Source organism: Homalodisca vitripennis, chromosome 4 (genome assembly GCF_021130785.1).
Source record: "Homalodisca vitripennis isolate AUS2020 chromosome 4, UT_GWSS_2.1, whole genome shotgun sequence".
Classification (NCBI taxonomy): domain Eukaryota; kingdom Metazoa; phylum Arthropoda; class Insecta; order Hemiptera; family Cicadellidae; genus Homalodisca; species Homalodisca vitripennis.
In genome coordinates this window covers 96563700-96691588 of record NC_060210.1, presented here as the reverse complement: position 1 = coordinate 96691588, position 127889 = coordinate 96563700, and the positions used below count along the sequence as shown (strand labels likewise).

Genomic DNA, 127889 nt, shown 5'->3' with positions numbered 1-127889 from the left:
GGAACAGAATTGCTTCTTTTACCATTAGATGTCCTCGTCACTTATTTTACAAGAAACATAGAGTATAATCGGATGGTAATTTTGTTCTTGTCTTAAATAATTGTATTTCATTTTTTACAAGAGATGAAACGCATTTTATCCTTCAACTTGACGAACATTATTAAGATAACTGAGTTGAAATGTATGAACTTGAGAAATAATAATAATAGTTTATCTCACAATATATAGTATATACGCACAATCTTAGCCTCATAGTTGGGTAAAAGTGTGCACATAGTCAGATAATACCTGACAAGCATCTTTTATCAATAGTGGTAATACTGATAATGCCCTATACCGATATCTGAAAACCTGTTATGCCACCATTGGCTACACTGCACCCAGGAATCTTCAACCGATTCCTCACACCCTATACAAAATGTTTGTATGTGAGCCCTGGAATTAACTGTGAAGGGTCAGTTGTACCAGAATTATATTTCAATGCCATTCATATAGCTCTCTGGATCAAGGTTAAAAGAGGGTCACACACGTCATGAGATTTACATTTAAGAACCACCCGCTCATGGCACACCTTGCCTTACTAAGCTCTAAGTAGATATGGCATCTACCTGCAGGCCCTGGGCGAAACAAGTGTAAATAAAATTGTAAAATGAGGATTTACTTCTTTAACCCATGTTTAACTGGTGAAGAACAATCTGATGTACGCTTAATATTCTTAACATGGAACAACAATATTTTAAGGGTGTTAGGTAAAATCAACGTGATAAATGTTAGATTGATAGCAATAGAAGAATTTTTTCCTACATAAAAAAATTGCAAGCATTGGAAAATTTAAGGTAATCACTCTCAATGCCAGATGTCTAGTAATATTTATGTAGGACTTTCTTCAGGATTAGGTTACATACTCTCTAAGGTCCTTATCAAAACAAGAAGAGAAAGAGGGTTTATTAATTATCTTCAATGAAATATGTCCCCTAATAATTTTATTCAATGACATGAAATAATTACTGAACTGCTCTCATCATCTAAATATTAAATTGTAATTTGCATAAATCCAGACTGATGGGACTCTTGCTTGATTACGAATACTTTGAGGTGTCTGTAGAACAACTTGAGCGGTTTTCAACCGATGTCTTTTGGAGCACCGGAGTGTTGTAACTGGTGCTATGTTCCTCTTCAAGTTGGTTCATGGAATACTCGACTGGCCGGAACTTCTACAACAAGACTATTTATACTGAGCCATTTATAAGAAGAGCTTACAATATCAACTATTGGAACAACCGTCCATTTTCTTGTCTGATGTGCTTGGAAACGCTTTCTGGATTGGTCGACTTTCATTGTGACAGCTTCCATAGATTTAAAAAGAAAATCAAACTTGTCAACATACCAACCCTGCAGGTCTTACTTACCATCTAGCCCAATTCAGACTTTTTTCTATTATCACACACAAGCGCACGCGCACACACAAATATACACACTCGAAAGATCTTTGTTTATAAATTAGTTTTTCCTTGATTTTATACAGGTTTTTTATTTATTAATTGTTGCAGTTGTTAAATCTATAACAGTTTATTCATTTTTATTGTTAATTTTTAAGTTTTGAATAGTTTATTTGTTGCTATTATTTTATTAATTGATTTACCTATTTTTACAGTTTTTTAAAGCATTATTTGTTGTTTTTCCTACTTGTTATAATGTTCAGTTCACTCCAGCTTGTTAAGATTTGAATGACAGTTGTTTAAAAAAATACTAAATACTGTTTCTTACTCCCTAATTTACTTATAAAACCTTAACACCTTAGGTGCTTTAAGTTAATTACCTACTTTTATATCATTGCATGCAACTCTGAATAAAAAGGCATTGCTGTTGTTTAAATAAATAAAACACGGTTGCTCTTGCAAAATCATTAGTCTCTATATAATAACCTTCTCACTGGATATATTCCTCAGGATATACCAAAGAGAGTAATCTGTTTAGTTAAAATTCTGGTATAACTGACCCTTTCTCAGTTAAATCCAGGGTCCCTTGCTTGGACCTTGTCTTTTCAACGTTTTCATCAATGATAAGATTGAATCGGAATTCTTCTGTATGCTGATATCATTAAGCTCCTTTGTTTGTATCTCTATGTATGTCATTGTGCCAACATAACATCTTGTATACCTACTAATTTGCCTTTCTGGGACATTAGAAAAATACATGTATCCAATTCGGAAAAAATAAAGAGAACAAACAATTACCAACCCAGGGCTACAGTGGGATGGACTGCATTTTAGTATTGCGGGTCAGAGATCTGGGATGCGACACCACAATTTTGCCGGTACACAAGGTCCATTCCACTTATAGGTCAAATAATCGTGTTTACCACCGAACAGCTGATGTCCGCATATACAACCAGCAGAAACTTTGGAGTTGACAAATATAGACAAAGTTCAAACTTCAAGTAAACACGGTATTTTGTTACTGAATGTTTTTGAGTAGTTTTTTATATATATACAAAGGCTATAAAACACGTTTTTGGGTACTGCTAACACTTATTCAGCCGTCACGAAGGATGCCGGTCGATTACAATTTTCCAGTTTGTTACTATACATTATTATACTTATATTATATTACAACAGTTATATTACAACTAAAATAGTTCTCAACCTGAAATCATGCAATAACCCGTTAACAAATCGCTGCTGTCTTGATTTGTTTGAAATTTATATATATATATATATATAAATAAAATTGTTGTATATAAACTTTAATTTTGTTATTAAGCATTTTTACATAATATTTTAATAATTTTACATATTTGAACAAATCACTTTTTTCCCCAATACAAAAGATTATAGGAAACCAAAAATTCTATTTACTATTATGACCTTCTCCTTTACTTTTAATTAGTATTAAAACAATCATACTACCAATAAGTTTTAACCCGGCTTTAGTGAGTTATATTGAAATCCTAAGTATTTGTCAACAATGCTGATTTGAGTAAAGTCCAATATTTATTTTGCTATACAATGAATTGAAATGTGGTTACATTTTACTTATAGTATTGTACTTTTAATTTTTCAAAGTTGTGGAGTGGGTTATTTATTTATACACATTACACTTCATTAGTTCAATACTTCAGAGTGTCTTCACTCTCTATTTTCCACAAAAGAGTTGACAAACGATTTAGTAATATTAAATAGGTCCTTTGGTAAGAAATAAAAATTTCAGTCAAATATATCAAACAAAAAATCAGAGCTCTCTTATGAAATAAAATAATAAAGTTTTCAAATAAAAATCAAATACCACTTGTAAATAACTAAAATAAAAATATTCACTTCCAACTAAGTTCAATAAAAATTCAAAAATAGAAAATCAAACTTCTCTTTCCACTAGTTTTACCTTAACTTTCAAGTCTTTGCAATTCAGATACAACTCTCTCAAACAATTATTAAAGTTCAATTAATTTCCAATAAAAAATTCACAATAAAACAGTTCAAATTAAATATTAATAAATTACTAAATTTCCAAAATTCAATCAAAGTTATTAACAAAGTTCACTTTTAATTCACTTTTCTTGCAAGTTTGAACCAAATGTGACTTGTTTGATTCTATTGTGCTTTATTGTTCATCAAGAATCAGTTATGCAGATTGCTCTGAAGTTTCTATAAATTTCATTTTTGCTAAAAAAAAGACAACAAAATTAATTTAATATTAGATTTGGAATACTATTTCAAAATAACGTACAATAAATTTGATGCTTACCTCAAACTCCCTCACGGAAAAAAATTTGGAAACACGGTGCGCACTGTCATCAACTAATCTCATAATAATTACCAAAAAAGGCTGAAAATTATGACCTGGAAGTTTTTATAGTTCCCCTTCCACCCCCTTCTCTCATTGGTCCCGCCGTATCTAACTTGAGAAACAATAGCCCTCTCCGTTCTGACGTAACTGCAGTACACAAGACAAGTTCTCATCAATTTAAGGCAGTAATCCGCCTTTCTAATAATTTAAAGTTACCAGCACTAACTTGCCAAAGGATTACATTTTCGTATTTATCCTAACTTTTCACAATCTAATTAAAATTAAATCCCAATATTTCTTTCCCAAAAATTTAATTTAATTTAAGTTTTAATAAAAAATCAACCAATGCAGCTTTAAAAACGCTACAGTATGCGCTAATGTTTTACTAATACACTTGAATTTATTTTTCAAAACAGACAAATGTAACAATTTTTGCGAAAATGATGCATTAAACTAAATGAAAAATTTCTTAAGAGATAATCTTTTACAGATAATTTAAATGAAGACGAAAAATACTTAAATAGATTTGCTGACATATTTGTAATACATTTAGTTTTTATTTTATATAAATTCGGTAAGACAAAATCAAATACTAAATAGCTATTTTACTTCAATTGTATAGTTTGCAGTTCCAATACTTATGAAATGTGACACTATTTTAATAGAGCATGGTTTTTATAGAAGTACATCACCTATATCAAACCTGATAACTTATCGGGACGATATTATCTCACCTTTCAGTAGAAGCCATTAGGTTGATTGTGTGTAATTAATTCTATCAAAGGCTTTTGACAGAATGAGGCATGAACATATCTGCTAGCCAAACTTAACATATTAGGTATCGATGGACCTATGGGTGGTTCAGAAGTTATGTGAGGGGTCGTCACCAAGTGGTGAGGTACAATGCATCAGTTCCCCTGCATTTCCTGTACTTTTTGGAGTTCCCCAAGGTTCCTTGTTGGGCATTGTGCTTTTCTCAATATTTATAAACGATTTAGTTTTGGTTTTTGAGCACTTGAGGTTTTACTTTTTGCTAAAGATGCTAAAATACTATACAATGGGATCACTTCAGACCTAAACTGCAGGAAACTCCAAGCTGATTTGAATAAAGTATTATTGTGGTTTTTTTAAAAGGAGGTGGAGTTAAGCGTACCTAAATGTAGAGTAATATTATTTTCTCGACGGGCAAACACGTTGATTAACAACTATTCAATTGCAGGGAAACCACTTGCAGGTTATCTTTGGTAAATGACCGCCATATCATCTAGGCTAGATTAATCTTCTTGAGGGAATCCAAAGAAGGTGTCTTCGAGTCACTGGCTGGACTGCTTTCGTTCAAAGACTGATCAGGCTTTCGTTATGATCATGTGCATCTGGATGGCTTCAGCTAACATCTTGGTCTTCAACCCTGGATTGCCAGGCCTAAGGTCTTTGACCTTTTGCTCCTAAAGAGGACCATTTCGGCTACTGTGGAACCACCTGACTTGCTGGAAAAAATTTAACTTTCGTGCCAAACATCTGATCGAGAGAAGTTTTTGCTCTATCATATGTGCTCAGACTTCTTAATGAGGTTAGTTCATAATCTACTGTTCCAAAATTGACAGTAAAGTTAACCAATTTAACTAATAAGGTTAACCTTTAGTAAATAGGTTTCTTTTCCTAGAAAAATTAATATTTTTAATGAATTGTCTTAACACTACGTATAGAACTTATCGATTGAAAGGCGTAATTATTTGTCATAATAAAAATATGACAATGTACTTTAGTCAAATATGTCGATAGTTGTTGATTGATTTACACTTGGGTATTTAAAATTCATATGGAACTTTTAGTGAAATAACTCGAAATAAATACAATAATACGAGATATTACAATTTGATTTGGACTCAAAGTTTTATTTTAATTAGAATATTTCACTATTTACTAATACATTTTTAAATAATTTAGATTTCTGGTAGTAAACTTCCAAAAAGATTAGTTTACTTATATCTTACACAATTACTTATTTTAGACATATTTTGGTATTTCACAAATTAGGCATTCTAACTCAAAACACCTGATTACTAGCTACAAACACACACAAACACAAACCTAATGACTGTGTATTTTTATGTAAGGAAGCTAGGTGTTATACTGTGAAGTATACCTACTCAAATTCAATCATGGCTTGAAAATGATTAATTATACTGAAATAAAGAATGGTCATGAGAACGATCTTTTTAGTACCTGTAAAAACGTTAAGGTTTTTGAGGCAATAATTGGTGCACTATGGGATTCTAGTCAGTGTGCTGGACAGCCACGTTTAACATCTGTGTTATCATGTGTGTTTGAATAGGATAAAAGGCCTATGATACGTAATTAACTTTTATAAGAACACGGCTAGGTATATTCACATTCAATACTAATCTTATATATAAAATTCTCGTGTCACAATGTTAGTTACCTTACTCCTCCGAAACGGCTTTGCTGATTTTTACCAAATTTTATATACCATCCTACTATAATACTCGTATATATACTTTGTATATTCAATAGGTCTGAGAATTGGCTACTATCTATTTTTCATACCCCGAAGTGTTCAGGGTGGTCCACCAATTAAATTTAGAAATCACAATTTTTTAAGCGCCTGCATATCGGAAAATGCAAATACGAGATAGTTACGTTTGTTATATAGCCAAACACTATTAGAAAGCGCTAAGTTAAAATGTATATTTGAGTTTAAAATAAATTATCTATGGTTGAACTTTAATTTTAGACCACTTTATAATAAAGTACATGTTCGTGTGCCTTGTGTCTTTTTAAATCTTTTTTGTTTTTCGCAGGACACCTCAGCCTACAACAAAATTTTAATCTTCTATCGTTCAATTTTTAAATATGAGCAGTAATTACCATCATTAAGTAATTTTAATTACTTATTAAACGTTACTTGAATTATTGTGTGTCTGTTAAATTAACATGATATTTTTATTCAACCATAAACTATTCAAACGACTGAACTGAAATTTGACATAGAGATTCTTAAGGTCCCTGGGATGAATATATGCATATTATTATTTCTAAAATCCCTCTGGGCTACGCCCAACTGGTCTTTAAAGTAGCAACATAATTCCTCTAAAGTTCTGAAATATTACATAAAAGAGAATTTCTAATGTTATCAACTGTTCTGTGTAAACATTGTTTATTATTTATTAATTTGTTTACATTTATAATGAGTGAAAATATTTTTAACGTCGTTTTAGATTCCAGCAATTAAGTAAGTACTTATATATTTTACAAAATATACCAAACAATAAGATGGTCAGCTTTTGTCACCGAAGACTCCCTTTGAAGCAGTCGGTAAGAACTATACTAGATGAAAATTCTATGGACTGTGCTTTTGAACTAATGTACTAATTCCAGTCTAAATGTTCTCAAATATTAACAATGTTTTCAGTTACAAAGGAAACAAACGCGTAGTGTCATTGTTAACGTACATTTAGCTGTGCATTTTAATCAAATATTAATTATTAGACCTAAAAGATAATGTTACTATCTAACAAAATAAATTAGAATAGCCATATGGAGTTATAAACTTTTAACGTATTTTCTTGATCGTGGGAACAAGACAAACTCATCATTGGCGTCAGAAATATAATTCACACGAACCCGAAATCTTCATTCAGGTTTGCATAGGTTGTAAACAAGCATCCGTATAGAAGCATTGCTTTTCACACTGGCAAGTATATATGGCATGCTCTCGAGTGAGCAAACCATTCAGTTTGTTTGTGTTACCGTAGCTAAAGATTTGCTAGCAAAAAATATTGTAGAATCGACTGCGTTAAGGGATTGATGTTGTAATTAATTAGTAATATTATCATATGTATCATATATGATAATTTTGTATACAGAATAAATTTATTAAATGAGAAAATATGAATGTTTAATGTTTTGTAATTTTTATATTTCGTCATCGATGACAGCGCTCAATGCTTCTTCCACTCATACACTACATTTGCACATACTAATACGAATTTATATGGCAAAACAATGTTTGCCGGGTCAACTAGTCAACTATATTATTGAAACGGTTTGAAAATTTTCAATGATTTTCATAGTCTCACCGACTGCTAGAAGTATTAAAGTCACAAGATTTTAAAACGTTTTTTCTTATGTTTATGATATCAGCAGGCATGACATTATCATTGGAATGGCCAAATTAAAACTTTAATATATTGTTATATATTATTATTTTTTAATTCTTTTAAAAGTGTAGAGAGCACCAGAGTCCCTTATACTGGCTCTGTGTAATAATACATTTCTACCCTTGGAGTTACGTCCTGTGATAGAAACTACTGATGCAATCTGGTTACAGGCAAAGCTTCCTCTCATAATGTTGGACGTAACAACAGAAAACTTCAGCATTTAACTTCCTACGATAGGATTAAAATGAAACAAAGTTATTACTTTGATATAAGAATATATTTTTATTGCACTTATTATTGCTATCTTATATAAGTTTATATTATTATTGTTTATGCAAATGCAAATGTAATGGCTTTTAATAAAACATATTAACATATATGTTAGCTAACCATTAATGTTATGTAACAAAGCACTAATTTGTATTGAACAATGCAATACCTATACTTGTATTCATTTGTACTACATCTTAATGATATTACAAACAACTTTCTTCTCTTTTACTTAATAATTTAGACATCCAAATAAAAACAAAATAAACAAAAGTATATAGTTACAGAAACAAGGAATTTACAAATAGTAAAAACATTGTTTAGTAGTTTAATATTAAATTTACAAATAACTAGCAAAGAATGATAATATGTCAATATTTAATAAAAAGTACCTGGTTACATCAATCAATACTACACTTAAACATGCAAACCAATGATAATATAATAATAATGATAGAATATATTATTTTAGATGAATGTCGAGTGAGAAGAGCAGAAAGAGATACGTGCTATTAACATTAACTTATTAACATTGTTATTGTTGAATACAAACATCATAAGAAAATAGACCTCATTGCTGGTGGAGTACTGAGAAAAATAGTTTTTTCAGGGTTGATGTAAATTGTACGGAGACCAGACGAAGTTTTAACAATTATTTTCTTCATATGATCATGAACAGTTCTGGACATTTTATTTTCCTGGATTTTCTTGTTATGTTCCTGGATCTGGTCTGGCGGCGTGGACACTGATGATCCAATTCTGCTTGGGGCCTCTTGATGTAAACAATAGTCATGGTCCAAACGTACAGACTCCCAAGTTGGTACTCCAATAACCTGACAAAAACAGATGACTTATGTAAAGTATCCAGTTGGAAAATAAAATCTAGCTTGATAAATTAATAAAATGTATGGAAAATGAATGAGTCGATTTCAGCCGTTCATTTCTCAAAATGGTACTGCAGCAGCTGGCATCCTTGCTGGCGTTTTACATTGCCTTCGAATTGAATGTATCACAACTATATGAGTATCACTAGTTACATGTTATTAATTACACCAATTATGAATAATTACTTAATTATAATCGCAATCAAGAGATTACTACTTTTCTTAGTTATTTTTTCAAAGAAATATTTTTAGTCTCAGCAGATCATCCCTGAAGTCCTGTCATTGTCTGACCTTGTGCGATAATAAGGTCCTAGAGAGATAAAACTCAAGGTTGATTAATACAATAAATTAATTCACCTTAGTCCAACATTTTTTATAGATTTTTGGTTGAAAATGTCAAAGAGCAGTCTGACTGTCTGTCTAAGCAATAACTCTTAATGGTTAGGTTCTAGAGACCTAAAACTTGGTACACATACTCATCTTGATCCAAAAAAGAATCTTATTGGTTGGAAAGTTAAAAGATTAAGGAGCGAGGAAAGGCCTGTCTGCGTAATAATTCTTGATAGAATGGCCCTAGTGACATTGGTTCAAGGAATAACCCTGTTGATTTTAGGTCAAAAAGTAAAAGGGTAATATGTCCGTCCGTCTGTCTCAACATTAATTCTTTCGTCACGGTCTGTCTGTCGGGTCCCTTAATTAATAAAATTTTCTTTGATAAATGCCAATCTATGCACTGTACATTGTCTCGCTGCTCTGTGATAGATTCACCTTTCTAATATTTAAACCAAGAAAATCATTTTCAGTGGGTCATATAAGTGAATGTAATGGACAGACAACATCTGAGCAACATGGATGATGATGTTCAACATTCAACCCTGCAGTAGTACAGTGTTGCATGTTGAGAGAAAGAAGACTTTCTCAGAAAACATAAAATGTTTTGTTGGGGTATTACCAACCCACATAATTAGTTTGTTTATAGTGTGTTGTGCTTTTTGTTATTAATTTTTGTTCGAGATTTGGAACATTTTTGTTAAAAAATATTCTTATATTCTCCAGTACAGATCACACATTTACTTCAACAGACACGCCATTCCGAATCTAAAAACGAGAATTGAAATGTTTTGTAGTATCACCGTGTAATAAAAGGAGAAAGTTGTAATTTGAAGAAACCCACAACTCTAAAATCACTTTTGCTTTCTTTAGAATCTTTACGACTTTCAGAATTATATCATTTCCTGATACAATCCTTTCAAAAATACGAGAGAATGGGTCCCCAAGTTGATCTTCTTTCATGTGAAAAACGATTTCTCAAAACCGACCTAGCGGTTTTCAGTTATCAATTGCTATTTGAGTAATTTTAAGTATTTTCAAGTACAAATTTAATTATTTATTCATAATACCATAATACTTACGTAGCAATAAATTTTATACATTATATTAGTATTATATATATTTATTATATATATATAATATATTAATATTATACATATTTATTATTATTATTTTATATATATATATATATATATATATATATATATATATATATATATATATATATATATAATCACTACTTGCGTTTGCAGTAATTTCCACAAAATATTATTATCAGTTCTAAAATTTAAAGATAATAAATTGTAAGGTTAAAACATTTATTAGGGGAAAAAGTAAGAAGTAATACTTCTACATTAGAAATTAAAGAAAATAAGCTTAAACTTAAATGAAAAGTGACAGGGGACTTTAGAAGCTAGAAAACAGCATTTGTTTAGTTGTTAAAATGTAAAAATGCATACATTTATATTAGTTAATTGTTTTGCCAAAGGCGTGACTGATGGTTTTATTGGAAGGAGGTGAGAGAAGTTTATGTTACACTTACTTGTTCATCTTGTTTGTCGATGCCGAAAAAGCTTGAAACATCTTCACCTGTTAAAAGGAATCCTGTGTTCTCACTGCAACAGGGCAAAGGGGTATATGATAGTTGATGTAATCAACATTTATAAAATGAGCGCTATAATAAATAATGAGCAGAAGTCAAATCTATCAACCTGGCCAAAAGCAAGTCTTACTTCAATACTCGATTTTAAATTTAATTATGTAATCTTATTAAAAAAATTGCAAACAATCTGAAACAAAGAGGCAGATTACAAGATGTACAGTTTTAATCATAAGTCATAAGGTTGTATTTTTTGCAATAATAAAATGATGATATAGAACGTGGCTATGAAATGAGTAATCTAGAAAACACAAGGTTTCCCACTGTATTCTTTTTGAACGTGGATGTTCTAACAAACAATAGGACAATAGTCTACTGGATTTGAAATTAATTTAAATTTTAACGTAATAGACTATAATCCAAGTTACCATGACGCAATGTCTCTATGTGTTTATGTTCTACTAGCACCATATGCATACCATTTGGTATAATAATAGCTATTTTTGTAACAGATATATAGTATACAATCTTAATTCCATCACTGTGCAAATATTGTTAAATTTTCTATGAATAAAATCTTAATATAAATATAAATTTTTGCATTAGGCTAACTGTTGTTTTAGTAGAGAATTTGCCTTTGTTTGTACACAAAACATCTATATGGCCAAATAAGAAACAAATTAACCGGATTGTAAGATTTAGAACATATAGCATCGTTATAATAAGGATAACCCTCATAAGGAACCTTGGGATTGTCATATATTTTAATAAATCATGTCTTAGTTTATGAAGATTACACGGATAAACTAACCTAAAATAATTTAAGCTTAATTGAAAAACAGCGAAAAATAAATAATCATTAGTAACACATGCCATCTGTCTGTGCCTAAAGTTAACTATTTATCATGAACTGCAACTGGGCCTGTTAATTTGACCCAGTTTGAATTGCCACTGTCTGTCTACAGTAGGGGCTACGAAAGAGTGCAGTTGGCACAACACATCAACTACCGTCTGGCAAGACGCGCTGACTCAGACCGTTGTCACAGTGTTTGCTGTACAAACCTCAAACTAAAGTAATTAATTAGTTAGCTCAGTCCTTATTGGCTGCTCCAAGGTCACGCGCCAAATAGGCTTCTTCCTCAACTGCACTCTCTAGTGATCCCTACTGTAGTGTTATATTTGAATAGCTCACCTTCTAGTTAAAAACCTGTGATACACCTTGAAAGATACGAATCTTTATTAGCGTACATAACATAAAACATTTCTAAAAAGATCAAACAGATTTGTTATTCTCACATAATATCAGAATAAATCATTCATGTATTCATCATTTCTCAAAACACATAATTTATTATGCGATAGATACGTGGTTACACTTACCTATTGTATAACTCCTGTAAGAAGAATTCCATACTTGTGAAGTCTGGCACCCTTACATCATCAAACATAATATCGTATTCGCTTTTCTGAAAAATAAATATGCGAATCCATAAATACATATAATATATAATAAAAGAATTTTGGGTCAAATACCGTTCGTTATATGTCAATAAAACTTGGAATACACAGAAACCCTAATATTAATTAATATTATAAATTAAAAAGTGCCTTTGAGTGTTTAGTTTTCACGTATAAACTACTCAACTGATTGTACTGAAATTTTAAATAGACATTCATACGGTTCCTGGGACGAATTAAGCCTATTACTATTTCAAAAACGACTCAGGGCCAGGCCCCACCTTTTTTAAAGTACCGTAAAATCCCATCTTGGTGTCTAAAGTTGTGTAATATTAATTGAATGAGGATACCAAATGTAATCAACTGTTATCTGTGTAAAAATTATTTATTATTTGCAATTTGTATACATTTATAGGGAGTAAATTGTCTAAAGAATAACCATAATATTTCACGCCGTTTTAGATTCCAGCGATTAGGTAAGTACTAATCTATTTCAGAGAATTTCCTAAAACACAAGATTGACAAAATTTGACTCCGAAGACTCCCTTTGAAGCAGTCGACATGAACTATCCCAAATGAAATTTCGCTGGATGTTTCTTTTGAACTGATGCACCAATTCCAGCATTAAATGTTCTAAGATATTTTGTTTTAAATACTTTTAATATAAATTTAAAGACTGATATAAAACCCATCTTAATTCTCTTATGACAGAAGTAGATTTCTCTGATCTGTGATATGTATGTTCTTGATTGGGAAACAAAATACAATCAACTATGGAACAAAACAAAACAAGAACGAAGGAAATTACAATGGCCATAATTATAATGTTTTTGGCATTTTTTCTTCATCGTAGCAACAAGGCAAACTCAACATTGGCGTCGGAAATATAATTCGCCCGAACCAAAAGTGGTCATAAAAGTGCAACACCTACAAAATTACGTGTAAAGCAGCGGGTAACTGCTTGCAGTGCAAAAGACAATGTAAGTAGTCTAACTTTTACTATACATTTAAAGACTGTTATGAAACCGGAATAAGTTTTCTTTGGATACTACACTAAGACCGGAGTAAATTAAAATGATCACAAATATACACTTTTGAACAGCTCACCGTTATAAAGATAACGGACTTTGAAGTGATCAGTCGGGCTTGAAACTACGCCGTTTCCATCATCATTCCTGATTCAGAAGTGTTCACGTGATCTGCCTACTCCTAGTTAACACTGAAAAATGTTTTTGCCTAATAAAATATTTTTCATGCAACTGCATGATCTAGTGTATTAATCAGGTCGGCCTCGTGCCTGATTAATAATCGTACCAATTTCGAACTCTAGTTTTTAGAGGAGACCGGGTTTTTGACCACTCAATACTCACTGGCAAATCCAGTTGTTAACTACAGTCCAGGAAAGAAGTGATCAAAAAAATTGAGCTTTCCAAATAAAAAAATCATTGATCTACCCAACTCTTAAATTGAAGTGCTAGGTCTCTCTGATTGCGTTTTGCCAACGAAAAGATTAAAACGCTTTTCAACTATTGAAATTATCATTAAATAAAGCTTGCTACAAAATACATTGAAAATATTTAGAATGGTAGTAAAAACCTGAGGAAATGTGCGAATGGTGAACGAGTTATAAATCGAAGTCGTGTTTGAGGTTGTGTACAGGTTGATCGGAAAAATACCCGGTTCCAATTCTGAAGACATTTTAATGCACTTAGAAGGAAACACGACTCATAATAAAGTTAAAATTGCACGAAGGCAACAATTTAGTAATTGATATTGAATGAAATATAATGAATGACCCGGAGGCAATACATTTCTGGACAAAATGTGAATGAAAGACCACAGAAATGCTTATTTAGTCTACCAATGCAGATGAGGCTAAAGGTCACTCAAAAGTACAAATTCATCCTGTTGATATGGCAAACAATTTTCTGTGTTGAAAGATTTACTCATTTCAATCACATTCTTTAACTGAGATCATAAATGGTTCAGTATTCCCTGATATTTTCAAATACGCATAGCCAAGCCTTGCTTTAAGGATAATAGTACATGCCCGCAACCCTGTAAAATATTTAGAAAATACTTCTGTTCAATTTGTATAAGCGTATCTTAATAACGCAGGACTTTCAAATTAAATTCCGTTCATAACTACAACCATTGATGCAGTTTTCACATTTACTGAAACGGTTTTAAGTCACTCTTGAGAGGAGAGATTGTGTAGCTTGTCCTTTACTATCTACCCAAAACATTTGTTAATAATGAAATCCTACTCAAACAAATTGAACATGATGGTATCCTTGGATGTGTCAGAGACTGGCTTCAACCTTGTGTTTTTAAGAGGAAACAAAACTGTGTTGTAAAATGGGGCTGGAATCGGTTTCCACTTTTCCTCAGGAATAAATAAAATGAAGTGCCTCAGGAGACAGTATTGGGTTGGTTTTTTCTTGTGTTCGTGAATTACATACCAAGGTTTTATATGACACTTCAGTGATTCTTTTTACTGATGATACCACATCCACTGTCCTGATAAAATTTATCTGAAATTTATTCAGTGAAAAGGACTCTTGGTGAAGCAGTTTCTTAGTTTTCAGCAAGAGTGTTAAAAAAAGAAGTCAAATTATAAATATTTAAAATTAATAAAATAAGAATAACGTTTTTGAAGATTTATATGTTCATCTGTTGATATTGGTAACGTTGCTTGTTATTGTGGTGGTCGGTACTTTAAAACTTGTGTAGGCAACCGAGAAAAAGTTATGTTCCGTGTTTTAGACCTACTCTTGCGCAATTTGCCAAAAACGCCAAACAAATATTCATAGATTGCGTTAGTTATATTCATAGATTAGTATATTATAGAAGGTAACCGGAAATATGCTGTAATTAATATTGAAAAATTCCTTTGAACACATGATTTAATAATATTAATATTAGAGCAGTTAATGTATTGTAGTAATACTAATTCCAAACCTATTTCTCGGTCTTTCATTTTCCGCAGAGTTTATCACATATTGAGTATTTGCTCTTGAAATGAGTGTATATTTCACATTACAATACTGGTATATATCTTAATTATTTTATCAGACAATAACATTGTACAACAATCATTTTTATATTTCACGTAATTTAAAACTAGTATATTTCGGATATCTTTTATGCTTGTAAAAACCGAAAGCTTTCATATACGATTTGATTTTAAACTATCACTTCAGGCAAAGGTCCTAAGAAAAGTGGACATTTGCTTTTTAGAAAAATATTTTAATTTTAAGAAGTGCTCTTGCTAGAGCAATGGAATCTGGTGCACATATTGGGAGTATCCTGGTGTATAATCATGAAAGACCAAAATATTATGCCATTTACAATTAATAAACGTGAATGTTTTCAACTTATAGTATAAATCTTCTTGGAAATTTAACGTTATACTAAATCACAATAAGTCGGACTAATCGCAAAACCAATGAAGCCTACCTAATTCATTAACATTTCTTAAGAATTGACTGCTGTATTATTTTAAATAAACTATCTTATTACTAAAATATAATGACAATGAGTTAAGAATACTGTTTGAATAATGAACAATGCAATCCAAAGGCATTATCCCCTCATATCCTGCAACATTCCAATACTGTCCTTTTTCCAACAATGTTTACATAATCTTTTTAAGTTTATAACTTTTTAATTTAAGACCTAAAATTATATAGCCATTTAAAAATAAACATTGTTGCAAAACATAACTGTGGTCCTCAATACTCATATAGGACTGAGTTAAGTAACAGGAATATAGCTAAGCACAAAAGTAATAAAATATTTTAATTCTTTTACCTTTTTATGAATTAATAAAGTAACTATATAAAACAAATTTAAACATTCACCATTTGAGACGATTAACACTTAAATTTATGAAAAAACAAGAAAAAATGGTTTACAAATATACGACCGTTTTGAGACTTTGAATTAAATGAAACGTACGGAATTTCGGGAATATGGTACAGAATCCTGCCAGGTTTGTAAAATAGTCTCACCTATACAGTTTAGGTGTTATCTTGCAATTTAATTCTCAAAATAAAATAATCACAAAGACAAAATAATTCCGGACACTTCTCAAAATTTTAAGTGGCTGATATTTTTAACCTTACCACATATAAAACATAACCTAACACGTGTTTAAATGGACAGCGCCTCATATAATTGAGTTATAAATATTCCTTTTCGAAACTTTGAACGACATCTTGAAATGTTAAGCGGTATCAAACAGTTAGTAGTCTACAAATTAAATTTGTTCAAATCTACTCAAATAACGTTTATCCATCCGCTATGTGTAATATAGAGATAAATATTTTGCAAAATTCTAACCGGGTAATCTTGAAACCTTTATTTTGACCATGGGTGGTGAACTTTCTTGAGATATAAGTACTGTTTCCGTGTAGTTTGAGTTATTTTTAATTTTCGGCAGATATCGTGTTCACTCACGTTGCTGCTATGCTAATTTATACCGTTCAAAACTAATAGCTGTTGTTTAATGTAGATAAATTTTACAACATAGTTTGATATTGGGTATAATATTTATTACTACAGGCTCATTGGGTCAACGAAATGGAAAACATTTTATAAATTCCTAAAGAAAGCAGATTTCACAGCTAGGTGCTTGACTAACTACTCACGTTTCTAGATTAACCCATATAAGTGTTTCAACCAAACCGTTTGTTAATATATAACAGCAATTATTTTAATGGAGCGTTGACCAACGAGCTTAAATGAAAGTGATTTTGTAATTCTTTAAAGAACGCCGATTGCACAGCCAGGCGCTTCGCTAAAGACGCACATTGCTTCATTAACTCATTAAAACAGTCGATTAATCAATCGTACTAAAAATTTCAAGGCTACTGACAAACTTCATAAACTATTAGACATAATAGTCTATTAGATCAGACGATTTCTGAAAGTAATATACCGTAACAAATAAATATAAACGCTATTTCATAACACAGGATACGATTTAATACCATAACGCTATTTCATATTTGGATATACTATAATATGATGGCCCTTTTTGTAATAAACTAGGCTAGTAGTATTTTCGAAAAAATCAAATTATTCTAGGCAATTAGTCTTAAGATTATACATGCACAAAGTAGCTTTTAAAAGTTGTTGTAACGGCAGCAATAGGCAAAAAAACACAAGTATTTTATTAATTTTAAAATTCATGGTTGTAAGAGAATGCACTTACCGTTTGAGCAGGATTACTTGTTAGTGAGGCCATCGTTGACGATGATTCGGTTGTTAGGACGTGGACGTGGACGAAACCAATATCTGTTTAACGCCTAAAAAAACATGGATGTAAATAGATTGGATAAATTTGTATTGCTGTTCAAAAGCAGTACTTATTTTTTATTGGTTAAATGTTTATTCAATTTAGATGAAATATTTAACAAAAATATTCGTTCTTTAAAGGGGTATCTTGAAACAAAGTTATTGTACTTACAAATGTTACGACATTTGTCTTTCATTGCGCATGAACGACAATATTTTCTATACTGAAACATTTCTCTATAAATAATATTATAATGTAGCCACATATTCTATTCGTTATAGGTCTCGCGAGAGAGGGGAGAATTAAAAAGCTATACGACAATTTTGGGTTTCAAAACGTTTTAAAAGGTATTTATACTATAAATTTATTTGGAGGGCTTTTAAAGAGTTTTAAAAGTCTTTTAAGAGGTTACACTGTATACCATAATATATGAATCTTATGTATTTTATATTAACTATCCGTAATCAACAATTACTATTTACATTAAGATGTTGTTTTCTATAAAGATGGGAATGCAACGAAGTTATTTGTAATTTGTTGCAAGGACGTAGCCAGCGAGGGGATCCAAGGGGTCCGGAACCCCCCAAGTTTAAATGTTTCTCAGTTACTTTTTTAGTAAACGATTATTATTATTTCAATAATTCAGTACTACTGGCATGTACTGCTGGAAGATCGTTCTCAACAAACAAACGGGTCAACAACTTTTTAAGGAACAAAGTGGGGCCTTACTAAATGTCCACTACGGGAAAATATCAGTTGTCAGTTGGGATCCAAGGTTGTGTATATTTCTTGCAAATAAAATTCTTGATCCTTGTTCTACTTTCACAAGTACTTGAGTATAGAGGGTACACATTAATTAGTGTTTAGTAACATACATTATTCAAAAAACAAAATTAAACAATGTAAATTTTAGAGTTCTTAAAATACTGAAAATAATCATTAAGACACATTTGGGCAACTACAATAACTTATGTTCAGAGTCTTAACTACTTAACCAGGGTGCATTGTGACCATATGCCGACATGCTATACACCCACAATGTATATGTTAAATCAAAAATAAAATGTATTTATTTGTCTATAAGTAACTTGTAAAAGATTTACCGCCTTATAAAGAAACTGACTGAGACATCAATCAGTTTCGAAGAGCACAATACTGTATATGGCCGTGTAGATTTGATTTCTTTGTTTAAGGTTTTCTTATTGCCGGTGGAAGGTTTGAAAGGGTAATAGGATTTCTGGCATTTGCCACTGTCAGGTTTGAAATCTAGCCTCAACATCAAGTGGGAAGGTAATTAACACAAAACAATATCTTTATTTTCTTCCTATTTTTGTGTACTCATTACTTTTCCACCTGATGAAGAGGATAGATTTTAATTCTCGAAACGTTGTGATATCGTATTTTGTTACATACAGTGATGTCCGAAATTCCAATAGACGTAATTGTTCAAACGGACCATGAATTTAAATTAACTATCGTCGAAACGTATTGCTAAATAATATAATTATAAAGGTTACTGACGTGACCATCTTAATTGTATTGTCTGTTTGTTTATCCCTCTCTGCAACAGCTCTTGATTGAAATATCCTAGATATTTTACATTTGGTATACAGACTTCTTTTTGTCCAAACAAGAACTGTCTTGATTTTGCGGTAAACAGGTAAAAGGGGAGCTAATTTTCATTGAAAAGGTAAAATGGCTTTGAGCCTAGTTATATAGTATTCCGTGCACGCAGTACGAAAAATAGATTGTGTTGCAGACAGGATAGAAGGCGCGTGTAATGGCAGGATAGGAGTTACTTCCTTTTCAGTAGAGTTTTGTACGTTTTGTCAGGTCCTTTGGCACTCCGGTGTATAATTTCATTTTTAATAGTAAAAAAACTTTAAACATTTTAATATAATGCTATAATATTAATACCTCTAAATATATTACAAATTGAAGTTTTTAAAAATTAAACATAATACTATCAGCCTTTTATTCATTGTTAAATAAAATGTGTAAATATTTATTCCATAAGTATTGAAAAACAAAACAAATAAAACTACTATGTCTCCCTAGATACAACTCGGACCCATATCATTGTGTGAATGTAGTAGTTGACATATTACAGTATATATATGTTTATATATAAAACCATGTTAACATCAATGTGAAACACGATATTTATTAATTATGATAATAAATATTTTATACTTAATTGTTATTACGTTTAATTTCAAAATAGTATCCAAATACATTTCTTTGTTGAACAACATTTTTAAAAGTCGACTATTCTCAAGGGTTTTCATTAACATTTATATACCCCGTCTCAGTATTTGCATAACATTTAAACATTTCTTACTGTTTTGGAGCAATTTTTAAAGTTTTTGTTATTCGAGAAAGTGTATTATAGGCCTACATGTTCATACCCAGATATTTAATGTTCTCTAAATGTTCCAAAGTTCCAATTCGCTAGATATATAAACGGCATTATCGATGCAATGGAGGCCGGGGAGGTAGTTATAGGGTGCACTGCCGTCCTTATAGCAAAGCTTTCGATTTTGTCGTTGTTGATATATTGGTAGGTAGGCCTAAACTTAAGTCGATGATGTCATTAACACCGCTTTGAGTTGGATGATCTTAGCGGCAGACGCCAGGTGACTGAGATTAAACATGTTTCAAAATAGAATAAATCAAATCAAATGAAACGCAAATAGCATATGGTGTCCCGTAAGGATCAGTTTTTGGGGCCTCTGCTTTTTATCATTTACATGAATGACGTTGCAAAAGTCATCCCAGAGAGCGATAATTATGTTTGAGGATAATACAACAATCATCATCAGGCATAAGAATTTATACAAGCTCGAAGCCAGTGTATCTAACAAAATAAATAACATGGCTCAATTTTTCAAACCCAGTTTCTTGAAATTTAATCCTAAAAAATGCAAAATCCCAAAACTTTCCATCAATGAAACTCAACTTGATGTAACGCACTCCGTCGACTTTCTGGGGGTGAGGTTGAACGAGTGTTTTTAGACTGGAGTGAGCAGTTGTGTAAGATAGAGTCAAGGCTAGCAAAGGACATTTTTTCTTACGCAGCCTCAGAGGACTAAAAAACTTGGACGTAATGAAATCGGTCTACCACTGCTTGCTATTGTATTGCGGGGTGCGACGAAATCAAAATATCAAAATAAAAAAACAAATTTTTGTCTGGCATAAGAAGGAAATCTATTATGTCCTCAGTCGCATTGCAAAGATCTTTTCTCAAATATGACAATTATTTTAACAGTGCCTTTACATTTTCATGACCAAGTCTCTGTTAAAAAAATTGTATAAATATAAATAAAATTCCACACAATGGAATGTGTAAAGAATATACATGCACACAACATCAGACATAAAAATAAGTTTGCTGTTTTACATAGGCTAAACAGTTATGAAAAAAGCACAAATTAGCCGGTTTAAAAATTTTTCAAGCAGTACCCATTGAAATTCAATCAGTTGAAGGGCTAAAGGAATTATAATGGTTTTTAAATTGTTTCTATCGAAAAACTGTTTTTATATTTTGAAAGAATTTTTCAATAAAACTAACCAAGGTGCCACCATGCCCACTACCATTCTTCAACTGCACTAAGCTGGGAAAAGAACTTCAGATAAGGCATTTTGACATGTTCATCATCGTTCGGATCAAGTGAATAAGTATAATTTCCTAATACTCTAATTTGTAAACTATATCAGTTTATCGGAAAAACCATAGCCCTTCTAACCAGTTTATTAATCTTATTTTGTTGTGATAATCATAGGCGTATCCAGGAGCGGGATTTGGGGGTTGTAAATCAAACATCCCCACGTTGATTCCTATTTTCCCGACCAACAGTGCGATTATCATGGACAATGCTCGTTATCATTTCAGGGTCAAAAGAAGAATCTGACATCAAACCCTACAAAGGTGGATATGATAAGGTGGCTGGAAGAAAAAGAAGTTAGCATTACGCTTGGTGTAATGAAGAATTGTACAATTTGGTGAAAGTGCCCTAACCACCTAAATAATTGAAATAAAAGCAGCAGAATTGGGGTTTAAAGTCATTCTCCCTCCATTACACCATTGCCAGTACAGTGGGTTCGGAGTATATGAAGAAATGCGTGAAAGACAGGAACAAAACCTTTAACTAGAAAAACTTAAAGTACTACTCGATGAAATCGTAGTTGCAGTAACGTACAATTTGTGGAATAACGTATTTGAAGATTTGCCGCCTCTGGGATATATACACACACATAACCTATAAAATCAGAGTAAAACCTCAACTCAAACTGAACTGACTGATTTCGGAACAGCGGCGGCGCATGGCGCATGGTGGTTGGTGCCGCGGATCAGATAGAGGGGGAGAGCCTAGTCTGAAGGCGCCGGCGGGCTCGGCGACTCAAACAATACCTTCAAGTCCCAGAGGCCCAGAGCTACCGGCTGAGGCGAATACTGTCGCGTCCCGGAACATACCATATTTTATTAATGTTAGAAGTACGAAATAAATTGGATATATTAAGAGTATGATTGTACATTTCCAATTTACAAATTGTTAAATTTAGAAATGTATGAAAAGTAATTTTTCACATATTTTTAACTTTTGATATTGTTTATTTTTTACAAAAATTTGCCACCCCCCGAATTCTGCCGCCATGGGCTAATTATGCCCATTCAGCCAATATGTAAATCCAGCTCTGACGAAGACATGGGATGTGTAGTATTACAGTAAGCGTGTTGTTTACCATTACTAATACCACAGACAATGGATACGTTTCTATAGAAACGTATCCATTGTCTGTGCTAATACTCTATTCTTATTATCTGGATTAATAAAATGCTGTCACCTATTTATGCATAGTTGGTATTAACAACTTCATAATAAATTGGACATGTTATTCTATTAGTAAATTGTAACATAATTGTGTATAAAAATTATATGTAATTTACGTGTGTGTATTAAAAAGTAATAAGAAATTGTAATTTTTCAATATTTAACAGATAGACGGATTCATCATTCTCGTTCTCTGATTAACAGTACGATAATCTCGTTATCATTTTGTAATGTATATTAATTGTTTACTTTACTACCAGTAAAGTATCAAAATAAAGTCTAATATCACTTCATCATTGACCCTTTTATTCCTAAGATACTTTAGGAATGGCGTAGTCATTTCGTGTTTGAAATCGATATATATTCCAGGCATAAAATCTAGATCTTGTGCCCTTAAAACAATTTATCTCGATTAATTGTTTTACAATATTGTCGTTTAACAATAACTTCACATTTATTATCAATTACAAATAATTCTAAGGCAATATGCTGCTTTAATGCTTAATAAATAAACTATTAAATGTTTTATCTAATTTGCCTCTCAGAAAAATCGGTTAAGTCAATATACATTAATGGTCTAACATTTCAAACAGCTTGCTTGATAGAAAAGAAATATGTACACATAATCAACGTTAAACATTACTGGGAAAATCCTCTTTCGATCATAAACAATTATAGCAATACTTATGTGATAAACAATTATGTATTAGAGCACAATACGATAACGGAAAATTATTACCTCAGTTCTAACATAAATAAAAACAATATTATAAATTTCCTCATATTGCAATGCAATTATTCAAATTAATCGAATTTTGATTGAATTATAATACTTCATTTTTTATGATCTCATCAGAGTTACATTAAAAGTCATATCAAAAAAGTTCATACAACGCCTCAATAAACGTATTGACCGAATCAGAGTAAACGCACATATCTTAGTACCGTATTGGTTAGGCCAGGAAGAGCAAGTGTCTCGCTCTTGATGATGATTAAAAAGTGACAGTTTCCCATCGGTTTTGATGGCCATGAATATAATATAACTAAAAATGCTGACCGTATGGTGTATCACGCAGTGGAGGCTACTGAGGAAAATCTTTTGCAGTTGTCAAAAATAAAGAGTGCGCAATGACTGGTGCAGCGCTGGTTCTAATCTAATACATTGCTCAGTAATCTGGATAAAACATTCAACATTATATTTTTTTATTTTAGAAATTACACAGATGTTTCTGATAACTAAGCTACCTGGCTACGCCTATTTTGGGCTGTTGCACATGGATTTATTTATTCTTTGGGTTATGCAACTTCTGTTAAAAACCCCTTAAACACACCTTTCTTTCTGAATCAACGCAAAATTTGAATCACAAAAAGCACTTGCTCTGCCGGGATACCATATCACTTAAATTCAAATTTCATATTTCACGATTATCCAAAACAAGCGATTAATTTCAAATCAATTGTCTTACATTATTTAATAAACTTCAAAGTTCTGCTAGAGATGACATATTGTTCTGCTAACACATTATATGAACATTAAATTTGGGATTGGCTTATGAATAATCCACGCTATTCAATTTCTAAATTTCTGGACATGAAAATAGATGTAGGCCTACGGTTTTCGGCATTGCTTGAGTATATTAATCCACATATACAATTATATAAAATTAATTCTAAAAAATGATAAAATAAACCCATCTACAAAAGTTATAATCTGGCTCAGTTTCGTTGGGTTTATATGTTTAGACATTTAATGTTATTGACAATGTCTATTTCTTTGTTGTGGCAATAAAAAATCGACGAAAACTGATTTAATCAACAAAGTGATTTTAAAAGATACCCAATCCAATCCACATTCTTATTTGAAATATAGAAAAGTTTCAATTATGATGCAAATATACCGACATCAACTCAACCTCTGAGTACTTATTGCCAAGTAAATATTTGTTAAATGTCAAAAAATAGTCAATATGTAATAGAGCCCTAATTTATAACATCAACACACACCCAGTTATTTACAAATAATTCATGATTTGTCATCAAATATGTAGAAATAAAAAGCAGAATATCGTGTATGTTTACCAATAACTACATACATCATAGTTTTTCAAGGGATGTGTTCAATATTTTGAAAAACAGGGAATAACCAAGGATTTAATTTAATACGCTATTATCAATAAACATAGTAAAACAGCACTTACTATTTGTTGAAGTGGCGAACTCTGGAGCGTGAAGTAGATGTGAGCGAAGCGCAGATACACTTGTGTCACAAACAGACAGGCCACTGTCTAAAAGGCAACTGACTGACTTCGGTATCCAAGAAACTGTTTTGACGGGAGCCTGAGTGCGGGTAAAGGCGGGGCGTCGTCACCCCGCTCACCCCCTCACCCAACCACAAGACTGGTCGAGTTGTAGTGGGGGTAAAGGGTGTGTTGTGTAATTGCTAAAGTCTAATTGTTAAAGTTAAGTAATGTAAATCCATTCAATGTACTTTCTATTCTTGTTTGAGACATAATTATCTCTTGATTAAGAACATAGCTTTAAACTTGAAATATATTACTAGTAATTTTAATAATAACTATAATTCTCAAGTAGTCTCTAGTTGGGAGTATGCAATGATAGCAGTGGCGTAGCGAAGGGGGGGGTCCAGGGGGTCCGGACCCCCCCCCGAAATTTTAAGACATATTAAAAAATAAAGCATGGAGCAGGAGAAAAAAGGACAGTTATCATTACTCTTGTCTACAAACATTAAATTGATTGATTTCACTGATTGAAGTGACCGTTGTTAAAAATATAATTGTCCTTTCGTTTAAATCATAAAGTACCTATCAAACGATACTTTTAGGCTCGGTCTTTCGGATAGTGTAGTGTAATCACGGTATTTCTATAGGGTGCGGTCACGTGACGTCGCAAAGTAACCTGAACCGTAACACGGCGACCACTTCGTTCAAATTCGTCATGGAGACGTAAAGTGACTACATAGAATTAAGTTAAGACGTTGATTTTAGGTGTCATTAAACTGTAAACGTGTATATAATTATCGAAAAAATCACTTTCGGTCGGAAAATACACTTAAAAAAACTCTACTGATTAGAACTTCAACTAATTTGGACTTCAATGATTGAGGTAAACGTGGGGTTTTCGATTGATTTAGGCGACGATTTTTGTTATCATTAAACTGTACACCATACCTATATAATTACCGAGAAAAAAAAATCACTTCCGGTAGGTAAATACCGAAGAAAAGCTCTCTACAGATTCAAGTTTTGCCGATTTTAGATTTCATTGGTTGAGTGGTTGAGGTAAAAGTGGTACTTAGGATTATGTTAGGACGGTGATTTTAGGTATGAATTCAACGCCGACTAATACATATATAATTATCGAGAAAAAAAAAACAATTAAAATCATTTTAAATTAGCGACTTTCTTCCTATGGAGTCCCACAGGGATCTATACTTGGGCCAGTCTTGTTCCTTGTGTACATCAGCAGGCGGAACTCATCGCTCCTGAGAGGGAAAATGATCCAGTATGTTGACGATACAACGCTCTGCATTAAAGCTCCAACAAAACATGAATTAGAAATCATTTCCTTTTTAGAACTGAATTCATGTATTCAGTTTTTTTCTAAATTAAATCTGAGGACCAACAACTCCAAATCAAATGCACTAAATTTCTGTTTGCGGCAAAGAGAGATTGAGGATCGCGCTGCTGTGATGGCGGAAGATGTCCTCATAGAGGAAACTGATTCCACCAAGTTCCTCGGAATGTACCTTAATCGAAGTCTGACTTGAGACAATCACATTGAAAGTACCTGCTCAACGGTTTCTTCAGGCATTTATGCTCTACGGAACCTTTCAAAATTTTGCTCCCGGGATGTACTAAAAATGGCCTACTTCGGCCCTGTACACCCCCATCTAATGTACGAGTTGAGGCTATGGGGCAGCTGTTCTAAATACAAATTTGAGCGAGTATTTAGAAGTCAAAAGAAAGCTGTCCGCATCATTTCAAAATTGAAATCCCGAAATTCATGCAGAGATGCCTTTAGGGAGCTTGGATTGCTAACTTTGCCCTGTCTCTACATCCTCGATGTCGCCCTGTTCTGCCGATTTAAGTGCGAGTTCGTCCGGGGCAGGGACGTATATCAATACGGGACAAGAGGCAGGGACAACCTTCGGTTACATCCGCACAGAACAGCCGCATTTAAAACGTTTGCCATCCGAGGTTGGTGTTAAGCTGATCAACAAGCTCCCTGATGAAATCAAACGAATGATTTTGTTTGAATGAACCAACAAAATTTAAAGCTCGATTGAGACACTTTTTGGTGTCGAGGGTGTTTTATTCAGTGGAAGAGTTTAAGATGAGCCGCTGGGATGAAATTTAAAGTAATTCGATCATCCTTTATTTCTGGTGGTAAAATTTAGAAGATTTTAAAACGAATGGCTGTAAGTACGTATCAGTCTTAGGAATGAGTGTGGACTGTGTATGAACGGGTATGAATGGGGGCAATTTAAAATAGATATACATATTTCTAAATAATTTAATTTGACGATTGTATGCAATTTTTATTATTGTTGACACAATAAAAAGTATTATTATTACCTCCGGTCGGAATATACCGAGGAAAAGCTCTACTGATTCAGATTTTGACGATTTTGGGTTTCACTGGTTGAGTCGTTGAGATAAAAGTGGTACTTAGAATTATGATAGAACATTGATTTTAGGTATCAATTGAACGCCCACTAATATCTATATAATTATCAAATAAAAATTGAAAAAATCGCTTCCGGTCAGATAATACACCGGAAAAACTCTACTGATAAGAAGTTCCGACTACTTTGGATTTCACTGACTGAGGTATTATTTCATTTTCCTTAGTATATTCCGATCGGAAGTGATTATTTTTGTTTTTTTCTCGATAATTATATATTTATTAGTCGGCGTTGAATTAATCTCTAAATTCAATGTCCTAACATAATTATAAGTACTACTTTTACCTCAACCACTCAACCAGTGAAATCCAAAATCGTCAAAACGAATCAGTAGAGAGCTTTTCTTTGGTATTTACCGACCTGAAGTGATTTTTTTTCTCGATAATTATATAGGTGAATTCGTTGGCAAATAACACACTAAACGTCCCCCGGTTTCGGACCCCCCCCCGAACGAAATTTCTGGCTACGCTACTGAATGATAGGAATTGAACTGAAAGTGTCATTTTCCAATTAACTTGAGGATTAAGTTGTGTAATTTTGTTTTTTAAGGAGAGGCGCTTCCAACGTCGAAATGCAAATAAACGTTTTGACTAATGTTAGTCTAGAAGTAAGACGTGCATTCCCTTAAATTAGTCGAAATGGAGTGTTTATATATGAGACATGAGTTAATACTAATAATGATTGGTTATGGAGCTATGGACAAGTTACAGCACGGAGTAGCCTAATAGTTTCAGAGCGAGTGTGTGTTGTAGTCTCGTTCAAGCAGTTACAGTCACCAATGGGGAACTTATAAATTCTTTGACTGGTGCAAGTCCACGTGAAAACAAAATTTTAACCCCTCCTACACAGTTATACAAGTCCATCTCCATTACAAACTGTTGCAAATTGCATCTCTAAATACTGCGTAATATTTTAAACTAATTACATTTGTGACTTTTGCAAGTGAACATTTAGTAATCAATTGAGACCAGTCTTCTTAGGCCTTAGAGTTTTTGCATTGTATAATAAATACATGTTCTGATTTTAAATTTTTCTTAGTGTTTTCAACCAGATAACCAATGTGTCCACATTACCAGCACATTCTATAAATCGGACCGAAGAGTCCATTTATTATTAACCCTTATTATCACAACATAAATATTTTGTTTCGTGTAAATCCAAATGTGTTTATTGTTCCTAACATCTTTTGGAAGATATTTGTAGAATTTGGAAAAATTCCATTAGTAATCAAATTAGTTATTAAAAATAATAAAACAGGGTTTCCACATGTGCACCACTTCCTCTACAATGTCAGGCAACAAAAGTTTCGCTATGCTTGAGTGAAACATGCTAAAGTACTCGTATTTAACACCAATCATGTGCAAGGGAAATATTTCACAGAAGTTTACCTGCCACAAGTGTGTAAAAGGTTTTAGAGTCCAAATACTTATATTTCACTAGACATTAAATTAATCTTTTCAAGTGCTATTTTTTACAGATTATTTGGGATCGAGATAACCAAAACATGTAATTAGCCTACTTTTGTGTTATGTTATATTATAACACGTTTGAAACCGCAGTGAGTAATTTGTTGACAAAACTTGTTGCAAGCAGTAGAGAAATTACTGAAAACCCCCATTAAAATAAGTGTACTTTAATAATTACATTTTTACGGATTACCATGTTTTTGCCCGCATTGATAGAATTATTACATTAATAAGCTATAGTGAGCTGTATCACCACGGTACATGCGTTGTACATTTACTACTGCTCTCCGAGGCCAAGAAATGTAACAACACCCTCAGAGAAAATAGGCTCAGCGCCCAGGTGGATACTGAGTAAACTGTTGTTTGGCCTGTTCCCTATACAAAATTCAAAGAGGGTCTTTTTAGAGATATTCACCTGCAGTCTGTTTAGTTCCACCCAATTCAGAAGTGCATTTCCTGCTAAGAATGTATTGAGCTCTAAGCAATCTTTCCAAGGGCTGGAAAAAGTTAGGGATGTGTAATCCGCATAGAGGCACAGATTGGGCTCTGATAAAGGTCATTGATGAAAATAAAAAAAAGTACAGGGCCCAAAATTGAACCCTGTGGGACGCCCTTCCTGAACGTTTCTTGCTTGGAAAATGCACTACAGATGGTTTTGGACGAATCGACAGAACTCACCTTAACACACTGGGTTCTTCCCACTAGATAAGATTGAAATCAACGAAGAGCAATACTTCTAATTTCCCCAATTTAGGTTATCATCTGAAAGGATGATATCATCTGTTAATTGGAGACTATTTTAAAATAGGCCTACCCTTGTATGTTGTTATTCATAGATTGTACACACATTACTGATCCAACAATTAATTATAAGTGTTAACCACAACTTTGGTCATAAGTAATTAGTTACTGCCAAAAGTAAACGACTAGGCCTGCGGTATTAATGGCTATTAAGATTTTTGGCTCTAATGATATTAAAAAATGAAGGTAAAACGACATGTTTTAACATCAATGTAAAATAAATAAAGGAAGGGGTATTTACAATATTTCTCAAAGATCAGTACATTGCATTGTGATCGACAGTAACAACAGAGTAAATGACACCGTGAATAAAATAATATAGCAGTATAGGTCATATTTCTCCACTTTGGTATACTAAACTATTACAATGTTTAAAGTAAGAAAAATTTGGTTTCAGGCTGATGTGACTCAGGCATGGTGACTAATCTTGTAGTAAATTCATTAGAGTTGACAGTTACTTATCGCACTTCCAAGAAGTGTCTCCTGAGCTGAGGAGGTTTGTTTCCCGGGCTGGCCCAGGAGGCATTGTCCTCCCCGGACTCTGGCCAAAGGTCGTCCTGTTGTCTAAAGGCATCATCGACTTCCATAGTGTGAGGCCATCCACCGGAAACCCCCTTTCACCATTCCTTGATGGAATTATAGTTGTCCGGTGCCGACGTGGCAGCTTTGTCATCATCTGAAATAGAACAACGTTATTAGTTCGTTGGAACAGACAATGGTGTTTACTTTGTTGTAATTATATTAAAACATAAACTGATGAAAACTATTTAAATATATGTGGCTTCAAACTTAAAGAAAACAAAATATTCAACTAACGAAAAACGTTTTCTTAATGAGACAGATGATATACCATACACTACTCTATTAAGAGTCTTCTACTTGTGTTTTACAAAAAATCCTTACTAAAACGTATCCCAATTTTAACGATATGAATTCTTTTATCACCATTTTTTTGTACTTTGGCACTAAAAATTGATCAACGTGTTTATTACACGGTCTGGACATAAGTAAAGTGGTAAATTTTGTAAACGTTTAGGTATTCATCCTAGTTAATATTAAAATGAAATTTGTTGGAAATGTTTATAGTTAACAATTTAAACCCAGAGCCAATTTTTCATTGTATAAGCACAAAACCTCGATTTACTTGAATTCGGTAAAGAAAGTGCCCCTAAGAAAGAAGTCGATTGTCAGCCACGCTCGTTTTTGGGGAGGTCGAAAATGTGGTGGTGATTATAAAAAGGATAAAAATATGAAACTAAATATTTTAACAGATAATATTTTTCCTGTCTTAACACATTTCAAACCAACCGTCAGAAAAGTAAATAGCTTAAGTATAAAATTAGCTAACTACTGTATAAACAGACGTTTAAAGTGGCAATTTTCAGCTCAATTATGTAGTTTTCCGATCGTGATATGAAAGGCATTGTGGGTCAGACGGTAGTTTATATGGGCAGCAAGACAGGACTACGTATGATGCCTTCTCATTCCGATCTCAATCAAAACTCAAAACTTTAGCTGACGATCTATTTCTTTCTTAGACCAAATTTTTGTAGACTATAATGTCTACAATGAAATCCTATTTGATTCATTATTAAATGCAACAAGTTTATTTTTACTATATTATTTATTATGTAATTCTATGATGAAAATAGCCTACTAATTAGTAATAACATCTTTTTTATAGTGATGTAGCCTACAATATTAAAACTATGTAACTTGACTAATTAACTCTAAAAGCTTATTTTTGTTTATAAATTACTTGGATAATTTATAAACAAATTTCAATAAATGAAAGACTGTTGTACTGTTGCAATTTTGAAATGTTACAAAACAATTTAGTCATGTACACTCAATAATTTTTGGATAATCGGCTGATTGTATATTTTGAGATAATAGCGTGTTCGTGACATACGAAATTTTCTACAAGTCCCATCCCCAATTATTGGTTTGGAAAAGAATTTAATGAAATGATAATTACTTTTACATTTAAAAAGAATTATTGAGAATTAGGTACAATTCTCTGTAGAAGTTTTCTTCTTGACATGATAAAAGAATTACTCTAACAGGGTAATATTTTCTGCGATGTCGGCAATGACTGACTGGCGCGAATTATAAGCAATGCCGAGTATATGTTGAATTTATTTGAAAATGAAAAATAGATTATTGATATCTTTAGTTTCGCCTACTTATTTGCGATTATTATAGTTAGTTTTAAGACGCCAATTGTGAAATTTCCACCAGAAAATATTGGGAAGTAAGGACAAATTCGAGTAAAAACATTCTTCTAAAACAATGGATCTATCAAGGAAGTATTTCTGGTTTTAGTTAAGTTAACTGCATGGACACAGTGTATGCCTACATAGTTTTAAGTCAGTTTTAGATCGCTTTTAGTTTAAATTCCTGTTTGAACACTCTGGTACTGGCGAGGGCACTATGTACATTGTTTTGGTTTTAGTTTGTTATTTATTGATTTAGAGGCCTAGTAGAATCATGGACACTGTCGTAATGATAGACGGCAGTAATTTCATCACTATATTCATACTCCTCTGGGATAACTAATTTTTCGTAACTTAGTAGTCTACCGATATTGAAGCCATGTGTGAATGAGAAGGAGAATGTAATTTAATGTATGTATACGAGGAACGAATGAATTTTAGAATAACAAACTGCAAGATTTTTAGCTTTATTTATTGACGTTTGCAAATGCAATGTATAATTGTTTGAAAGCAATAAAAATATGATTGATTGATTGAGCTATTTCAATAAACTTTTTTGAGGTTGATTGGGTTTTCAGAACAATAAATTTAATAATGGGTGAAATCTTTTGTTAGAATGAAATTGAATTGTAGCAGCTCATTTAAAGTTTCTGAGGACTAAGGGTGAGCTTAGAGAACCCGGTGACAGCAGGCCATATTGACCTTGATTAAACCTGACTTAAAATGACACCTGAAGTACATATGACAGGATAAGACAACGTGGCCGACTGTAGGGTTTTAGTACAAAAAGGGAGAAGATTGATAATTTGTCAGATTTCTGAAAAAATATGGCTTTTTACCAGAAAAAAGAGGATTTCCGGTCTAAGCTGCCACGATGAGATGAATGCCAAATCGCTTTAAAATAGTTTGAAGAATTATTTTACAGGAAATTGTAGTTATTGATATGGGCAATGCCTTTTTTAAGTAGTACTGAACTTCTTCGAGGTGAAAAGAAGATATTCAAAATTAGGTTTAAGTAAAATAGAGACAATATTGTATCAAAGTATTAAAACTAGAGGTTTCCATCACAGTTCTGCTATACAAAGCCCCAAAAGATTTTTTTGATAACTTCAAAACAATGAAATTTGACATGAATTTTAAGGATTCTTCTCTTATCATTATATAATCCCATAGGCTTGATGTGATATAGAAGAGGAGGCGACTCTATATGACAACAGATTAAACTAAACGACGCTTTGCGACTTTTTGAGACTTATTCATGGTGGAAAAAATAACAAAGGAACCAGGATCTGCTTCACAGCAAGTTTACTATGTAAAGGAATGTCTCCGCTCGAGTATTATTGACAACATAATTACATTATTGATATGACAGAAAATGAGAAAGTAAATATGAAGAGGATTTTGATGTTTGTGACTCATATAGAGAGTTTATAGTCTATAGGCCTAAGTTACATAATTGTAAACGAAATATTTATCCATACTTTTCTCTTCATATTTACTGTATTTTGTTTTCTAATAATTTAACTCTTTTGTGTGACTTATGTACTTATTATTCTTCTTTAAAAATATTTTTATATTATGGCCTACTATAATTTTTAATAGATTTTATATTTATAATTTAAACAGCACAATCTGTTTGAATAAAATTTATTCAAATTTATATTTTATTTTTATTTTAAAAATTATATAATTTAATAAAACAATGTAAAAAGTTTAGATCCATTTCACCTACAATAATTTTATCCGAAATGATAGTTGTCTTTTTTATTTTATAAATGGTTCAGTATTTAAAGTATCTAAGTAGCTAGTAGTTTTTTTAGCTTATAATGCGGCAAAGTGTAATAGCATTACATGTTTTATTTTCATATGCTGTTATTACAGTTAGCCTATACTTCTTTAGTAGTTAGTAGACTATAAAGAATTATATTTATAAATTTATAATACTTTATATAGTATAATATATACTGCTGTAACAAAAACCTGTGATGGACACAAGTATGTGGCGATGTGGGGACAACGCTACGTTTCAGCACACGTATTCGTTTATTCCATTGGTCGCTGTCTAATCTCCGTTAATCGATTGAGCGGGCGGAGCCAAGTGCGAGGCTGGCTCCACCCCCTCAACACCCTCTTTTAGCCATCTCTGTTATTGCAAACAATTTATTTTTTAGCCCTAAAAATTGTGAATTGGTTAAGAGTTACAGATTTAGGTTATGTAAAACGATATATTTATCTTTGTTGCTGAAAAGTGAATCAATGGAAGTTGTTTGCATAAAATTTAAATAATTAAATTGAGAATTGTTTTAATTGTACCGTAGTGGAATGAAAGAAGACAAGCCTCTCAATTCTGAAAGCGATTAAATAAGTGAGAAGCTGCAATAAAAGTAACTGTTGTTGAAGGTACAAATAATGTGAGGGTCGCCGAGGTTGTCAAACGCACAAAGTCAAAGTCAAAGCGTTTATTTGTCAATTAAAAATATAATACATTGCATGACAAAGGTCAATATACATTTAATAAAAAGAACAACAATGTATCTTAATTACTTAATATTAATGGGACATAAAATAATCTCTAACAGAGTAATACTCTCTATCAATTAAAAAACACTTAAGTTTAGATCTGAATTTAGGTACTAATTCTTCGGATCTCAATTCCAACGGGAGATGGTTAAATAATTTAAACGAAGAGTAATACAACTGTCTTTCAAAATTGATGTACAGTGCTTTGGAGTTGGCAAACGGAAAGATTTTCTTAAGTTGTAATATTTAGATAGATCAGAGGTAAAAATATGCATGTTTTTCCTTAGAAAGGTTAAGGTCTCAAGGATGTATAGGCACGGGAATGTAAGTACTTTGTTGGTTCGGAAGTACCCCCTACATGATTGGTTTCTAGCTAGCCCCAACACAATCCTGAGAGTGTTGAAGCCGAAAAATGTATTGTGTCGTGGTATTTTCAGACCCCCAAATAGGCAGTCCGTAGATAAGGTGTGGGTAAATACATCCATAATATCCAGCCAAAAGAATATCTCTATTAGCAAAATGGGACAGTCGACGCAATACACAGATTCCGCTGCCCAATTTCCAACATACACTGTCAATATGAAGACAAGATTTCATGCTAGAATCTAAAGTCAAGCCCAGAAAATTTGTGTACTCTGACGATTCAATAACAGAATTCCCAATAATAATGGACGAACCACTATCACAGATCATAGGAGCTCTAATATGAAAATCAAGAAAATTTGTTTTTGCAGTGTTCACAGTAAGATGATTATCCTCCAGCCATTGAAGCAAACAACTACCCTGTACAAACGTATCACACTCCAGGTTTTCTCTAACTTCGTGCGACATATTGACAGATGTATCGTCCGCAAAGAGACACAAATTACCTATACCTACACTAGACGAGATGTCATTGACAAATAACAGAAATAGGATGGAGCCAAGGACAGAGCCGTGGGGCATGCCTGATTTTTACTGTTTCTACAAAGGATAATCGATAAAACAAGCAACCAGAATCGTTAACAAATGGAATTTCAACCACCTGGCTTCGGCCCAACAAAAATGAAGAGACCCAATCAAATGAGCTTCCCCTTATTCCAAGGTTGTAAAGTTTACACAATAAGAGCTTATGATTAACAACATCGAACGCTTTGTGAAGGTCCAAGAAAATGCCAAAGGTATGCTGACGCTTATCCAAAGCCACGGAAACACGATTAATGAAGTCAAACACGGCATCAAGTGTTGAGAAACCCTTTCTGAAGCCAAATTGTTAAAAGAAAATACATTGTTTTGGGACAAAAAAGATAATAAACGAATGAGGTACAACTTCTCTAAGACTTTGGAAAAAGTTGATAAGACAGATATTGGCCTGTAGTTTTCCATGTCATGCGGGCTTCCTTTTTTTAGTAATGGTTTACTACTGCTTGCTTTAGAATGCCACTTTCGAAGGTAGCGTTCACTGTGTGGGCCAAGGGCAAAGCCAATTGCTCAGCAACGTCTTTAAGAAGATTAGAAGAAATACCATCAGATCCTACGGAATGGGCAGGCTTTAAGGATGTAGCTGGAAGTAGCCTAAACGTTGAAGTTAGTATCATAGTTTCTGTACTTCTGCCTTTATCACTTTTTTTTTATTATGCCAAACTATTAGAATTCGTGTCCCTCATGTTTATTTTTTATTTATCTATCTCAACGGCAAACGCCAATTTTATACAGTAATAACAAAAATAATTATGGACAAGATGTACTGTACTAATGTTTACTTAGGAGCTAACAAGACAGAGAGCAAATAGTAACATACAACAAGGAGGCATGACCAGCTAACAACACAGGCAACAACTGTACAAGACTGGAAATTGTAAGGCTAGTACTAGGACTAGGACACTTTATAGCAATTGGACATAGAACATAGAGCCTAAGGAGAGCTATTAAAATAAGTAACAACAACAATTAATTAAATACTATGAAGAAAAAACAGTAAATAAACTATATCAAAAGGATTAACATCAGTAAAGAATCTAAGATAACAGTACGATAAACTAGAGTGGGATTGAGTCAACAGTGTATAGGGCTGCAGTTTTTATAATAACTAAGAAATAAACTATATATATATATATATATATATATATATATATATATATATATACTAACAACAATAGAAATACCAGGTAACAATAACAAGAATAGAGATTAAGTGAACAGTGAATAAAGCTACTATTTCAATTGATATAACTAACAGAAAGACTATAAATACCATAACAAATAAAAATACAATAAACAACAACGAAATGAACTTCAAACAGAAACTGAAGAGGAGGCACTAGCACTATAATGAGGGGGAGTCGACGGCCCCAGCATTAGGTAACGTCGCGTCGCACAGAGCAATCACTTTCCTTCTGAACGATGGTACAGTTCATGTTCGAGAGTTACTAGTTTCCCCTTCGAACTACTAGTGACCTTCGACATGTCTGTCCGGCACATGGAGTTTCGAGTTAAAGGTTAAAGACTAATAATTATCGATTAATATGTACCAAAAGACGATGTTTTACATGAATACCCACTTGAACAAGAATTAATTTCCACATCTATCGAAATATTACATCGACATGCTCCACATAAAATCGTGACACATACAATTCTAACGAGGGTGTGATACCGTATATATTTTCTAGCCCTGTGGAATATGATTGAAAACGTACTGATAAATTATATCCTAATTTGTACTATTTTCATTTCAAAGGTTTACACTTAGTATCCCTCAAGGACTTAAAAGTTACTTTATATTCAATTGAGATGGGCGAGCTGCTTCTTACATATAAGTTACAACTAGTGTCTTTAATAATTGTTGAGAGATCAGTAAAGTTGTCAACAACCAGTTAACCAGGTTTAGTCCAGTGAAACGCGTCCCAGTGGATTTCTAAATGCCGTAATTGTTTTTAATATAAAGATAACGAAATTACAGAGTTCGTCTTTAATTACGAAAAATATTTTAAAAACACTTTCACAGACAGATTAAGACCAATATGGACACTTTTTGATATGAACAATTTCTTACTTTAAGTAAGGACTGTGCTAATTGTATTTTACTACACTATTAAGAACACCTTGAATAAGTTATAGGGGTTTCAACTATTGATATCGGAACTTTTGAGTTTTTCTTTATTTTAAAGCCATCCCTCACGTCATGGGTTATGCCACAGTAAAGAGCAGAGGTAAACATCAATGATTTACCGGCGTGAAGAAATTTAGGCTATATAGAAGTTAGAAGTGAGTCTCTCCTTTCCTTCTGCATGTGATTTCTTGCAGATATTAGCGGTAAACGCGTAGTAGGTCCATGTTGTAAAACTGTCGGGCCATTCATACCTACTTCTTACGGGTGGACAATACGTCCATCTCTACTTGGGATCCACAGCCCGACTCACGGGATTCTTTTGACGAGGGATTGACAAGGAATTGTACTCACACTGCAGTACTTAAACAAGTGTTTCTAGCTCTAGAGTTAGGATGACAATGGAATGTATTGAATATATACTATATAAGAATATTCCACCTTTTTTACCATAATAGTTAATACACAATCCCACTCCATGCAATGTGTTAGTCGTCCAATTCTGAACTCATCGTCAAAACCATAATATAGTTTTGACCATTTTGAATACTGGTTATATTTATTACGAAATCAATGTTATAAATCCAAGTTTAAATTAAAAATTGTTCAGTAGACTACGTTTTTTTAAAATAGAAAGTTTGTCGCAGTACACCTGCAACAATCATTGATAGCTACTCTATCTATACTATTACATACAAAACTAATGATGTATGTCTGTGTGCTCCTCAATCGCGTAATAACTGCTGGACCGATTGTATTGACATTTTTCATGGACATTCTCAGGGTCCCTGGCCTATTCCTATTTCAAAAATCCTTCGGAGCTACGCCTCACTGGTCTTGAAAATTTCCTTTTTTGCTTTATCAGCAGATAGTAAATGTATTTTTCTAATAAAATATTCTTTGTAAATATGATATTGTGACAATACAATCAGACGTTTAATTAATTTAAGTAGCAATTTAAACTTAATTAAGTTTATAGTATTGAAAGCATAGAGTAAGCTTAAGTAACACTTCATATTTTGAACTTATCTGTAATCAATGATGAGAAGACACTTTATTAAATGGTACTTAAAAATAAGAATATTAGTAAATGTGTATTTTTAACTGTACGTTTGAGTAAATATTAAGTTTCCAATGCTTGATCATTAGTTTAATGCAAATATAAAGACGAGTTACCATCTAATTTTTGTAACACATTTCAAACATGTTATAAAACACATCTTAGATGTTTTTTGATAGAAACGGATCTTTGTAAATTCAACTATGGCACCAGAAATATCTTAGACATGACAAACTTCAAAAGCCATAGGTATTTATTTGCCAAAATAGGCTTCTCAGACGTGTATGTTTGATCGGGAAATCATTGCAAAATCAACTCCCATTTCAAAATGACATAGAGCCCCATTATTCATGACATCATGAGTTTGTGAAGTGAACAGCTAAGAACTTAAGTTCCTCCACGCTAGTCTAAAATACTTTAATTGTCACTGAAAATCGTTTATCATGAAATACTGAAGATAAATTTGAGTTATTTGAAGGTACTTATAAATACTGATTCACTCTGAAAGGCCTCAAAATACTGCTTTAAAAACAAAATGGTTAAAAATATTATAATATTTTTCAGTGATTATCACTTAACTCAGGAGTGTTTAGAATGGCGTTTGAAATAAATACGCCCATGGTGTCTCTGTCTTCTATAATACTTTATTTATTTTGATCGTTATTTCTTTTTATGACTTAGTACTTAGATTAGATCAGGATTACACTTATCAAAGCAAATTCGTGGACATCAATTTGCATATCAACTCAGAGAGGAGGTGTAAACAATAAAAGGTATAGAGATATTTATTTTTATCTGTGATTGACTAGGTCCCTGACCCTAAGGTGTTGAATTACAGTTTAACCTGAAATGGGGATATAAGAGTTGGTGCAGCATTATCATACATATTTCTAGCACTAAACATTAATAATATACAAAAAGGTTAACATAAATACGCAGTTTTAGGGATTCAAATATTTAACAAATTTCAGTTACTTGGCCCACTTTGACTTTGGGCAATATCCCACAGTACACATTTACAAAATTTGTATGAACTGCCATATCGTAAATTAAAAATATCCGACGGAAAAGTTTATTTAACTCGTAAGCCGAAAGTTATCTTTAATTTTAGACTAATATAGTGTTACTATAGAGTTAAAATTTAATTCGTAAATTCTAATTAATCATGGACTAGTGGATCAAACATAGGAATAGTGTTTCAACGTGTCGGCGTGGACTATCTGTCCTACCCTGCAGAAAGGTGATGTAAGCCATCCTCGGTGTGGACATACAGTCCTACAACTATATTTAATTTCAATAAGCATTGAATCACAAAAAGTACTTGTTCCGCCGGGACTCGAACCCGGATCTCTCACTTCCCGGGTGAATGTGCTTATTTATTTATATGCTTATTATATATATATATATATATATATATATATATATATATATATATATATATATATATGAAATTAAATGAAAAATGCCTTTATTAAAGAGGCGCAATTAGGGTTGTCAAGCTCTCTCTACTACTCAACTTCGTTATATATACACATACAAAAAATGAGAATACACACAACAACCAACACTGGGAATTCAGAAATATACATCAATGAATAATTTTGTTTTGGACAATTTAACAGCGTATCGTCTTATATATCATACTTCACTTCTGCGAATATTTACCTTTGTAAGATTTTCATACAATTTGATAATACGTTACTATATGTTGAAAACAATAGCCTTTGCATTTAGCCTAAATACCAGAAATAAGGAAGAAACTGATTTAATGGATTCTAGCTACTGTTATTACTATATAGCGAGTAAATATTTTACCTGGAAAGCTTTCGATCGATCGCGCAGCACCATTTATTATCGTATAAGATGATGAGGCGGCCGCCCTCCTGCCGGTCGGCACCCCACATATTCTCCTCTCCCTCTGGGGTCTAAAACCATTTCAAAACAAAATTCATAATTAATATCGCACAAAGTTTTAAGTTTTAATTTTCGCTCTTAAGTACAATAAATCGGTTAAGGTAACGCTTTTAAAATTTAAATAACATTATTCATGTTAGCATGTCAAGTTCTTGAACATTGCGTAGAAGACATTTTCTTGTTGTAGTGTATGTTATATTTGTTTTGAGTAGCAGAGTACAATTATCTAACAAAAGGGTTGTTTAGAATTTGAAATAAATGAGCAACATGTGGTGAATCCCAAAATTTTATTTAGGTCTAGAACATGCGAATTTTATAAAATTGATAAAAAAACACGATATTAAATAATACGAAAACATTATTCAAATGTTGCTTATATTTGAATGCCAAACATCTGAATGAATAGTTTTAATCTTAAATCGAGGCTACCTGTAACATGTGTCTGAATTAATTGCATATCTGTATTTTTTTGTTACTCATATCACAGTGACAGAAATGGTCAAAAATAACTCAGTGACTAAAGGATAACTAGAGGTTTCCGGCAGATGGCCTCAGATAGTGGATCCAGTGAATTATGACTTTAGCACAGATTAGCTCGACCTTTGTCCGAAGAACTGCTTTGTCTAGGGTGGACAATAAAACTGAATAAGCCTTGACCTGTTTGGAGGAAAAATACCACACGGCAGTTCTTTGACTTCATATCCGAGCAAATATAAACTTGTATGGATGTAAAACAATGTTATTCATCATTTCTGAAAAGTATTATTCGTGCAGTGTAGGCCTACTAATGTTTGTCATATCAACACATTGCAATAATATCATCTTGATGTTTGAAAACATTCGAAAATATTGTTCATCAACCAAGATGACTTATAGTTAATTCAATTTATAATTACCTATTTAATAACTGGCAGTTTCAAATTTAAAATTTAACACGTGCTGAGGTCATAAATGTAATGTAAGGAGGCGCTCTGAAAGCTCAAGCCTTTATCGAATTCAAAAACAAATATTAAAATTGATTTAAACGAGAACAAATTCATGAGGTCTTAAAGCTTAATAATTTCCCAAGAAAAGAGTCCCAACACACTTGTTTTTGGCTAAAACATTATTCCTATATATATATGACATTTTCTTATATAGGCCACTGTCTGAGATAATGTGTGTTTCCCTGTGTACAAAATCGGCCGCTCCAGCAGGAAAATTTGTTTGTTCGAATGTTCATTTGCTGAATACCATGTACCCTTCTATAGCCGAAGGAGAAATAACTGTTGTTCCTAAATATCCAGTAACCCATTGTGCACAAAGGCAATGCAAGAAATGACAACTCCCCCTTCCATTCCTATCACTGAGGGCCACTTCCTGGTTTAAAATGTAGAAATAGTTGTGTCTGCAGTGGTACTGCTTGAATACCTCTAGGTATTAGAAAGACAGTACGTGATTTTAGCTTCATGGTCAAATTCAATCAGCACCCCAGTGAAAAAGTAGAGGTATGTTATGATTTTTTATTATTTTTTATTCTTTCTCGTGATTAAATGTGTTATATGAATAATAAATCTTAATACAAAATAAACTTATCTTCCCAAATAATTTTTTTCCAAAAAACGGACACAAACAGCAATTTACTGCAACATGTAAATCAGGCGATGAAACTTCATTTTTAATTAGATAGCAAAAAATCTGACAATCAATTATTAGTCTATTATTTGGCGACTTAAGGCTACACAGTATATTTCTATGGTACAATAATTAATATTTATAGCCTACAGATGATATCCTAACTTTTTATTTCTATACATTTTCTTTACGTTTATTTCTGCTTGAAATATAGAAGTATATCTAACGTTGTGAATTCCAAAGTTTAAATTCCAAGTGGCCGCGAAATAGCTGAGAGAGCCGGAAAATTTATATGTGTGAGTGCGTCTACATAAGATTGCGGTTTCCCGTTTAAGCTTACATTTATTTTCAGTGTGCTTCTTGTTTGTTAGCTTATTCAAGTAAGTTACAGTAACTTAAGTTGTATGTTGTTTACATCAATGTAACCATGTGTTACAGCTAGTAATAAATGCGTACACCAAGCATATTATTTATGTTACTTCGCAACAATATACTCAATATTATTCAAATAATGCTCTGATGACATGGGAGTTTTTTTTCGTATACCGATTTTTATATCATTAGAGGGTGTCTTGCCGTTTATAGGTGAAATTGAGGAATTTTCTGTTATGGCACAGTGTGACTTTTTGGGGAAACAGTTTTTAATATAAGAGCACTTCTTATTGCGCGTACAAACAAAGAAACAGTAGCGGAGTTTAGACATTTTGTAAATTGAATTTTAAAGAAACAACTCCAAATTAATTGTTAGACTACAAATATTTATATGCAAGACAGCAATTGCATGAACACGAAAGTTTGTTATCTCTTTACAATTATCGCAATTAACCTAAAATAACATTAAATAAAATATTATTTATTTGGCATATGCATTTATTAAATGCATATAATGTTGACAGTAATAAACAATATATTTATATGCTTAGAAAGGTTTTTAGAAAATATGTCAAACATTTTTGGCAAAAGGCCATCTTATAGGCTCGACCTTTCTTGTTAAATATGTAGTTTATATTCTACATTTTCCTTTTAACATGTAAATAATTATACAGTTTTAAAGTTGTATATAACCTGTCAGAAGGATTACTTTTATATCTACCCACTGTTAAAATTTTATTTTTTTTGCTTTTCGGTATTAAAAACACATGCAGCTAAACATTATCATGCCAATTAACTCGGTGTTGTATTAATTATAGGATCTTTTCAGATAAGAATTTATGTTTTAAATACCACCATAAAAAATGAATCATAAATAAACAACTGAAATCAAAATGTGAAAGAAAGAGATATTATGCCTTTACGTAATTGAAAAATAAAAATATTATAATTTATTCAATTAACAAAAAAAATTTAAATACGTCTGATTCCTGAAATAGAGTACAAGGTTGTTGAAAGTTAATAAAAACTTTAATCTTCTTGTCTTAGTATGTGGACGGAACATGGGTTCATTGTTTAAAGTTTATTACTGAGGGATAATCCTTGAAACGCAGTATTTATTTATGTAGCATTAATGATGGAGAATACCAGAAAACTGGTTATCCTTTGTAAAACTGGTGTTAAACACTCTGGTTGCTCTATTGGAACAGTAATGCATTAGTCTTAATACATAAAATAACTGGAAAATATTGCAACTGAGGGGTGCTAATTCAGCGCTTTGATAGTGCCCATGCTCTGAATATGTCCCCCCAGGACGTTAAGTCAGAGCCCAGGGGATACTAAGGCAGCGCTCCCCTTCAAACGACAAAGGTCATCGTTTATCAGAGGTCGTGAAATAGACATACCCAAAATATGTTACCCACATTTTTTCTTAAATATCGTTGGTTCTTCGTTAGTTTGATCTCATGAAAAGTTCATTAGTTCAGTATTTTACTCGTAATTTAATTTAAGGCTCCGATTGAATGGGTAGGTCGACTTCACAGTATAAAATGTAGCATATCCACAGAAAGATATGATAATTACATTTTTGCTATAGATATCGCTGATGCCAATATCATAACAAAATATTATATCGGCAATATTAACACTTTTACAGCAACCCCCTCCCGCTTCCCTTTAGCATTTAACGGGCTTATTACCATTTATTCAACGTGTAAGCCAACTTCGCACCATGAAAAGTACCTAGATTACCCGCAATAGATAAAAATAATTAAATACAAATAGTTTATGCAAAACTGATATTGTTTGTGACTGTCTGTTGCCAATAAACTATCACCAATAAAAAAATATGACAAATTTAATTTAGAGTGCATTAAGCAACTTCATAGCAAAAAATGTATCTTACCTATATTAAGTGTAATTATAAATATGTTTTCGGCATATATAAATATATATCATTAGCTTCTTCTTAGTTCCTATTAATTTATATGAAAAGTCACTTAATGAAGAGCGGCACCCGTTAACTAAAATACGACAAAAACTAGTAGGATAATTTCTTTAGGACTGTTCAGTTATTTTTGACGTTTGTTTGCCATTATTGTGTGATATATATATATATAAAACAACTTGTAATATATCCAAGGAAGATACATCAATTTACTAATTCATTTAGAGCCAAAATCAGTGCAAGGCAATGGTGACAAAGATTCGCAATTGGTGGCGGAAATAATTCAAATTTCAACAATTCATAATTTTACTAGTCTAATAATTATCTCTTTTCCAGAAAGAGAAGGGTTGGCAAACTCGGAAGTAGCCGCCTCACATAAAGAACCACGTTTATCCATACCTGAAACTTTGTAACATTGGGATTTCCAGAATTGTCAATATATGGTTTGAAAGCATATTATCGCCAGAGCGTCGGATGTGTTTTATTGAGGTTGAGAGGCATTACGAGCCACTGAGCACGTTAACCAAAAGGAATGTTGCTGCTTGCTGTTTCCAGCTAGGGATGCTACTTCTAAGAAATTTGTGTTAGTCCCTTCCTTTGTTAAAATTAAAGGCAAAGAGTGGGTAGATGCAGGGCATTCCAAGAAACAAGTATGGTCCAACAATACTGTCCATGGTACTATGCAAAACTCCTGTTGGAAAAGTTTGGAGACCGATTTAAGCACATGTGGGGTCCTCGAGAGGTTTCATCGATAACTGACTAATATTTAAGCCTAATCTTTTTAGGGGTAATTCCAAAATGCCTATCGAAATAAATATCACGTTGATGAACTGTTTTAAAGAATGCAGTCACACATTGGTTAGCCTGCAGCCGCCGCCGTATCATTGCCACTTTAATATGATATAAATTATATTTGCTAACAAAATTAAAAGACATACCGAAAAAAGTAACTAGTTGTTCACTATTACTTCTACTACAAAATTAGTGGAAAAAACTTTAGGAAAAGACCACAGACTATTGTTGGAAAAACAGTTGTAGATCTCAATAAGAGAATTATTGATAACGCTTGGACCAACGAAGGATTGCTGGAGGAGGCTGTGGAAAAAACTGATAATTCAACTGGGTCACAGCAGTTCATCGGAAGACAGTGACAGTGAATATGACGTAGATAGTGAAATTAAACACACCGATCACGAAGGCGATATGCAGTATTTTCGGCCGCTTCCCTTTGAGAAATACTAACTTCCCTCCAATTATCTGTACGTGAATTACACATTAAGTTTACATTAAGCTTGTTTTGGGGGAAACGAATTAACCATTTTGTACTCTGTCTCTTATAAAATATGCAATTACTTAGAAGCATACAGGACTAATTTAAACATCTCGCCAGTATTACTTTTGTAAAAACGAATTTGTCAATATGTTCTCTGTTTCTTATTTAACACACGGAATAGGTAGGTACTTTTCATTATTAAGCCATAATGTACTATGCTACCGGCATAGTGGCGGGCTGAGCTGGGAGCAGAGTGTCTAGAATTTAGTGTTGTGACTGTACCTCGTTTAATCTGCACATTCACTCACAAGTATAGACAGTCAGTAATAAATATTGCTGGATTTATAAATATTAAAAAGTCTAATGAGCATATTGACAAATTAATATTCTCATCCAGGTATGTATAGTATTTCCAAAATCTTAAAACAGGAGCTAATAACCAACCTCGTAAGAGTAAAATAAATTATTACACCTTTAATTATTAATTTAAACTCACAATTTTTAGTATATCGTTCTTCAAGAGACAATACAACAAGTGATGTACAGGAATTGTTTTGGAATAATGATGAGTTGATATGGATAAAGCTTAAATTGTAAATAGAAAATGTGTTTCATCACATTTTTGGTTATGACAATCCACAAAAAATATTTTTCCTTTTTCGAATACACTAATGTATACTACTACCCAAAGTAGTAAAAAAATTGTTTCCAAGATAGTATATATGTATATCTGAATGTGAAAGTCGTTTTATGTGAGATGTTTAGCATGTGAGAGAGGTCACAGAGTCACGGTTTTGTTGGTAATCTTTAAAAAAAACTATTCTTACATTACATGTCCTCCCGCTCTAGACTGAAATCAACTTCTAGATATTTCTACCTTCAAATGATGAATTGAGTAGATTTTAGTAGGAAGATAGGTTTAGAGATGTAAGATTCACTAATACCGTACACAAGTACATTTATACACCTCCTAACAACATGCACTCAACAAAAATTTTACACAACACTAATCATTGAAAATGAACTACAGAATACAGGTCACAATACGTCTGCATTCGTCTACCAACAACCTACGACCAGTCCTATTTTTTGCCCAGCCCGTAACGTGCACTAAGGCCCCTTTCACACACGTAAGTGCTTATGAAAATGAGAGTAAACGATGCTCACAATAAAACATATACGTGAGGAAAACACAACGCGGACACCTGAGTATCTGAATGTTTTCTCATTAATTTAAGACCACATCTACATTCAAAGAACACTGCAACCTTACTAAGCTACTGGGCCAGAGTTTGGTTCCAGTTTCTGTCTGAAACTTCAGGTATGCAACAAGTGCACTGGCAACTGTTTCACTTCCCTCAAGCCAGTCACACCTCAACATTGCATAACAATGCCGCGGCCTTTTTAGGCTGACTCGTGGTTAAAATGAGGCTCGTTCAAATATCACGGTGTACAAACGGTGTATGTGGGAACTGGGAGTGGGAAATGATAGATGGGTAGATAGGTAGTACCCTTTCCCATTCTTGATAACATTCTTTTTGGTTCTTTCTCATGTAGGACCTGGATTGGTTGTACGAGGTTTGCTCATGACTTTTATAGAAACGATGTGGGCCAGTCTTCTTCCACAAGGGTTATTGTAGGTCTTGATTTTGATGGCTGAATGCTGCGTTGAATGATGTGCTGCCAAGCCGTATTGTGCGCCAATAGAGTTCCAGGTGAAGTGGTTAGCAGAGCGACACTGACAAGGACGGTAGGCGAAAGATAACGAGGACCTAGTTGCTTATTGGATTCTTGATCTCTATCGTTGTAAACTGCCTGTGCGATGCTCTCGATGACAATAAGTAACACTATGTACGACTTTGAAGGTTGAATTTTTGATATGAAGCCAAGCCGTATTGAACGCCACTTGAGTTCTAAGTGAGGTGGATAGCAGAGTGACACTGATAAGGACGGTAGGCGGAAGATAATGAAGAACTAGTCGCTTATCTAGGGTCCTTGATCTCTGTCGTTTTAAACTGCCTCTGCGATGCTCTCTTCATACATCCTCTTTAGAATCGCTTCCAGTGCCATAAATGCGGAGTCAAAACGACGTCCCTTTAGGTTCTTCTTAACCGTGAAGAGTATAATATCACATGGTGCCAGATCTGAGTCAAAGGAAGGATTAGTGATTGTTGAGATGACCCGATGAGCCAAACAATTCAGTCACTGTGTTTGTAACATTGAGTCACGCATTGTCACGGTGTTGCTACCACTTTACCATTAGCTCCAATCGCTTCCTTGGGAGGTGCTCTCTAACCTATATATCCAGCGCGTGTTCGTAGTGCTCATCTCAGTATGACGTAAAACAGTTCCGAAGAGAACCGAAAGAGGAGAACGAGATGATATCTCCGGGTCTTCTCTACCTTCTTTGAAGTCCTTATCCCAGCGAAAGCATTAAGCACAGGACATACTTTCCTCATCAAAATCAAAAATAAAATCATCATAGGTTCTAGTGCAGTTTTTAGCCAAACACAGCATATTGCATTACGTCGCTCGTTTAAACTTGCAACCCTCGTATATAGATTTTAACCCCATTTTTGGATGAAAGGAAGAAGTGGATAGGAAAAAGTGTTGGTAGCAATCACCGCGCCTCTTGTTTTCGTTTTTGTGTGTATTATATGCTCTTCCCTTTCTCACGATCATGCAAAAGATTGAGCGAGTTCTTTAGACCAAACGGTCTAAGCAATTCAACAAAATAAAGGTGTATGCACCTAAGCAAAAAACTGACTTGAAATGGAACACATACTAAGATACCACCACCAGCAACAACAACGGCAAGGGTTCTGAATATTTTGAATTTTGCGTCCTTAAAAACATGAGTAAACTGCCTTGTACACATGTCTATTGATGACAAGACTGTTTCAGGGGTGCCTCAACACCTTCTACTATTCGAGAGAAAATCTTAATCATATCTGAGAAATTTATTTCGGTACCGCATTCAGGAAACCTGCGTATGCGCGCGTCAAATACAATATTTGTATAATCTACTAAAGATTTTATGCCTCAAGAATTGTAATATATTAATTAAATCAAGTGGGGAATATAACACAATACAAACACGCCATTACGTTTTAACTAGTATTACGCTCTGGCATTCACATGCTAAACATCCACGCATATCAGACGAACTGTTACAGAAAAAAAACAGTTGCTAATAAGGAAAGCAACATGAGGTTGAAAGGTGGATTCATGTTGCAAGGTGGATTTACAGTGCATTTGTGTGTATTAATGTAAAATATTACATGCTGGCCTCACACAATCCGTTTATTCTTGGACGTACATCCCAAGGATGGCATGTCAAAAATCACTGAATGGTTAGGGATGTCATTAAACAAATTTTGAGCAATGAACAAAATTGAGAGCCCAACCAAGAAGTTTGTCTTACGTTGTTTTAATCAGAGTAGATGGACTTTTAAATTTTAGTGTTAATAGAGATTTATTATCAATACTTGGCCTGCTCTCGCCATTACCTCTCGCCAGGTGTTGAACTCCTAACGTCTGAGAATAACAGACTTAGACTCAATCTTTACCTAGATTTATTTGTATATATTTGTTTGTAAACAATTTGACACTGATAAGAGCCATTGAATCACATTACGTTTATTACATTATCCATTTATAAATTACTAATTTAGTAGTAAAATTACTAATCCTGAATAAAAATAGAACATCTACATACATATAAACACAACCACTTGGTCCTTTGTGGTTGAGCTGACTCTCCCCGATCAGAAAAATTTAGGATCCATTATATTTCTGGGACAAGTGCGTCGTCCGAACAAAAGTTACTTTGGTCTGAAAGACTACAGTACTAGCAAATAGGGCCTGTGGCTGGATCTAAGTAGTTTCCCATCAACATTTACGCTAACACACACACACACACACACACACACACACACACACACACACACACACACACACACACACACACGCACACGCACACGTGCAAAGTAGTAGGGCCGGCCGCATTTCCGCGCTGTTACTATCAAATCAAATCAATCTTTCTTGGCACAATTGGATATTTGATAAGTTTACTAAGTAAATGAATGCAGTTACAAAGACTTATCTTACATAATATTCATAAATTGTGAATGTCGAGTTCAGCTCCAGTTCACCTTCCTCTTGGTGCAGTGTAATCTGACGCTGTCTCAGACTAAGAGGAAGGTGAATTTGAGCTAAGTTCAACACTCAAATTGTATCAACCCTTCCCACCATAGCTATGGTATCAATAAATTGTTCTAATACATCTTATAGTATATAAAATATGTATTGACGGCCTATCGGCTAAATTCTGATCAACTTATTTATATCCCATGCCTGTTATAATAGACAGTAGCCTCTCCAAAAACAAACTTATGAGTGTGTTTCCCATATATCAGTGAATGGCCGTATCAGATATATTTGTAAGATTGCTACTGTGAGAAAGGCGCAGTGCAAGTCTTCAACTATTTATTTTGTTATTAATTGGGGACCGGATATTGAGGGCTTGCCTTAACGTGTTTTACTCCACTATAAAATCACAGAACATCACATTTGTATGATGCCAAGTTTGTTGAGTTATCTGTAGTTGTTATTTCAGGAGGCACTACTAAAAATTTATTTTTAAGATGCCTAGTGGTAGTTACAGCAGTACAATTACGAGTTGGGCATAACATGGTTAATTTGGCGAAGGTGTCCATCAACGATTTGGACACGAGTTGAGCAAGTCCTACGAGATGGGTCATGAACATCAGAAAGTACGAATGTCCTCGGGGGAAGTCCGACTTCATATAGGTTTACATTTCACATTGACGAAGTCGCATTGTAGGAAGAAAGGTGACCGATTTTAGTGTTTTGATATTTAGCAAATATGACAAATTTTCACAAATTGAATGAGATCCTTTTATAATTATGGGCCAAGAAAAATATAGTTTGATGCGCATTTTGGGTAGATATCATGGGAATTTTTTCCATTAGGCATTTACTTATTTTCCTCTAGATATGTATTATCAAATATTAGTAACAAGTCGTAACAATGGAATTTATATAACTACTAACATATTACAATGGGTTTTATGCTTATTTTTATATTCAGTGGTTGGTGGTTGTTACAGCTCATTTAACACTCATTTTCGTGACGTCAACAGACGACAGGACCAAGGGGTGGGTAATATCCAGGGGTTGCTAAATTAGGCGCACCGAATAAGCACCACCGATTTCAAGGTGGTGGTTATTTAGTACATGGAGTTGGTCAAGATGCTAATTTTGCACCCAAGCACGCAACCAACGTGTTTTATTACGAATGTTTCCAAATATAACAACATTTCTGACATTTTATGCCGCTAATGTTACAAAATAGAGCACTACTGGAATCTGATCGAAGATTGAAATCTTCGTCAATAATAAGCTTCAAACAAAGAACCAATCTTTCATCCACATAATATGACAAAGCGGTAAAAGCTATTGTACAGCTAACCATATTTCTATATCTTGCATTCTAATTTCCATTATTTATTTACTTTATTAAAACAAAATTTATTTTACATTTTTGGCCATATGAACACATTTAACAAAATCTGTAACGTAGTCTCTAACATGTTTAACAAAACCGTTCAGACGGATTATTATGTCGTACTTCATGTGGAACCTCTTTTTAATCATTTTTGGCCATATGAACACATTTAACAAAATCTGTAACGTAGTCTCTAACATGTTTAACAAAACCGTTCAGACGGATTATTATGTCGTACTTCATGTGGAACCTCTTTTTAATCATTTTTGGCCATATGAACACATTTAACAAAATCTGTAACGTAGTCTCTAACATGTTTAACAAAACCGTTCAGACGGATTATTATGTCGTACTTCATGTGGAACCTCTTTTTAATCATTTTTGGCCATATGAACACATTTAACAAAATCTGTAACGTAGTCTCTAACATGTTTAACAAAACCGTTCAGACGGATTATTATGTCGTACTTCATGTGGAACCTCTTTTTAATCATTTTTGGCCATATGAACACATTTAACAAAATCTGTAACGTAGTCTCTAACATGTTTAACAAAACCGTTCAGACGGATTATTATGTCGTACTTCATGTGGAACCTCTTTTTAATCATTTTTGGCCATATGAACACATTTAACAAAATCTGTAACGTAGTCTCTAACATGTTTAACAAAACCGTTCAGACGGATTATTATGTCGTACTTCATGTGGAACCTCTTTTTAATCATTTTTGGCCATATGAACACATTTAACAAAATCTGTAACGTAGTCTCTAACATGTTTAACAAAACCGTTCAGACGGATTATTATGTCGTACTTCATGTGGAACCTCTTTTTAATCATTTTTGGCCATATGAACACATTTAACAAAATCTGTAACGTAGTCTCTAACATGTTTAACAAAACCGTTCAGACGGATTATTATGTCGTACTTCATGTGGAACCTCTTTTTAATCATTTTTGGCCATATGAACACATTTAACAAAATCTGTAACGTAGTCTCTAACATGTTTAACAAAACCGTTCAGACGGATTATTATGTCGTACGTCATGTGGAACCTCTTTTTTAATCATTTTTGGCCATATGAACACATTTAACAAAATCTGTAACGTAGTCTCTAACATGTTTAACAAAACCGTTCAGACGGATTATTATGTCGTACTTCATGTGGAACCTCTTTTTAATCATTTTTGGCCATATGAACACATTTAACAAAATCTGTAACGTAGTCTCTAACATGTTTAACAAAACCGTTCAGACGGATTATTATGTCGTACTTCATGTGGAACCTCTTTTTAATCATTTTTGAAAAACCTTTTTGAAGAAAAGATTCAAAAAAGACAATTTTAACTTCATATCCGATATAAGTGAACGGCTCTGGCGTAGGGAAATTTTCTACTTGCTATTCCTATCCACCGTTCATCAATTTTTAACAGGTCGTTCACTGTTCAAGCATGCCGTCTGTGGAATAAGCTTCCAGACAATAACAGAAATACTGAGAGCCGTAACCGATCCGCGGAGATGGTCAAGGACTTTTTGTGGGTGGTGTAGGAGTGGTGGTGGTCGGTGGTACCTTTGACTGTGTTGCGTGTGGTCAGGTGGTGTTGATTGTTGAATGACTGAGTTTCTATATAAATATAATGACTTTTGTAGTGCATCATTAATTTAATTATGGATCAACTGAATAGATTTACGTTTTAATTTATTTTGTTTAATATTAATGTTGTTTCACAGAAAGTTTATATTAATTTCCCATTTGTTTAGTATACTGTTTAGTTTATAAGAGAGTAACAGATTTTTTTTTTAATTTAACATATTACTTTTATATTAATGTTATGTAATAAATAGTGTATAGTGCTTAGTGTAATTTTTTGTAATTTGTTTATTACGTTCTTTAGTTTGTAAGTAAGGATTAGTTAGTTAGTTTGTAAGTAAAAGGGTTAGTTTGGGTGTATACGGGTGTATAATATCTCGAGGTTGAGTTAAAGAGAGGGCTAAAATAGTCCCAACTCTCCCTCGAAATAAAGTCATTTTTTATTTAATTTCATTTCAATAGATTGACTATGATCATTTATAATTATATAATTATTGATTAATAATTTTGATTAATCAGTGTAAGTCAGATAAGGTGTCCTAAACGTATATTAAAAGAACGATTAGAGCTATAACAGAGAAACAAAATGTAAGCCTCCTAAATCACATAAAGGGACTCTATTTAAAATAGTTTTATCAAAATTTAAGAAACAGGGTGTGCCAAAGCTGGAGATCTTGGTTCGAATCTAAAAGTTTTTAAATGCAAACCTGGGATGTACGGCACATTAAAAAAGTTGACAAAATAATTGGGATTTTGTATAAAACTATTTCATATAAATTTGTATGATATAAAGTACGATCGTGAAACCAGAAAATTGTTATCTCTTAATACCGAGAAATCGCCAGTTAATTATCACATCTCTATATCACGTGGTTTTAGGAGCTTTGAACAACCGGGGAACGGTTCTTGTTCAGCCCAGGCAGCAGTGTTCTGTTCAAAGGTCGCCCTGAAGTCTAAAGATGTCATCGACTTACTTGCCTGAACTGAATCAATATTTGTTCGTTGGATATCTAAAACCTAACACGTGATCTGAGAAGCTTCGTTCCATAAAACAGGTCGAGGTTCTCCCAGTTATCATTTCCTTCTCAGACTTGTGGCCAAAGTTCTTCCTTTATACAGTATCAGGTCGTCAACATTTAAATCCACTTTCGGAAGCCAACCACAGGAAACCCTCTATTCACCCTATTATCACTAAAATATATTTATTCGTTGGTATGTTACTTATAGATGAGGAAAGACCTCTCCAGGAAAAATACTGTTATACAATAAAGTTAATAAAGGCATTTCTCATAAGTAGTTTGTTTGTACGATAAATAGAAAAGAACTGATATAATAATAATAATAATTCTTAATTTTAATAATATCTACATAATTTGACATAAATTAATATACATAATCCTCTCTTCAAAATTCCTAGGGATACACCTTGATCGTGGGTTGACTTGGAATGAGCACATCAATCATGTTTGCGCAAAGATTTCTTCGGGAATTTATGTCTTGAGATCCTTAGCAAAATACTGCCCAAGTCAGATACTGATAACGGTGTATTATGGCTTAATTTACCCCCATTTGTCCTACGGAGTGGTCCTGTGGGGAGCATGCGCAAGCTCTCAGTTTCAGAGAGCATTCAAACTCCAAAAAAAAGCTATTCGAATAATCGCAAAAATAAAATTCAGAGAGTCATGTAGGCAAGCTTTTAAGGAATTGCAGCTGTTAACTCTCCCGTGTCTGTAAGTTTTGGAAACCACTTTGTTTTGTATGTATAAGTGTGCCTTAACCAGAGGCCGGGACACACATACATGATACACGAGGTAGAGAATTACCTCGAACTGCAAGCCACAGAACAGTGGTTTTTGAACACCTGCCCTCACAGGTAGGTGTTAATTTTATTAACATACTGCCAAATTCAATACAAAATTCCCTAACGCCCAAGGCGTTCAAAATGCGCCTTAAACACCTTTTGGTGTCACAAGCATTCTATAATGCAGGGGAATTTTTAGCATTTAACTGGGAGACCGCCCAATTACACGACTGATTCTGCTGTTTAAAATGGGATATATTGGTGAAGGATGAAAGGTGCATAAGTGTAAAATTGTATGTATGAATGAGAATTTTGTGGTATGAATGTAAGAAATTTTAGTTTAAAATTTGTAACGTTTGCTATACAATGTAATATTGTCGCTGCAATAAAACTGATTTGATTTGATTTGATAATGAGATTAGACCCCAAAGCACAGTTATGCTCGTGTACTGGCCGTGAATTCCCACACACAATGCCCTGATTGAGTTTACAAAAGTAACAACAGTATTAAAAGTAAAAGTGACATTAGATATGACAATTAATGGCATAGAAACTGCCATAAGTCATATTAAACAATACAATAAATAACACGTCATCATGAAATAATGAACAAAAATTAAATCGAATAAGAATAAGAAAGGGCTGGAAATATTGTTTTTGTATTTGCCTCTCTAACTGTCTGTATGCCAGCACGATCTCTTGAAAAGAAACTAACCTATAGGCCGAAGCTTCATTTCTATATAAGAAACGTTGAGTTCGATGATGGTGCAGTCCTTCCATGTAATTTGGTTGAGCGTTAGCTAATGCCTAATTTTACTTTGGTCATACAGTGCCGTTAATGGCTACGCAAGAGAATCGCAGAAAAATTAAATTTGTAAACAAACGGAGTACAAACATATGACATTTAACGTGTGACATTATAACATATGTCTAATGAGAAGAGCAGTAGACTTGTAATTTTACATGCAACTATGATTAGTCCGTGGATCCTGCACTTTATTTGTCATTCAAGCTCGAAAGACTTTTAAATTTGTAAATTGTCTGGATAGTGAAGTAATAATTTATATTTGTTTTTCAATAGAGTTTAATATATTGTAAAATCCATAATATAAACTAAAATCAACATTTATCTGTCAGAACTAAGTAAATCGCTACAAGAGCCATGACAACAAAATATAAGATATGTATTATACGATAGTATTATTATACATGTTGATATGTCATTAATAGGAGGAAAAGAATAGTAGAAATGAAAATATTTAAATTACTAACAACAGTTTTTTTTTCAGCGATTCGGTAAAATTATCAACATTGAGTTCAAAGAAAAAAAGTATCAGAGCAAGTAAGTTATGTAAAAAATTGTTACTGTCGATAGTATAGATAATATATAATATAATATGTGTAAAGGTTTTGTTATTCCGGGGTTCAATTCATAAAATTGTTTGATATCTATTTATTCTTACATTTATTAGAACAGTATAATGTGGTTTATATTTTGTTTTGTTTTTGTCTGTAAATATAAGACAACGGTTACGGCATACGTAGTTTAGCAAGTAAATGGTTAGAAGAGGTCCTGTTTGTGAGCAATACTTTGGGATAAGTGTAAAAACCATGTAACTCATGATTTATTGTTACAGTATTAAAGTAGATAGAGAAGGAAATACACAACAAATTAATGTGAGAACTTAAGAAACATACGACGAAGGATTAATGAAATGTTGTAAAGTTATTCAAACCAAATTACACTGTTAGTATATGCAACCAACTTTTATATAGTGTAACACGAGTACGTTTTTTAAGAAATAAAACTTTGCCTACGTAACCTTCGCATCGAGTGCGGAGGCGTGCAAGACCGTGGTGCACGGGAGGGATGAAACACTATTCATCATTCTGCGGTACGACAGGCGCAAGGCTTCTCGTTAATAGCCGGCTGTAGTTAAACTACCTTGAGTATTGTGGGGGAGAGGGGTCCTGTCTGTAGGGAAGATTTCTTAACAAAGATAGGCTAAAGTAAAAATTTAAGTGATCCGATGAATTAATTACCAAAGTTCCAAGGTAATAAGTAAGTATAAGAGTAAGTAATTTCTGTTAAACTCCATCCTGCGAACATTAGACATATGCTCCCTCGTTAATTGCTGGCTGTAGTTGAATTACCTTAGGTTTTCGAGGGGAGATCGTAAGATCGTAGATCGTGTTATGTAATGAACATATTTAAATTATCTTACAGTGGTATTATGCGTAACCAACTTTCATATTGTACAACAATAGTACATATTGTTTACTAGAGAAAATTTTACCTTTATAACATTCGCGGCGAGTGCGTGGAGATCTGCTGGAACAAGGGCTGAGCAAATAGAAAAGAAAACAGCGATTCGGTGTACTAATTAACATCCAGTCCCAGGAAGGAATGTATCAGAGCAATTAAATTATCTTAAATTGCTACAGAGTTACCACAGATGGTACAGAAACTATTCACTCAAGAATTGCTTAGAGAGTTTAATGTAGTTCTGATCATGTTTTGTTTTTGTTTTTCCAAGGAAGATAACGGTTATCAACCTGTGCAGTTTTATTGATAAACGGCAGGATTTAATTCTCTGATAATAAATTGAATGTTTTATGAATTTCAGGTCAAACTCTCCTGAAAAGGATTTCAGGGCTCAAGAGGAGAGGAGGGTCCTCTTGTAGGGAAGATATTGAGCGGGACGACAGAGGAAGAGCTGATGAAAAAGTTTCTACCTTTCAGTAGGATAGTTAGTATGCAGTACCAAGAGCATACGTAAGTATCAGAGCATGTAATTTATGTTTAAGTTTTTCGGCGTTAATGTAGATAGTATGCAAAATACATAAAGTGATAATAATATGAAAACTTAAGAAACTTACTTTGAGAAATTAAAGTAACATAGTGAACTTGTTTAAACCAAATTATACTGTTATTATATGTAAGCAACATTCATATTTTTATAACACGTGTAAGTTTCTTTAACAAAGAAAACTTTGCATACGTAACCTTCCCATCGAGTGCTGACGCGTGCAACGCCGTGCTGCACGGAAAGAACGAAGCCCTCTACTCCATCCTGAACCAAAACATACGCAAGGCCCCTTGTTAATAGACGGCTTTATTTAAACTACCTTGAGTTTGGGGGGGGGGGTTGAGATTCCTGTTTGCAGGGAAGATTTCTGCAGGGACAACAAAGTTATTATACCTAACCATCTTCCGTATTACGTAACAAGAGATTATATTGTTTAACACAGTCAACTGCGGACGTGTACCATGTCATGGTGCACGGGAAGGACGAAGCCCTCTCTCCATCCTGCCTACGATAGGCTGAAGGTCCCTCGTTAATAGCGTTAATAGCCGGCTTTAGTTAAACAACTTTGAGGTTTGGGGGGAGCGGTGTCCTGTTTGTAGGGAAGATTGTTGTATGGACTACAAAGACTGAGCTGAAGGAGAATATCAGCGATTCGGTGAAATAATCAACATTGAGTTCAAAGAAAATAAGTACCAGAGGAAGTAAGTTATGTTTAATTGTTACTGTCGATATTATAGAGAATATATAACATAATATTTGTAAACTTTTCGTTATTCCAAGGGTCAATTCAAAACACTTTTACATTTGATATCTATTTACTATTACATTTATTAGAACAGTATACCGTGGTTTATATTTTGTTTTTGTTTGTAAATATAAGCGTAACTGTTACGGCATACGTAGTTTAGCAAGTAAATGGTTAGAAGAGGTCCTGTTTGTGAGCAATATTTTGGGATAAGTGTAAAAACCATGTAACTCGTGATTTGTTTTTAGAGTATTAAAATATACAGTGTAGGAAATATACAATAAAATAATGTGGTCCTGTCTGTAAGGAGGATTTCTTAACAAAGGTTAGGTTAAAGTAAAAATTTAAGTGATCCGGTGAATTAATTAGCAAAGGTCCAGGGTAATAAGTAAGTATAAGAGCAATTAATTTATGTTAAACTCCATCCTGCGAACATTAGACATATGCTCCCTCGTTAATTACTGGCTGTAGTTGAATTACCACAGGTTTTGGAGGGGAGATCGTAAGATCGTAGATCGTGTTATGTAATGAACATATTTAAATTACCTTACAGTGGTATTACGCGTAACCAAATTTCATATTGTACAACAATAGTACATATTGTTTACTAGAGAAAATTTTACCTTTATAACATTCGCGGCGAGTGCGCGGAGATCTGCCAGAACAACAAAGGCTGAGCAAATAGAAAAGAAAACAGCGATTCGGTGCACTAATTAACATCCAGTTCCAGGAAGGTATGTATCAGAGCAATTAAATTATCTTAAATGGAGAGTTTAACGTAGTTCTAATCTTGCCTATTTGTGCATGTAAAACAAAGGTTATCATTGTACACACTTTTACTAATAAACGACATGATAATAATTGTATAATAATAAAAAGAATGATTTATGTATTTCAGGTAAAGCTCTACTCAAAACTGCTTTAGGACTCAATAGGAGGGAAGGGTCCTATTTGTAAGGAATATAGTGAATGGAAAGAACAAATGTGAACTGAAGAAAAACTTTTAGCGTTTGGGGAATATAGTATGCTCCGAATTCTAAGAAAATATTTAAATATCGGAGCATGTTTTCTACGTTAAATTGTTATAGTGTTAAAGCAAATAGTACAGAAAACCATAACAACATAATATTATAACAGGTTCTACTTACTTTGAGGAATTAATCTAACGTAGTGATCTTATTTCAACCAAGTTATACTATTATTATGTGTAATGAACATTCATATTGTGTAACGTGAATACATAGTAGTATTTGTTGGCAAAACACGAAAGTTTGAGCTGAAGGACAAATGTTTATGATTTGGTAAAAATACTCAGTATAGTGTTGTCCCGAAATAAAAAGGGTGCTATAGTGTACTTTGTTTTTAAAATAATTGATTATGCTAAAGTCGGTAAAGTTAAAATTAGTATTGTCTGTCGTAGTCCATGGGGTATCCGAAACAAGGGATATTCAGGATACTGTTGTGATCAGGAAGAGGAACTTCAAGAATATCATAACCTGGTACGCTCCTCCAAAAAAAACCATCACAGGACAAAATAAGATTTTTTCAACTACTTACTTACTTTTAATTGAAGTTTTTTCTGAAATACAATTGGCCAAACAAATATTTATATTGCTTAAAAGTAAAAAACAAGATATAGTGTTCTTTATTATTAATTTGTTATCCTACATTTCATTCATAAAATATGATATTTTAAATGAGTATTATCTGTTGCAGACAGTGAAGCATCTGAAGCAATGGGTTTGAAGGATGAAAAGACCAATACGCATATTTCTAGAACGTAATTTTTCATTTAACATATTAACTTGCTACTTTTAATTGTTTTTTTTTTCAACCCAAAAATAAGCTAGGTACAAGCATTGGGCGTTTATAAATGATTTAACATTATTATTAGATTTCTGCAATTTAACTCTTGTAAGATACAAGTAAACGCACATTTTATAAAAAAAAAATGAAAATAAACATTGTAATATATTAAAAACTAAATATATTTAGTAATCATATTTTAATATAACTTGTTTGACAAATTTTGCAACTACCAGGTAGCCGAGTATTACATTGAGAAAATCATTGTCTTGAATTCTCCAACACCATATGTATCATGAAATACTGCGTTTCTGAAATTTTACAACAAATTATCCAGATAAATAGGATGAATACAACTGTTCCAGTAAGGGAAGGAAGAACGATCTCGGGCGTCCTTCTAATCTCGAGCCTGATCCTGAGGGTAAGTTGTTTTATACTTTACCTACGCAACTGGGCTTTATGTACATATGCCATCCTATACATTTCAATTAGGTCTAACAACTTTAAAGAAATACTCGCTTATATTGAATTAGAAATTTAGGTTTGAAGAACGGTGCTTTGAGGTCTGAAGGCAGAAAGCGGGACAGTTTTATTAATTGCCAACGAAATACATCGAATATATCTGCCGTATTTGAAATATTAACTTGAACAGTTTGAGGCTTGTTTCGATGACCACTTAATTAAAATTTAATATTTCCTGCACTAAAAATGAGCTGACTTGTAATTTATATTAAATTGTTTGTGTTAAGATAAACAGTACAGGAAATACAAAACAACAAAATATGAGAAGTTATGAAACTTACTTTTACGAAATAATGTAATGCAGTGTTTGCTTTTGTTTGGGCATAACAATTGTTTGGTTACTGGCGAAAAACAGAGGTGTCATAGGCGTATTATGAAAAAAAAAACTTATTACCATCTTTTCAGTTTGGTTTGTCAAAGAGTTCACACTTTCGTACACAATTTTTAAATATATTCCTATAGTATGACTAAGAAAACCTTAAATTTAATTCAGCAAGATAAAGCGATAAAATATATTTAATCTTGATAATGTAAAACCTCTAGTAATAGGAAGAATTTAATTACCATAGTATAATAATAGTGAGTTATTTTAATGCGTATTAAAACTGTGGTTTCTATAGATTAAACGACGTAAGGAGAAAGTTTACTTAATTTTGCAATAAGTATTGCAGATTCTGGGCAACTATAACTTAATTATGATGCACTATTGGATAAGTGTTGTAACAGACAATATGTATACCAAATAAAGAGTATTTTTTAGTTTGGCTCATACTCGTAGGCGTAGACAAAGTAATAACTACAATTGTTTCAGTAAGAGAAGAAAGAACAATGTTTCTCAGACGTGGTCAAGGTCGCAATGGCGATCCTGATCCTCAGGGCAAGTTGTTTTTATGCTTTACTAAATAAACGGCAAGATTTCTCTGATAATAAAATGAATGTTTTATGAATTTCAGGTCAAGCTCTCCTGAAAAGGAGTTCAGGGCTCAAGAGGAGAGGAGGGTCCTCTTTATCGGGAGGGTATTACAAGGGACGACAAAGAAAGAGCTAATAAAAAATTTCGACCTTTCTGTAGAATAGTTAGTATGCAGTACCAAGAGCATACGTAAGTATCAGAGCATGTAATTTATGTTTAAGTTTTTCAGTGTTAATGCAGATAGTATGTAAAATAAATAAAATGATAATAATATGAGAACTTGAGACTCTTACTTTGAGGAAGGAATGTAATGTAGTAACCAAGTTATACTGTTATTATATGTAACCACCATTCATATTGTGTAACACTAGTACGTACTGTTTAACAGAGACAACTTCGCCTACGTCACTTTCACATCTAGTGCTGACGCGTACCAGGCCGTAGTGCACGGAAAGGATCCATCCCTCTACTCCATCCTGCGCTACGATAGACGTAAGGCCCCGCGTTGATAGCCAACTGTAGTTAAACAATCTTGAGTTTTCTTCCCTAACAACAATGTTAAACCTCATGCTTTTTACGCCGTTATTTTTAATGGTATTTTCTTCCTGAAGATGTGTCATTTTTAAGATATAACTGATACGCAGTAAAACATGTTTTACTAAACCAAATTTTGAGTATTAAATGATAAGGTACAAAATAGTATAAATTTGTTTTAAAATAAGTAATTGAAATATTCAAAACACTATAAGGTTTGGGATTCATTGAAGTGATACTTCTCTCATAATTCTATGGTAGTAAAATTGCATGACATTTTACATAATTATTATGGGGCTAAAATCAAGATGGTCAATAGTAAAGTTGACTCTTAATGCTTTAAACAAGACCGAGGTGAGTAACAGTGTCGAACTATTTATACATAGCTTAACAACATCCACATAACAAGTTAGAATTATAATTTTATATACTAATGTTTAGTAAAATGAGTTGTTAGCGTTATCTTATTAATACAACAGTCTTGTATAAAGATTGCATTACTGTTTTTAAACTTATTTTTGTTAATTGTTAAAATTCCCATCGATAGGTCTTCTTAAAGTAAAACACATATCTATTCACTCAAGAATTGCGTGGAGAGTTTAATGTAATTCTGATCATGTTTTGTTTTAGTATTATCAAGTAAGATAACGGCTATTAACGTGCGCAGTTTTATTGATAAATGGCAAGATTTAATTCTCTGTAATAAAATTAATGTTTTTTGAATTTCAGGTCAAGGTCTCCTGAAAAGGATTTCAGGGCTCAAGAGGAGAGGAGGGCCCTCTTTGTCGGAAGGGTATTACAAGGGACGACAAAGAAAGAGCTGACGAAAAATGTCTACATTTCGGTAGATTAGTCAGTATCGAGTTCCAAGAACTTACGTAAGTAGCAGAGCATGTAATTTATGTTTACGTGTTTCAATGTTTTTCAAGTAGATAGGCTAGTATTTAAAATATATAAAATCTTAATAACATGAAAACTCAAGAAACTGACTTTGAGGAATGAATAGGTAGTTTACTTATTTAAACTATTTAAACATATTAAGTTATACTGTTATTATATGTAACCAACATCCATATGGTGTAACCCGACTACATACTATTTAACAGACAACTTTGCATACGTAACGTTCGCATCGAGTGCGGACGCGTGCAAAGCCGTGCTGCACGGGAAGGACAGAGTCCTCTACTCCACTCTGAGCTAAGAAGGACTTAAGCCCCTCGTTAATAAGCGGCTCGTTAATAAAACTACCTTGAGTTTGTGGGTGGGGAGGGAGGGTTGAGAGTTCTGTGTGTAGGGACGATTTCTGCAGGGACAACAAAGTTATTATACGTAGCCGTCTTTCATATTGTGTAACACGAGAATATATTGTTTAAAATAGTCAACTGCGGACGCGTACCAAGTCGTGGTGCACGGGAAGGACGAAGCTCTTCTCTCCATCCTGTGCTACGATAGACTTAAGGCCCTCGTATTTGAGAACTGTAAAAATAGTGGGTGGGACGACCATACGAGAACTGAAGAAAAACTTTCGAAGCCCTTCTCTCCAGCTTCGATATTATATTTCGTATATTGTTCATATATTGTTCATTATATTATATTGTTCATTTCGTATATTATTATTCTTTTGTGTTACATTCTACTTTTATTTCGTTTTTATACACATTGCTGTTGCTTCCTTTGTTTTTGCATATGATACAATACCAGTACAAAGCGATATTTGTTAGTAAAATATGTAAGTTTGAGCTAAAGGAAAAATATTTACGACTCGGTTAAATACGTAGTATTGCTTTGTGTTGAAATAAAAAGTGTGCAATGGTGTACTTTTTTAAAATAATTGATTGTAATAAAGTCAGTAAATTTAAAATGAGTATTGCCTGTGGTGGTCCATGGAGTATCCGAAACAGTGAATATTTAGGATGCTGTTGTGATCAGCAAGAGAAACTTCAAGAATACCATTATCTTGAACGCCCCTCCAAAAATAACAATCACAGGACAAAAGAAGATTTCATTCTATTATTTATTTATTTCTAATTGAAATTATTTTCTGAAATCCAACTGGCCAAACAAATATTTATATTGTTTAAAAGTAAAAATCGAGAGTATTCTTATTATGTGTTATTCTTATTATGTGTTCTTTGCCATTAATTTGTTATCCTACATTTCATTCATACAATTTAAATTAGTATTCTCTATTTCAGTCAGAGAAGGATCTGGGGCGATAGGTTAAAAAAAAGAAGAGACCACTACCCACGTTTCTAGAACGTTCCTTTTCAATTATCATATTGAGCTGTTACTTTTAATTTAAATTATTTTCTCCAACCCAATCGCCTAAACAAATATTTAAATTGAGGACACTTTTATTAAATAATTAGTCTAAATGTTGTAGTGGTTGCTTTTTAAGTGTTCATTATTTACACAAATAAACAATATCCCTTTTGGCTCAGTCAGAAGAAAGGTGAATTTCATACGAGACTGTCATCTCGAATTCTCATACAAGATGCATTAGTTTAGATGATTGACTCGCACAACAATAATGGGATGACAACCCCTAATGTTGGCTTGGTAAGTAAAGGCGTAACGCTTTCAAACATTTAGAAAGTCCCTAATCTAGTAATCTTACTAGACAAAAATTGTTACGACCATATACATTACGTTATAAAACGTGAACTTAATTTAGTTACAATTAATTCAAAATTATACACATATTCACTTTTAACGGTTCAATTGTATACGTATATAACTTTAAATAACCACTGTTTTGAAACCTGATAGAAAAATAAGTAAGGGGGGGGGGAGTTCCCGTTCGTGCGCTCCTTCAGTACGCTCCCCTGAATGTGAATGACCGCCATTTTGAAATTGTATTTATTAAGACCAGCTAACGAACTCATCCAAACTATGTAAAAAAGTGTCTTGGTACGAAGTTTAGTATGTATCTCTTAACAGCTGCGATAGTTACCGCACTTGCAATTAGTCTTGCAATGTTGTATCCTACACTAATTAAAACTGTATATGCAGAAAAAACTGTACATAATAGCAAAAACAACGTTGGAACAAACATTATTGTACGTATCCTGAGAATTCTAAAATACTGATTTGTTTTGTACTTTAATGCATAATAACTTATATAGATAACCATTTCTTTTTCCAATATTTAATACCCACTATCTTGAAACATTATTAAATATCCAAAAAAGTTAAAGAATACAATAAAATATGTAGTAAATACATAATTGCAAACAATGTATCGGTTATGGGCTTTCTTTTTTGGGAATTATTTAAGTTGAAAGTTTTTCTCGAATCTGAATGGCCGCCATCATGAAACTATTTTCGGCTGAGACTTACTAAAGAACTCGAATTAATTAGGATTGCATAGTTAATTGTTAACACTTAATTTTAAATCCGTAATCATATCTGTGGTTGTTTCTGTTGTAACAAATTATTTATTGTAAAAGCGCTTAAAACAATTAAACAATGTAAATTATTCTAACTGATTTAATAATCACCGTGTTTCTTCTGAATATAACATATTAAAATATTTTGTAGAAGTAACAGTGAGTTTGGTGTGTCTTGTTTTGTGAAAAAACTTTTATTTTTTTGGAGTTCAAAAAATATTGCATATTCTTACCATCCTGTGAGAATATCGGATTGTGTTACAGTATCTACATTGTTTGTTAATGTTTCAAACTTTAAACCAACGCAATGTTTTAAAGAGTTTGAGGTCGGATTTGTGGCATTGTCCTCTACTAATAAAGACCTGTTATTTGATGTACTACTCGCCCTATGCCCTCATTTAGATTTCCTTCTGACTGTATGTGGGCCATCCCCCCGACATGACAAAATCTGGCAGTTACTTCAAAAAGCAGATTTATAGGTGCAGTATTAATGTTCCAAGTTTTATTGATTTACCTGTAATCGTTAAGGAACTATAAAGCCTGTGCGGGACTATTTTTACATCATGTAGGCCTACATGGAAGCACAGTAGTAAAGTATTGATTTTTGGCTAACACATACAACAGGCTATTTATCGCGATTTGATTGTTTTAATATGACACACACACACACACACACACACACACACACACACACACACACACACACACACACACACACACACACACACACACATATATATATATATATATATATATATATATATAATTATAACCCTATATATTTTTCAGTTCTAAATATAGTATTCTATCCAATACCGAATGGATTTTCAGTATGAGTGCAACATTTCAGAGTTTCACTGACCTTAGTTGCGATTATTGCTCAATTCGAAATTGTTCTTACTGTTGGTCTGTAACTAATATTTACTTGTAAGTATAAAATTAGTTCTGTTATCCTTCGAGTAAACAATTGAAACAAGACTGAACGGGTTTCTACAGGTTCAGAAAATTTGAGTTCAGGAATTTCCTTAGAAAATTTATTAATTCGATAATTTTGAATAAAATGTTTGCAGACTGCTCCCATTCACTCTAATATGCTACAAATCGTTATTTTTTTATAGCTAACCCACGCCATTGCGAGGATATTGAACATGATAAGTCGTAGCATGAGGTGATGCCAACCAAGCATGCATGTATCCAGAGGTGGATCTCAATGAAGGAACAGCCGGCTAACTTTGACGTTTTAATTAATAAAATAAATAACAAAATAATAAGTTTATTAAACCCTGCACTGATAATTTATATTCCCTTAACCAAACATTAAATATTAATCTGATCCCGTAACACAGCCTGTCAAACACGCCGGTCTGATCTAAAAAAACCTACCCACATATTATTTTAATTCTGGAAATTACCACAACACTTTACTAATACATTGAAAATAATTCTAAAAAATGTATTTTATTTTCTACTTATCAATAGGCATCCACAAATCCGCAGGGAACTACCACAGCAACCAGTCTCGACCCGACTCACTTGCAGAAAGACTCCCGCTTATCCTGCAGACCTTATCAGTTGCTGCCCTTTGCCCGATTCTTCTCTCCCACTCTTACTCACGCATTAATTAATAATCTGTCTTGCTTCGTTCACTGACCTACCATGATAATTGAAATAACGACAAAACTATTGTCAGGGTTTAAAAACAAAAAAATTGTATTTGTATATCTTATTTTGTAGACAGTTTTTAATAAATCTACTCTCGTATTTCAATCTTCTAGGAAGTGGTGAACAAAACGCATTAACTGGATTGAAGAGCTAGTTGTTTGATCTAAATTTTTGAAGTTATATTGAAATATATAAACGGTCTATTGTTATTAAATTGTAGCAACAAACGTAAGTTAAACTTATTGCATATTCACGGAATGAATTATAGGAAGAGAACTATTAGCGCCCCTATTACAATTAATGTCTTTGTAGGAACGAATAATCAAATGTTAATAAGAAACCAGTGATTTGGAAAACATATTATTCCGAGGTCTTTAAGACTAGGTTTGTGTTAAATTATAAATGATTCTTACCAAGATGTATTTTGAGGTTTACATTATTTGGAGGCGGCAGGCTGCAGAGTATGTTAATGTATACATTATTTGGAGGCGGTAGGCTGCAGAGTATGTTAATATATACATTATTTGGAGGCGGCAGGCTGCAGAGTATGTTAATGTATACATTATTTGGAGGCGGCAGGCTGCAGAGTATGTTAATATATACATTACTTGGAGGCGGCAGGCTGCAGAGTATGTTAATATATACGTTATTTGGAGGCGGCAGGCTGCAGAGTATGTTAATGTATACATTATTTGGAGGCGGCAGGCTGCAGAGTATGTTAATGTATACATTATTTGGAGGCGGCAGGCTGCAGAGTATGTTAATATATACATTATTTGGAGATGGCAGGACGAAGAGTATGATAAGACAAATTATTCTAAGGTCAGCGTGTATGCTAAGGTGTAAAATGTTTGTGAGCCGTAGATCGAAGAATATGTTAAGGTATAAATGATTTAGAGGAGGAAGGCCGAGGTGTATGATAAGACAAATTATTCTAAGGTCAGCGTGTATGCTAAGGTGTAAAATGTTTGTGAGCCGTAGATCGAAGAATATGTTAAGGTATAAATGATTTAGAGGAGGAAGGCCGAGGTGTATGTTAAACAAATTATTTTGAGGTCTCAGGGCGAGTTACATCTTATGATGTGAAATATTTCTTGGCCAACGAATATGTTAAGCTAAAAACAATTTCCGAGGCCATAGGACAAGATACCTACATATATCCAAACTTTTATGGCTAAAGTACCTAGAGTAATATTTCGCAAACCTCCAAATTTGAAAATTAAATTTGTCGGACCTAAACTACCTAAAGTACACCAACCCGTTTACTAATGGATGTAGCCTAAGCCGTGCAACAAACCACGTTGCGATTCTTGCAAAAACTCTAGGAAATTAAAAAGTAGAGTAACTGGTTTAACATATCCTATCATCGACAAAGTAAATTGTGACTATAAGAATGTAATTTACCAAATTAATTGTAAATTTGTAAAATCAGTACATTGGACAATTATCTAACCACCTTAGACTCAGAATAACAGGGCACAGATTTGATATTGTTCATAAAGACAAGGAGAAGCCGTTGGCAAAATATGCTGCTCAGCACAAAAAAGACAAAATTGAAAAGTGTTATGATCTTAAAGGTTATAATAAGGTCATCCCTTGCCTTGAAGAAAATTTAAATGGGTTAAAATTGAACAATCTCGAAGAAGTCCATTAGTAATTTCTAATATCAAAATATCCAAATGGTGTAAATTTAAGATAAAGTTAACTTTTCCAAATTTTCTTCTGTGCCATTAATGATATAATAACACCTGAGGTTTGAATGCTTTAGTTGCATAATTTTATATGTATGGTTATTTTCTTCTCAGTTGTTGTGTTTCTTGTTCTTTTGACATTTTTATTTTGCTTCCTGAAGATGTAGGTATACAATCCCACAAAATATAGAAACTTTATATCCTTGTTTTTTTAATCTCAATAAATGAAAAAAACATATAAAAGGACTTTGTAGGGTGTCGCCGTCCACTACCTGTCATACCCTACAGAAATGTGACGTCAGCCAACCTCGTTAAAACGACGGGGACCTACAGTCCTGCAATCTAGTTGAGTTAAACAGCCTGTAATATTACCAGACTCCTCATAATATTACTTCAATAGTTAAAGTACCCGGTGGAAAACCCAACATTTCTAGCATGTTTATTGCAGTTCACTTTATATACGTAAATAATATTTAAATCTCATTTTCTTAATTAGTGATTAACATCCTCACCAAAATCTTATACTGTAATAGTAGAAAGTCTCCATCGCTTGCCAGTCACTAGTGTAAAATACTCAGGTAATACAAAAGTGGAACATTTGTTTTCCAAATAACAATTTTTATTGAACCTCACTGTTGAGCGATGTCTGGTAATCATTTCTTACGAATTTCATTTCAACAATTGAGATACATATCTAAACGTATCCAAACGTGGACACTTTAGGTATGGACGCATAAGCATTTTCAAAGTTTTACAAGACAATTTATAATATTAGAAGGCCACGAAAACAATTTTGGATAAAATATTAATAATATTTTTAAAACTGCAAATGCAAATTTTATAACGTTTTTTTTTGTAAAAAGAAAACACAAGTAGAAGACCCGCAAGTAGTGTATAGTATATTATGTGTGTGATTATGTTCGTATTTTTGGATAGTTGGTTATTTTGTTGTCATTCAACCTTTGGCCACATAACTTTGTGTTCTATAAATTAGTTTCAGCCAGTTTGTTGCATATAAAGACATGCCCTTTTTAATTTGTTTTATCAGAGTCACTAAGCTCTCTAATGAGAACATCGTTCAATTAATTGTTAAATAAAAGAATTATAAATATTTTACTATATCCAACTTTACTTCCTGGATAATAAACTAGAGTGCAATTCTTGGAATTCCGAGATAACCGGTGCTTCACGTAATCATTGATTATATTTACCTGTGACCCAAATTGTGCTTACTCGGTTTAAATACTTTAAAACTAAACTGTTTATTATTTATCAGAATTTATGGCATTGAGAAGTTCTAACAATGCGTTAGAGTTTTCCTAATGTTACATCAGAATGAAAAAAATCGATTACGGCTTTTACAACAATGAAAACGTTTAATTATAATGTTTTAAGTTTTATTAACATTAAGGAAAATTCTTCACAAATTCGTATTATTAAAACATAACACTTTTTAGTTACAATTCTAAGTAAAACCACAAGTAGACAGTAAAGTAGTATAGAAGTAGAGCTGTATATCATTTTATTTCTTTTACTATGTTAATTTATTTGTTTGGATAAATATTATTTAGTTTTTTTTACGATAATTTAAAATTATGTGCCCTATATATTTTTTATCACATTATTAACTATCTATAACATATGCCCGTAGTAATTAAATTACAAAATTGTTCTATTTCAGACGATCACTAAGCCGCCAGTATCGGCACGGACAACCATAATTCAGTGGCGAAAGGCTGACAGGAAGTTTCTGGTGGATGGCCTCACACTATGGGACTCGATGATGACTTTAGACAAGAGGACGGCCTTTTACCAGAGCAAAGGTGCCTGCCTGGGAGGGCAATGACACTGGGCCAGTCCTGAAAACAAAGGACCCCAGTCTGGCAGACAGTTCTTGGACATGAGATAAATCATAATGAATTTACAACATTAGTCACCAGGTCTGAGAAAGACAAACACCTGTGGTAACACTATCCATAACTTGTGATTAAAAATTTTCAGCGTTATAGTAATATGCTATCATATTTGTTTTACTTTCATATTACTATTTTATTCTATGGAAACTACCTGTAATAATACAATATATTATTGCTATGAAGACAATGATATTTTATGTTTCTTTTAAGAAATGCCTATTGGTTCCTAAAGATATCACTTTTTAACGCGTGAATCTTGTGCAGTTGAAGGTTAATCTTTAAATTAAACTTCATTGCCCATAAATATAGTTATGTATAATCACAAAGAGTACATTTCATGATGTATGACAAATACCGCAGAATTTAGGGACGTATTTATGGAAATATAATGTTAATTGTAGAAAGGTTTTAAGACAATAAATAATATTTTTATTTATTTATTCTTTTAGAATTAAAGTAAACATAATATTGTTGATTATTAAGAATAACGTATTTTTATTGACATATAACAATAAATGAATATTTTCTTGCTTCTCTCAACCATTAATTGCTATTGGGTGAAAATATATTTCATATTTTAATATTTTCAGTAATCTATACAATCTTGTTCCTATCTCTAGTGATATAACAACATTATAGAGTAATCCAGTTTAGGAATAGTTATTTTATTCAGAAGAATGATCATAAAGAGTAAAACTGCATTTGCGTTCTTTTAAATAGATTTTCTATTTTTAACCTCTTAGTAAAATGTAAAAAATGCTGAAAAAATGTAAAAAAGTTGTTTCTAATTTTTAACCACGTATCAGTTCAACTCAGAATTGGACTATCTTTAATTTAGTAAACTTAAGAGAAAAACGTTGAGTAATATTGAGGAACATTAACTCTTACTTCGTCACCGATATTTATTAATATGTCTCCTAACTTTTATCAATATAAAAACTAATAATTCTATCACTATTATTGCCTACATTCACTTACATATTTGGATGAAATTAGTGTTTTATTACAATAATTACTACTAGTTTATTTAAATTATATATCTATAATCTTCAAAAAGATAACTAGGCCTATACCAAAGGTAAAATAATTGATGAAAACTTACATTATTTTATTTCAAGTTAGAGACAGCTAAGTACAAGGAACAAAGTTACCCCCATCAGTCGCTAATCCTGGGGTGGGCGTGGTGACTTGACGCCCCACCCCCTACCCCCACTTCAAGCTCTACTAATGGTGTTTTGACACCAATACGTCTTAGTTGCCACTATACCTGTGACTGTGCGTTTCTTAGTACTTTGCGCTGTGTTACGAGTCATCAGTGACATCTTCTGCCACCTCATATTTCTTACACTTGTATCAGTTCTCTAAAAAGGTAGGTTCTGTTTTATTATTTTCTGTTCGTAGTGGCATATAAATCGAAATAATATTTATGCATTCATATGTTAGTAGTGCATCAAATAGTTAGTATGTAACTTATTTCTTATTATTAAAAATTAATGTCACTTGACAGAAGAGTGAATAAGAATTTATATATTTTACTCTTTATCAACCGTTCAATTCTTTGTCATCAGTGGCAGATGGCATTTTGGCAAGAAATAGAAATTATGGTTTATTTATAAATAGTATTATTAAAAATGTAAATAAATGAAGAAAACACATAATTTGTATGTGTATTGTATCTACTGTAAGTTACATTTCCATTTCCGTTATTAAATGTATTACCTAAATGTAAATTCTGAATTTCAGTATATTTAATATAATATTATATTATGTTACTTTAATTATCTGGTACATTTACGATAAGTATTAACGATAACGGAATAGGTATGCATGTAACGGTTTCTTTCACGTCTGTCAGTTTGGGGGGGGGGGGGGTTTAAACGCCTCATTATTAGTATTCCGCTATATGAAACTCAAGAATTCATGATTCAATAAATATTATATTAGTTAGAAATTTGATTTTTCTGTTCATCTAAGTATAGTAAATAGTATATTTTTTACTATTTACTTAACAAGTCAATTAACTGTAAAACTCACCATTAATTTCCTGAGATGTGGAAATACAAATTTTAAAAATGAGTTTAAAAATAGAGTTTAATATTGAAATTCCCATTTATAAACGTTCATTTTTTATAGTTTACCATGGTAACTTAATATTTGTAATTTGGAAATGTTCGTGTTTTAAAAATATAAATATTTATTCATTTATTGATAGTAAATAAATAAATGAAGGTAACACATAATTTGTATGTGTATTGTATCTAAGTTACAGTTACATTTCCGTAATTAAAAATCACCTAAATGTAAATTATAAATTTCAATATACTTAGCGTAATATATTTTATTATGTTACTTTATAGTCTGATAAATTTAGGAAAAGTATGAACGATGACGAAATATGCACGTAACGGCACAGAGTAATAACAGAGTACACCTTATTACTCTGTGGTAACGGTTTCCATCACGTCTGTCAGCCCCGGGGGTTAAACGCCTCATTGTTAGTACTCCGCTATAGATGGAAAAGTGTAGAATTCATGATTCAATAATTATGATATTAGTTAAAAAATCTCAGATTCATTGCCATTAATTTTCTGAGTGCGGAAATACAAACTTTTGAGAGTACATAGAGTTTAATATTGAGAAAACTCCCTTTTATAGACGTTCATTTTAATAGTCTACCATGGTAACTTAATATTTGTGATTTGGAAATGTTTTAGTGTTTTGAAAATATTAATTTTGTATATTAAAAAAATTAAAGATATTCACAAACACAACTGTTTAGTAACTGTACCAGTAGAAAAAGAGAATATTGTTATTATAATCTTTCCAAACTTTACTAACAAAACGCTTTTAACGCATATAAATCTCGTAAAAGATCCTAAAACCAAAGGGTTATCCCAGTTTAACAAGGAAACATTTTGCCCTATCTCTTACAGTTTATACGGGTTTTTGTCACAGGTTAATTGCTATGCTCACGGATTGAAATTTTAGTAAAGCCAATGTTTTGTGTGTAAACATCTATTAAGTTCTGTAGCGTCCTAGTGATATGTCGCAGCGCATATATGATGAGCACAATCAAAGGGAAGAAAGAGGTGAGCAACAAGGTTCAGTTAGTTTAAATGTTGAAAATATTTTGTGTTTCTTTATATTCAAAGCCAAAAAGTGGCCGATCTAAATAGTAACAGCTTGAATTGGGAATTAATCGATTTGTAACAAAGTTGTGGGATTGATTACTCCCTGTATCTATCTATCCACAAATAGTTCTCAAAGTTTCCTAAGTATGTATACTATAGGACTGAAGCTGAGAAAAAAAGGAAAAAAGATATTTTATGATGAAAGCCAAAAAGTGGTCAATGTAATTGTAACAACTTGGTTAGGAATTAAATCGATTTGTAACAAAGTTTTGAGGATTATTTCTATATATCTGCCTGTCATCCACCTATCCACAAAAAAGTTCTCAAAATTTCCTACTTATGCCTATGTAGATAGCAATTATATATTTGTGAAACTAAAAATTTTAGATTATATTCGCAATTGGGTATTGTATTGAAATTTGAATATTTACACTGTGTAAAAAGTTATATGTTTTTTATAGTATAGTAGTAGTTTAGAATATTAGTATAGTTGTAATATAGTAAAAAAACAAAACTGGAGAAAGGTATTTTTGATGCTGTGTGAGTGTTTTATTTACGTTTTTTAGTCAGTTTAGAATCCTTATTTAAATATTTTTGCTCGGTAACTAATCAGTCAAGGTATTTAGTAGATTATTTTTAAATTGTACATCACTTCTACTTAGAGCACAACTAACTCTTGATAATACAATAATCACAGTTGCTCAGAGCGTGTTATCAAACTTTGGCAACGTCGCTCCGCCCGGATCATAAAAGGCGGTCTCGCCTTGCCTATTGTAAACAACAAAAACTGACCGTCGGAGCACTCCGTGATAATTCCGTAATAAATATAATAAATAGCAGTTTTAAGACTATAATATTTGCGTCTTCGAACTAAAGTGACGCCAGGTTGGCCGGGATGCGCGCGGTGACGGTGTGTGTGCTCGTCGGTCCGTAGTCAGATTTCAATTCAATGTAATTATTAAGAAGTTGGCTAGTAACAAATCAGCTGTTGTTTTTTAATAGTTTATTTTATTGTGCACCGATATATTACGTGTTTTGAAAACAAATATGTGTACGAGAAATTATTGCCTGTGACGTCACTTGATATAAAATACTTCGATGACGAGAGGCTGTCAGTATTTTTCTCATGTATGGCCATAGGCAATGTAGCCCATATATTTAGACTAAAGAATAATCCCTTGAATTTATTGGAGTAGTGAATGTGTGTCTACAGCAAATTGGATATTTTGTGTCAACATAAATAGTCATATATTTCACTACAGTTAATTTATAATTAAGTAAATAATAATTACATTTACCTTTATTGTATCACTATTTATTTAAAAGGTATTAAAAATGATAGATTAGATCTAGTCTTAAATCCGCTACTTTGAGGTTGTAGAACAAAATATGTTGAGGGCATTATGACAAGCTTGATAAATCTTTATGTTTTTTAAACTTCCGTTTTTGAAACATATACACCGCATTGAGTGGTCTTAAGGAGTCTGAATACTCATTGTTGCACAGAGCTGGGCAATCAACTCTGAAGCTAGTTTTAGCTACACTATCCGTATTTAAAAAGAAGAGTTTGTGCTCTGCCTACTGTAGTCGACAATAGGACTAACCATCGGCGCACTTCACTATATCGGCTGCAGCGGCCATAAAATACCCTAATTAAAATTTTAACCACCAGCACAAATGGTATATACCCGGCCGACTAAGGCAACCGCTGCCTGGGGTGGACAATGGTCACTGGGCTTTCCCGGAATGTTTACACGGGCAAAGCTCCTCAGCCTATACAATAGTTTTCTGGAGATGTGATACGGTGCTGTCCACTCTAACCAAATTTACTACAAGATTAGTCACCATTTCTGAGAAGGTCGTCTTGGAGTAGCAAAATATTTTGTCGTTTTTAAACTTTAATATTACGCAAGAAAATTAGTTCGACTCGTATATTATTTTTTTCCAGAAGTCATTACTTGCAATATTACCATCCGAAGCTACGATTAAATTGTATTTTTTTAATATTTATGAATAAAGTTTGCCTTTGGAAATGCACACCGCTATATTTAAATTTCGGTTTTAAAATTTGTCGAAGCAACTCAAGCTTTATCTATAAATAAACCTGTTGAACCGAAATCTACTTATATATAATCTCCAAGAATATATTTATAAATAAAATGTAATAATCATACTGTTAATTTAATAACGAGAAACAGAAAGTCTATAAAGGCAAATATTTAATATAAATTATCATAAATTGATAGGTGTTTATTAAAGCATTAAACGTAACTGATATTACAAAGTTCAGTCGTTCATTGAACACGTTATTGCTAAGATTACATCAGAAAATATATATAGGCTATAATATATAAATGTGTATATATTTTTATTTACATTTAATGTCTATGAAATAAATACATAATTAAAAATTACAAGAATGTTTTCCAAAATAATGAATTTAATTAGACTACATTATTTGCATCATCGAACAAAAGTGACGGCAGGTTGGCGGAGGATGCGCGCGTGACGGTGTGTGCGCGTCGGCCGCATAGGTCGCCTCATACTGTGGATTCTTGAGGCTCCGGACATCCTATAGTCAAAAATGACAGATAACAGAATTGTAGGATATATTTATTTAAGGAAGTGTTAATAACAAATCTTACTTTTGGCATTCATACTTTTTGCTTTAATGGCAGTTAATAACATTGATCATCCCTAATATAATTGCTATCGCATCATTTAAGTTGATTAATATAAAAAACCAACAAACGCTTGATTCTGTTACTAATTAGTTTATTATTTTAGACCGAGGCTATATTTAATACAAACATAAATTATTGGGTCAGTAACGTGACAAATCTCAAAGCAACAAATACGATTTAAAACTTTTAGAAATACTTATGTGTTTGGAGATTATTTTCTCAATCTGAAAATTTTAGGCGTTTCTTAAACAGAATTTGAAAATTGAGTGTTCATTTTTTTAATTCAGAAAATAAGCTATCTTTCATTTAGAGAAACGAGGAACATAATATTTTGGAAGCTACTGATGCATTGGATATGGAATTCACATCGAAACCCAGAATGGACATCAAACATTTCAGGCTATACTAACAATTTATACAATGTAATTTTTAAATTAATACATTTTTCATTTATCTTATTTAAATTTTGAGCTATATAATAATTGTTACCTCAGCGTTAGCGCGTCATTGCTCAATACGGTGACGTGGCTTATTATTATTTGTATTAAATTATTCTCATGATTTTAAACAAATTTGATCCTTCAATTATCTCTTTATAGTTTGACATATATAATGCCATCACGTGTTCTTTTTTATTAATATTCTATTTACATTTTATAATTGTATTAATAACACCTCGATAATTAGGCCTGGAACAAAAGGGAAAGCTATATTAAATTGGTTTCCACTATTTTAATTCAACGTAAAGACAGCTACAAACAAACGTTATACCACTAAATGGAAAACCATCCAGTGAGATACACATATTGATTTTCAGGTAGTAGAAGATAGTCCTTTTATTTTAAAGGCACTACCCCAGCAATATACACACTCAAAAGAATGTACGGGTTTTTACTATGTAAAGCAGTATTGGATATTGTCGCACTGTTATCCCATTCTGAGTTAGTTACAAAATTTAAAACTGTTGCTCTTAACAATGATAGTTTAATATCAAAATTACACGAGAAATAATAATATAACGAGTAAATGTTTAATATAAATGTTTGCCCTATTATACACCAGAACCGTGTTCCATTGTTGCTATGTCTAATATAATTATAACCCCAGTTGAGATAGAATGGTAAAACCACATTTGTGAAAATTACAAGCAGGTTAAGCTTTGTGTTGATACATTACTGAAAAATCTCTTATGATTAACTGTACAATAGCACTGATAATTTGAATACTGTTTGTTTTTCTCTTATTTCCAACACGGTTACACTTAAAACCATAGAAACCTTTTGAGAAACTGTGATTAAGATTCCTCTGTGTTGTTGATTATCATTAAAGAAAATTAGAGGGAGTTGATATCGATTATGTACCACATTTCATTGCAGTTATAATTTAATTTTTTTAAATATCTGTTAATATTTATAGTGTAATTTGCGGTTAAGATAATATTAGAAGCACATGCTTTAAACACTGTCACTTAAAATTATGTAGACAAAAAACTACAAACTATGAAATGATTAGTCTTTAATAAAATTCTTAAAAATAATAGCTGACATTGTTTAGAAACCCTTTATTAAAATGTTAACTTTTGTAGGAATTACCTCGCACATCTCGATTTCCGGAATAAGAGTCCAAATTTACCTACTCGGGTCCAACGCTATATGCAATTTTATTCAATTGGACTACATAACTCTTTTCTCTACTGTGAAATACATATAATGTTTCAATTTATTTAAAAATGGTATAGGATATACTGTAAGGTACTGTGTTCGTTCAAACACATTTTAATGAACAAGTACATTTATAGTACATTATAAAAATAAAAGAAAATAAAATGAAATTGATTTACACGTTTGATACACTAATAATAACTACACTACACTAGGTAAAATTAAATTTAAAATATAATTTTATTTTTTAAAACAATTTTAATATTTAGTTATTAGTTTATTTTAAATATGTATGCTAATTTCAGATCAGACACGTTTTAGAACAGTAATATGGATGAAACTATTTTTTGGAACATTGTCTGCAAGATAACACATATTTGAAAAAAAAAAACATTAAGTATTTTAAACATTTTTACTCAACTATGGACTATATTTAAGTGAATTAAGTATATTACACCAATAATTTGCTAACCACATACAATCATAATTTTTAGTTTATCCTTAATACATATAAGTTGCAATAGATTTTCTACATAAGTATTTGTATAAATTTGAAACATAAACGTAATTACTATACATTTCTCTATTTCCAACGGATCTGTGCAAAATTATAAATTCCTAAGTTGCTTCTAACTATTTCTGATTATGCACTCAATAAATTTCCAAGATCCGCCAATTTCGCTTGTTAAACAGATCTCCTTATTTAAATAACTGCAGGACCTTGGCCTTGGTTGAATTTGCCGCATTGTAAACTTCCAAAAACAGTCGCAAACCATAATATTTGTTCTGAGTGAATTAAAATATCAATTAACTAGATAATAGAATCTTTGTTTGGACAATGTTCACCTCCCAAATTAATGACTATTTCGTTTTCCTCTAAAATTTGCCGTACTCTTCATGATAAATAATTTGATTATCTAAGGTGTAAATTCCCACACCCTGACAGATCCTTGTCAAAATCTAAGAGGTGGGGCGAAGAGCGCACGGATACTCCCTCTCCATCAAAGCTCGGTGAGTGTAGGTCAGTCAGATCCGTTTTCGAAAAAAAGTCGAAAATGGGCAGAGAACCCATTGGGCTTTCTGTCCGGATATCTGTATAGTGGCAATCATAATTTAGGCATTATTTATAGTTTATACCCGTATTATGTACAATGATAGTTTAGGTGTGAGTATTTGACCTGTATGTACATGTTACAACATACTCTTTTGTCACAAAAGATGGCACTCCTCCCCTACCTGTTTTTCAAACACATAGATTTTTTTCATCTATAGTTTAGAAGACAATTAAATTTGTACTTTTAATCGAATTTTAATGAATTTACGTGTTTTTCTATGAAAAATACATTCGTGTTCGTGTTCAAACACAGCTTATACTCCAGATACCAAACACAAAACAACACAAGGCTGCGGTGGCAGGGAAGCGAGGAGTAGCGTTAACTAACAGTAAAAAGTCTGAAATATTGTTCTTTATGTTAAATTGCATTCAGGAAGTACAACCTTTTAAAAGAATATTCTCTTTTGCAGTCATTGAAACATCTGGAGAAATGGAGTCCAAGTATGAAACGACCAGTACCCATATGTCTAGAAGGTAATTTTTCAGTTAACATATTGAGTAACTTTTAATTAAAATATTTTTTTCAAACCAGTTGCCCAAACAAATGTTAACATTGAGGAAATCGATATTGAATCATTACCTACACGTTGTAGAGGATGCTTAAGGGTATTCTTTATTCACTTAAATGAACAGACATTTTCTATACAATTTATATATTAACTCGGTGCGAGCATTGAAACTAGGTTGCGTATTCTTTAGAATCATTATTATATTCCTGCAATTTAATTCTTGCCAGATACAAGTAAACGCTCACTTTTCAAAATTTAATTTCTAAAAATTGCAATATATTTAATAATCATGATTTAATATAGAGCTTATTTTATTTTCTAAAATATTTTGCAACCTCCAGGTAAGATGGGGAAAATTACTAACTAGAATTCCACAATATGATGTTTATCATAAATATTGGAACAACTTATTCAGATTTAAAGATTTGCTATGACTGTTTCAGCAAGATAAGGAGAATCAGTTATACGCGGATGTGGTCAAGGTCACGTTCACGGTCGTCCTCAAGGTCTCCATCCCGATCAGGGTGAGTTATTTGGACAAGTCCTATAGTATATTATGCATTTCAATTAGGTCCAACGACTTTGAACAAGAATCTGACTTATACTGAGCAAGAGGTTTCCTGCCGAATACCAGAAATACCGTACCATAGGAGTATCGTTTTTAACCGGCATATCTGACGCTCCAGAAATAAGAACAGAAAACAGAAAATATCTCCTGATCTATTTCAGAACTGCTGGAGTTTAAGTTTGAGAAACAATGGTTTGAGAAACAAGGCTCTAAAGACAGATATAGACACTATTTTTATAATCTCCCAAAGGATACGTCGAATTTCTCTACATCATTAATTATTTATTTGAAGAAATAAACATTTAGTAACACATAAAAATTGTATACCTAATGGGAAATTATTAGTATTTTCTATATTGAATTTAAGTTTGCTTTTTTACTCCAATAAACAAGATGTATGTACAATTTTTCAGTTAAGTTGAAAAACAGTACATAAATATCAGTGAATACTTTTTATATTGTTATTTATATATCATTGTATATATTAATTGGTTCTGATTTAAACAATTTGTGTAATAATTTTAGTTATGTTGATTTGCATGTGCCGATAGTGGTGTCATATAATTTATGTGAAGAATATGAAATTAATGATTATTGATTATTACCCTCAAAAAAGAAATGGTTTTGCCTATGTAATTTTAGGAAACAATTATTAACACAATCGTAAAACTGAGAAGTCAACTACAGTCAAAGAGCGATTACTCAACTAACCTGAGTACGTTATGTTGCTTTTGTGTTAATATATAAATGAGAAGTTAATTATAATTCACAAGTGTGTGTATATATTTGTAAATAGGTAAAATTCCCATCGTTAGGTCTTCTTAAAAAAAAGCACATATCTATTCACTCAAGAATAGCTTGGAGTTCATTCAGTTTAATGTAGTTCTGATCATGTTTTGTTTTTATTTTTTCAAGTTATAAACGTGCGCAGTTTTATTGATAAACGGCAAAATTTCATTTTCCGATAGTAAAATGAATGTTTTATGAATTTCAGGTCAAGCTCTCCTGAAAAGGAGTTCAGGGCGCAAGAGGAGAGGAGGGTCCTCTTTGTCGGGAGGATAGTGAAGGGGACTACAAAGCAAGAACTGACTAAAACATTTCTACCTTTCGGTAGGATAGTCAGTATCGAATTCCAAGAGCATACGTAAGTATCAGAGCATGTAATTTATGTGTTAGCAGAAGTTTTTCGGTGTTAATGTAGATAGTACGCAAAATACATAAAATGGTAATAATATGAGAACTTAAGAAACTTACTTTGAGGAAGGATTGTAGTAACCAAGTTATACTGTTATTATATGTAACCACCATTCATATTGTGTAACACTAGTACGTACTGTTTAACAGAGAAAACTTCGCCTACGTGACGTTCGCGTCTAGTGCCGACGCGTACCAGGCCGTGGTGCACGGAAAGGATGCACCCATCTACTCCATCCTGCGCTACGATAGACGTAAGGCCCCGCGTTGATAGCCAACTGTAGTTAAACCATCTTGAGTTTTCTCCCCTAACAACAATGTTAAATCTCATGCCTTTTATGCTCTTATTTTTAATTGTATTTTCTTCCTGAAGATGTGTCATTTTTAAGATATAACTTATACGCAATAAAACACATTTTCTTAAACATTTTGAGTATTAAATGATAGGGTAGCCTACAAAACAGTTTAAATTTGTTTCAAAATAAGTAATTAAAATATTGAAAACACTATAAGGTTTTGGAATCATTAAAGTGATACTTCTCTCATAATTAATTGCAAAATTAATTGGTAGTAAAATTGCATGACATTTTACATAATTATTAAGGGGTTAAAATCAAGATGGTTACTAGTACAGTTGACTCTTAATGCTTTAAGCAAGACCGAGGTGAGTAACAGTGTCGAAATATTTATACATAGCTTAACAACATCCACATAACAAGTTAGAATATTTAAAACACGTTTGAATCCTAATTGTATTGACTAATGTTCAGTAAAATGAGTTGTTAATTATCTTAATAATACAACAGTCTTGTATAAAGATTGCATTACTCTTTTTCAATTTTACTGTTCTTAAAAAGCTAATTATTTTATTTCTTTTACAGGTTCTCAACAAGAATGGTGTCATGCTCCGAGTGCCATGAGCTCTGAGCACCAGCGGCTAAATAACAAATCTGATGTGGAACACAGTGAAGAGGGTTCACAATCTAAGTGGCAGCCTGGCAACAGGTTTAAGAGTACATATCAAATCTTTTCCTTTCATGTTTTAAGTGAAACGAGTAATTGTTGCTAAGTGAAACTAAACTCCATTGTGTTGCACTAGATATATGGTGCTGAAACAATAAACAATTACGCTACATAAATAAATTAATCTGTAAAAAACAGTATACTATTAAGGTATGCATATAAAAGAAAATAGTTAATTCCGATAAAAGAACGAATTTAGGATATTTCATGTCAAACTATAGAATTTAGACAATGTTTGTTGCAACCATCACTTAGTAGACTGAAAGATTTTTTTATTGTTTGCCGAGGGATGTAAACATTTCTTTGTCTTATGACTGTCTGTCGTTCTATCTTCCAGTATTACAACGAGGAAGCCTACCCTCCCTCTTACCCCCACCAAACACCATCATAACTTGTTTATCTAAAACATTGAAGGGATAGATTTGGCATATGGTAATGTTCTTGAACCTGGTGATGAGCTGGTTATTACAAGTACCCTTGTCAGATTTATTACTTTTGCGGTCAGGACACGGTTCTCACAAAGACAACGGCGATCGGTGCGGGACATCTTCCAGCCACGACTTAACTGCTTGGTAACGTAAGTAAAACTAAGTGAACTATCGGTAGTGACATGGACGCTGTGTACAGTGTTTTAGCTTTAAGTTAGTTTTAGTTTAGTTAATTGCATGGACACTGTAGTATTGTAATATAAGTTCTTTGTAGTGATAAGTCTAGGTTAGTTTAGGCTAGTGGTGGATGAACTCTGTCTTAAACATCACACGATGTTAATGTCAGAGATTAGCGGAGTTGCAGACGTCCCCGAGAGGTCTGGGCAGTTAGTTGCTCAGATCCCGTATCCACTGGGCAACGTGTGATAATCACTTCACATTAGGGAGTGATTCTCACACGGCTGACTGCACACGCTTCATGAAATAATAAATATTCTTTACAATTTTTTAAACTGTCATACTACTAATACAATTCGACTTAACTTTATAATATGTTTATTATAGAATTACAAATTTTGATTTGATATCTGAATTAAAAAAAATAAATTTACGATTTAAACCCATTCATTAAATTGATAATTATAAGAAAGGACACCTGGGTTAAGGTAAGTGTATTTGATTTGTTCTTAATTTAAAAATAAGCACGCTCCATACATGTGAGATATCAATAAAGCATTTGCCTTTGAAAGTGATTAAACGATATTTTCGGGAAACTGTTTGCTTAGACGATAAGCGAATATTACAATAGTTAAAATCAATGTTTATATATCAACATATTGTACATTGGACTTTGGTCTCGGAATAGTTGTGTATTACCATACATATCATCATGGTAGTCATCCTGGAGGTCCAGGTCGTTAAACTGTTGAGGCCATCTATTACTTACTTTATAAAGGGCGGACACTGGGCCCACGGTTCCGCCCTGGGACTCACTGTCCGACTCACAGGATTATTTTGGCAAGGAATTTAGAAGGGATTGTATTCACACTGCAGCCAATGTTTCTATACCTAGACTTACGACACAAATAATAATCGGCTGCCTGTCTTTTTGTACATTGCGTTTGGAATATATCCAGGTACACCAGGACTTAATTTTCACACTGTGTAAATATGTACGTATAAACAGGCTGTAAAAAACGTCCCGCACGCGCTTGACAATTCCCGAACAGTTACAGGTAAAGCAATAAACCTTGGTACATCATTACTGCACTTATAACTCTACTTTTTGAAGGAATTACTACATTGTTGTTATGTAATGGGGGTTACCCGCAAGGGGTCAGAAGGAAATCTTAAATTAGAGCATAGGCTGAGTAGTAAATCAAATTAAAGATCTCTATTAATAGAGTACAATGCCACACATCCGAACCGAAAAGGTTTACTCTTTAAAACATTGCGCTGGTTTAATGTTTGAAACGTTTACAATGTAGGTTCTGTTGTAGGTGGTTTAATATTCTTGTCTTGTCTCAAGTTGTGAAAGTTAAACTTAGTAAATGAATACTGGACTTAAGACATCTTCTTCACATACAATGGAGGATGATCAACAAGGAGTTCAACAATCAAGTTTTTCGTAAGCATAGTCCAAGATACGAGTATTTATTTGCGTATTATTTAAGCGAACAATATTTGATATGAATAGTCAATTTCCACTAGAGTATATATACATAATACACAAAACAAAATGTTCCGAGACGCTTGTTATAACGCCTGCAATTGTGGTTGTGGCAATTTTCAATCTGTTTTGTCGTTGCCGCCTAGCGTTTTGTAGGCGGTAGTGATGTTGTGTGCCATGACATGTACTAACTTAAAATATAGTGGGGTTTATTATTTTTCAGATCATCGTTCTTATTATCCATACATCTGTCCGCCACATTAGGCCGTATAATCCGTGATTACTAATATGTTGATTTATTTGAAGAAATATATATATATATATATATATATATATATATATATATATATATATATATATATATAATTAAGATAATGTGTTTTTAAACGTTAGTGTTGTTCAAAACGTAAGGGTATATTTTCATGTAGTTGGTCTGAAATTCCAACCCGAGACCGTAACACAATTTCAGTTCACGATCAGATAATTATTTCTTAGTCTGTTTAAATCCCATGAGCAGCCATGTATTGTAAACGAACCACGTTGTGTCTACAACACAACGTGGATGACGCGCTAACTAGAGAATGTAAGGGTTGACAGGTCAATAAACATTAGAATCGCAGTAAGTCACCTTAGGTGCAATGGTTGATACTATATGTGCCTACAACACAACGTGGATGACGCGCTAACTAGAGAATGTAAGGGTTGACAGGTCAATAAACATTAGAATCGCAGTAAGTCACCTTAGGTGCAATGGTTGATACTATATGTTCAAACATAATGTCTTCCCGTTCAAACAAGGTGTCCTCGCGGTGTGCTTGTGGTATTTCAGGAAATGTATCATGCAGTTTAAACTGTGCACATACGCTGATATCGATTAGCAACTACAGAAACGTTCATTTAATTTTAATTTAGTCATATTTTTATCGCAAAATTTGAGTTTGGTTCACGTTAACAAATGAAATGTCAGAATATAATGTGTCAAGCCTAACAATTAAAGCATTGTTAAAGATACGTTGTATAAAAAAATCAATTAAAAAGTATTGCCACTCCTAGAAACAGTTAAAATTACACATTATTAACATTAGTTTAACTGATATTCATATATATATATATATTATATATATATATATATATTCAATAAGAATAGAAAAAAATAGAAGAAAAGAACATAAAAATTCTCTATATTCGTCTTAAGACATTTTCAAGAGATATACAGTAGGTAAATAAGTAAATATATCAACAAAAAATAATAAACAAAAGAAACATCATGTGTTAATAAAACTAATTTTGAATTACGTACAAAGAGTAAATAATTTTGCTTAATACAAGGAATATAAAGTTATAAATTAAATTTGTAGTTAAATGTGTAATGTTATAAATTAAAATTGTAACATGTAATTTATACATACTGCTATCCGTATCTTAAATTTAGACCATCCGGATGTTTAGTTTGTAGCACCCTCTGATGAGCAATTTATAAATAATTTATTTTAAGTTTATGGGGGTTCTGAATTTTGTTAATACTTTTTAGAGAAAAGCATTCATCGAATTTTTTTAGGCTAGTTTAATATGCGCATCATTTTAAATATATTTATTATTAGAATATTGTGTTATTAACCACAGTATAAGTTTTATTCATTACAAAATTATAGCATTGAAATCATGAACGGTCACCAGTGTATGTAAAATAAATGTTTTAGGATTAACTCTATTAGTAAATTGAGCACTTTAAGTATTGGAGGCATTGAATTTCGTAAAAAAAATTTAATAATAAAATTCGTTTTAATAATACTTAATAAACCGTGAATCCAAACCTGACTACTCAACCGTTGTCCCTATTAGAATAAAGAACGACGTCCTGTATGTTACTAAAGGTGTAACACAACGTATTATACCAGTATCCCCCTTTCGTCAGTGCTGGTGTTATGTGTGAGTGTGATTCTCGTACTCGTCACTTGTGCTCAAGAATTGCATTTTGTGCAGTGACAACGCCTGGAATTGACTCAAGTAATTTTTAGGTATGTTCAAACCCTTTTCTTTCCATTCTTTTCTTCTTTCTTGGCGTTATATTTGTATGTATTGATACAACCCCCCCCCCACCTGACGAAGAGGATAGATTTCAATCCTCGAAACGTTATATTACATCTTCTATAACATATAATGATGGCAAATTTCCGAAATTCTGTTATCCTTTTAAACCCTCTATCGTCAATAACAAACTTTAAACAAACACTTCCCATAGTCATTACATAAGTAGTGCAGTTTCTCGGCAAAACATATATATTTGTTTAAAATTTTAATTGACGACGGATGATAGGCCTAATAACGCAAATAAAACTCATTTAATTATGAATTCAAATTGTAGACCTGACATTTCGAGAACTCGTATCTGCCTTATTCATCAGATGTTATATCGTAATCTATATTTTTAAGTGTGCATAACAGTTAAAATTCTTCGTGCAAGTCAATTAAACTTGTACAAAGTCTATAAAACAACGTTTCAAAGATTTAAATCTATCCTCTTTGTAAGGTAAGAAAACAGTTAGTCTCATAAAACAGAAATGCAAGTTATTTGATTCCTGTTTGTTTTAATATATACATTCTACTACAAACCAGAAACCAGAGATTTAATTCTACATAATGTCCAGATATTTTTCCAAATATTAGTGCTCACAGTCTCAGCAGGAATATAGTTGAGTATATTGATAACTTGCTGTTAACGCTAACTCCTTTCGTGCCAACAACAAATTTTTACCTTTTGAGCTTAGCAAATAGGGGAAATTCCCCAAAGTCAAAACAAAAGGCTTGCACTTAATGACAAAATCTCTCCCTGGAAATGAAGGTTTTCTTATTTAAATAGAAAGCGGAGGCGGCGACGTCGACTTCAAGGGTCCTGTACAAAGCGTGGTGTCAAATTTCCAGGAATAAGGGTTAATACCTGTCTCACAAGATGGGTACGGTGGGACGGCCCCACAGAGAGCGGTATTCGCTTTATCTTAAATTGTAAATTAACCTTTCATGTCAAAGTTGTCAGATTATTCTCAGCACTATTGTATTTGAAGGATATTTCTAGAAGGGTAAATTAGTTAATAGTAACAATGTGTCTCTCAAGTAGAAATTTTTCAGATTTAAAAGGCCATATTCAGTTAGTTCAAAAGAAGCTGCATTTTATGTTATTATATTTTGATTTATTTTAATTGTAGTCTATGTACATGGATTGTAAGCTCAAAAATAAAGTCTTAGTCGTTAATGTAACTATAATTTTGTTGACCAATTTTTACTGTTTCTTTCCATTTTACGTAACAAATAATTTTGCGTTAATTTATTTATGTTATTTATTTATTTAAAAAGTAAAACAATACTCATATAAGTAATCATTAAATTTTCTTTTCTAAAGCAACTATTATAAAGCTTGATCATTAGCTGTGACGTTCGTTTTTAGTAAATCAATGATTTCCTCTAATATGTACAACTTGAAACTTGATTTGTCTACTTCGAAAGCTACTGATGGTCCTACCTAAATAGTATAAGATGTAATATAATATAAGGGACTCCGATTGAATATCAACTTTCTAGCACTTATAAGACAGCTAGGAAAGCTGAGATTATATTCAGTTAGTAAAATGGCCATGGCTTAAAACGTCCAAGGTTAATTCTACCAAAACATCTGTTGTTAGTTTAACAATATTAAAAATCCGCCATGTTTAAGCGCCTATACTTGCTTTATAGATTTCCTCGGAACTCATGATCTATTTATTGGGCTGTAGATCGCTTAATCCATTTTGACTGCATTGATGATGGGTCTGAAACGATAAACAATTAGGTATATGTTGATGTGTGAGCATTACATATCTCTAAGTGTGTTGAGTAAAATGATGAATTACAACATTTAAAGCGACACGATTCTCGTTGGAGGCCTTGTACGTCAGTGGCAAGAATCTCATTGAGGTATATTGTGATTTTTATGTAATAGGATATCACTTGAGAGGCTGGAAAATTCCTTTTCTATCAGCATCATTATCACACTGTCCGCACGATATCTCTAAAACGAACTAACCAGACTTGAAATTGTGCATAGAGGTTAGTTTTTTATGAGTAACTCTGAGTTCGATTATAGAGCATGTCATTTTATGGGATTTGGTGAGCGTAAGTAAATTTTTTACATTATTATTATGGGTAACCATGATGGCAATGAAAAACTAGTAGAATAACAAAATTTTTAAATGAACTAAGCACAATCGTGTAAGATGATAAGATCATATATTTATTCATAGAGACGAAAGAAAAATATAGGAGTGGAAAGACAATTTTATAAATAGGTAACAAGGTTTAATTTCAACTACTCTTATGTTTTAGTAGGTATACCATTGTAACATAGCTATGAAATGAAACTTCCAACTATGGAATTTAACTGAACGTAATTTTATGTCGGATTGTCTGCCTTTCTACCTGCACGCAAGACACCTCGAGAACTAAATGAGCTATAGATTTGTATTGTGTAAGCTAACTCAACAAAGCCTGTTAAACGATACGAGGTGTGGCGTACTGCTACCTTTTTGAATGTTCACCGTTGAAAAATAAGTGGTGAATTGTTATTCTCGCTGTCTAACTCATGCGTCGGTGACGGCTTAGTATTTAGTTTTTGTAATAGTTTGCTGAGGCGTTTTCATTAATTATAACTAATTATAAGTTACTTCGAAATTCTATTGAAAAACTCGTATACTAATTTTTTAATTTTATTTTTTAAATATTTTCTTATAGTAAACGGTTTTTCTTCAAGAAAAGTGTGATAACGTTATATCTGGCAATTTTACAATTAATTATATATACTTAATCAAATTTCATACCAATAGGTTTGGTTATTTGCAGTTTTTTATTCCACACACTAATTTTACCTACTCTTACCTATATTTTATACATTATATTACATAAATGAGAAGTACTATATTATTTAAACCACAATATTGGGTTAAGTAATTGAGCAGTGATTAGTAATCTCTCAAGCGCTCGTCCTTATAATTATATTTCATTCTATGTTATCTATTCCTCTTCATAGATCCTCTATTTACAGTAAATCATTCACAGTCTCTGCTTGTCGACTCTGGAATAATCTCCCGGATCATATCAGAGGTATTCGTAGTCGGGAACGGTTTCGGGGGGTGCTTAGGGACCATCTGTTTTGGGCCTCGTCGGGTTGACGATATCGTGGCATAGGGTATGGGACGATGGCTTTGTATGAATGGTGATTTATGAATGTCTGTTAATTTCCTTGTAAGTTTTATTCTATTTATTTATTTTTCGTTTCATAGAGAACCTTTATTTCATTTTATTACTTTATATAAATAGAGATTATAATTTTTGATTGTAAAACAGTAATGTAAACTGTATTGTGGCTCTTGTTTTACAGTAATAGTAGAGTTTATTAATTTATGGTTAGGTATAAGAGAGGACTTAATAGTCCTAACCTCGCCAATTGAATATGTTTTACGTTGTATTCAATAAAGACATTTTTCATTTCATTTCATTTCATTATTTATATTATTAAGCGAATATAAATTACTATAATATGTTTGATTTTATGTGTTCTATGGTTAGAGTGCATTCTATAACTATCTGGTCATCCTACTATAATATAAAACAGTAACTTTTATTTCTATCCATTTCTAAAATCATAACGAAATTTAAATAAACAAAAACGGATCCGCATATCCTATAAGGACGTATGATGTGCTGGGATGTCCGGATAGGCTTAGAAGTAGAGGAAAAACTATGAGTGTCCGGTGTCCGGATGTGAACATTTCAAATTAATGATTGGTGATCAATAATGTGCTTAAGTGGTTCTGCGTAGAATGATGCTACTCCATCACTACTGCCGTACTGTAAGTGGAAATGGCAGTTTAATTGTCTACTAACGACAAGACCCCGAGTTCTATCTCCTCTAACTGTATTTAAAACCCTACTGAGAAATCCGGAAAAGTGTAATCAACTACTAAGTTATAGTTTAATTAGAAATGTGAAATTTGTTTACTTTACCATATAAACCTAAAAACAAACTTTTTCGTGAACGACTCGATGCCTTTGAGTAAAACTGTTTAACACATCACATCAAGCTGCGCTTTCGCTTTAGAAATTAGATTGTAGAAAAGATAGCATTATCTTTGAACGGATAATATTTTGAAATAAATTATTTATATTATTTCGTTATTACTAGATATTATACTTTTCAAGATTTTCATCCAGAAGTAATTACTGACAAGACCAGAAAATCACGATTATTTTGTTAAAATATGAATCAAATTAAAATATTCAACTGTTTTTGTGTTCGTTTGTAAGGCTGATAGACCATATTACTTGTAACATTAAAATACATTGTGTTGGATCAAACAATCATTGATGTCGGGTTGAATTAAATTCTATTAAAAATAATGTTTAGGCTATTACTATATATATATATATATATATATATATATATATATATATATATATATATATATATTAAAAGATATTTCCAGTACTGGCTGTTACCCGCGGCTTCACACGAAACATTAAAAATCGAAGTCCTTTTAGGCCTACAAATAAGTACAAAGTACAATCACATATGATGTAATACGGAGTCCTTTAAAATTTTGAACAGAAATAGGCGTTTATTAGTTATATATTACTTCAGTGTTCATGAACAAGAGGATCCGATTGTAACCTTACTCATATAACGATTTGCACGTTTAGTAGAATTTATAGTTCCAATTAATTATATTTCCAACGCCACAGCTTGAGCCCCGATCAAGAAATTGTAAATAAATAAGCAAGTCCCGGAGACCTACTTCTATGACAAAGCGTTTAATCCACACCTTTTTATGAAATTCCGTGTAAGATGTTTTCAGTGACCTAGTTGAGTTTATCTACTGATTCCGAGGAAGAAAATATAAAGATATACGTATGATTGAAAAGTCTACTTGGGACATAGCATAAAGGACACACTTTCGGTCGTTTATATTCAATTAAGATGCCAAAATTAAGTCCCTATTCCCTCGACAAACAAATATATACGGATATAGCTCTCGTAAATCTACTTTGGTCTGAAAGCGGCTACTTTAGGTTTAAAATATTTCCAATTACATACTCGAGTTTGCCTTCTTGTCCCGATGAAGAAACTATACAATACAGTATAGTTATACAATACGTAGTATTATAAAGTCTAACACGGTCTAGGAGGGAAATTCTACCTAGTTCTAGTATAAGAAAGAAATCTTTACTAAATTCATGGAACATTTACAATAATCGTTTATAAAGTTTATACCTCTTGGTGTTGTACTTTAGTTTGGAAAAAAAACGGATCATTGTGTTATGTTAGTGTTCATTTCTCTGTTTTTCCTTCAGTCACTGTAAAAGTTCCACCAGTTTCGAGTGTCTTACGTAACAACATTGACATCTTTGTTTATTAAGATTGGTTTTATTACAGAGTATACATTCTTATACTTTATAATATAAATAGTATATTATAAAATGCATTAAACGTTTTAAATTAGTCACTCGCGCAATCTGGAATATAATTTTATAGTGGAACTGGAGCAAAAGATATTAACTTTGTCTTTGCTACATGCATCACTACTTTCCGAATGATAAAATATTTTCGGCAACTTTTTTGATCTATTTCTCCATAAAACCTTCCTTGAATTTCTGCTGTTTGGTTTAGCCGTTATCGACATTAGGTATTAACAGCACATTTTATAATTAATGTTTATTTATAAAACTAGCTGTTACCCATTGCTGTGCACACAATTATTAAAATCGAAGTCCGTAGCCTATTTAGTCCAAGCACTTATGATGAAATATGATAGAGCCCTATGATTATTGTAAATAATAGTTAATTTAAAACACATATGATTGTGCTACCATAAAAAAATGTTTGCACAGGACAGTTGACTAAAGTTAACAGGTTCTTTCAATTTATACTATTATATAAAAATCTTGTTCTATTTTCCTGATTTTTTTCGTGTCCTTTTACAATACTTCAATCGTTGTTCTGCTATTCGAGGCGAAAACTCGCCAGCAATCTATGTATATAGATTTTGTTTAATTCTTTCTGTAGCGATCTTCTTCTACAGTCTATTGAACAATAATTAGGAGAGATAGTATAGATTTAGAACATTCGTCAATGTTAATCCATTAAATTCCCCATTTTTTATACTATTAATTACAGTTAAGAATCTATGACAATATTTGTTCTAAAAAACTAATTTATCAGAGAAACACTAGAAAATAAAGGAGTTTTGTTTAGATTTTAATTGTATTTAAAATTTATTCTAAAGGTGTTCATTCAATAAAATTCAGGTAAACAACAACCACAGTAATATACACGGTATGAAGTATACTGTGGCAATAACCAAATTACTTTTACTGTAGTAAGCGGGTTAACGGTGTCCACGCAGGAGTATCAACAACTCCATAAAAACATCATCCGCTCCAAACTCTGGCTCCAGAAAATAATCTAGGCTTGAATCGGCTGATAAAAGTGAGGAAATCCCCAACCTAGAACTGCTTCTGGGTCTAATATAAAAAATTAATGGTAAAAACTTCAACAAGAATAAGTGGTCTGAAAATTCATTCAGGAAAATGTATTGCTGTCAGCAGAGAGTTAGAGGTGAATGTACCGACTTCACCATAGTCAACTCCATAGTAAATGTAAGTATGTACCACATAGGTATCCTCTTTAGGTAGAGAATGATGCTAAATGATTATAGTTGTATTTAATTTAAAGTGTTAAATTTATTATACATAGGCAATCCTGAGGTTAACGCTGTTTTTTATGTTTAAAGAGCAATTTAATTCATGTAGAAATTTGCATTTGTAATTAGAAGATAATATATTTGTAGGGTCCAGCAATACTTGAATAGTTTAAAATCACGTAAATTTGGAATTCTTAAATGTCCATCAATAAATCAAACCAGCAGATTATTGATAACTCTGTATAACTTAAGCACGGAGGAAAAACGACCAGCAAGAATTAGAGTATAAAACATTATAGCAATGATCCATCCACAGCTTACAATCATCCGGTAGAAATACTTTCAAGTAATGCAGTCAAGCGTATTGAGACGTTAGTTTTTAACAGCTGTAAAGAAATAAAAAAACAGAAACATTTTGAAAGTAATTATCTATAATTAGGTATGTTATAAAAATTTTATATCATTTACTGTTCTTAACTGGTTCATCAGTTACAGAGTGTATTTTTGTGCACAACCCAAATTTCTACATTGGATTTTTATATGTAAAACTACCCCTTACATTAAAACAATACAGCAATAGAAACAATGCCACAAACCTGAAATAAATTGAGTACAAGTGATGATTTAATTGTATAATATATTGTATAAATAAGCTATAACATTTATAAATGATTATTTATGACTCTAAACAGTATGGTGGTGTAGGTATTTTTAAAGTCCTGAATTAAAGGCATCCACCAACCCAAAACGTAAAACCCAAAACTTGGGTCAATGTACTTTCTTTTAGTAACCATCACGAGAGTATTACCATTAAATGTATATCGTTTCTTGGAAATATATACCATTAAAGGGACATTTCTAGGAAAAATATTGGAGTATGGACTTCGTTTCAGTTTATTTGCGGTTGCTTCGAGAGAAAATGCAGCTTCTTTTGAACTAACTGAATATTGGCTTTTAAATATGAAATATTTATGCTTGAGAGACAAATTGTTACTATTAACTAATTTACCATTCTAGAAATATCCTTAGAATACAACAGTGCTCAAAGTAATTTGACAACTCTTAAGGTTGTTGCAAATATCTCTCTGCTCGGCCGTCCCATTGTAGTCATCTTGTGTGACAGGTATTAGCCCCTGTTCAAGGAAATTTGAAGCCACGCTTTGTGAAGAACCCTTGAAGTTGACATAGCCACCTCCGCCTTCTCGCTTTCTATTTAAATAAGAAAGTCCTTATTTCCAGCGAGATATTTTGTCCTTGGTGCAGTCTAAAGTGTTGACTGGGTGAATCTCCCTGAAGAGCACGGCTCAAAGGGCAGAACCTTCCTGTTATTAATAGGACATTGGTGTCAACAGAAAGGCGCAAAAATGATAAAACGTTAGATTATACTCTTGATTGTGGATCCTAAATCCCCCAGAAGGATCCAAAATCAATGATTATAATAGCTACATAACTAATACAATCAAAGACATCACATATCTTCTTGCTGTACCAGTCTTTGTGACCAGTACAATAGTGCACTAAGTATAGGCCTACTTAGAATGTATCTGACTTAAAAATCCAAAGGAAACCTTGTTATAAAATAAAAAGAATGTTTACACAAAAGGTCTTCACTTAAGTTAGAGTTTATTGGTATAGTTTACAGGAAATATTAAATAATTTATCACAAACTTTGGAATAGAACCACTTGGAATAATCTTTGGATATATCCAAAGATATATCCAAACTTTGAAATAATCTACTTCCTAATGCATTATGGCACAGATTACAAAATTACAAACAAAACGGCCATAGCACAGTATCTATTAATACAGAGATGGGAATTAAATGACGTACATGTCTTGTATTTGAAACATTTACTTTCATGTTTTCATATTTAATTTAAAAAATTAATTAAAATATTGTTGTAGTTCTTGCAAATAGATTTGGTTACAGCTTGTAATTTGACAGGTTAAATGTTATAATTTTTACTGCACACTAGGCTTTGAATGCAACATTTAGCTAAGCCACTATATATACAGTTATAAATTAAATATCAATATAAAGTTAAATGAATATTGTTCATTTAAATATATTATAGACTGTTACTTACATAAATAGAGTACAAAGAGTAAATAGGGCGAAATATAATAAATTACTTGTTTATTCAATTCGAATTTACAAACAATATTTACATTTACAAATATTTCATATTCACAAACATTTACTAGGTGTTAGAAAATACTGCTAAGCCAAAAGAAAGATAGAATAAACAGAAAATACATCCGCCAAGGCTGAGCATGTTTGGAGTCATAACTGTCTAAGTAGTAAAATGGTAGTTGGCGGTAAAATCAAGACAAAAGCTAATAATGAATCAATTATCTTTCAACTTATTTACAATATACTTCAAACAAATATAACTTATACAATTATTTTAAACAAACATAATTATTTTAGTGTGACAGCCTGATAAACATCCAGCGAAATCCTCATGAAGTACAGCACTGAATGGCAACCAACACCGCCGTTACAACTGAAAGTTGGAAGCTGAAGGGATGGCATATCCGTTAAAAGCTTTACGTACTTACGGTACTTTTGGCATTGTAACCTACAAATTGTATCCTTCAAGGATATCGAAAAGTTTAAAAACAAGATACAGATATAGTTATTGTAGGGATTGCAACACCATTTCGAGACCTATAAATGGTTGATCTTTTTAAAAATGCTACGTGCTGCTACGTGTGCTAAATTTTAACTTGGAGATTTAGTGATAAGTCAGTGAGTGAGAGAATGAGTGAGAGCTCTTCCTTTTACGTATACGCGTACTTACTCCAGAATTTTATATTTGCATGAACAAAATACCACCTCTCGTAGTGTGCTGCAAAATAGTTATGTCAGTAGTATTAGCTTATTTCTGAACAAAGTTACAATTAAAACCAAGTTCAAGACTTTGATTTCAAGTGGAGGGCCAACTACTGTACTGTACCTCTATCGTTAGAAAACGCTCATGCAAATTTTAAAATCCTAGAGTAGTTTATGTTTCAATACATATATAAGTAGTTTGCCACGGTAACTGTAAAGTGAAAACATTATTTTCAAATTGGCTATAACTTAAATAGTCAGTCGATAAGTCTTTTTATGTTGTGCGCAGATTTCTGAAGATCAAGAAGTAATGAAACGAACATTAGTTATTTTTATGAAAACACCGAGGTCACCATTGTATAAAAATTTGTATGACACTCACTCGATGAAGGTAGTATAAACTTATAAAGTCCATTTAAATTTAACGCGTAACTAAATAATAATGATTGTCATTTCAGTTGATACTGTCTCAACTCAAACTCAAATTTTATTTTCAAGATATTTCTTCCAAAAGTTTGTAAATGCAAAAAGTATGAAAATTGACAGAACATAGAGCAACGTTGAGGAGTGATATTTAGTCCCAATCTATTAGTACAAATTAATGACAATCACAATATTAATAAAATAAGAAATGCTGAACATAAAGGACAAAAATAATACAAATTACTGAAATTAAATACAAACATATAAACTATAAAATGTCATTGATCAAACCCTTCCCACTATAAATAGCTATGCTTATGTATAAAAAACTTTACAATTTATACATAAATTAAAAATAAAATTTAAGGATAATCTCCTATATTTATATTTTTAACTAATATAAAATAACTGTTAACACGCATTTAAATAAATCATAGTAAGAAAATAAAATATAAAAATAGACAACACAAAATTAAGTAAATTATCACAGAGATGGCGTTGCATGGATGAAACGAACGGAAGTCCTATCTATATTCGTAATTTTAATAGTTACAATGAATTCTTTGTACTAGTAGTAGCGGTAAAATGGGTGAGAGGAGATATTCAGCACTGTTCACACCAATCGTACAAAGATTCAAGATTAAATCACACATAAAATTAAATACAACAAATTTAGCCACCAAGGTAGTGAAAAAATACATGACAAATTGGTTTTAATTATTTATTTTCATAACTTAACCTTAGTACCTGAAGATGAAATCACAGATTTCGAAATGTACATAGTAACAAAAATAAAAGTTTACAAAAAAAGTGGTTAAAAGGTTTATTTATATTGCATTATACAGATTCAAGATTGTTATTTTTTTAAGACTGTACAGCATAAAAATTGTCAAAGATCACTAAGGCTAGAATATTTTCCAGTTAAAGTTAGATTTAAACTACGTCAAAATACTCACAGACCCTTAAGATTTCCCTTTGGAAAATTGAAAAGGTTTTAAATTTTTGGGATGGTGGGGGGGGGGGGGGGTGGGGGGGGGGGGGGGTGGGGGGGGGGGGGGGTGGGGGGGGGGGGGGGTGGGGGGGGGGGGGGGTGGGGGGGGGGGGGGGTATAGGTTAGCGACTACGAGTAAAACACAAACAACGTCGTAACAAATACCAGCTGTTTGTTTATTCTTTTGAAAATTCATCTGGAGACAGATCTAGAGGAAAGAGAAGACGTTTCTGTACACAATGCAGTAAATAACGGCCGAATTTAACTGAAGATAGCCGAGCAGCGACGACGATTTCGAAGGCATGTTTGAACATCGACGTCTATCATTCATATTAAACGAATGAACGTCGCTAGAGCGGCTTCTATCACTAAGAGGGTTAAGGCAACTTATGTCACAAAGCTGTGCATATTTGTCTCCTTCTGGTAATATTGTTTTTACAACAATAATTGGGTTCTTATGTTGTTTAACTAATGTTAGTAACCACTTTCTTTGTTTGATAATCTTATTGCAATAATCTTGCTTTGTCAATAGGTTTACCCAATGTTGGCAAGAGCAGCATCATCAACAGTCTGAAAAGGAACAGGGCCTGTAGTGTAGGAGCCACACCAGGAGTCACAAAGTATGATTTTTTGTTTCAAAACAAGCACTAAAGATTCTCTAATGATAATCAACAAAACATGATCATAAAGTAATCATAAATAGTAACATAAGTTTGTAATTCCAGAGCAATGCAGGAAGTTCAATTAGACTCCAAGATCAAGCTCCTGGATAGTCCTGGAGTGGTGTTTGCATCCAGCAAGTCTATGAATGAAGGAAGTTTTGCTCTCAAGAACGCAGTCAAGGTGGAGTCAGTGGATCCAATCCCTGCAGCCACAGCGATTCTTCAACGCTGCACCAAGCGACAGGTATCCTTCTCTTCTACTCAGGGTACTGATGGCGTAGTCTACTGTAACATTTTGCATTCTCTCACGTAGCTCATGAGAAACTATTAACCCTTTAAGGAGTATGGACGTCATATGAAGTCTTTCTTTGATAGTCTAAAATGAATAATGGATGAAGTCCAAAAAAATACCAAAAATTAAAATCTTTAAAATCTCTTAAAAAATGTTTATTTACATTTGAAAGCTTAATAAAAAAGGACTACATCTTCTACAAGTCAATATTTCAGTACTTTTTCAAAATCAGTAATGTCCTATTTCCTCACTGCAGCAGACTCAATCAGTATTGTCTGCCATTTGGACAACAGTAACAAACTAGATGGTTGCTCAACAAATATGTCACTCTCACAAGATAAATATGGCCACAGTATGCAGTATACAAGGAATGGCTAGTATAATGTGGTGGCATATTCTGATAGCAAAGCGATGCGCACGCGACGCGACCTTGAGTCGGTGGTTTCTACACGGTGGCTACTGCGATCAGGTGGTAAAATCAGATTACAAGTGAATGCAAGCACAAACATGGAAGTATATTGCCGATAGATGGAACCACTTTACAGACTAATCTACCTAAAGGCTACCTAATCTACCTAAAGTAGTAGCAATGCATTTACGATAATACAAAAATACAGAGGCTAAACGTCAAAAGAAGTCCTTACTTATTATGTAGAGTTTACACGCACTCCTTAACCCTCAAAGTGCTACTATCGCACTGTGCGATATGTTCGTACCACTTCAAAGTGCTACTATCGCACTGTGCAATATGTTCGTTTTTTTTCATATCACAGACGAACGATTCGCTCAATAACGACATGGTTTATAAAGCTACATGTAGGAATAAATTCCCTATCAAGTAACGTAATTAGAAATATGTAATTCAGAAGTTTACGAGGAAGAGTAAGAAGAATAGTCAGCTGATTTCGATGCGTGTTTGTCTGTTACGGTCGTCTAGGGGCCGACGCTCTGTGACGTTATTGTTTTGCTTCGTTCTTTTGATTTGTAAGTGACTTATATTATTGTTTATTGAGTAATTGTTTGTGCTATGAGTGAACTTAGTAATTCAAGTGCCATTAGGCGCTGTTTTGATGACGATTTGAGTGGAAATGATAGCGATGCAAGCAGCACCCCCACCAGAGAGTGACTCAGACTAATTTTTTTTTAGTCTAATGTAAATATGTATATAAGCCATTTTTTTTGTATTTTTAATACTTTATCTGTCATTTTTCTTACTTTTACTCATATCAGTAACTAAATATGTGTTTATTTTGAGGCAATAATCACTATTCAACTACTTACTGACACTTGTTGATGTGGTAAACATTTTAGTACAATTTTTGCGAAAAAACATTGTTTTGTTTTTTACCAATTAGTATTGTGATATGTTGTGCAAAAGGTTAAGAAGTGATATTTTTCTTATTCAGCATTATATTTGGAACATTTTGCATATTTTTAGAACTAGGACTACTACATTTTGTAAAAACTATACGTCAAGGATTTTGAAAAATAAAAATATAAAAAACTACACAACCGGTTAGCAGTACCAGATTTTTTTATGATAAAAGATAAGCATTTTTATTTTTACTTGATCTTATAGAACATATGTTTGTGTAAAAAACTATATGTAATACATGCAATTTGAACATATTGTTTGTATATAAAAAGTTTAAAAAAGAAATGTCATATGCTCGAAAATGGCCTAGCACTTTGAAGTGGTTTAGTCATCACTTGGAGGGTTAAAGGTTTAAAGCACCCCAATAAGTATGTGTATCCCTTTCAGTGGAAATGCTGGTTTTTAGACTCACTGGATAAGAACAGCAAGTGGTGGGAATATTAATTGCATATTTGGATATCACATGAGCTTTTTAATTTTATTCACAAATATCAAACGTCCATTGTACTCTGCTGTTTACATTATAACTGGTATTGTGCAAAAACAGCTGTAGTAATTACTGTTGAATTTATTTTTATTGATTTAGTTTTGAGTACTAGTGTTGTAAACTTTTACAACAAAAATTAAAAAAGATTAATTTTTATTGTTAAAGTAATATAAATTCATGTATACGTCCTTTTTTATAGTTATTTTTTACTTAACCCTTTGAGGTCGGCCGGGACAGTGTCTGTCCCACTCGTGATGAGTGGCCAAGTAGCGCGGGACAGCGTCTGACCCGGCATACTTGGGTGGCTGAGTAGCGAGCGGGACACCTGCTGTCCCGCGCTGTAGTACTTTGTTCTTTATTTTTTATCCCCTAAACGAACTAACCTTTTCATGACAAATATTTTTTTGTTTGTTTCTTAAAAGGATGTATTTTTCACACAAAAAAAAAACAAATCGAAATTGTTGAATTTGTTTTGAAACGTTTACTTGCAAAGAAAGTAATTTGTATAGTTATTGTGTAGTGTTATTCATCTCCAGTTCATCACACATTATTTGGTTTCAGAAACCATAGTTTAAACGGCTTTGTTTTAAAACCTTATTTACTCCCTTTGTGAGCATGACTTTATGCGAAGAATAAGCAAAAATGTGTTGTCTCATCTTTCGTTGAACATACTACAGCTGTAGTGCTATTGTTTATGCAACCCCCTGAACAAGGTCTTTATAAGTTCGAAATTGAGCATAACCGTTGGCAACCTGTAAAACCACTCCTTATTCATGACAACAATAAAAATATGGGTTTTTTTTGACAAGTCTGACCAAATGATGACAACTCATAGCCTTCACAGGCGAACCAATAAGTGGACAAAATAACTGTTCTTTTATTTTTTGGATACCACTATTGAACAACTATATTCTCTACAAACCTGAAAATGGAACAAAGAAGCCTCTTAGTTAGTTTCGACTAAAGCTTGTATAAGGACTTATTCTTCGTTTTGGTCCCACTGAGCGAATTGTTCAGAGTCCTACCATACGAGAAACCACCAGGCTTTCTGCTAGAAATAGTAATCACCGGCCAAAACAATCCAATATTCCACGACACTGTGTAGTGTGCCGCAAAGCCAGAAGAGAGAAGAGATCCACTATCTACTGCAATGGTTGTGATGTAGAATTGTTGTTTGGATCCTTTCAAAGGTATCACACAATCCTACATTATTAAAAGGACTTGAAAATTATACTCGAAACTATTTCAATCTGTGTAAATAACTTTAGTTTACTGAACTCTTACTCAATACAATTTATAACTATAAAAACTAATTGGTGTATTCTTATCCCAAAGAAAATGTTTCTTTTCTAATTAAAATCTAACATAAGCTGCATACTGATATTAAAACTAATTTCAATGATAATTGTTTGAAAACAGCTTCATTCTAGGTTTTCTTACCACAAAACACACAAAAATGTAATGAAACACATGTGTATTTCAAACTAAATTAATATAAAATATATATATTAATTATCGGAAAATTCATAAGATTAACTAAAAAAAGGCAATTTATTTTTACAAAATGAAAACTTTACTTTTAACCAATTGAATAAAAAATAAGAAAGTTAGAGGCAAATAACTAGAACGATGCGCTGGACGGGATATTTGAGTAAAATCCCGCGGCCCAGTGAGGGCAGGCAGGTCTCGCGCGCACTGCCACTCATGCACAGCGCACGTCAAATAGCGCCGGCCTCAAAGGGTTAACGGTAACAAATGTACAAATCATCAAACTTATAGTTTTTTAAATTTGTGTATTACTGCAGACATTGGTATTTGGTGTGTAGTTTTTTGTAAACATTAACAGTAACCCTTTAAACTGTTAATTTATGAACATTATTATCCTCATCCATAATTGTTACAAGGATGGTCATTGAGTCCGTTTGGAATGAAGACTGCCCCAACTTATTCTTCTTGTAAGTTCTTCTTTCCTTTTCCTGCACCCTTGCTCTCTCCTCTTCACTTATTGTAACTCATTCTTTTATTTCCTCCTTTTTTTTGGTTTGTTAAAAAAAACTGATGTATCTTAACTTATGCACATCTATATTGAAAAGCATCAGTAAGTATATTAATTACCTAAAATACTTCTGCTTTCCTCAGATGATGGACCTATATTGTCTGCCTGAATATGAGACACCAGAGGAGTTTTTCGCCCTGAAGGCCCAAAGACAGGGCAAGCTTAAGAGTGGAGGAGTTGTTGATATGGATAGAGCTGCCAGAGGCCTAATTGATGATTGGAATAGGTTAGTTCTACACTAAATGTTAATTTTTGCTATAATAATAGCTATGCTTATTTTCAGTATGTCATATTTTTTAGTTGACAACAAAATTGTCTTATAAGCATTTCTCTGTGGGCAAATGTTGCTTAAAACATCATAAAAATCATTTTCGTGATTAAGATAGAGTTAAAATGGTTTCACTATGAGCTTATATTCACATTATGTAGTAATGGAAATCTACAAAAGATCAATTTAAAGGAAATTTAATTATTGAGAGGTATAATACAACTCCTTATATATGGTGCACTGTACTACCTGTAAGTTTGTAAATTCAAGCAAGATGAGTGTAATATCTTTAAAGACAACATTATTTACATCTCAAAATGAGAGTTAATGTTTTGACATCGTTAGATAGTCCAACATATTTTTACCTATATTATAGTCTAGTTCTAAGTAACACACATACTGATAGTCAGTTTGCATTTTATAAGCTGACATCCTTGTTTTTCTTGAAATTGATGTAAGAATTTCCTAAGAAAGACATCTATTGTCAGCCACACTAGTTTTAGTGGAGGCCAAAATGGAAAGGTATGGAAAAGGTACAAATATGAAACAATGTGTGACCTTCTTGAACATAAGTAATAGTTATGTTACCATCTGACAATTTAGTTTTTATTACCACAAAAAAAATGCCACTTTTTACACCTTGCACTCAACCCTTTAAACCACTATACAATTACTATCGAGCTATATGGTGTTCACATCTTCACTCCGACTCTATACTGAGTGAAACTGACCATTGTCAATCTTGTCCTGCACTGTAAGGTATCTGCTGCACTCAACCTGTTAAACTACTGTACAATAACTATCTATCTGTATTACGTGGAGTTAGCACCTTCACTCCTACTCTATACTGAGTGAAACTGACCACCGTCAATATTGTCTTATGTAAGAAATCTGCTGCAATCAACCTGTTAAACTACTGTACAATAACTATCTATCTGTATTACGTGGAGTTAGCACCTTCACTCCTACTCTATACTGAGTGAAAGTGACCACCGTCAATATTGTCCTATGTAAGATATCTCAATCAATCAATTCATTTATTGCCAAAAACATAACATGCATAGGCATTCGTCAAGAAAATTATAATACCCCAACTATATACACTACAAAGTATACACTACTGACAGATCAAACACAACAAGACCAAATCAATATAACAGGAGTGATCTACAATTTATTATCCTCAACGTATTCCCGGACACTGTAATATTCTCTCGAAATAAGAAATTTTTTCAGACGATTTTGAAATTCCCTATTGTCCACAATTTTTAAGCAGGATGGCAAAGAGAGGCGGATGCAGGAGTAAAGACTTTGTTTTTCAAAAAAAGATGTTTTATGGCAGGGTAGGATTAGGTTGTTTCTTTTTCTTAAGGAGTAATTATGGGCTGGATTAACGTTGACTGAAAAAAGGTGGGGATACTTTTTGTAAAAAGAAAGACACTGAAGGATATAAATGGATGGGAACGTAAGGATATTATTACTGCGAAAGAAACCTCTACAAGACTGGGAACAACTCAACTTGAAAATAATCCTTATAGCTCTTTTCTGGAGACGAAAAACATATTGAGTTTTTTTACTCTCATATCCCCATATAGAGACTCCATAGCAAAGGTAAGGATAAAAACAGCCATAGTAAGTAAGCACAAGAATTTCCTCACTAGCAAAGCAGGATACAGCAATACATCAAAAATATGCAGCTGCTTTGTTTTTTCGTGACTGTATCAATGTGACTAAAAAAGTTTAGCTGATCATCCAAAACCATTCCAAGATAATTAACATTCAAAGAAGGACACATTTCTGACTCTCCAATCATAATGTTTTGAGATTCAATCAACGTTTTAGCAGACTTTCTAATTCCAAAATCAAGAAAATTGGTTTTAGATGTATTTACAAACAGACAGTTTTCACCCAACCACTGCAGCAAATTACTGGCCTGAACAAAGGTTTGGATTTCAAGCTCGGCTCGATTGCAACCAGAGATGACCAAGGAGGTATCATCAGCAAACAAAAACAACTTTGAACCTTTCACGCTTCGATGGATGTCATTTATGAATAGTAAAAATAATAAAGGACCAAGTATGGAGCCTTGGGGAACTCCAGTGCGTACTTCTCGCTCCTCAGAAAATTGTTTTCTCAAGCACCCTGCATCATCAATAAAAGGAATTTCAACAATCTGTCTACGGTTCAGGAGATAAGAAGCAATCCAATCAAAAGCTTTCCCTCTAATACCCAAGTTTTCAAGTTTTTTGAGCAACAACCCGTGATCCACAACGTCGAAAGCCTTCGTAAGATCCAAAAATAGGCCAAACACGTGATTCCTGTTATCCAATGAGTTTGATACCTCAGTTAGAAGACTAAAAATTGCATTGACTGTATACAACCCCTCACGGAAGCCAAATTGATGGTCATGTAAAATTCCATTGACAGACAGGTAATTGGAAAGTCTGGTTAGCACAAGCCTTTCAAGAACTTTTGAAAATGTAGAAAGGATCGAAATGGGGCGGTAATTGCTAAGTTCTTTTGGACTTCCTTTTTTCTTAAATATAGGTTTTACAATTGAGAGCTTCAAGTGTGATGGGAACTTCCCAGATTCAAATGACGAGTTCGCAATCTGTGCAAGAGGATCAGCCAATATATATCTATACAGCTCAACAAAATCCTGGATGAAACTCCATCAGATCCTGATGAATTGCTTGTTTTCAAGGACTTTACGACTGAGATGATTTCATTCTTATCAGTTGGAGCAAAAAATACAGAGGAACTCATACTCGATGAAGACAATGATTTTGGAGGAACAAATAAAGAACTACCTTCAGAGTCTCTCAAACTCTGGCTTATTTCTGCAAAATGGATGTTGAATTTCTCTGAAATCATCCTAGGATTGTTCATCAGATCGCCATTCTCGTCATTAAGCGTAATATGTGTGAAGGCCTTAACTTTCTTATCAGGAATGAGATCCTTAACCACATTCCAAGCAGCTCGCTGTTTATACTGAGCCCCGCTGATGTAGGTCAATACTTTTTTCGCTTTGGCGGAATGGATGCGATTCCTAAACTCCTTCTTGGTTTGAATAAAAGAAACTCTCAAAGGATGAGAAGAGTCAAGATGCTTAGACAGCGAGTAGAGAAACAAAAGGCGATTATGAAGTTTTTTTAGATCTTCGTCCATGGGAATCCTCATCTGAGTGCCCCATGTACCGAACTTAATCTTTTTTGTAGGAAAAACACAATCAATATGAAATGACAAAATTGCAAGAAATAAGTCAAACATTTCATCAACATCAGCGGCTCCAAAAAGCTCATGCCATGATTCACCCTCCAGAAGACTCCTCAAGACCCGAATGCCGTCCGGGGTGAAGCACCGCTTGAATGTAAATTTAATAATATTTTGGGTTGAAGGAACAAATGAGGCAATGTCTCCAATTTGCGCATGATGATCGGAAATTCCAGTAATTAGAACCTGAGGTGAAAACATATTCTTTGGAATATTGCTAAATATGTTGTCAATGAGTGAACTGGAACCATTAAATTCTCGAGTGAAAGTGTCTATTGTGCTCACTAAGCCGAACGAACTCATCAGATCGATAAAAATTTTAGATGACTGACTAATGGTGGAAAAATTAATATTGAAATCACCAGACAAAACAATCGATCTGTCAAGATGGATACAGGTTTCTAAGCAATGCTGAATCGATTGAAAAAAGTCATTTATTTCAGAAATGCTCTGATTAGGTGGTCTATAGACACATATAAAAATAATACTATTTGCTTCAGACTCAACTCTAACACCACACAACTCACAAACACCCTCAATCGAGAACTCAGACATATCAATTTCATAAAACTTAAGTAGTTCCTTAACCAAAATACAAACCTATCTGCTGCAATCAACCTGTTAAACTACTGTACAATAACTATCTAGATGTAATACTTGGAATTAACATCTTCACTCCTACTCTATACTGAGTGAAACTGACCACCGTCAATCTTGTCCTACGCTGTAAGGTATCTGCTGCACTCAACCTGTTAAACTACTGTACAATAACTATCTAGATGTAATACTTGGAATTAACATCTTCACTCCTACTCTATACTGAGTGAAACTGACCACCGTCTATCTTGTCCTGCGCTGTAAGGTATCTACTGCACTCAACCTGTTAAACTACTGTACAATAACTATTTAGATGTAATACTTGGAATTAACATCTTCACTCCTACTCTATACTGAGTGAAACTGACCACCGTCAATCTTGTCCTGCGCTGTAAGGTATCTGCTGCACTCAACCTGTTAAACTACTGTACAATAACTATTTAGATGTAATACTTGGAATTAACATCTTCACTCCTACTCTATACTGAGTGAAAGTGACCACTGTCAATCTTGTCCTGCGCTGTAAGGTATCTGCTGCACTCAACCTGTTAAACTACTGTACAATAACTATTTAGATGTAATACTTGGAATTAACATCTTCACTCCTACTCTATACTGAGTGAAAGTGACCACTGTCAATCTTGTCCTGCGCTGTAAGGTATCTGCTGCACTCAACCTGTTAAACTACTGTACAATAACTATTTAGATGTAATACTTGGAATTAACATCTTCACTCCTACTCTATACTGAGTGAAACTGACCACTGTCAATCTTGTCCTGCGCTGTAAGGCATCTGCAAAGTCATATGCTAAGGCTTTGTGTATCAGCAATGCACATTGTGCTAAATCAGGGAGCAAATAATTGATCTTTCTAAAAGCTGTTAACTGTAACATATTTACTAAAATCTTAAAAACAAAGTTACAAATATTAAGAATCAATTTTAAAATGATGATTATTCCATGCTAATTAGTTTAATTGATTTAGTAAAACTGACATCTTGTGTTGCAGTGGTAAGATCAGATACTACACAATGCCTCCAGAGAAAGTGAACTCTGAAGTGAGTGCGACTATTGTCACACAGATGTCACGAGAGTTTGACTTGGAGTCTTATGCTCAGATGGAGATTGATATGCTGCAAGAGTTGCCAGAGTCCTTTAGCGCATGTCCTGCCGTTCCAGTTCCTTCTGCTGGTCCTGTAGATGCTGCCATGGATCAGGACAAGGGTCCCTTCAGTGAACTGGTGAGTTTAATCTATGTGTATAAATAATTGTTTTTTTTGTATTATTTTTGTAAATGAAATGTTTAAATACTGGATTGTTCAAAATTCTGTCAAATTTGATTTTTCAAAGATTGTTTATTATACTGTTAAGACCTTATCAATCTCTATTTTTAGTTTTAATCAATCAATATCTTCAGTTTTAAATGCCTCTGTTTTAACACACAAACAATATGTTTTTTTGTACACCAAGCTGTTTTTTTTATTTCTTTAATTTTAATCTTTAATTTTTTTGCACATTTGTAACGTATTTAACAAAAATTACGTCTTTACAAATTGTACTAGTGGAATCCAGTGTGAGACAAATGCAAATTGGTTAATTTTTGGGTGCTTTGGTTTTATTTCTACAGTTTCTACTTTTTGTAATAAATTTATAAACTTGACAATGTTGTTGGCTCTTTCATGCATTAATTATAAACATATAAGAATATAAACAAAACCTCATATCTGTAATGTAGTTTTAAATTTTATTGATAACTTCTGGTTTCATTGTCAAACAATAGTCTAATAGTAAGAATGAATCACAGATAAAGTAGGCTATAAAGACAAACCAGTCCCTAATAATGCTGTAAGCCACAACATCACAGACTTCAATAACTGTTTTAAATCCACAATAGTAAAATTATTTCAGTTAAGAAGATAGAAATTAGCATAGCAATGTGTAACAAAATCAAGAAATCCTCCAAACCTAAACCTGAGATAAGCCCCCTCCTCCACTCCCTTCAGCAGATTAACAATTTAATATTGTACTCAATACAATCTCAACCGTTATAAAGTAACTTCAGTGACTATAAAAAGTGGATTGGCAACATTGCTTCCCACATTGACTCTAGTGAATAGACCCAACTAGAATGTTTCCTACTTTTTAAAAGATATTGCACTACTATCGAACATTTCTAATTATATATGAAATATGTGTATTTTGTTTATTTGTTCTTTCAATCAGTGGTCCCTAGAAGATAGTTTTCAAGGGATGTCTGCTGATCTTCCTATCAACTAGTACCGATCCTTTCAGCCCTATTAATTCAGACCATACTAATTCAGTAAATAAGACATTTGTGCACGATAAATAATGTATGTTACACCTACCACGCGGACACACACACACACACACACACAGAGGTGCATGTGCATGCACACACAAAACGAACGAACCAAAACCGGCTGGTCAGCAGCATAGACACTGAGTGCTAAATGTTATGTCACTCCCTTCCCATACTTCCTAGTTCTTTCTAATCTAATAGAATATTATCAATTTGTTAATAAAGTATTCTTTTGATAAAACTATAGTGGAAGCGGAATGGGAGTTTTTCATTAATTATTTGCACAATTTGTTTCTCCGTTTTAAAAAAGTTTGTAGATTTCATATTGTTTCAGGGTGTTAGTTTCCTACCATTATTGCATACTGTTGTATAGAGCCAACTGTATTCAACATAAAACATACATTTTGTTTTTATCTCAATTGTGACCATTTATATGTTTGGAAATTAATTTGTCTATTGATTTTTTCAGTTACCAGAAAATGTAGTTTTAGAAGAAGCAGTCAAAGATTTTGAGCAAAGAGCAAAGAAGAAAAGAAAGAGAGCAGGTAAAGAAGCAAAGCGAGAAAATGATGCTGAATTAGATAAACAGCTACTTCTTCCTGGTAATGAAAGAAAAGCGAAAAAGATTTTAAAATTAATGGCAAAGAAACAGAAGAAACAAGCAAGGAGAACGGGTGTGTATTTTCTAGAATTGATTTTTATTAAATATTAATAGTTTTTAAAACAAACTTTTACTCAAATTCTACATTATGGTTATTACTTTAGTATGTCATTGACTTAAAGCACAGTAATAATTTTACTGGCTTTATCTAAGAAACCTACACAACTAATGTGCATTTTAATTTTGTTTATTTTAACAATTCAATATTTTGGTCTGTTTAAAATAGTAATTGAATTGAATGTTTTACTTCTGTATTTATGCTCCAGCTCCAATTTTTTTGTATGCTGAATAACACCTGTCAAGGTGCAAGCAATCTATATGTGTATCTTTTCCATGTAGAGCTTACTTAATTTAAAAAATACTTTAGCATTCTTGTGTTAGAAAGTTTACACTCAGTTTATTAAAAAAAATTCAAACTTCTCACATGGGATCCGCACCTGTTGTATTTAGGTCTTACAATGAATCTTATCACTATGTTTCATTATAAATGGCCAGTCTCACATTGCACATGTGATCAGCTGCACCACATTCAGGTTACTGAACAATGTATTAATGGTTTATGGTCTCAAATTATATTTTATTTACATTACTTACGTACATGCTATTAAAACATAATTGCAAGATGTAAACAGTTATTCTGTAATAGGTCTACTCATTTTTTGATTAATTGCCTTGAATAATTGTGCAATATCATATATTCATGTTAAGTTAACTTGCATTTTCTTTGTAACTATTATTGTCATTCTGAAAGTCACAAATAAAATTATTACTCTGTAGTGTTTTAACCCTTTTAAGAACAATATTTTAGTGTTGCGGTTTTTATTGCTAAGCACCAATTCGTCAGTTTCACACATATTTAGTATGCCTTTATTTCACAATTTCAACGACTTTTCAACTGCATCATCTCAATTTTGAGATTTTTCACATGAACAATGACTCATATTATCCTTATCAAGCATGGAATTTACAGCTACATGCTAGTTTTATAACAGATGAATCATGGTTTTGTATGTTTATGTTTCAGAAAAAGCAGTAGCAGAGGTTGCAGGAAACTTGGAGAATTTTTCTTTGTAATTCTTTTAAAAATGTGTACAACCTAGTTGTATCTGTTTGTACATAGAATTTATTCTTGTTAAATAAAACATGACTGATGTTTCATACTCTTTATTTACTTATTTCTATATTGTATATAACTGGGCTGTTGTTAAACTCTAAATAATATGTCACAAAAAGTGCACAATACAGATTACGTGTAGTTAAAAAAGTATTGCAAAATTAATGATTTTTCAATAACAATGCAGGTAGAGTTTAGAAAGGAACCTTGAGTTGTAGTGATGGAAAATTGCCACTTACTTGACACACATACATTTGGTTAAAATCATGGAAATAATCTAGTCCTGAAGGCTTACAGACCCTCACCACTACAAAAACATTAGCACAGCTGGCCACTGCAACCCATTCTACCTGCCAGCACTTTCCCATCAACAGACACGGGTTGCGTGTTTTACGCATGAAACATAGTTGAGATGGGAAATATGATGAAGTGACAAAAACACTTGTTCCATGTAATGAGCAGTTTTTTTATCATACAAAACATAAACATATGCTTTATTTAAGTTTTATTACATAATAACCCAACTAGTCATACTCCCAAGTTTACGTACAAAAACAGCTATTATTTAGCCTAATTGTACTGAAAGTACAATTCAGTTATGCTTGGGGCTTCAATCAATCAATCATCTATTGTCAGAACACAGTGTATAACAACGTCATCAGTTAAAGGATAACAACAAACAAATTCATCAACCCTTTAAATAAAAGTTTTATTTACTATATTCAAGAATAAAGTGTTTTGTCATTTTGTAAGACATTGTCAAAACAGTGAATATTTTGTTTAATAGAACTGGGCCTAATTTAAAATTACAATTTAACGGTCTATGTGTAAAATTAACTAAAAAATTATAAAATACAGTGATGCCAAAGGACTAAAACCAGGTTAAAAGTTACCCTATACTTCAAAGTACTCACTTACACTATACAAGCATTTTTCTGTTAACCATAACTTAATAGTGGTTTTAAACCTGTTTAGGGACATGCCTTTGCCGTCACTAGGTAATGCATTGAATAACTTAATGCCCTGATATAAAGCTGTTTTGAGTGCTAGAATAATTACATCTTTTTGTAACAATATTAAGCCTATTCCTTGTTTCATAGCCATGAATATCAGCTATATTTTGAAAAGCATAGAGGTTTTCTTTAATGTACATTAGTGTAGAATATACATACAGGGATGGGAGGGAAAGAATGCCTAATTTGGTAAAATATGGTCTACAGTGAGTCAAATTTGGCAAATTGCAAATAAGCCTAATGATTATTTTGCAAAACAAACAACTTATCACAATAGCCAGAGTTTCCCCAAAGGGTGATTCCATAGTTTAGCTAACTATGCACAAAGGCATAATACACACTAAGCAGGATATCCTGAGTTACTTTATTTCTTAAAGATCTTATAAAGATATGCCTTTTGAAATCTTTGTTGCCACATAATCGATATGATGTTGCCATTTTAAATCACTCTGCAAATATATGCTAAGAAGCTTGAGAGGAGGATCACAGCCCCCTTTATTTGAAAGACTTAAAGTAAGATCTTGAGTTTTTTGACAGTTAAAGTTTGTTGGCACTGCACCAATCAAGAATGGTCTCAGAGCTGTCTGTTAAAATGGAATTTGTATTATCTACACACTTATCTTGTATACACATTCCCAAGTCATCTGCAAACAAAAAGGTCTTTATACTGTTACTTTGCAAATTATATGGAAGGTTGTTGATATAAAGGACAAAAAGCATTGACCCCAAAATGGAACCTTGTGGAACTCCATGGCGTACATACAGAGTGCTAGAAAAGTTTCCATTTAGGAACATGGTTTGACGTCCATTTTCTAAATATGATTTTAACAGGCTTACAACAGAATTACTGAAAAAGTAATAAGGTAACTTATTCACTAAGATGCTGTGGTCCACAGTGTCAAAGGCCTTGGACATATCATAGGATCTAAGAACTACACTATGATGGTTCTCAATACCTTCATAGGAGTTGATTACTTTTGAATAGCTCCATCAGTGCTCTTCTTAGGTCTAAAACCAAACTGACTTTTTGACAGTAAGTTATTGTTTTCCAAAAAGTGCACAAGTTTACCAAGTAAAAGTCGCTCCAAGACCTTTGACACTGTGAGCACAATAGATATAGGCCTATAGTTGTCACATAACTCCTTTGCTCCTCTTTTGTGTATGGGTATTATCTTACTAACTTTCATTAAATCAGGAAAAACACCCTGAGTGATACATAAATTGAATAAGTAAGTGAGGACTTCACAAATAAAAACCGAAGCAATTTTCAGAATGGCAGCATTTAGCCCATAGACATCCAGGCATGCGCTTTCTCTTAGTCTATTTATGGCTTTAAAAATTTCTTCCACAGTATAAACATTAAATATTAAAACATTTACAAATCTATTACCATTACAGTTGACACTATGTACATAAAAGCTATGGTCTTCTATACTACAAGGCACCTTGGTTCTAATATCATTTACACAATCCACAAAATATTTTATTAAATTAATCTGCTGTCAAAGAAACTGGTGAGGGCAGAGGTTTACTATTACTCTTTGTACAGCTATTGATAATTGACCAAGTAGCCTTGGCTTTATTCAAAGAAGTATGTACCATATCACAATTTGCAGAAAATTTTACTTTTTGAATTTCATCTTAATAGAGCTTTTTAACTGACATAATTATTGTAAATCTTGCCATCAAGATCTATACTATTCTTTAACAAAAAATGCAGCCTATCTAGATCCCTTTTAATATAAACAAGACCCTCATGATACCAATTGCTACTTTTGCTTTTTCTCCTAGTTGTGCCACCACCTAACTTAGTCCTAAATGGCAAGGAACTATTTACAGCCCACATGAGAGAATCAATGAACAATTGAAACGTATGTTTTACATCACTGCCATTACTATATACGTCAAGCCAACTTATTTTCTTTAAGTAATACAAAAATATATACACAGTTTAGTATTTTATCGATACATGCCTTAAAAACTATTGCATTGTGATCGGATACACCAATATGTACTACAGTCGCTGTCCATCTGTCTGGATGTAATGAGGTTATAATGTTGTCGATACATGTACCGCCCCCATCAGAAGTGGTGTTAGGTCTTGTAATCTCAACTACTGCCAAAGTTGGATTAAAACTGTTTATCAAGTTTTGAAGTTGTAGAATTTCACTAGAGAGAGACATCAAATCTATGTTGAAGTCCCCAGCCAGAATAAGATTGTAGTTCCCGCCATAGAGACTGGAAAAACATGTAAAAAAAAAACATCTAGGAAAGCATAAGTGTCACCTTGTGGTTGACTTTAGAATGACACAACCACAGTTTTGAAGTCACAAAGGAGAATTGCTGCCACATCAAATTGAAGCTCTTCAACCACTGATGGTGCAGTCTCTCGTAGATCACAGAGTTTATATGTTCCCTTATGAAATTCCTCCTCGCTACAAAAATAGCTGACAGTGCGGTAGCCAGGCATAACAAGACTGCTGATATCATCGGAGATCCAGTGTTCACATATACACATAACATAAAGATTGTTATTATCAGCCACTAGTTTAAGAATATCAGTTTTATTTATCAAACCTTGTGCATTCCACAACATCAGTGAAAAATTATTCTTGTGTATGCCTACCTATTTGATACCAACAAATAGCTAGTTCGGTCTTCATCTCCCAAAAATAATTTTTTGAAGCAACAGTGTTGCCTTTGTTTGAATATCTAAAGCGACTTATGTAAATACCTTCAGGCCATAATCTGCATCAAACACCTTAGTCCACAGTGATAGGGGAACACCAACCTTAAAGGAACTATATCCTGGATGTCTGTTTTTTTTTTTTAGCTTGGTTACCTGATAACTAGCTTTAGCACTGTTACTTAGATACTCTTTGATATCTTTACATTCCACATTTTCAGAAAATCTTGAAACAAAAACATGTCTGTACATTTCTACTACTTTTAGTTTGGCATCAGTTACAGTTGCATGACCATTAAAAAACTTATGTTTGTTAGCACCAGTCTTGCACTAAGGCATATTGTGCTTTTTATATTTAACCTCAACAAAACCATCATTGCTGTCACTTTCCTCCAACTCCGCTAATGTTGAATTAGGCCTAGGTGGTAATACTGCAGAACTTCTAGTCCGTTGATAACCCTGATGCACTACCAGATTTACATAAGTCAATAGTCCGACCAGTTTCACGCTGGTCTAAACTGTCAGATTTTCCAGATGCAGACATAACACGTCTATTGTCACTATTACTACCTATCATAGGATAGGAAGAGTTAGTATTTTTAGAGGTAGATTTCAGTATACTAGAGTAAGACACTCGCTTGCTGTCACTTGACCCAGTTGCCTCTGTGTGGCCTTGAAGAATGGATGATAACCTCACATTATCAGACTGAACTAACCTAATCTGTTCTTGAGGTTTTCGCATATTTTTTGTCAGATCAAAAATTTGATCAGTCAAAATTTTAATTTGTACAATACAGTCACATAAGCGATTACACTCAACTTTGTCAGATAAATTAGATGAGTCACAGTCCTCTCACGTTGCTCCAACCGTTTACAGTTGTCACACAGAAAATTGGATTTTTCGTCTTTTGAAAACAAGAAATCTTTCTTACTTTTCCCGGCACATATAAAGTGGAACCACTTCATACAGTTTCCTTCACACCTAAGTCCTCCTGAGTTACTTGAAACTTTTTTTGGACAAGCCCCACATATTGGATTTTTAGTACCAGAAGTCATTTTCAATGAAAATACTACTGTAGTGCAACTGATAATATAATGTCACATATATTATTTATTCATTTTCCCATCTTCTTGATTGTATGAAAATATTTCAATATATACTGGATATTTTTGTTTGAACAATGTTCAAGTTTGTTTGTAAACAATGATGGACAATCCACTTGACAGAAGTCTGTAGCAGAAAACAAAACAGCTGATAACCAGTGGTTGACCTTGACCAGCACAACTGAACAGGTGTATTGGTTCAAATAATTGGTGCAGTTTGAGAAAGGAAGCCACCAAATTATTTAAGATAAATCAACTACTTTTCTTGTTTTTTAATAAAAATTAAAATCATGAAACTTACGTAAATTGTGCAGTTTAGTATTTTAGAACATATTTATTTAACTTTTTATAATGAACCAGCTTTATTTTACTGTTTAATTTAAAGGTTTAAACCAATTAATTCACTAACAAAAAAAACCATGTGTTTAGCAAAAGACATGCAAGTACTGTAGTTAAATTAATATTTTTCACTCAAAACGTCTAGATAAAATGGTAACTATTTACCCAAAATGTTAACTGTACCACACTGAAACAACCTGTAATATAATTAACCAATAAACAATAATTTAAAACAACATAACTTTTAAAAAGAAGAGATTTAATCTAGAGAAATTTAGATTTGCACTAGTTCTAAATTAACCCTTTAACTGAGATTAAGTTTTATTACATAATAACTCAACTAGTCATATTAATCAAACAATATGTTTTTAACTATCCCCTTACTTGACCGTTTTGTTCAAAGCCTTAAACACTCAGGGTGTATTCTCAACTGATTTGAAGATTAGTAAAGCTATCCTAATCCTAAAAAATTGAAATTTTAACCCTTATATATTGAGGCCAATATAATTTTTGTTTATTTCTGAGAAAATTAAACATTTCTGCATAATGTAAATTCACATAGAAACAACCGAGATCTGTTGTAAAATCTACTGTAGTACAATACATTACTTATGGTTCATTACTGTGCTATAATATGTTCATCTCAATCAGTGTTCCATAAAATTTCCTCTGTTTCTTTATTTGTTTGAAAAGCAGTGACTTCTGTTGAGTCAACATTATTTTACTCTCTCTTTTGGATTTAAGAGATTTAATGTTGTCACCACGAGACTCTCCGGTGGCGTAAGGTGGAACATTTGAAACAGTTGAGATATGGCTTAGTTTTCTGGATATTTACTTTTCTTCATAATTTTTGTTCTCTGTGGATTTGCTGGTCGTCTCGAACCGCAAAAGACTTTCAGAGAATATTTTCCGTCAGATAGCATCTTAACACACCCCTTTTTAATTAATTTGTCATTGCATTGATTTTCTTTTGAATAACAACAATTTCATTAATATTCCAAAACTTAGCTCCAGCAATAGAAACTTACGACATAGATAAATTGAAGTCATAAAAATTAAATTCTTTACTATAATCTTGAATTATTTAACTCTTTAAAATTAGGACAGTATTTAATCAGAAAGGTACTTTACTTTTGCCTGAAATTCTAGAGTTTATTTTAATATGAACTTACTATTTTTTTCTAATTTGTTTATTGTTATTTATTATATTTTTTTTGTGGAATTGATGTAAACAAAACATGTTCTAGTGGGTAAAATGAAACATTAAAAATATATCTCAAGTCAGATATTGTTTAAAAGAACACGATATATTTTTACTTAAAGTTTATGTGAATATTTGATTAAAATATGTTATAAAATGAACTAAATGATTGGATTTCGATACATTAGAAGTTCGCCGCCAAAAGTTTGAAAGTACATTATTTTATTTTTATAGGTAGGTCAATCATAATAATTATAAAACATGTTCTGATTGGCATTTAATTTTTTATGTCTTTGCCATTTTTTGACCAATACCGAGTAGTTGTAACAGTAACAGCAATAACTTAAAATAATAAAATATTTTAAACAGTAAAATCAGCATTGTACCGGACTTGCCATTTCGAAAAATTACTAACCACGAATTTTATTAAAATGTCAGGTGTTAGTTAAAATATTAAAACAAATAAAATCTAATCTAAACTATGATACATGGTTGGACTACAAGTATACTTTCAGTTTAACTTAAGTTCAAATATCTTTGTATCAATGTAGGGAGGGGGTTACAACCCCCAAAACTCCTCTGGATACGCATATTAAACAATAGTATTTTTGATGTTAACTTTTGCTGGGATGAAACATTTTTTAAATTGTAAAGTTTTCCTTATAGTTAAAAAGTCTTGTTCGATAAACTCGTTATTATTACAGTTCAAGTATTCCAAATACAATTAGATTTTCCTTTTATACTACAGTAAAGGTTTTTGACATTAAAGATACGTCAGTTTGCTGCGCAGCACATCATTGAATAGGCAGACAATCATTGTTCCTCACATTCCGTTTTTTATAACATAACAGTAGTCTGCTTAAAAATATGCTGACACAAAATATTGTGGGATTTTGCCCCTGGACATTTTTAGTATTGAGGCAAGTCATTAGTGAAAAGAAGGCACTGTCCCAAAACAGATTCTTGGTACTAACAAGTTGGGGCTAAATCTTACAATTTACATATTCCGTTTCCTTTGCGTGTTATTTAGATTTATTGGTTCCCCCAATATTTTTATTAGTATTAAATTAAAATTATTTCAATAGTTGGTATGGCAGATGGCGGTTTATTATTTAACCACAAATACATAATTAAAATGTTACTGTCCAAAGTTTAGTTAAAGAACAAGAAGACCGCTTTAGGTTTCACTTGCAATTTTAAGTTGCTTCTTACCCTACATTTTCGGTAAAAAGCTCAAATTAAAAATTCAAATAGTGTAAAAAAAAAAACACTCTAAATTTCCTGGTTCAGGACCATTATTAAAAGCATGGCACAGTCTGAAGAAGTGTCTTTATTTCTTAAGCTGCTGTATTTTTAACATCACATTGAAGATGGAATAATAGTTTTAATTTAAACAAAGTTATTGTTGTGAAATCTTTTTAACACTTTCATTATAGTTTTATAGTGAGTGATCTTTAGTTTACTTCACAGGTCAGCGTTCATTAAAGCACCTGCCACAGTCAATGTGTGAAACTAATGTAAAATTATAATTGTCTACCTATTCTAAGCCAACCACTGATAAAAGAAGATGCACAATCACCCATCTTTTGTGCATGAGTTTGAGCAATGAAGGGGTACAGCCGCCGTGCCCCTTCCCTGTCAAGCTGCAAATCCGCCATTTTTGTTCTGAGGTGTCATGTGACCGTGTTTACATTTCATAAGTCCTGCTTATGTAAAAGTAATTTTTTACGTTTTAGTGATTTATTGGTTAACTATTATTTCTTTCATTCATAATTATTTATACATGTGAATGTTCTGACTTTATATGTTTGAATACAATAGAATCGACATTTAAATGTGTATTTGGAAGATATCTGTATGGACAGATTACATAGAGAGATTGTTTACAAGATGATTGTGGCAAGATATTTCATGAACCAAAAAAAATAAACAATCGAAAATATAATGTTGCTGAAACGATATTACATTTTTTTAATTGTCCAAACCCAATTAAATTAACTTAAAATTGTACTAAATTTCCTTTTTCTGTCATATTTTTTTTTTACTTACAATTAATATCAATTTCTTTATTTCAATATTTTAATCTTCCAAACAATAACTGTCATGATAAATAATTTAATATATGGCTGTCTTTGCTTTTAAATTGTCTTTGTCAGGTGAAAGAACCTACCCCTAGATAAGAGCAGAACAATTGTATTTAATAGAGCATTCATTATATTTTTTAAAAGAACCCTGAGAATTGTTAATAAAAGAATTGTAAAAGAAATTAATAATTATAGTTCATTAAAAGTTTGTAATACAGATTGTAAACAAGAATTTATTTATTTTCTCAACCACCTTTTCTCTTTATTTATCTTAAGATATAATAATAAATTGACACCACAACGTGAGAGAGTATTTTAATAACGAGTGAAGTGATTTGTGTGTCTAAATCATTATTTACAAGAATTATAGCTGAAAGCAAGAAATTGCTTGCACAAGGTGCACTGACTTTTTTGACACCTACATATATGAAAAAAGTTTCAGCATAAAAAAAAATTGTAATCAACGGGTTTACTGAGGGAATCATTCGTAGGGAAATTCATGAATTTTACGTGTCAAAAAACATTGCCTACATACAAAAATGAGTTCTGTCTTTGAGGAAGAAAATATTCTTCATTGTGGTAAAGAGTATTTGAGAAACTTCTTGAAAAGAATGGGCTTCCGATGGTTCAAAAGTCAATTAGACAAAAAATTTTGTTTGAACAACTTCAAATTGTTGATTTGAGAGATAAGTTCTTAAGGGAAATAAGTGAATACAAAGTGGGGGAAAAATAATTTACTTTGAAGTACGGTAACCCATATCCACATCTCCCAAACACCTTATAGTTGGCAGTCTGATGAAGATGTAAGACCAATAAGTCAGTGACTTTTTAAATTTCCCATACAGTAACTTTAATTGTAACAGTGCTGCAGTCAACTGTAATTTATCAGTGGACAACTTTCTAATATTGAGCAAGCTGTTTCGTGCAGTTGGGTGTTTGTTAGACAACCCCGTGATTTTTCATGAAAATGGAAATTTTGTTGGTAATGAGCATTACTTGGTAATTAAATCCACCATTAAGACTAAGGAATGACTTGATAAATACTATGGGGACTCACCTGATAAACAACACGCCTTGGACGTCCGTGTATAGTGTTGACACTACACTATTTACTGATGTTAAATAAATAAATCCATTCTGCTAGATTCCAAAATGCTAGATAAATCCATTCACCTTCCTCTTTACCACCTGGATTTAAATCTCATAGAGTTGGTATTGTCTGACGTAAAAAGCAAAGCAGAGCAGAGTCTGTCAAACTCATTAAACCAAAAAGGAATTGTGTGAACAACTTTTCTCCATATTCACAGCCAAACAGTGGGTGAAATGCTGTGATCATGTACAAAAAAAAAAAAAAAAATGAAAAGCAATATTGAGGGTCTGACGAGTTGAAAAATGTTGCGGTCGATCAACTAATCATTAGTGAGGGTGGGGAAACAGAAAATTAAGGATTCTTTTGACCTTGAACATTGTTCAGTAGCGTTAAGCAAGGAGGATTCTGACAAAGAGAGGTGGCCTATTATGTTTTTAATATTTTATGTTCTAGAATAATAAATTTTGTGAAAATGCAAAGTTAAAAAGTATGTTTTAGTATTTGGCCAGTGCATTTTAAAGGTTTAATGTACAGTCAAATAAACCATTTACTTTTTCAAATAAATTAACATTAACAAGTTAAATTGTAAAATATTAAAGTTAATATCTAATCCGTACAAATAACCAAAATGTACACTTTAAAATAGCAAAATAACTAACTATTATAGCGTCTAGCTTCCAGAACCACAGAGCTTCACATCACACAGATGGGGGGGCTCCTGGGAGCTGCGACAGACTGACAATTACAACGGTGGGGGGCTAGCTAGAAGAGAAGTCCATGGGATGGGTGTGTGCACAGAACAAATACAACGCCAATACTCTAGTTTCCTCTCTGGCTATTGTTGGAGCTATGAGGCACTAAAGGAGTTTGTCTTTTCTGATCAAGCCATTCAACACCCAAATAAAATTATTTTTTATTATTTATGGGAAATAAGGATGCATTCAAACACTTTCTCCACCTAAGTAACCAGAGTTTTAAATTAGTAATGAATCCCAAACTCCTACTTTTGGTATTTCAGGTGCAACACAAACTCATTGTGGTGTTCGTGACCATAGAACATTATTGAAAGATTTAAAAACCAAGTCTTTCCACACAGTCATTTTGAAAATAAAGCCTTGTTTGAAAAATCTCTGTAAATAGGTATGATTTTATTCATAACTGCCAAAGGAAGTAAAGAGCAGTACATTCATAAAATATGGAGTAAAAAAATCAATACTTCAAAAGTGTTATTAGTATAGGAATAAAAAAATGGAAAAATAAACCTTGTGCCATATAATTTTGTAATATTTATTTGAGTGGCTCCACAATTTTAAATATATATTTTGTACATCAAACTATTCATAACATATTAAAGAACAAGAAAAAATATAAAATGAAAAATAAATGATTTTAAATAACATCAGACTCTCTTTAACTCAAACAAAATTTAATTATTATAACATTAACAAAATAGTTAAGTTTAAATCACAAATCAAGACCAAAGCTAAATCTTGATGTCAACTCTCGGATCAAAAACTAATAGAGCTCCAATAACAGGAGTTATATAAAAATTTAGCTTGTTCATTTCTGCGTTTCTACATATAAAACTGTTTACTAACAATAACTTACAGTTTTTATATTAATGACAAGAAAATACCGGTTTTTGGCACTTTTAAACCAAATTGCAACTTAAAAAATTCACAATTCGGAAACTTTCGATCCGATAATGATTAAATGTTTGAACAAGATTTATGCAAGTGTACTGTAATTGAGTATGTACTTTTTTAGAATCTTAGAACATTATGAGAATAAAGTTATCAAAATACCATCTTAACTTTTATTCTTATAATAATAATAATAAATCTTTATTGTCACAAACGTTTCATGATAATATAGCATAGCTATAAAACAGATGACATTGTCAGATATAACCTACACTACTCTTGTTTGACTAAATCCAAACAACCCAACACACATAACAATAAAATAGCATTAGCAATAAAACACATACAATAGAACAGGGTATTAATTAACTAATCACAGGAAAGAAATATGCCAAATTGTAAACCTACTTAAAAACACAAAAATCAACATTAACAAATAGTAATATAGTGTTTAAAACTTAAAAAATGTCATTTACAAATTCACTTACATTATAATATATTTTTTCAAGTAACAACTCCTTAATGCTATCTTGAAATGCGCCTGAATATATTAATTCCTTAAACCTTAATGGTAATTTATTGAAAAATTTTTTCCCCATGTAGGATGGTGTCTTTTCTACCACTTTCAGATGATGTTTGGGATATTGAAAATTAGTTTTATATCTAGTGTTATGACTGTGTTTATGGTTTTTACTAAAAAGGTTGTCGTAATTAGACTTCACTGTTAATAACGTTTTGAAAATTATTAGGCTTGGTACAGTTAAAATTTTATGTTCATTAAAGATAGGCTTACAAGAAGCCTTCCAAGGTGAAAATGTCATTATTCTTAAAAATTTCTTCTGAATTTTAAAAATTTTATTTATGACTGGGTGATCCTCAAAATTCGGTATTTGTCACTTCATGGAGCTCTTGGTCATTTAGCATGTAATTTTGTTAACCACTAGTAAAAATGGTAACAATTTAACTCAGATTAAATTAAGCACGTTTTGTTAATTTACCACAACCGGTAACTGCTTATTTTAATACGCAAGTCGTCAAACTGCCCAGGGCGGTTTGCCTTGTAGTGGCAATGAATGACAAGTAACTAACACAGTTTAGAACTTCACAGAGCTCTGCAGCACTCACTACTGTGACAACTGATCACATCAGGACTACACCCGAGAGATACTTTGTACCGGTTACTTTACACGTTTACCACTGTTTCTGGTACAAAGTAATCGAACTTGTTTAGCAGCAACAGTAACTGAAACATTTTAGGAGTACTCTGTAACATATGATTTTAAATCCGTATATTTTGTTAGTTACTAGCTCAGATTTTATTTCAAGAAATGGTTATAAATGTTTACTGCCAAGTATCCAACATGAGAATTACCCAGCACTAGCGCCAATTAGTTTTATGTAAATAATTAAGACAGTCGGGTTTGAATTATTAGGTGTGAAAGCCAAGTATTGTTACTAATGAAGAGGAAAATCAGTAAATAATTATTCCTCCCATTTAAAATTGAATTCTGCCAACATTTCACTTAGTATTCACACACCTCTCTGTCAATGCTATTGAAATGCCAGATTTTATAACTGTGCTTACGCCAATCATAAGTAACTCGGTTTGAAGCATCCATGACTTTTAGATAATAAGGGAATAATCCAGGCCAAATAACCAACATTTCTTTATCACCATCGATTTATTTTTACTTTTACCAAAAATTTAAAACACTTAATGTACCTTCACCACAAACAATAAGTTTTGAATGAGTTTCATTCACAGCAATACATTTGAACTCACTTTGTACTAAGTCCATCAACTTTATTCTTCTTTCAAAATCCCACACCTCTGCACCATTTATTTTCATCATAACTATAATGTGCTGTACATGAGACACAATCTCAATATATCCTACAGAAAGCAAATGGGTTTGAGGAAATTCAAAAATATCTGATCCAATTTCTAAACTTGCAATGGTATCTAATGTTCTTAAATCCATAATTACAACACTGCATAAGGTTGGCAACACAAAAAAGTTGTCAATAATATTACCACTATCAAGGGGACCTGTTGCCTCAAATTCCTTCTCAGCTAGCAAAGTAAATGTTTTGTAGCAATAAACAAAAATATAACCCACTGATAAGTTCTCAGCCCGGCTTAGTAACACAACATGGTGAGCGTCCATAAACCCATATGTGTCATAGATCATCACATTTTTATTTAAAACGGGACAAAATGATGTATACTGCATCGATTCTATGTCATAAACAAAAATCTGATGTAAATGATGAGAGATAGAAGAGAACAATATAACAAACTTAAAATCCTTAGAATAACCTACAATACCAAAATCTGGACCTTCATTTCTTGGACCAATATCATCCAGTTTTTTCCCATCTTCTAAATTCCACACATGTATGATATTTGAGATATTTCCAACAAACAGGAAGTGGCCAAGGATTATAGGCCTGTTTAACTCAAAATCTACCGGTCCACTCATTTGTACGGAATACAGAATCGGAAATTCTTTAATAGGAAGTTGTATATGATAAACGTCAAACCAGTCATCTTTACAGACCACTAGTTTATTCCCAACAACTTGAATCCAAATTACTATAGCATAAATATCAGGATTGTGTGATTCAATTTTAAAGGTTGCAATAAGGTAAGGCGCTTCTTCAATATTATATACTTTTACAACTTCTTGTAATTCACAACTGTCTCCGTGATCAAGTACAAACAAATACACATCATTGTAAGTTATTTGCAGTTTGTTTACTGATAACGATACCTCAAAATCTGACAAATATCCATCAAATGGAATAGTGTGTTTGACAAAATTCTGTTGTCTCATGTTACTAACCAGCCGACTTTGCTTTAAAAAAGAAGCCCTATGTTTACACAGAGGCTCTAATGTACTACTCTGAAGTTCACGGTATTTTGGCAAAACTAAACTAGTAGTGCTATCCAAAGTCATGTTTAGAAGTCTTTTATCTGTGAATTCTTCCCACAGCGTATCCGTATTGTAGACAGCTCGTAAGTAATGACAACTGCCAGACAAGGCAAGTAAATCCTTAGGAGTGAGATAGCTGCCTATGTAACACAGGATTTCAGGTGGCAGCGAGAAAATGCCTGACGTCTCACTCATTTTATTTCCTATTAACAAAGAAAGCATATAATAATAAACAAGTTTAGAATAAGCATATTTATTGGAATACTATGGTATTATTTGTTAACAAAGCAAGCATAATAATAATAATGGTAATATGTATTCCACAATAAAACGGAAGAGTATTAGCTATTTTGAGACTTTATCTTCAATATTTATTAAGTTTTCAAGGCAAGATTCTGTTTCACCATCTTATTCAAGTTGTTTTGTCTATTTCTATTTCGAATTTGTTTACTGAGTTGCATCCAAATTGTAAACTTTTTAGATTTTATTGTGTTGAATACAAGCTCTATAATATTCTTACACAAACACCTATGAATACATTTTTAGCAGTATTATTTTGGGTCCAGGAGTCACAAAGAATGCATATAAAAATAATTCTCCAAGTTCAGACAACTTAAACAACCAGAATATATGTTATGCAGCTTCCATGGCAGATGCATCTTATAACTTTTCCAGATGTCTTAAAGTTTGTATACATCTTGTTAACAACTTACTCTGGCATAACCAGGGATCCAGGCTCTCCCCAAGTATAACAACATTTTTGATGTTATACAAGTTTTTGGGGAGTGACATTCAATAAATGTTCTAGTTACTGAATATAAACAATTTCGGGATGGTTAATTTATAAAAATAGGTCACTTACTACAGTAAAAGTGAAGTGGGCTCCCAGTTTATGTGTAATAAAATGTGTTGTTTTAGAACTCACATTACTCACATTGCAGAAACGTATTTGTAGTTACTGTAAGTTTATTCCCCTATCAAATCTACAAAAATAACATTTAATTTCAAGAACCTTTGATCAAATAAGCAAATTTGACCAACTTCGCAAAAAACCAAGATCAATCATGAACCTACTTATCAAAAGAAACCAAGAACAATTAAGACATTTCATTGAATTACATCTCAATACACCATAAAAGTATTCATTTTAACAGAATAAAGAGACTAATATATCTCTGTAATATTTAAAAATGTTTTCCAACATTAATTACTAAAAATCACCAAATAAAATGTGACCTCACTTCCACTTGCTGTTAAATATGCCAACTTCCAGCACAATACCAACAGACCACCAGGTGGCAGACAACTAGAGCTAGTGTGTCTGACAGCTGGGAACACTAACCTTTAGTGCTGACAGTGTGTCTGCTGATAACTGATCTCGGACATACGCTTGCCATTCACTGCATAGCTGAACACTGAACTGAGATTAATCAATCTTCTGCTTAACTTGAATAAAAAATTAGTTATTATTCTCAGAACTGAATACAATGCCAGTATTGTAGGTAGTCATTGTGGTTATTGTTACATTTGAGTAAAATTCATGTTTACTGGAAAACATGCAGGATTTCAAAATATAACAGAAAAAAACTTTTGGAAAATAGAAATGTACAAACAGTAGGACAGACCAACAACCACACCAATCAAACCAAGTATTGACTGACTCATTTCCCCTAAAAAGCTCAAACACCATTCAAGGACTGAAAAAATGGTCTAACTGAAAAAAAATTACTAGAAAATTCTAGCAGTCAAGAAGGTAAACAGAAAGTGCCTGCCAGAATAATATCTTCATTAGCAGTAGAAAATGAGCTCTTAAAAATGAATCACTCAGCTAAGGACCAAATTAAGTATTAAGGACGAAACATTTGAGGGAACCGATAATGATGAAAAGAAACATATAGATAAAATAGAACATAGAACTTCAGCTAAATGGTGACGTTTAAGCATAACTTACTACACGAACTTTCACTTAAACGGTCAAATGATCTATGAGGAACTTGATCCACAGCTGAGTCAATTACAGTAGATGGTTATGTATAAAAATAACAGAGCTCGAAAAAACTATTCACTCAAAACAAAAGAAAAACAACAACCAAGATATTAAAACTAGACTTTTATAAGCTCTATGAAACTAACCTCCCCTACTGCTGAAATAATTAAGGACACACCACACCCTGCTACTAGAAATATCATACATTAAAACAAAACCTGATCAGCTAGCGATAGCTTTTATTCATATAAACCCAAGACACACAGGATTTTACAAGACACCGGCTACTTTATAGAGTTACCTGCTGCCCCAATAATGGAACAATAGTTACATATGAGTTACAACATTAACTTCAGGAAAATGAACAGCACTTTGACAGAATATAATGGCAAATCTCTGACCTCAGGAACCACCCAAACCTGCAATCAAAAACTGAACAGCACTTAGTCAGAATGCAGCAGCAAATCTCTGACCTCAGGAACCAACCAAACCTGAAATCAAAAACTAACATTACTGTGACAGAATCGACCAACCCCCAGACAAATCAAAACCCCAACCCAACACCTGGAGACACAAAATCAGGAGAAAAAAAAACCTGTACTTTCTGATTAAATGGAGGCTACTGACAATAAACGGGATTTAGCAACTTTGGGTGGGCAGTTACACAATAAACGGTTAAGTTTCTAAATCACATAACCACAACAGCCGCAGGATGCTTTGAATAGGTGGCCTTCGTTTAATCAGAAAGTACTGAAAACACTGAACCAAACGCCCTTGACCAAAATTTATGTTAAAACTCCCATTCAGCTAAAAGTGATTGGTAAAAAAATAAAGCAAGTAACAAATAACATATGAATAACATCCCCCCCTAATGAGAATAAACTTATGTGTAACAAAATATACCTACTTTTTTCAACTAAGCTGGACCAAATTTTTTTGTTTTAAATAATTTCATAATACTTGCATTATGAGGGAATATTCTAGGTTGTTGATACAATGAAAACGGCATTACTGGACTAGAAATATAAATAGCATAATGAAATGAAAATGCCAACTAGTAACAATGTTTTATTTTTATTCAATGTTGAATTTTATTATTATTCATTAATTAAGGAACGTACGCCTAATGAAATCATACTCATTTGTTGTAAATTAGAACTATACAGGGTGAACAAAACCACTTGGGCCACTGATTGTAGTGGTATAACAAGTGAAG

The 127889-nt window shown here is 32.7% G+C and overlaps 3 protein-coding genes across 9 annotated transcripts in view; 1 reads left to right on the top strand and 2 right to left on the bottom strand.

The window, feature by feature from the left end:
• Positions 1 to 8231: 8231 nt before the first annotated feature.
• LOC124359816 lies at positions 8232 to 62528 on the bottom strand. Of its 4 annotated transcripts, XM_046812868.1 has the most exons (6): positions 40315 to 40424; positions 30074 to 30291; positions 17728 to 17821; positions 12432 to 12517; positions 10995 to 11067; positions 8232 to 9070 (listed from the first exon to the last, which is right to left on the bottom strand). In XM_046812868.1, the coding sequence occupies exons 3-6, from the start codon at positions 17758 to 17760 to the stop codon at positions 8792 to 8794; spliced, it is 471 nt and encodes a 156-aa protein (XP_046668824.1). In that variant the 5' UTR covers positions 17761 to 17821; positions 30074 to 30291; positions 40315 to 40424; the 3' UTR covers positions 8232 to 8791. The 4 variants fall into 4 exon arrangements, with proteins under 4 accessions (XP_046668824.1, XP_046668826.1, XP_046668825.1 ...); XM_046812870.1 differs by lacking the exons at positions 30074 to 30291; positions 40315 to 40424 and adding an exon at positions 24842 to 25372; XM_046812869.1 differs by lacking the exons at positions 30074 to 30291; positions 40315 to 40424 and having other exon boundaries at positions 17728 to 19790.
• An 11042-nt stretch (positions 62529 to 73570) lies between these two features.
• LOC124361125 (guanine nucleotide-binding protein-like 3 homolog) lies at positions 73571 to 110636 on the top strand. The gene is made up of 11 exons (XM_046815160.1): positions 73571 to 73633; positions 80070 to 80167; positions 81189 to 81338; positions 81539 to 81642; positions 82270 to 82401; positions 98019 to 98106; positions 98212 to 98392; positions 102442 to 102584; positions 107505 to 107736; positions 109285 to 109489; positions 110501 to 110636. The coding sequence occupies exons 1-11, from the start codon at positions 73571 to 73573 to the stop codon at positions 110548 to 110550; spliced, it is 1446 nt and encodes a 481-aa protein (XP_046671116.1). The 3' UTR covers positions 110551 to 110636.
• Positions 110637 to 123413: 12777 nt separating this feature from the next.
• Positions 123414 to 127889, bottom strand: part of LOC124359815 — a 7400-nt gene continuing 2924 nt past the window's right edge. For 3 of the 4 annotated variants that reach the window (XM_046812865.1, XM_046812866.1, XM_046812867.1), the window contains exon 2: positions 123414 to 124889. In XM_046812865.1, the coding sequence (XP_046668821.1) occupies positions 123445 to 124881 (1437 nt within the window). In that variant the 5' untranslated portion in view covers positions 124882 to 124889 and the 3' untranslated portion in view covers positions 123414 to 123444. Of the gene's footprint in view, positions 124890 to 126028; positions 126133 to 127889 lie in introns of all 4 variants that reach the window. The other variant, XM_046812864.1, reaches the window with a different exon arrangement.

Coding starts and splice junctions, on each gene's coding strand:
- LOC124359816 (XM_046812868.1), bottom strand. CDS start 17,760: ATGGCCTCACTAACAAGTAATCCTGCTCAAACG. Junction 12,518..17,727: donor CAAGTAATCCTGCTCAAACG/GTAAGTGCATTC, acceptor TTTATTTTTCAG/AAAAGCGAATACGATATTAT. Junction 11,068..12,431: donor TTACAGGAGTTATACAATAG/GTAAGTGTAACC, acceptor GCCCTGTTGCAG/TGAGAACACAGGATTCCTTT.
- LOC124361125 (XM_046815160.1), top strand. CDS start 73,571: ATGTCGCAGCGCATATATGATGAGCACAATCAAAGGGAAGAAAGAGGT. Junction 73,634..80,069: donor GAGGTGAGCAACAAGGTTCA/GTTAGTTTAAAT, acceptor TGACTGTTTCAG/CAAGATAAGGAGAATCAGTT. Junction 98,107..98,211: donor GCCACACCAGGAGTCACAAA/GTATGATTTTTT, acceptor TTGTAATTCCAG/AGCAATGCAGGAAGTTCAAT.